The following is a 144,179-nucleotide window of genomic DNA, read 5'->3' on the forward strand; positions in this document are numbered from 1 at the left end:
AAGCTTTATCTTGTTCCCATGACATTTTTTTCAGTTACAAATTGATGCTTTCATTGATAAATTAAAAGCCACAATCCTGTAGTTCTGGATGAACTTTCGCCAAGTTTCACCACTATGAACGAAAAGTCTAGACTTCCTTTACAATTATTTGGTTCTTTTGTTGTTGCTCACATCCTTCTCCTCCTCCTTTTTTTCCCTCCTCCCAAGACCGGGTCTCTCTGGGTAGCCTTGGCTCTCCTGGACTCACTTTGTAGAGCAGGGTAGCCTCAATCTCACAGATCTCTGTCTGCCTCTACCTCCCCGAGGCAGGAGATGCTTAATAAAAAAGGATAATACCAAAGCATATTTGGCCCTCTGGGTACAGAAACCAGCGTTTGAATAATACAAATTCAGTCTTTACACAGTACAAAAACATCACTCCCAACAGTCGGCCGCATCCTTGCCGGGCTGACCATGGGCTAATCCTCTGAAATGTAAGCAAGCCCTCAGTCCAATGCTTGGTCACGATGCCCTTTCACTGTGTTAGCCATAGCTGAGACATTTCCCAAAGCATCAAGGGATTGATCGTATGATGCTCGGGTGCTATACACAAACAGTAACCACTTTTATTCATCTGAAATCTCTCTTGCCATCCCATCTCATCCTAAGCCAGGAGCTGCATCTTCTCTCGAGGAGCACCATCTTCTGAATAATCCCATCAGTATTAAACTATGGGTCTAGAGTGATGGCTCAGCCAGTAAGAACCCTGGCTGCTCTTCCAGAAGACTTGGCTTTGGGTCTCAGCACCCACGAGGTGGCTCACAACCCTCTGTGCCTCCAGTTCTAGGAGATCCAACCCCCTCTTCTGGCCTCTGAAGGTACTGGGCACACGTGGGGTGCACAGATACTGTGCAGACAAAACAGCACGCACGTACTCTTAAGTGGAGATATGCCTGGTGTCGCGTTAAGCAGCTGTAATCCCAGCATTTAGGAGGCAGTGGCACGAGGATCGCACACGTTAAGATAAACAACACTGAAAGACAGATTGAAGTCCCCCTTAGGCACCATAGAGAAGGGAGGAGGAGGATTGGCTTCTAAATTTCCATGGCTTTAGATTTTTTTTTCTAAGCACTATACTTCATTCGCGCCTCACTGATACCTCCTTCATGTTTTCAAAGAAAATACAGCAAGTAAGCAAGCGTTCTTCTCTTCTTTGGGATGGCACGGGGAGGCTTGTTCCAGGATTAGGGTGGAAATCTCACCCCTTCCACCCACCCCTGCCCCCAGGACTTCATCAAAGAAGAATCTCCTTGATGCCAACCCCCAAGGACATAAACCTGCACACACTTCCGTCTCTTGGGGAACCGAGCCCTGTGTCCTCCCCTTCTCCACTTTCCTCGGGTTTTGTGTCTTCAGACTCTGCAGGCCTGAGTGGGGGAGTGAGATGCTGCATCTAGAGAGGCCAATGTGGGGCCTTGAATGTGCTAAGTAGTGAGGGCCGCAGGGAGGGAGGGCCACAAACTGTCAGTTCCTGGACTTGGTTTTTTTGTTATTTGATTTTTTTCCCCCCAAGACAGGGTGTCTCTGCGTAGCCTTGGCTGTCCTGGACTTGCTGTGTAGACAAGGCTGGCCTCAAACTCATATCGATCCACCTGCCTCTCCCTCCGGAGTGCTGGGATTAAAGGCCTGCGCCACTGCGCCCGGCCTCCTTGACTTTTTTTTTTTAAATAGAAACATCTGACGTTGTGACATGGTATTTGCTGCACACCTGGCACTGCTCTGCTGTACCAATTTCATCCTCCCAAGTCTAGAAATGGTTAGCATGCACATAAGCCTGTGCGTGCGTGCGTGCGTGCGTGCGTGCGTGCGTGCGTGCGTGCGTGTGTGTGCGCGCGCGTGTGTGTGTGTGTGTGTGTGCAGGTCTGTGTAGGCTCTGCGGAGTCATTTCTCTCTTTCCACCTTTACATGGATTCTAGAGACGGAGCTCAGGTGAGCACCACGTTTGTGAGCAAGCCTCTTTCCCCGCGGAGCCATCTTGCCAGCCCAGGCCCCGTTTCAGATAGAGTAGCCAGAGAAGGCTTCTCAGCAGAAAGCTAACATCAGAGATGTTATCTGTGGGAAGAATGAAGAAAAGAACATTCCAGGCAAGAACCAGAGGCACAAAAGCCAAAGGGTAGAAAGGGCTGAGAGAGCTTGCGCCGGTCCTGGGGATGCGCACGCACCCGCTGGAAACGGTACAAATTCCTATTACGATTAGAGCTGAGAAAAACATCAGAAATAAATAGGCCTGGACAGGTCGGTCAGATCTCATCTGGAGTATTGTGTCGCTTGCAGTCCTAGCCTCAGGAAGCAGAGACAGGTGGGTTCCCCGGGGCCTTGCTGGCCTGTGATGGCTCAACGTGGATGGCTCCTGAAGACTGACACCCCACGTGGAGCCCCTGACCCCCGCAGATACACACACTCGTCAGGTTCACTCCCCTACACAGAAACCCATCTCTGGCTTCATATAGAGAAAGCTTTGTCGAAGTTACTGTGATGAAGAAAAAGGGCCCAAGATAAAGCAGAGCTGCCGGAAGCACGTGTTTCTAATGCTCCGTAGGGCGCTTCTATAACAGAATACCACAGACTCGGTGCTTTAGACATAACGAAAGAAGTTCCTCGTGTTCTAGGGGCTGGCGTGTCCCTGATCAAAGCTTTGGAGGCCTCTCTGTGTCCTCCCATGACAGATGAGCACAGACGTCACGCACCCCATCCAGCCCTTTTGGCACAGTTCTCTTCCCGCCTTTACTGGCACTGTTCTTCTGTTAAATGCTTTGCTTCCCGGCTGTTACTTTGGCCTTCAAGTTTAGGTATGGGCTTTGGGCGCCTGTTCAGCCCTTTTAGATGGTGTTTGCAGTTTCTACAGAAAACTGTCAATCTGTGATGCCTAGGTATACCAATTTCTGCCTTTGAGAGACTCAGATACGTGCCCCAGTGAAAGTCCTGGACATCCCTCATTGAGTTGAGTTATTGCTTTGGTGTTTTTTATTTTTTTTTAAAAAAAGACTTATAGTTTTAATTTTGGGGTATGGATATGTTGTCTGTATCTAGGTCTGTGTAGCACATGCATGTAGTACCCTAAGAAGCCAGAAGAGGGCGTCAGATTTCCCCCTGGAGCTTCCACGTGGGTGCTACGAATCAAGTCCGGGTCCTTTGGAAAAGCTCTTAACCGCTGGCTGAGCCATCTCTTCAGCTCCCACATTGGCGTCCTTAACCTGATCTTCCCAACGGCTAATCTTTACCTCTTGTTTACCACCGCGGAGCCACCAGGGAAGTCCAGCTGGAACTCTTGCGCTCTCTCTGTCTCTGTCTCTCTGTCTCTCTGTCTCTGTCTCTGTCTCTCCCTCCCTCCCACCTTCCCTCCCTTCCTCCCCCCTCTCTCTCCTTGCCTTCCTTCTCTCCCTTGCATAAAATAGATCCTCAACCACAAGGAAGACAACCTGAAATTCTTTTCTTGTCTAATAGCTCTCATGGTCTGACCTTTGTCTAAATCACCACGCTCATCCCCTGTTCTCTCCTGCCTCTCGACTTAGAGCTAAGCTACCTGCTCTTTACTGAAATTGTCACACTCTCTTATCTTTTCTCGGCCTTAGCCCACTGAGCCATCTTAACAGCCAGTGATGTATTTTCCTGTTTGAAAGTTTTCTAAAACGTGAACCATAAAGTTTCTTTAAACTTGAGGAGATTTGAGAAGGAACAGAGTCCCCAGATGTGTGTCTGGGGAAAAGGTTGCTGTCTTTCTTTCCACTTTGAATCTCACAAGGGAACTTGTTCATCAAAGAGTGGTTAACTTATTCCAAGTCTCACCTTGCCTTCACATAGCAAGACTATTTGGATGCCTCTAAGGGTGAACTGAAGGCCGCTGGGGAACATGCCTTTTGCCTCAAACATTTTGGCTGCTAGATTTAGTTAATAGCATCATGAGCAAATATTACAAAGACAAGCACAGTCTTCATTTGATTGTATGAGAGTCTTTTTGTTTGTTTGTTTTTTGAGATAAGGTTTCTTTGTGTATCCCTGGCTGAAGACCAGGCTGGTCTCAAACTCATAGAGATCTACCTGACTCTGCCTCCGGAGTGCTGGGATTAAAGGTGTGCACCACCATCACCCTGTATAAGAGTCTAAACAGATGCAAAGTGTACGGAGTATCATAACAGAGGCTTCAGCACCGAGCACCTACTCCGTTAAAACAGCTTGGGAACACTTGCTGTACGTGATATCACTTTCCTCTTCCCTGTCTCTCCTGGAGTTTTTCCTCCTTTCTTTCCTCTCCTAACTTTATCTGCTCTGAGCTGGAAGTTTCCATGTGCGCTTTTGCTCCTGTGTTTGTACCCATGACGGTCTATATCACCTCTGTGGCATGAAACAATTAGAGCTGCTACACTAGAACTTTCTGGAAGTTCCGACTAGAGCTTTCTGAAGCTACGTTTGCTTCACCAGCACTCCTGATTTGATTGTTATAAGATTTTCTTTTTAAAAATGATGTGTCAGTGTGTGGCTACGTGAATGTGAGTGCAGGTACCCTTGGAGGATTTCCTGGAGCTGGAGTTACAGAGGTTCTGAATCACCCCATGTGGCTGCTTAGAATGGAACGCGGGGCCTGTCTAAGAGCAAGCAGCATGCTTTGAGCCACCTCTCTAGCTTCAACACCGGATTTTACTTGCTTGTTTATTTATTTATTTATTTGAGAGGCCTTTGTTAAGTAGTACAAGCTGGTCTGGAACTTTCTATGTAGACCAGGTTGACCTCAATGTCTTCCAAGTCCTGGGATTAAATGTATGCGTCACATACCTGGCTCCAACTCCTGATTTTATAGTCAGCCCACTCCTGCCCTAACCTCCTGGCAAGTTCAGGGTCACTGGGTTACGAGGGAACAGACATATGTTATAAGGGTTTGCAGCTCTCCGTGGATAATGGACTCCACTTTCCGTCTTTATTAAGACTGTTAACTAATATCCCATTGTAGAGAAAGATCAGACAAGGCTTGGAAGTGTAGCTCAGTGCTGAGCATGTGCTCAGGTGCTCGTGGCTGTGTTTAACTCTCAGCACCAATAATGTTAAGCTCAATTAAATGAATAGCATTTAAAAAATACGACCCTTTCCTTACAACCTTGTCAATGAATTTTTAAAACTGTCATTAAAATAATCTTTTTGTTGTTATTCTTTGTTTTGGGATGGAGTCTCACCATGTAGGTCAGGCTGGTCTTGAATTCACAGTGGGATTGCAAGCCTGCTCTATCACTCTTTGCAATTTTCCATCTTACAAACAATGCCCAAGGATCCTTTGTGTGCATTCTCCTAGGTGTGGCATCACTGGGTTTTATCTCGGGGCTTGAGAAAAGACTTTATCTTATGTTGACAAAGATGGTACAGTAGTTAAAAGCACTGGCTGCTTGTCCAGGGGACCTGGGTTCAACTCTCAGCACTCAATATGATAGCTCACAACTGGGTTTTAAATTCCAGTCCTAGGAGATCAGATGCCCTCTTCAGGCTTTCTTGGGCACTGCACACACATGGTGCATGAACACACATACACTCATACACATAAAAATAAATATAATAAAAAATAGGCAGCAGGTCAAGTAATTTCTGGAATAAAGAGAGTATCAAAACTGTATGGAGAATTGTATGGCACCCTAGTCTGGCACCTCATAATGCCATTTTGGCTGGCTCCAGAATATTAAAATGAAACTTATCCCTCAGAAGGTAGCACTCACATGCAATTTGTTACATGTTTGTGGTGATGCTGGCGTAAGCAACTTTGAACTTCAAAGATATAAAAGTATAGCATATGCAATTATGTTTAGGATATAATACTAGTAATAATAAAGGACTTTGTTATTGTCTGTGTATTTATTATACTATATATTTTAAGATCATTTTAATATACTCTTTTTACTATTAAAAAAAACATACTATAAAACAGTATGCAATGTTATCCTGGAAGCATCCTCAGACATCTTTTGTTTACTGTATCTTAAATGTGCAACAAGAGCAAAGAGGTTTTCCTGCACCATCTCAGTGTGTGTGTGTGCTTTGTGATGTTTGCACAATGACACAATGCCTAGCTACGCACTTCTCAGAACATGTCCCTGATGTCAAACCGCACAGCACTGTGTTATCAGATCTCTCTCCCCCACTTTCTTCTGTGGTGATGGAGGTAGAACCCAGGCTTCATGACTACTATGCAAGTGCTCTGTCTGCCCTTGAGTGACACCCCCAGCTCCAGTGTCTCATCTGTGTGAGTAATTTGTGGATCAGTAGAGCAAGCATAAAACACACTGAGCAGCCACTGAGCACCTCAGAGTCACCCTGACTTGATGCTGCTGCATTCCATATTACTACTTCTATGAGGACTTCTAGAACTCTCCTTATTACTCCGTGGAAAACTTTCCCTCTTTTGGAACTCCATTCTACCAGCCTCTATTGTCTGATATAGTGTGAATTGTGTTTGTCAAGGCTCGCTTCCATATCTCCTAGGAGGCTGAGTGCTCTGGGAGGGAGGGGCTCATGTTTTCTTTGTGTCCCTGGAGTATGTTGCATAGTAGGCAGATAAGATTGGGGCATGGGCTGGGTGTGGTGGCACATGCTTATAATCCAGCATTCAGAGAGGCAGAGGCAGGTGGATCTCTGGGAGTTTGAGGCCAGCATGGTCAACAAAGTGAGTCCAGGACAGCCAGGGCTGCACAGATAAACTCTTGTCTCAAAAAACAAAAACAAAAAAGAAAAACAAAAACAAAAATGAACAACAAGCAACAACGACAAAAACAACGCCCAAAAACTAAAACAAAACAAAAAAAGTTTGGGGATGATTGAGTAGTCTAAGTGGGAGATGATCTCTTGGAGTTGCCAGTGAGTCTTTATGGTAAGTTATGGCACAGTAGATTAAGGCATGGAAAGGGAAGCTCTAGAGTCTTGGTAGTCAGTTTAAGTTAAAAAGTGAAAACAAAACAAAACAAAACAAAAAAACAACACCCCAATTTCATACATAAGCTGCACAGTGGCTGCAGAGATAGCTCAGTCAATAAAGTGGCTGCTGCATAAACATAAGGACTGGAGTTCCATTCCAAGCACCTACCGGAAAGCCAGGCAAGGTGGCACCTGCTTGTCATCCCAACACTGGGAAGATAGAGCTGGGCATAGTTCTGGAGCTTGCTAGCCAGCCTAGCTCCTGGCCCCGATGAGAGACTTTTTTTAAAGAAACATGATGTCCACTCCTAAGTCAGGACACCCAAGGGTTTACCTGTTCCCTCCACACACGTGCACACTTGTACATGTGCACTTGCACACATTTCCCTTTACAGAAACCCATGTGCATGCCCATGTTCATACACATAATTAAAAACAATAAATCAAAGCTGCCATGAGTGGCTAATAAAACAGATGAGTCAGTTACAGTGTGTGGACACTTACAATGTGCATTTGAGCTGGTTACAGTGTGTGGACACTTGCAGTGTGTGCTTGAGTTGAGTGCAGTGTGTAGACATTTGCAGTGTGTGCTCTGTGTGTTCTGGAGCATAGTTAGCTTAGGGAAAAATCTTAATTTTGTAAATTTCCAGGAAAATATCTATGAAAAAATCCTCTTTCCATTTAGGTATTGATTTAAAAAAAATCAGTCATTAGATTGGCCAAGTCTCTCAATTTTTGTCATCTGGGACAGTGGGATTCTGTCCTGTTGAAATGGCCAATTAAATTAAACAATTCCAGTAAAGCACTTGAACTAATGTTTGGGAAGAAGTACAAACAGGAGCTTCACTGTTATTAGTTAGTTGTATGTGTGGGCCCTCTCATTTCTAGCTCATACTTTGATATGTATGTGAGAGACCCTTTCATACCATTAGATAGCACCCTAAAATTTATACCTTAAAGTTAAATGCATAATGGAAAATTCCTGGTATATTCTTTATGCATGAAAGCATGGGATACTATACATATATTTTTAAGAGTATGCAAAGGCCACTGTAACAATGTGTTTCTCCACTGTTAAGGGCTTTGTTTACTATGAGTAATGTGTCACACACATGATGGATGGCTAGTTTCAGTTCTCCAAAAACATCTTTTCGGTAGTGAATCCAAGGCAGCTGTGGTTAACCAAGTACAAACCCAGTGAGGTCCACCAAAACTAGTGTGTGTTTGCACTTTGACTCACAGCCTCTGCTGGGCATTAATCAGAGGGGAACAAGTAACATTGCTCAGATTTCATTGCTTTTCCTTCACCAGTCTCGAAAGTGCATGGTTACAGGCTTGAGCCACCATGATCTTAAACCAGATTTTATTGTTTAACCTTCCGTTCATGGGTTTTTAAGCTTCTTACAGTTTTTGGGAACATGTACTTTCTCTTGCAGCTTGCCATCTATCCACTGCGATTTGTCTTAGTTTGCCACTTTGTGGCGGTTATGAAGACACCCCCCCCCCCAAAAAAAAACCATTATTCCCCATATCTGGGCACAGAAACCTTATGCAGCTGAATTTATCATGAATATATTGGACACTCACAGTGGTACCTCAGATCAGAGTGCTCTTTCTAATATGTGACTGTCAGAGTGTTATGCACTGTTTTAAAGTCACGAAATAGCAGCTTCCAAATTCGGGCAACTACTCCTAGGGAAGAGTAAACTGGAGTGTCTAATTAAGTGGAGGCACTAGAGTTTTATTATGCTGTCATTGGTTATTTGAATAACTAGGTGTAAATGGGCTCTGTTTGTAGAAGAGTGATTTTCTAAATCCAGTTGTCTCCATTTCAAAATATGCTGAGGTTCCTGGGCAAAGCGAAATGGGCCGGTCACGTCTCCATTACTAGAACACATTAAAGCTTGGATCAACAAGCGGCACTCACAGAGGAATTAAAACCCTTTGAACCATGAGCAGTTTCTCCCCTCTGCTAGAAACGATTGGGTAATTTACTCAACTAGTTTTGTCTAGTCATTGTGCTGCCATTTAAATGTCCCTTCCTCCAAAATGGGTTGAAATGCAATTGCCATTATGATGGTATGGTGAGGTGGGGCCTCAGGCCTGATGAGGTTCCAGAGTCCAGTCCTCCCAAGGCCTTTATGTAGGAAGCCAATGCCTTGTGGACAGAGGAGCCCACACCTCCACCGTGGAAGGATGTAGTGGGAAGCCCCTAGCTGGATGCTGGTATCGTGTTTAAGGATGCCACAGCTTTCAGAAGTATGATCCAGAGACATTTTTATTGTTTATAAATTACCAAGACTGTTGTTTTTTTCTCATACCAGCAGAAAATGAACTAAGACACATTAAAAATACTCTATGATTTATTCTCCTCCAGTGAACAATACTGAGATATGTATGTATGTATGTATGTATGTATGTATGTATGTATGTATCTATTTATTTTTGTATTAAAACTATTATCCTAAGAAATACCTGGATATTAGCCTTAATTTCTTCATTTAGATCACAAACATTTACTGAAGAAACATTGCTGTTTAGTGAGTGATTTCTTTGTGTAAAATGCTTTTCTGTGTTGAGATATAATTGACAATTGCTAAAAACTGTGGTGTGTGGGCCTTAGGAGATAGCTCAGTCAATAAAGCACCTGCCTCGAAAACTTAAAGACCTGACTTCGATCCCCAAAACTCACATAAAAGTGCCAAACTCTAGTGGCATACACTTGTAATCCAAGCATGGGGGGAGACAAGGACACAAGAGTCCTGGGACCTGCTGGCCAGCCAGCCTAGCCTTCCAGGTGAGTTCTAGGCCACTGAGAGACACATCATCCTCCCCAAGAAGGATGGATGGACCTGAGGAATGACACCTGTGATCATCTTCTGGTCTCTATAGTAGATCTACATACATACATACATACATACATACATACATACATACATACATACACACACACACATATATTGTATGTATGTGACTTGCTGTTTTGATGAATAAATGTATTTGAGAAATAATTATCACAATCAGGCAAATGAACTTATCACTTTACATTTCCCTGCGTCCTTCTCTTCCTCCTCCTCCTCCTCCTCCTTCCCCCTTTTCCTCCCCCCTCCTCCTCCTCCTCTTTGTTCCCTCCCCTTCCCCCTCCCTCTCTTTCTGTCTCTCCCTTGCTTTCACTTTTTTCTTCTTATGGCGAGAACGCTCAAGGTCTACTCTTTAAGCAAACTTCAAGAATACAGTATAAAACAGTAAACTGCATATAAAAATGTACTGATCTGTGTAGCTGAAACTGCATTTCAATCACCAGCCTCTGTTCATACTCCCACCCCTTCGCTTCCCTCCCCCCCACCCCCCCCCCTCACCCCCGGCCACGCCAGTTCTAGCTCCCGGCAACCAACTGTATACTCTCTGCTTCTGTGAGCATGACTCCTATAGATCCTGATGTAACTGAGAACAAGCAGTTTTTTGTTTTTCTGCGCCTGGCTTATTTCCCTGAACGCAACGTCCTCTGGTTTCATTTACGTGGCTGCAAGTGGCAGGCTAAATAATAACCCATGGCCCTGTATGCACCATATTGTCTTTCATTTGCTGACAGGTGTTTCTTGGCTATTGTGAATAACTCTAGAACAAACGCAAGAGCGGGGATATCTCTTTGTGATCCTGACTTCATTTCCTGTGACTGTAAACACAGAAGTGGAAACACTGAGTCACAAGGTAAGTCTATTTTTAAATTTTTTGAGGACCTGCCAGTAATTTCTGTTGGTAGCTGTACTGCTCTACACCGCCCTCAACAGTGCACAGCATTCTCTAGTCTCACGTCCTTACCACCACTTGTTTGTTTTTTTTGCTCTGGAGGAAAATTTGAACACACATTCATCACCACAGCAAATTTCTTGGGTGAAGCTCTTCATCCAAGTTTGGATCTGATGAAATTTCTGCTCAGGTTGGTCAGGCCGTGTGCCCAGTCTTGCACAGCTGGTAATATCAAGGCTGATATCACAATCCCAGCCAATCTGGTGATGGTGCCACCACATGAACATTTGTTCTTTCTGAAGTACAGAGTGGAATAATTTTAGAATCTCGTTCCTAGTCTTGGTTTCTCAGAAAAGCTACAGTGCATGGATTGAACGGTGTTAAAAATACATTCACTTTTAGAATGCAACGGCACCTTCCTTCATAGCTTTCTGTCATGAAATTGTTTCCCTTTTTTTCATGTAAGGTATTTGCAAAGCCCAGCGTGGTGACACAGCAGGCATGGTGGCACATACCTGTCATTTCAGCACTTGGAGTTGGAGTACTGAATCCGGAGTTCAGAGTCTTGAACCGTACAGTGTATCTGAGGGCAGCTGGGTTATAATGAGGCCCTGTCTCAAATAAGCAAAACAAAACAAAACAAAACACCCACATTTTCAGATGCTTACTAATCCTATACTTTTTCTTTTGTTTCCCCCGACACGCATGTTAACAATGATACCACTAAGTTATAACTTACATGGACAATAATCCATGACATAAATCTGTTAGAAGATGATCACTTTTTCCCAAGATCCACTATCCTGAAGTTATTCGCCGATGAAACAGATTTTTCAACAATTTGGTGTGATCAATAGACAAGTTCCTCCAAGGATAAAACTAGGAAATTGTCCCGTGCCTTGTTGGCTGTGTTGCCCAGCTACTTACTGGAAGATCCAGGGACTTGGGAGAGTTCAGCCAGGATGGCCTTGAAGGACCTGTACTACAGCCACACTTGTTGATGGGCAGACTATGATGCTGTGAGCACATCAGTCTGGTACTTAGGTGGGAACGGATGCAGGAGCTTGCAGAGGAAACTCAGGTGCGTTGCAGCTGTACAGTGCTTGGATGGGCTGGTTTCTAACAAGAAGACACTGCTTGAGCCCTATGAGCATGCTTCCCTTACTCTTCTTAGAATTTCATAGTTGGTAACAACGTGGATACCCAGCCAAAATAACTACAGTTCTTGTTCTGTGGTCTTTTTAGGATAATACTTTAAATTTATTCTTTGATGTTTTCACTCATACATATGATGTCTTTTGATGGTGTTCACATGCCTATTACTGTCTCTTGTCACTCTCCCATTGAGACTCCTTTTCCAAGTCGGCCTCCTGATGTCATGTCTCTGTGAATGTATCAATGAGAGAGAGAGAGAGGCAGACAGACAGACAGACAGAGACAGAGACAGCGACACAGAGAGATACAGAGACAGGGAGAGTCACAGGGAGAGATTCATACGGTTAGTTAGGCTCGTTTGCATGAGCAGGGGTCAGGGGTTATTTACTATGGACAATTTACTAGTGACTAAATTGTTAATGCAAAACAATTCTGAGATTCTCAAGTTCACGTTTGACAATGAATTGCCACTCTGCCACTGTGAGGAAGTTGCCGTGTTATCATGAATGTCTACTATAAAGTTGTGGAGGATTCGATGGTGTCAGCCTGCATGGCGCCATTGGTGTCTGCCTTCACCACCCTTGCTGCTTCTGGCTGTCAGGCACGGTTGTGTCTTGGAGGCACCGATAAGGTGCACATTCTGATTCCCTAGTATTCCTTTCTCATACTTATTTAACAATGGTCTAAACAACAGTTGGCCACCTCTGTCTTGAGGTAATGTTTGTATTATTTTTGTTTGACATCCTGGCTGAGCTTTATGGCCCCCGGAAGTGTTGATCAAGTCACTCTTATCCTTACAAACTGATCCACTCAGCTTACTGAGGATGGAGTGAGGAGAACCAGGCCCTTAGAGCTGTGGACCCTCACCAGCCACTCCCAGTTCAAGATGGAATGCTGACAGGCTTCCTCTTGTGCAGATAAACACAACTTCTACTGATCCATGAGTACGATGACCATGTCGTGCTCGAAGGATCAGGGAGATGCTATTTCAGTTACTACATCTTTAATAAGGAGCAAATAATACCTCATGAGTTAAAGACAGACACGAACTATACTTGAGCTAGTCCTTAGCATGGAGACCTGATGCATGTGACCACTTTTCTCCTAAGGACTCTATGAAATATGTAGAAACAAGATCATCTTCTACATTCAGAAAGATGAGCCTTGAAGGAGGTTCATGGCATGGGCTGGCCTTGAAAACCAGTATGTTTGACTTCCAAACCTGTGCTCCTTACCCCTGGCCTGTTCTGTCTCTTGGAGGCAAGAGAGCCTGTAATGTAGCTTCATGGCCTCTCATCTCAGTTGTGTGTGCTCCCTAGACACCCTCTTGAGGCGTGAAGTAGAGGAAATCTAGCACCAAGCTGGCTAAGGACCAGCTCCATGGCAGTTTTGGGTTAGTAATGTGAATGCTGCAAGTCATCTTGGCACAGGCTTCCACACTGCCAGGAAGCTCCTCCAGAGCTGATGAAAGAGAAGGAACCAAGTGTGTGAAGTGAGAGAGGGAGACCCTTGCACACCTCCCATCCTTCCTGTCTCTCCAGACGTGCACACTCCCTCACAGAAACCAGCTTCCCAAGTTGGTGTGCGCTCAATCAGCCCCTCAGACAACCATGCAGTGTACCTCTTGGCTGTTGGTAGCTAGGTCTAGTGACCTGCTATTGTGCATCTTTCCAATGTGAGTTGGGTGTAATCACCCCAGTTAAGAAATGCTGAGCAGTTAGGAATGCCTTGGTCGTGTACACCTGCGATCCCAGCACAAGGGTGATGAGGCAGGAGGATCGCCCACTCTAGGCTCGCCTGGGCTACATAGCAAGCCCCTGAATCAAAAAGGAGAAAGAAATGGAATGAAATCTAGGCCCACGGGGACCAGCAGAACTGCTTGATGATATTACCCAATTTGTAGCTGGGCGAGCTCTGTTCCTCTCACCGTTAAGGCCTATTCTTCCAGCATAAGGATATTACACTAGTGTCATTTCTACTGATTTGTAGACACTGCTTTCTATCATCAGCCTGTTTCATTTCTTCCCTTCTATTTATTTACTAATTTATGGTACTGAGAATCGAACCTAGGGCCTTTTGTTTATTAGTCAAACCCTCTACCACTAAGATAATATATATATATATCTCCCCAGGCCCCTGTCTTATTTCTTAATGCTTTTAGCCAAGCAAGAATATGGTATGGGATGACTGAGGCAGCAGATGAAATCAAGGGCTTAAATGTAAGCAGCAGTAAGGAGAAGCGATGGCCTGCAGGCTGCTAGTCCCCAGCTGGTCTTTCTTCTTGTTATTACCTTTCATATTTGGTTACTACAGTCTTTCCGGGGGCTCCTCGACCCACTCGCTGGCGGAGAAGAGCTAGTTAGAGCTGCACAGGCAGACGTTTGGGTTCTCGTAGGCTTGCAGTAAAGGGAAGGAGCTCACTTTGGGCTCGTGAAAAGGCATTACGGATGTTTCAAGTTCTCTACAAGGTGTACGTAACTTCGCAAATAAAAGCAGTTGGTGCTATAACAATATTAGGAATGGTCTATTTGGCGCCCTGGTGATTGCCCATTTTTAGACAACAGAGGACTGGACCTGCTTCCTGCTTCTCTTCACTGACGCGGAAGAAAGGAGTGAAGCATTGTCAGTGTAGCCCCTTTAGTGCCTGGCTCTGAGGCTCCCCTTCCTACACCAAGCGAGCGTGCTGCCTGCAGTAGTTACCTGCCAGACCTTTCAATCCCACCTCCCCATCGTGATCACCCGACACATGCGCTCCGATCTTCTTGTGTATGGTGTACACCCCGTGGGCCAGCATCAAACAGCTTGGGGTCCAATCCTGATCCTTTTATGTGCGGTAGCATAAAGGGCATGTGTCACTTCCATATTGAAGCATGGTTGACGACCACATTCTCTGGTGTTGAAGTGGCTTTGCATTTCTCTGCTAGCAAGAGAAGTCTGGAAACTGCCTTTCTCATATGTGTGTGTGTGTGTGTGTGTGTGTGTGTGTGTGTGTGTGTGTATACATATATATATATATATATATATATATATATATATATATATATATATATTCACATGTATCTTATACATATCCCATATGGCACAGTTTGAAATTTGAAAGCACTGATATTTTAAAACCACACAACTCTGGAATAAATTACATAATTTTCCATCTCTGCCAGTGGCCACTCTCACCTCCAACTTTATGTAAATAGCAAAGACTCTAGTAGTTTATTTTTAGGGGTACTGAGGCTGAGTTCCAGGGGGACAGCCCTATGTGCCTTCTTTGCTGTTAGATTTTGCTTGTTTTCTTTGAGACAGTTTCATATATCCCAGGCTGACCTTGAATGTGGTATGTTGCCGAGGATGCTCTTGAACTTCTGGACCTCCTGTCTCCACCTCCCGAGTGCTGAGATCATGGGTATTCACCACTGGTAGGGTTGGGGATAGAACCCGCAACTTCATGAACATACATTGGGCAAGCACTCTACCAACTGAGTCTGATGCCCGGCCTCTAAATAAGAAATGTTACAAAATGTTTCTAATGCTTTTAAAAACAGAATGATAAAAAAAAAAAAAAACCTCAAGAATTTCTATCTGCCATGACGTCACCCAGAAACAGCACAGCTAAAGGCTGTTCCCGGAGAAGCAAAGGCTGCTGGCTTTGGCACTGGGCCCTCACTTTCATTCAACAGAACTGCTGCTGAAGAGCCAGGCTTTCCCTGGAGATAGCAGTTCCACCAGGGGAAGCAATATGTGAGGTTTTTGCAGGGAAGTTTTTTTTTTTGTGTGTGTGTGAAATTGTGTCTCCTGCCAGAGATGTCATATGGTTTAGTTAACTTTCTTCCCAGGAACTAAGAAAAATTCCCAAGTCCCAGCTAAATACAGCTGGAATGCTATTCGGGAGTCAATAGAGCACAGGGCTGATAAGCAGCACAGCTCCATACACTCCATTGGCTTCTGCTTGAGCTAAGGCCCCATTCAAGTTTCCTTAAGGTGAAAATCATAAGCTTTTATCCCACTGCAGGAAAATGATGGAGATTTCTGGCTCCGCGCTACCATTTATACCATCATAAATATACTTAAGGGAGGGTGGTCTGTACTGCATCCCTGCCAGGGTTCCCTAAGGAAGAAAGCACTATGGCGAAGGTGGATGGGACATTCTGCATCCCTTCAGGGTTGCAGACTGCATCCTGCCATGCTGCTGATTAGCTCGTCTGCACAGCCACCGTGTAGTGGTAATTAATGGTCCCCATGTTGGCTCTCAGGAACTACAACACCGTGAAGTACCCTTCAGAGTTATCAAGGAGAAATTAAATTATGTTCAACACAGTTTTAGAGCCGGGTGGCTTGTGAGTTAAAGCACCCCTGTAGGGATGGGCGAGGGCCGGGTCCTGCTGACAACTGTCAAGTGATAAGGACCTCGGGGAGGTAATGGCCTTCAAAATCAGGCAGTGGAAGATCAGTTTTCTCCAGTAAAGTGTCTCTGGGTACATCAACCACATTCCAGAACAGGCCTCATGCCCAGGAGTTGTTGGCCAACGCAAAACAAATTCAATGGAATTTTGTGGGCCTTCTGCCTTGTTATGGAATTATTTTAGTTTATCTTTTTTAGAGGGCCTTTCCACCCCCTGCCCCAGGGTTGCTCCTACCTGCTATGTTGCTGGAGACAGTCTTCTGGCTCTTCTCTCTCCACCCAAACTTAATGCTGCTGTCTTGGTATTTCTTGTCTAATTGTTTTTTTGGCTGTTTATTTTGATTTTCTTTTTTTGTAGGAGTTTTTTGTTTCTTGCTCTTTTGCCTGCCTTCTTTCCTTCCTTCCTTCCTTCTTTCCTTCCTTCCTTCCTGTTCTCTTCTTTTGTAAGACAGAAGCTGGGCCTGGCATGGTGGTGCACACCTTTAATCCCACCACTTGGGAGGCAGAAGCCTATGGATCTCTGTGAGTTTTTGGCCAGTCTGGTCTACATAGTGAGTTCTGGAGCTACAAACAAACAAACAAACAAACAAAAAAGTGTGTGTGTGAGTGTGTGTGTGTGTGTGTGTGTGTGTGTGTGTGTGTGTGAGAGAGAGAGAGAGAGAGAGAGAGAGAGAGAGAGAGAGAGAGAGAGAGAGAATGAGAGTAAAGTTACATAGGTAAGAAGGTGGTGAGGTCTGAGAGGAGTTGGAGCGTGGGAGAACATGATAAAATACATTGTGTGAAAAAGTCTTTTTTGTTTGTTTGGTTGGTTGTTTTTTTGAGACAAGGTTTCTCTGTATATAGTCCTGTCCTGGAAAAAAAAAAGACTTTTTAAAAGTTAAAAAACAAAACAAAATAAATAAATCAGGCCATGGTGCCTGATTTGTACACAAATTGGTACCTGCTAAACATTAGAGGCCTCCACAGATGATCCGTTCATCAGCACATCACTCGCTAATCTGGGCAGAGCTGAGCACTCACTCTGCTCAAGGGCACAGTTAGCCCCAGCATTATTCTCTGTGGCTGCCTTAACAAATCACCATAACCCCACTGATTTAAAACCATCTAAATGCATTTTCTCATAGCTCTAGAGACCACAAATCTGTCACTGGACAGAAAGGCAACTGTCAGTAGGGTCATGTTATGAAATTTTCCTTTACCCCCATTTCTCTGCAGTGCCAGAGATGGAAATGGCAGGCAATGCATTCCACTATGAGATTCTTAATTGTTTTTTGTTTGTTTGTTTGTTTGTTTTTTAAGACAGGGCCTTTCTTAGTTACTCAGGCAGCAGGACTCAAAGGAAGAGTCCTCCTGGGATTACAGCAGGGATTACAGGTCTGTGTCACTGCATCTGGGGCTGGCCCTTTCTGGTTTTTATTAGTGTGGGGGTGGGGTGGGGTGTGTGCATGTGTGTGGTGACAAGCATGTAGAGGTCAGTGGACAACCTTGTGGAGTCAGTTCTCTCCTGCTACCCTCCTGTAAGTGCAGGGAATCAAACTCAGGTTGTCCGACCTTTGGGGCAGGTGTCTTGCCCACCATCATATCTGCCCCTCCCCCCTCCCCCACTCCTTCCTTATAGGGACACTTTGATTGCTTTGAGGGTCTACCAAGATAACCCAGACACTCTAGATTGTTAGGTTTATAACAGGCCCTAAGACCTTAGTAGCTCCCCCAACCTTATCACAACTGACTCCATGATGGAAGTACCAGAAAACTCAGCCCGTAGACAGCACCACCTGCCTTAAAAAACCATAAAAACCTAATTCATCAAAGTTCTGGGAAGCTCTCTGAATGCACTAGCCTTGGTTTTTTGGCTTCTGTAATTCTGCTTCTGCTAGCTGTTCTTGTTAACTGAAGTATGTCAAGCAAGGATATGGGGTTCTGTGCTTAAAAGCTCACTGTGAGAAAGGCTCGGGCTATGCCTGGATCCTGAACCCCCAGTGTAGTTGCTAGGCAGCTAATAAAGTCTTTCCATTAGCTTAAACCCGTGTTGAAGTAGTATTTTCAATGGATACCCCACAACGATCTTATCTGAAGGAGACATTTTCTTTTTCCTCTTTTTAACTATAGGATCACAGTTTCCAGGCTTCAGGACCTTGTCAGGGTTTGATTTTAAATCTGCCTCCCAGAAGCATAACTGTTTATTTGTGGGTATTTATGAGTGATTGGATCACGGGGGCTCTGGCTTCACCAATGAGTCAATCCATTGATAGAGTCATAAATTGATGGCATTTGGAAAATAGAAGATGGGGCCTAGCAGAAGAAAATAAAGTCACTCCCCCCTTGCCCTACCCCCACCTGCCACTAAGTGGGCTGCTTTCCTCCTCACACGCTCCCACCATGATGTTCTGCATCCCTTCCCCCAACACAGGCCCAGGTCAACAGACCCAACTGACAATGCTCTGAAACCTCTGAACCTATTAGCCAAAATCTTCCCCCCTCATAGCAATGAAAACCTAACAAGACCTAGTATTTTTGGAGAACTCTTTTTCTACCTGCCAGAAGACACCTGGGCATCTTCTCATACACTCCCTCCCCCACACATACATGCACGCACACGCACACAAATTATTCACGTATGATGTACTTACCAAAGCACACAGTTAGTAGCAAAGATGACGGAACATGCTGGCTCTTCTTTAGCAAGGACTGACTGTGTTTAAAACAAAGAGCTCTCATCAATAGTGATCTTTTCATCTCATTATTATTCCTTCTCAAATCAAGAATTAATGTTCAAATGTCAGAAAGGCTTTTATTTCTGGAGCATGAGGATAGAAACTGACATTTCATGATACATATGCCCCACTTCCCTCCACACTCAAGTGACACGGCACTTCTTGGCTGTTCAGCTGTTTAGAGCTGTCCAGGAGCTCTCATTGTACACAGCCTACTATCCTTACCCTACTCTATCACTTGGCTATTCTCTCTCTCTCTCTCTCTCTCTCTCTCTCTCTCTCTCTCTCTCTCTCATTCCTTCTTTTGTTCTTCCTTCCTTTCAATAAATACATTAGGTGTATGTGTGTGCATGTGGGGTGGCTTTGTACATGTGAGTCCAGGGCCTGCCCATGCTGTGAGACACCTGATATGGGTGCTGGGAACTGAGCCCGGGCCCTCTGTAAGAGCCCTACAGACTTTCCACCCCCGATCAACTCTCCAGCCCCCATCTCTTGTTTACTCTTACCGACCTTATCTCTTCCACCAACGTAGGACTTAAGGGGATGGTGGAAAGGACATACATTGGCTGGGAATTGCTTCTCTGGTATGCAAAGTTGTTGCAGCAGGAAAAGGAGAAAGGAACCCGCATTTGATGCTCGTTTGCTCTGAGTAAGGCTTGGTGCTAGTATAGTAGTTTCATGTGTTGGTATAAAGTTCAAGGACAGTTCCTTGTGTTTTTCCTCATTGCTGCAATAACAGTGTTAGAAGAGTTTAGAAATATACTTTAGGATGTTGCCTGGGTGTAGGTAGCATATCTAGATTTCTGCTGAAATGTTCTATCTGCTTTATAGGGCAGCTAATGTTTTCTGAAGGAATCCAGGTCAAGTTTGTTGAGCTTAGGAATGCTCTTTGGGCTCTGTGTCATTGTGTGTACAAGCAGGAAATGGATTCCAAGAAATGGACAAAGTCAACAGTTAGCTGACCGAGGGCAAAGCTGAAGAAAGCGGTGTTGATTCACTACCGTGGCTGAAAGTCAGTTCATCTCGCAGTGCTCAGCTTCTTTGTCTGTACAGTTATGATAAGAATTCTTATCTCCCAGCATTTGGGCAAGGATGAGAAGTAAACTGAAATAGGTACTGCCTGGTTAGGTACTGAGTTTTCAAAAAGCGGTAACTGCCATCGTCAATATCGGTAGATTGGCTAGATTGCGTATCTCCCATGCATGTGTTGACACCCCCAACCTCCAACTGATATTAAAAGATAGGGTAATGACTAGGTCACTTCACAGGAGATTGGCATCTATTACCTTATAAAAAGACTCCAGAGAGCCTATCTCTTCTGTCATATGACAGTATGATGCAAATTGACATGGAGGAGGGCTGTCCCTGGAACCTGACCCTGCTTGCACGCTGATCATGGACCTAAGGCTGCCATAATGGTGTGAGCCAAATTCTGTTGTTTCTAAGCTTACTGTTTATAGCATGTAATTATAATAGCATGAACAGCTGAGACAAGCTCACAGTGAACACTCACCCAAGCGTCCAGCGAGGCAACATCCTGCTCTCGCTGCCTGCCTTCTGCAAGCAATATCTTCCCCTTTCCACTTTTCTACTATAATAGGGCATGGCCATTCCTTCTTGTGCAGGAGGAAGCCAGAAAAAAGTTCTGCCTAGCACAATTTCTGAGACAAGGAAGGGACATCAAAAATCCTCCTTAAATGGGATTAAACAATGTTTTTCACTTTGGGAAGTGTTGAAAACCTCAGAATCGAGTGTTTATTTTAACCCTCTCTCCAATGGATGTCCTTTCTGTTTGGTACATTTCTTCCTAGGCAGTTATTTACCTTGGCTGCTGGTCAGCTCTTGGGACAGAGAAAGGCAGTGTTCAGCTTGGGTGACTTTAGGCTAATTATTAACATGATGGATTTTGGGTTTCATTTCATTCTCTGTGCCTTAGACCAGAAAGAATTCCAGCACAGTGGAGAGACATTTGTCCACCATCAACACCATAAGCTAACGAGAGAAGATTTTGAGCTAAGGCCTTTATAAGCATACTCTTAACCTAATGCTTTCTACAACCTCATTAAGTAGCTGTTGTTATTATGTCTGTTTTGCAACTAACAATCCTGAGCCACAGACAAGAACCTGGTGGAGTTTTAATAGGACTGGCATTGAGGCTGTGTCTGAAATGAACCTTCAAAGCCTGGCATCTGAGCATTATCCTACAGTGCATCTACATGTAAATGTATGTCTGCCTTCCTTCCTTTGTTCCCTCTTTCCTTGCTCCCTCCCTCCCTCCTCAGTACCAGGGATCCAATCCACAGCCTTGTACATGTTAAACATACACCACTGGCTATACACGCCCATCCTTTTTTTTTTTTCCTGTGATGGGGAGAGCATCTGGGACAGAACCCAGAGCCTTATTTATGTGAGGCAAATACCCCACCACTGAGCTACGTTCTCAGCCATCCTTTGGTGTTTTATTAAGCTACATTAAGGAACCGATTCTGAGAAACAAGAGCTAATTCAGGCTTTGACTAAATCCTAATCGAGCAACTACTAGAGTTTCAGGGATAGTCTAGATTGCTCTCTGAAGAAGGAAGGAGGGAAAGAAAGAAAAAAAGAAGGAAGGGATGGAGGGACAGAGGAATGGAAGGCTAGCCTGGCTAGACTGTAGCATTATCTGGTGTCTTCCGTTTGATATCTCATTTTCCAAGTTATGTGCCTGACTGCCTTGCCTTGGCTCAAGCCCTGCGGCCTGACTTCTGCTCTTAGTGAATTCATTATCTAGCAAATGTCCTGTAGCAGTGTGGATCGGAGCAGGAGAAAGAAATCACAAACCAATCTGAGTAAGGAAAGCTTCAAATAAGGAATTATTAACTATCATCCCATTGTTTAGAACCATGAGAGGACACAGAAAGAAAGAACGTGACAAATGAAGCCAAGGCATTTTGACCTTCAAGCCAAGAGGGAGGGCTTTACTTGTCCCCAGGGCTGTGCCCGAGCAAGCATAACTTGCCCTATTTATTAGGCAACATCAGATGCTTCAGAGTTTCCCTTTCAGATCACCCCAGGCATTCGGTCTATTTAAAAAATCCAAATAACATCTCGGTCGAACAAACATTCCGAGAGAGAGAAACGTCTGAATCTGTCGTTTCCCAGAACTGCCTTTAGGTCTTGGAAGGAGTGCAAACAAGACTGAGTGATGGTTGATACGCTGTATCCGGAGATTTATGGGAAACCAGAGGTTCTGGCAAAGCCACATATAAATCTCAAGGAAAAATTAAATATAATTTGGTATCCTACAAACCACACAGTAGAACTTGAATGCAGGTCGCCTGTTGCCACTCATTTTAAACTACAGTAAGAGGATTACTTAAAGAAATTCCCCTTCTGCCTAGAACTTTCAAAGTATCGACTATTTCCACGATGATTAATGTCGAGCTCCCGAGGAAGTCCCCAAAGGGAGAGGCGACACAGAAGCATTTGGAACTGCAACAGCACATGAGAAAAGGGGGAGTTTGCCAAGTCCTCCGCTTTGGAGCCTCCTCTCAGGAGAGTTCTCGGTAACTTTGGTCAAACTGTTGAATATTAAACTGAGGGCAGGCTGGCCAGAACTCCGTCCTGAACATACACACTAACCAGGTGGTAGATGCAGTGCCAATTAAAGGATTATGCCACACCCTGCATTTATGGAGTGGCAGATCCAGTGGTAGAACTCTTTCTCCGAGTTTTATTTTGTAAGCGTGAAGTCCTTGTCCTCTGAACCCGGGAAGCCCTTCCCCCCTCTGCGATTCCCATATCCAAGGGGAGTTCTGAATATTTTTTTTTATAGAAGACTGAAGACATAGCCCAGTTGGTAATACCCTCACCTGCATGCAAGGGGCCCTGGGCTCAAACCCTAACACTGCATATGAAAACCAAAGGCCGGGCGGCTCTGCTGGAGTGGGTGGTTCCCTGGTAAGCATCTGGCTGTGGAAAGGGTAGCAGGTTTGAAGCACACGTGTGCAGGTAAGAAGTTGGGATCCACCAGCTGTTCTCAACCCATGGGTCATGGGTGTGTGTGTGTGTGTGTGTGTGTGTGTGTGTGTGTGTGTGTCTGTGTTTGTGTGTGTTTAAACAACCTTTTTACAGGGGCTACAGATCATTAGAAAAATATAGTTATTTACATTACAATTCATAACAGTAGCAAGATTAAGTTATGAGGTAGCAACGAAAATACTTTTATGGTTGAGGTGGGTCACCACAACATGACGAACTGTATTAAAGGGTCACAGCATTAGGAAGGTTGAGAGCCACTGGCTACATCAATGCCTCTCAACTTGTCTACACAGAATCTGCTGGGGAACTTTATTATAACATCTCTTACTTATTTGTGGACAATTTCATACCTGCACGGGATGTATTTTCTTCATACCCACCACAACTCGTCTCTCCAAGTTCCTACTATCCCTATTGCACCCCTGAATGTACCCCCTACCCAGTAACATGCCCCCCTTTTTTGAACCCACTCACTGAGTCCAATTAACACTGCCTGTTGGAGTACCAGCTGATCGCCACGGCTTAATCTTGTGCAGGTCTTAGGAAGTAACCATACTTGCAGAAAGGTCATGAATGCAATGACTAAAGAGCGCATTCCCAGCACTCCTCTTTATCCTCTGACTGAACGCTGTTTCTCCCTGCTCTTGTGTGGCGTTCCCTGAGCCTTGGGGCTGGTGGGAATGGTATAGGGGCTCCAGTTAGGACTCGGCTCAACAGTCGCTATTTTGCCACACACTGCCCACATAGGCTTCCTTGACCAAGGCTGAGAACAGCACTAATCTATGGACATAAACATAGGGATTTAGTTTGACAACATGTCCACTTAACAGAAGGACAGAATTTGGTTATTGACCGCCCCCCCTCAGTGCCTATGACCTCCTGAGACCAAATGTGTTTTTCACCAGTTTTACTGTACTAGGGCATGAAGCCATCCATGGAACTTTAATGTAACACCTAGATCAAAAAGCCAGGGGTGACAGCGCATGCCTGTAATCTTAGCACTCAAGACCTGGTGGCCGGGAAGAATGAGAGTTCAAGGCTGGCTTGGGCTGTGCAGGGAGATGGTATCTCACACAAAGAAATACACCCCTACCAGAACCCCAAGCCAAGGCCCCACCTCAGGTTAGTTAAATCTAAATCTTTGACAGATGGGATGCAAAATATAATGTTTAAAAAGCAAAACGAAATAAAAGAAAGCAACTTTCCTCAAGCTTTGTAGCTTGAGTGTGGAATGGAAGCTTGGTCCAATTGGAAGACAGTGGGGCCTTCAAGGATGAGGCCCGACTGTGACGTCCTTAGGAGGGGCGGGGCCTGCCTTTTAAGGGGATTGAAGTAAATCTCCTGAGACCCTTGAGTGCTGCCGAGAGATTTGTTACAGGAGCAAGGCAGCCCACTGGAATCCTTCCCAACACTCAGCTGTGGCCTTACGTCTTCCTCCTGTAAGGTCCTCCTGCTGTAAAGCTGTCCCCTTTATGCCCTTGACAGAGGCCTGACCAGCCCTTTCCTCCAACCTTCAGGACTGTGAGCTAAATGGGCCATCTAAAATGTTATTTTTAAAAATATATGTATTTATTTACTTTGTGTGTGGGAGCATGTGCACTCAAGTGTGCATACATGCATGTGGTTTATATATATTCAAGGATTCAAGGTGTGTGTATGTGTGTGTGTGTGTGTGTGTGTGTGTGTGTGTGTGTGTGTGTGTGTACACACATGGGCATGCATGTGCGGGAGTCCAAAAAGAAAAAAAGAAAGTCAGGCACCATGCTTTGTTACTTCCTGTCTTATTCCCTTGGGACAAGGTCCCTTAATGAGTCTGAAGCTGGCTTTGCAGACGGCAAGCCCCAACCATCTTCCTATCACCACCCTCCCCCACTACAGTCCTGAGGTCACAAGCATGTGCGGCTGTGCCCAGCTTCTAAGAGGAATTATGGGAAACTGAACTCAAGCACTCATGCTTCTGCATAGAATTTTCTTGCCTCCCGAGGCGCCTCCCGAAACCAAGCCTTATTCATTATTCTATTAATTTCCTTGCAGGGCTGGTGCAGTGCTTCGCCATAGCAAGCTCCTTCTCCTTTATTTCTTTACCTGCCAGGCACAGCAATACCCAACATCCCACGACACAAAGTCCTGTTCCCACCCAGCAAGGTAAAGTTCCCTGAGGAGGAACCCACATGTGAACGTTTATGTGCATTCTGACTCAGATGGAAACACGCACAAGAGGGATCGCAATTCTTTCTCCTCAGAATTTCTAAGACGCTATGTCATTTGCCTAATAACAGGCAGCACTTACTATGTAGTCCCTCTCTGGAGCTGCGTGTGGTGGCACACGCCCCTAGCCCAGCACTCAGGAGGCAAGAGACAGTAGAGCTCCGTGAGGTCCAGGCCAGCCTCGACTGCGATTTCCGAGACAGCCAGGGTTGCATAGAGAGACCTTTTGTGGGGGGGGGGGAAGAATCCAAGAATCCATCTCTGCTGTCTCATGATGCACATTCGGATGTGGGTCTGTCTCTCAGAAAGCCGATAAAGGCTGACCTCAGACTATGACAAGTACATATCTGTCATTCGGTTAGCATTTGGCTTCTCAAGTCACATTCCGACTCTCCCCTGAAAGAGTTCTTCATGAAGTTGCAAGTTCTCTGTGCCCACAGTCTCATGACCGAGTGCCTAACAGCGGCCACTGCACGCTAAGCTGTAGCAATTGACTGCATACATGTCATGACTCAGCTGTGACACTCAGGGCTAAAGGCGTAGGTAATAAATCATTCAAATCCGTTCATCGTATTAGTCATGTCATGTCTGTCTCCACGAGGGGGTTATTAATGTGTCAAGGATATTTTTGGAGAAAAATAAAAGTGATAATTCTATCTGTGCTCACTCCTATTTGAAAGGCTAATTTATTTTTAGTGTATTACCCAGTATAAAAATCTGTCAGTATGGGAACAGTTCCCTTAAAATAGAAAAAAAAAAGGATCCTATTTTTAGCCTAATACTAATATTAGTATTCATTGAACAGACTGAAATATTGATGGGCTGCATCCAGCTCAGATAAGAGTAATGTAAAGTAGGGTCCATAAAAAGTCAAATTAATGCCTTACTAATTAATGTTTTGGGATAATTTAACTAGGGAAAAAAAGATGTGGGCTCGTGAGTGAGTGATAACCCATCCTAAAAGTTGTTGGATGCAGCTACAGTACAGAATAAAATAGAGCAGGGGTTGATAAATTTTAATTAAAAAAAATCTTCTTTGTCTTTTTGAGACATGGTTTCGTGTAGTCTAGGCTGGCTTCAAACCCCATGTATAGCCAAGAACAACGTTAAACTTCTGGTTTTTTGCCTCTCCCTGTCCAGCGTTGGTAGTATAGGCATACTCCGCCACATCTGGTTTACACGGTACTGGTGCTGCACATGAGCATGCTCGGCAAGCCCTCTGCCAATAGAGTCATCCTGCCAGACCTACAAATGATTTTTATAAGGGAAATGGTAGACTGTCTAGGTTTTACTACTCAGCTCTTGCACTATAGCATTAAAGTAGCCAGAGATGATGTTTATTTATCTTTTAAAAAAAAATCATATTTTAAAAAATACACTGTAGTACTGAGGATGTAGCTAAGTAGGTAGGGTGCTGGCCTAGCACGCATGAAGTGCTGGGTTTCATCCCCCAGTACTGCTTAAACTGCATGCGGTGACATACGGCTGTCCTCCCAGCACTAGGGAGGTGGAGGCAGGAGGATAAGAAGTTCAAGATCATTGTCAGTTACGTAAGGAGTTCAAGGCCAGCTTGGGACCCATCTCAACAGAACAAAGCGATCTCCCTGACCCCATCCCCAGTAAACCACAGAAGGATTTGGCACATGAGCCATAGCTGGCCCACTCCCGGAACAGAGAAAGCACAATGGTGTTAATCTGGCCTCCAGGCTGCAGTGCAAGGATGGCAGCTACCACTGGAAATTTAACTCAAAGAAGCTGGTGGGGGGTTAGGGTCATACATGAACAAATAGGAAAGGGCATGAGAAACCATTCATGATACTGGGTGGGAATCAGCAATCTTTACTAATTCGTGTTTACTGACTACTTCCTGTGTTTTATCTCAAATACTCCTGATAATAACCGGAAGGTGCTATAACTAGGAACACATGGCTAGTGAGTGCTACACTGAGATAGGAGCCCGGGTAGTCTCATTATGGAGACTGCGAATGTCTGCTGCTCTCCTTCCGCAGAGGCCAAGGCCAAAGTCATCACAGCTGCAAGGGACGGAAGGCTTTCTGTGTGAACACTGTAGTGTCTGTCCAGGCTACTAGAGGTCATGGCTGCTGATGGGCCAGCAACAGTACCCTGGGGTCATACACTGTGGGGATCTTGGCATACTGAGCAGCCTAGAAGTTGGAGTTAGCATCCTCCATCTGAGAAAAGGGTTCATTTGTTTGTTTCTCAGAGTACAGCAAAGACAATGCCCCTGCCCCACCGTTAGAGAAAAATTGGGCGAGTTTGCTTGTAGGCCACTATGAAAGACTGAAGATCTGCAGCTGTAAGGGAGCTATTTTATCATGTCCCTTGAGACTTGGAGAGGGAAGAGAAATGGATGCTAATATGAATCTCATGTTGCTTGCTATGCTAAAGGTAATTAAGTCTTTTGTCTCTGGTCTAGAAATCTAGTCTTCCACCAGTGTCCACAAATTCATGCCAAGCTGTCATGTTAGTGTGCAAGCAGGGCATAATCTCAAACATGACATATTTTGGGGTGTATACAAGAGGCACAATAGATCATGAAATCTGGGCTGCAGATTAAGATGGAACAATCTTGATTTGGTGTGTTGGTGTCTTGGTGTGTGTTTATTGGACAAGAGCATGAATACACACATACACACACGTGCACACACATACAACTGCCACCAATAATTGGAGGAAATTGTAGATTGTAAAGGTCAGCACACTAGAGTGCCTTGGATCAACCTTACCCTGGGGAAGCCACCTTGTGACCATGGTTTCTCCCCCTGCCAAGTCAGTATGGGTCTGCCTTTTGAAATATGGTTTTTCAGAGATCTGGGCTTGCTGACTCAGCAAGGCTGGCTAGCCAGCAAGCCTCAGGAATCCATCTGCCTCCATCTTCTTACACGACCCCACACAGCCAGGGTCATAAGAGGGTGCCACTATGCCCTACTTCTCACAGGCATCAGAGGGTTGGACTCAGGTTCTTAAGTTGTGGGGTAAGCACTTTATTAACTGAGCCCCAGTCCTCTTGGGCTCTTTTTAACTACGGGTGAAGGAGAACCAGAGGTATGGATGGAGCATGCAGGGAAGCCACCTTATGCTCTTGATGATGTAACCAATGGGGGCTTTGCTCCTGCCAGTCCTAAACCTGGCCACCTGGAGCCATGGTGCACTCTTGCCTCACTGGGATGCTTTCCCACGCACTAGGGCTGCCACATGAACCTTGCGTTCCAGCAACATAAGACAGGCAGGGGAGTGTTTCCCAAACTTAGCTGCTCATCAGAGTCACGTGGCAACAATAAAGCATATTTCTGAGCACCATGACATGCACAACTGGGAAAGGCTCGGAAGTCAGTAGTTTACAAAAGTCTCTGGGATTAGAGGAAGTCAGTCCTCGCAATAGTCTAATAAGGCCTGGATTCCACAGTAGACAAATATGGCTTCTCGGTATCTAAATGTTCATTTGATGTACAAGAAGAACTAGGACCTCCTATATGAATCATAACCAGCCACAAGTGCCTATTTAAAGTAAAATCAATCCAAATTTAAATATTCATACAGTTAAAAAGATGAGCTACCCACTTTGAATAGCCACATGTGGTTGTACAGATGGGCAGCATTCTCATCACCACGGAAACCTATAGAGTAGTTTATCATACCAGAAAGGAAAGATGAAGCAGACACTATTGGGGTTGTACCAAAAACAAAACAAAAACAAACAAAACAAAACAAAAAAAGCCTTAGGAATCAATGTGAATATTATTCCATTGGCCAAAGACCAAATAATTTGAGTTCTAATTAGAATAACAACTAAAATGGGTTGAAGCATATATATATATGTATATATATATACATATGTATGTTACATATATGTATACATGTGCATATATAGTATGTATGTGTGTGGTGTATATATGTACTTGTATGGATATGTGTGTGCATGTGCCTGAATGTGGAGACCAGAAGTTGATATTCAACGTCTTTCTCAATTACCATCCCCCATACAGGATCTCTAATTAAATCCTGAGTTCAGTGATTCAGTTAGGTTAGGTGGCCACAGAGCCGTGACTAGATCATAACATATTCCTGTGTTGGCTTCTTTCCTCTCTTTCCTCTGCTCTTTAAATGCTACATCACTGTTTTCTGGAATCTTCACATACATGGGTGTCTGCACACCTTGGTCTCAGGCTTGGCTTTGACTCAGATGAGGACAGCCTTTGACCCTTTGACTAATGGTTCTCTTCTGAAAGAGCATCAAATCCTGCCTGATGGTATGGATTTGCCTGTTTGGGTCAGGTGACAACCTCTTCCAGAGATGTAGGTGGGACTTAAACTCTGATCGGTGATAGTTGTGGGAGGCAAAACTGAATGCAAACCCTGAAGCTAAAGAGCTCTTTTCCTGAGTGAGTAATAGGTCGGCTGCAGGAGCACTTTCAAAAGAGACAAGCTGTGAAACCCAACCATCAAGAGGGATGAAAGAGACACACTGTCCTACTACTTCGGATCTATAGCAGACACACTGTGTGCAGGGTATAGTAACCCAGCATGCAGAGTATGCAAAGGGTGTATTTGGCCTACCATGCTCTGTACCATAAACCTCAAACTCATCAAGCATGAAGGAGGAGAGCACTAGTTCCCTCCATGTCATGGAAACAGGGAGCAAGCTTTCATTCATCAATGCTTAGACAGTAGATTGAAAGCTTGAGCCGGGTGGGCTGCTTTACATGAAGGAGGCGAGACAAATCCTGGCAACACATTTCCTTCCGTGCACTCTAGGGTTCTTCATCCCACTCTCCAATCCTCCTCCTGAGCTCACCATCCGCTGTCAGACAAAGGCTCTCTCCTAGGCATGGTGTACTGGAAGATGCTTAATAACAGGCTATGTAGGAAAAAAAAAGCCTTGGTTTGCAATGTTTGCCAATTTCCATTGTGTGAGTCCTCCCACCATGCCTGATAGAAGCTGCCAGCCTCAGGGTTTTTTTTTTTTTAAATTACAGACACACACACACACACACACACACACACACACACACACACACACTGGTGTGCATGTGGAGGCTAAAGGCTAACTTGTAGAAATTAGTTCTCTCCTTCCACCATGTGGGTCAGATCATCAGGCCACTGACCTTACCCGCTGAGCTATCTGATGACCCCAACCTAAGGTTATTGAACAGGGAATTGGAAGTTGGTACCTTGTGGCTCCAGCACACCAATGGGAATAAGTGAGGAAAAGAGGACAAAGATGAAGATGAAGTCTAGAGTGGATGCTGCAGAGTGACTTACAGCCTTCCTAGAATCAAGATGATGTTAGTGGCCAACTTAAGGGCATAGCTAGGTCTTCAAGTCCAAAGCGACACCCAGATGACCTTCACTGCCTCCTTGAGTATGTGTTGCAAACTTGGCCATCTCATCCAATTTCTAGCGTCAATGTTACTGAGAACTTCTTTATATTGTGACTTTAAAACAACCAAAACAACCTCAGCTGCTAAAAGGCTTTAGGATGGCAAGAGTGCCTCCCCTTTCATAGTTATTGACGCTTCCTCCACAAACATCTAGGCTGCGGCGGAATGCTCACGCCCACTTGCATAGACATACCAACACCCCTTTGTCCCTTGCTTGAGTGTAGAGCTAATGGCCCCAACCCACATTCCAAGGTGATCCACACCCTGTTTCTCTGGCCCCAGGTCAAGTCTGTATTTGGTTTGTTTGGATATCATCCAACAGTGATATATACCTCTTTCCCTGGAGAGCCCAGAGCTGGCACACAACTCCATTCCCTTAGGGCTCTTAGTAAACAATGTGTGTCTCACTTGCTGTAGGTACTGGCAGGTGGCATGGCCTGTACTCCTGTCCACAGATCTGCCTTGAGGGGTTCATGGAGACTCATGAAGGTTCTCTGGGGCATGACTCAGGGACTTATCCTCTTTGAACATCTCCCACACTGTACTGCTGGTGATTCTGTTTGCTTAGAGCTGGCCTTATTAGCTTGTGGTTACTCACCTGACTTTCCCATAACTGGTGGTTAACTTGTTGCCTTTCCTTGGAGACCCATGGGTGCTAAGAATCCAGCTTGTTCCACGTAAGCCAGGTGGAATCATCTTAGCTTGTAGCAGCACATGTGTGTGTGTGTGTGTGTGTGTCTGTGTAACCTTCTCCTCACCATCTCTTTTCATCCATGGTGACTTTGCAGGAAACAAAAGCTTCCTGAGTTGGAAGTGCTCACTTCTTGTGATCTGTCTAAACTATAACAGCTCCTCTAGTCCCAGCTCTCCCTAGATGAATGTGCCTTCCTCTTTAGATTTGTGATTTGGTTTTTATTCTCCTGAAATCAGGACATAAGGAGGAGAATTGGTGAGAACTAGGACTCACTCTCTTCAGATACATAAAGCAACCACCAGCTATGTTAATCTCTTTTTGCTTCTCATTTTCTTAGCATATATTTTTTCCCCTTCTAAACTTACTTCACCTCCCTTCCTCACAGAGGCAGGGCCAGTGAAGGCTGCTTAGAAACATCCTCTACCCTGACAGAGTGGCTCATCTCAGCCAACACAGTGTTTCTGTCTTTTTGTATTGGAGAAGTGACAGGGCTCAAAATCAGTGTGTCCTCCCTGCCAATCGGGATCCTGGCCCTGCCCAATGACTGTTCTATTCAAAGTAAAGGTCAAAGGCCCAGCAGGCTGAAACAGGTCTTTAATTTAAGCCCACATTATACAAGAAGAAATTCCAGGTTTGGTTTTTTTTTTTTTCTGCTGAGCTTGAGAGGCCAACCAAGCTTGGACCATCTTGACCTTTCTATCAGATGTCCAGTGAACTGGTGTCCAATTTGGTCCATAGCCTTCCACAGACAGCTTTATTCTCTGATGTTTCTGGTGAGTTTGGAAGGGGGCCAATCTGGGCACAAAAATGAGAGTGCCCGAGGGCAGAAATTCTTTCAACGTTCTTGGTTGTCAGAAATATGAGTAGCACTGGACGGTTCTGAAAGAGAAGATGAAAAGGCTCAACATTGAAAGCCTTTGTGGATTAGAGTGTCCGAACCACCAAGCTGAAGATGAGATGGAGGCATTGTGGAGCGAGCACTGGACTGGAACTGGCCGCACTGTGGGCCGGGTTTCAGGGCACTTATCAGATGGCTACTGATGACCCAAATTTAGGTCTGAGTAAAAGCACAGCCCCCAAAGCCATCCAAGGAGGTGTGTGCTAAGTAATTGTAATGTACTCCAGGGACAGGCCCTGAGTCTGTGGTATGAGGTTAGTTAAGCCCTGCTCAGAACAAGTTATCAAGTACAGAATTTAAGAAAGGCCAGCAAAAGATACTTACACATCAATGTTTATGTACCACCATTCCCAACAACTGATTTACAGGGCCAACTTAGATGAATAGATAGAGAAGATGCATACATACGAAGTGAAATTTATTTCATCCATGATGTGAAACAAAGTTACACTGTTTGTAGGGAAATGGATACATTCGGAGAGAATCATATCAAGCAAGTTCAGCAAGTCTCAGAAAGACAAATATTCTATTTTTTCTCATTCATCAGCCCTACATTTTATATAAAAACATAATATCACGGATGAATCTATGGCGTGGAAGTAGAAACAAACTGTCTAGGCAAAGAAGGGAAAATAACAGGAAGGGGAAGATCTGAGAAAGGGGCAGTAGAGGAGCTTGTACTTGCTTGAAAATGTCTTTATATAACCCAATACTGTGATGAATAAATGCACACAATGGGAAATAAAAAGACTCATATTAAATAATGAAAACAACTTACCAAAGTCTATAGATGTCCAAAGGGATTCCTTTTTTTTTTTTCTGTTTCTGTTTTTGTTTTTGTTTTTCAAGACAAGCTTTCTCTGGGTAGCCTTGGCTGTGCTGGAACTTGCTCTGTAGACCAGGCTGGCCTTGAACTCAGAGATCGGCCTGCCTCTGCCTCCTGAGTCCTGGGATTAAGAGCTGTGCTACCTTACCTGGCTCCAAAGGGATTCTTTTTGTTTTGTTTTGTTTTGTTTTTTCCTTTGGCTTATCAAGACAGGGTTTCTCTATGTGGTCTGGCTGTCCTGGACTCATTTTCTAAACCAGGCTGGCCTCAAACTCATGAAGATCCTCCTGCTTCTGCCTCCCAAGTGCTGAGATTAAAGGAGTGAGCCATCACACCTGGCTTCCAAACGGGTTCTTAATGCACACATGCAAACATGGTAATTCTCCCTGACTCCCCCATTCCTTTTTTCTGATGAGATTAAAACAGGACTTTGGACACACTGGGAAAATCCTCTATTATTGAGCTACACTTCCAGGCTCTCTCTGTCTTAATTATTAAGACCTTGTTTGAATAAGGGATTATTAGATGTGTGCATATGTTAAAAAGCACACAAGATCTTGAAGCTTAATGCAAAGCAGATACTTTAAAAATGCTTTATTGAGTGCCACATACCAAGGCTCATCGGTGGCCCTAAGGAGTGGAGAGAAGTTCTAGAAAGTTCAGCGTGCTCCACATTTGGCCTGTGAATGGGTGGCTCTCTCATTGGGATAGATTTCATGTTTGTTACAAATGGGTAGTCGCTGGGCATTCTTTTGGCCTTAGCAGAGGTGAGACACGGCAGAGCATTTAATATAAATGCGGGAAAAGGATGCTCCTCATCCTCCTTTCTTCCAAAAATAACTTTCTGACTTACCCTCTATTGTTCTGCCCTGAGCAGCCAAGGGCATCAGCAGCTTGCCTTGGAAGGCTCCTGTAAGGCTGCAAGGCCTCACCATAGGAAGTTTTCCCTAGGGCCCTGGCCTAGCCTTCTGTTCATTATATCTGAAAAGACAGGGAGTGCTTTATGAGGCAAAAGGCCCAGTCATCGCGGGAAGAATGAATCATTCTAAGAACCCCGAGAAGCCTGGGAGGGGAAACCAGCTGGGCGTCGGGCAGCTTGGGATGGACAGGTTGTTGAAAGCACCCTCAAAATGGTCTGTCTTCCATGTTCATTCCTCCCACTAGGGGGGGCCCAGCATTCCAGGATAATCACTATTATTAGGAAGTTGCGTTTTAATTGGTGTGTGTGTGTGTGTGTGTGTGTGTGTGTGTGTGTGTGTGTGTCTCCTTTAGAAAGGCACTAGTTGACCGAAGCTTTCTGAACGTCTACCCTGAGTTGAGAGTATCTGAAGGTTTACCTGTCGATGCGTGTTCAGATCAAGTGCAAAATGTCTCTCACACATTTGAGAATTCCCAGTCTGTAGAAACCCATGGGGGATACCATGAGCTCTCTAAGACCCACTGACCTTGAAGCCAGTGGCTGGAGTAGCTGTGAGTCAGGAACATCTGACGCCTGGCATGGTCTCTATAGTTTGGGCCATGATTTGGAGGCCCGGTCCAGGCTTCTGAAAATCTTTAGTTAGTCCTGAGGCCTTTGGTTTTGGGAAATGATTTGTCTCAACATTTCACAAAGTGCCAAAGCCTAGTCTAGAACCCTGGTGTCGCGTTCAGCCATGTTACCACTCTGTCCCTGTGGATGTGACGTGAGCCCTATGACTTATAGCACAGTTCTCCCACACCAGCGTCAGCTGCTGGGGTGCCGCTTGGACTCTCTGAAGTTTAAACACCCTGGCCCTAGAAACCCAAATGCCTCTGTGTGCGAGAACTCTCTTACTGAGAAGCCGAGAGTCAGGCAGAGGCTTGTTTACTTTCTTACAATTAAATCCTTTAATTTATTTTAACTGAACATAAAACATGTACATATTTATGGGTACCACGTGATCTTTCACTCTATGTACTCGTTGCACCATGCTCAAATCAGGGGTGGCATGTCCTTCTCCATAAGCATTTAGCATTTCTTTTTCCACAAGCGTTTGAAATAATTTTCCTTAGCTTTTTTTTTGGGGGGGGGCTACACAGTATATCACCATATATACATAAGCATCCTACAGGGTACTAGAACCTCAGAGCTTATTTGCCCTGCCTAGCTGACACACACTGTCCACTGACCAACCTTTCCTCACCTCTCTCTCTCTCTCTGCTCCTTTCCCCAGTCTCCAGTGCTCAGCATTCTCCTCCTGAGTTCCGAGAACAGGCTTTTAGAATGCCTACCCGAGTGAGGTTGTGTTGTATTGCCTTTCTGTAGGGTAGACCTCTTGTCACTTTCTCAAAGCAGACAGGGGCTCCTGACCTGATACAAAACTAATGTTTCGCTAGGTCCTAACTTCTCCCAGAACTTCCTAAGTGCTCACAGGGACATCACAATGAAGGTCACAGGAAGCCGTCTCTCTGAACACCTAGTGAGATAGAGCTACTTGGATGGAGCCAGCTGTGTTGATTCCTGAATGGCACTGATGGCCCAAGGCAGAAAACCCTCACTGAGGGCAACAGTGGCCTTCAGCACAGACTGTTTAGACTACAGGGGATTGACAGATTTTGTTTGTGGGAACTGGCGACACCGTGATAACGTCCGGTCACCAAATTGCACTTTCCTCTGTAAGGGGCTTGTAGCTAAGATGCTGTGTTCAGGTGGATAGATATAGCAAAATAATAGCCCATGACCTATGTATGAGCTTACAGACCAGAGGGATGTCAGGTTGAATACATAGGCTCATCCTGACCAGAGCTGCACGGGCTAACCTGTCTCACTAGGCAGCCATGGTTCTCAACCTGTGGGTCTTGATCTTACTTTGAAGTCAAATGTCCCTTTCACAGGTGTCAACGGCCCTTTCACAGGGGTCACCTAAAACTATTGGAAAATGCAGGTATTTGCCTTATGATTCATTCTTTTTAAAAATATTTATTTATTTATTTATTTATTTCTGTGCATTGATATTTTGTCTGCATGTATGTGTATGTGAGAGTGTCAGATCTTAGAGTTACAGACAGTTTTGAACTGCCCTGTGGGTCCTGGGATTTGAACCTGGGTCCTCTGGAAGAGCAGTCAGTGCCCTTAACTGAAAATAGCCATGAAAGTAATTGTATGACTGGGGAGTCCCCGCAACATGAGGAACTGTATTAAAGGGTCTCAATAGTAAGAGGGCCGAGAACCATTGGTCTAGAGCCAAAACTTTTTGGAGAAATGAAAGGGGTATCAGATCTGCATTGACTTTTGTCTATTTCCTGTCGTCTTTGGGGCTGGAACTGTGTTATAAGGGGTGGCGGTGGGGAATGAAGGTGCATTGTGCACAGCAGAATTGTAATGTGTTCAGGGCATGCTGGGAGCCGCAGAAACATTTTCCAGCAAGGATTCGTGTCAGTTTCAAAGTGCTCAAAACAAGCCTAAAAAAATGCTGCCAGGAAAGCTATTATTGCTGCCTTAAATCCTTGTTGGAACAAAATGTGAAACAAAAACGAGTGAAATGGAACAAAGCAAGTCCTTGTGTAGCAAACCTCAACTGTCCAGGGTACCTGGCTGCCTTGCTGGTGCCTGGGGAAGGTCAGAAGCAGGAGCCAGGCCACTCCAGTTGCTCTAAATCACCACCTTTTGGTGTGTGTGTGTGTGTGTGTGTGTGTGTGTGTGTGTGTGTGTGTGTGTGTGTGTGTGTGTGTGTGTGTGTGTGTGTGTGTGTAGGGGGATATGTCCTTGAAGGGAGTGTGAATGAAGGGCACCCCTCGATGAAACCTTGTTTTCTTGCCTTATGCTCCTTTCCTGAGGCTTCCTCCAACCCCGCGGGTCAGTGTGAGCAGACGTGAACACAGAGGGAAGGGACCTTGGGCATAGAGGCAGAGCTGTGCCTGCAAAGGCAAACTCCCACGACTTCTTTCGTGCCCTTCATCAAGTTTTTGTCGGACCTGGAAAGGAAATGAATTCTAAAGGCAGGAAATGACCCAAAGACCGGAACAATGTGTGCAAATCTAAACCCGTGCTTCCGCCGCTTTGTTACAAAGCATTCTAATCTGTGTCCCAGGAAGCCTAGCCCATTGCCAGATGGAGATCTGTTTTCAGACTGGCTCTTGGCATCTGCCACTCCCAGCTGGTGACATTCGCACGTTTCAGATAGCGAACCTGTCCCCACATCTTCAAACTCCGACAGAGGTGTAGCCCCAGGAAAGTCCTCGAGTCTCTGGTTGACAGTGCCAACCATCTGATGTACCTCAGCCGGACTGCTGCTGGACTACAGCCTAGACCGCCAGCACACGGGAGGGGGGGGGGAGGGGGCGGGAGAGTCTGTTCTCGAAGATCTTCAGCATCTGAAATCAAAATGTGTCCTCTGTGCTGCCAAAAAAGGCTGGCTCCCTCGCCTGCTTCATAATCCCTTTCTCACCAGGCCTTCCTGAAGAAACTCGATGAGTCAGGGAGGAAGGAAAAAAAAAAAAAAAAAAAAAAAACCAAACCCGTGTCTGTAGGAGGCGCGGGGGGGGGGGGGGGCTGGCCCACCTCATAGTCCCAGAAAGACCCTCCTTTTGGCAATCCAGTAACACCCAAGGATTTGATTTTTACTTTCTTCCTCTTCCTCTCCCATCAGCTCTCACTTCCATAGACCCTTTATTTACCACTCCTGTAATTAGCTCTGCAAAACGCTGGAGGCCTTCAGATGGGGAATTAGTCTCCGCTGTGAAGACGTTTAGACGTCACTTTTATCCCCAGGAGCAGGGCGAAAGAAAGTACCCATTCTGACTTCCAGAAACGACCATCATTCAGTTGCTTGGTTCTGACTCCGGGGCCTGTGCTTTTCCCAGGCCTTTAATTTTTATGGAACGTTATACATCAGTCTTCCCGCTGAACGGGAGGAGCCAGTTGGAGTCTAAACACTGTGCAGTGGCTTGTGGGATGTCTGCTTCAAACATGTACCCGGCCAAGGACCACCTCCCCTCACTCACTCTTCGTTCCCCAGGCAATGTGAAAGTAGGTTTCTCGAAAAATACGCTTTAACTCTCAGCGTTTTTGAAATGCCAAACAGATCGAAGGATACGGAGCCTACCGTATTTGTTGACATCTGGCTTATAGATAAGCCTCTTCGAGGAGGAAGGGGGGGGGGGGAGTCAACGTGACTCTGCTAAGAACCGGGACCCAAGAAGGCACTGCCCTTCTGGCATGAGGCACCTGTCCTGGAGCGCAGAGCCACTCTGTGCCACTATCTCATGTTGTGTTGTGTATTAAGAAAGAGGTTTGGAAAATCTGTTCTGATAAGCCTGCATTCATTCCTGGAAAGGGAATATGGGCTCTGTTACAAGATAGACGCTTAACAACCATACAGGTCACACCAACTGTATGTGGCCATGAGTAAAGAGTCACTAAAAGATTGGAGAGCTCTCAAGGTGGCTTGGGGAAAACGGGGCCCTTGCTTCCTTTGCCTCTAAACAATAAGCCAGGGCAAAGATAGACACGATGAAGGAATTCCCGAAAGTTGTGGACAAACGGATTGAACTAGAAATGATCATAATGAGTGAGTTTAACCCAGAGGCAGAAGGAGTCAAATGGTATATACTCACTTATATCTGGACACTAGCCCAAGGGACATGTCCCATGAAAGTCTTCACCTACCTGGAAAGTAGGACAGAGAGGAGGACATCCTATTGGGACTTGAGGTGAGAGAAGCATGGGAGAATGGGGAAATAGAAGGACCCAGAGGGTCCCAGAAACCTATAAGAAGAACATTATGACAGGCAGATCTGGGCCTGGGGTTCTTGCTCAAACTATGGCACCAGCCAAGGACAAAACTTGCAGTAAACTTTGAACCCCTACCCAGATCTAGCCAATGGACAGGACATTCTCCACAGTTGAGTGGAGAGTGGGGACAGACTTTCACACGAACTCTGGTGCCCCATATTTGACCATGTCCCCTGAATGGGGAGGCCTGGTGGCACTCAGAGGAAGGACAGCAGGCTACTAAGAAGAGACTTGATACCCTATGAGCATATACAGGGGGAGGAGGTCCCCCTGTCACAGTCATAGGAGAGGGGAGTAAGGGGAAACTGGGAGGGAGGGAGGAATGGGAGGATACAAGGGAGGGGATAACAATTGAGATGTAATATGAATAAATACACACATATATGCTAGACGTGATGGGCAGAAATCATTTTCCCTCCTTTTGACATCAGCCAAACAAGATACATAGTTTGCATTCTGACGATGGCAATAGCCATGAGGAGAGAAGGTACTGACCCGGAAGAACACAAATAACAGGGATTTGGATTGCAAACTATGTTCAAGATGCTCCCATTCCCTTCCCAAATCACACCAAACCAAACCATAAATTAACCAGGCTGTCAGAGACACTTACATGATGCTGAGCTTAGGGCAAGTGAAATAAATACCACTGGACAGAGAAATCCAGATTAGGTTAATGTGCAGTTAAGGATGGTTACAATTAGCAAGAAAGGTACCAAGTTTAATCTATTTTTGTATTGCTTCCAGTCTTAAGTATCTGTTAAAAGTTGACAGAGTTAAGTACAGTTAGAGTATTTCAATATATAACAGAGCCAGGGAACCTCTTATGTGCTCTTCGGTCCTTCTTTGGGATGTGCAGGCACTGAAGGTCTAATATTTTGTGTTCACAGCCTGAGAGGGGATGATACAATATGAGAGATCAGAGCTATACCATAATAGCCGAGTTTATATTTTGCTTAACTCTAGGCTTATACGGGGTCACTGCTAGATATTTTCATTAGATGCTGGGAGTTTATAAACAAGACAACAGAATCAGCAGCAGCAGCCCTCATTTGCTAACTGGACCATGCTCCCAGGACACCCAGCCAGCTCCCAGGGTGCCACAACACAGTTTCAGTGTCTGGGGGGACGGAGCTTGCTGATGTCTGTGTGACATCAAGTGAATTCTGGCTCAAGGTGCATCACACTTTCAACATTAGGCTGTGCTGCTGGGCTAGCGTGGGTATTAGGTGGCCTATCTGAGAGGCGAAGGCACTCAGCAGCTGTTGGTGCAGCGCTTGGTACAGCGCAAGTATCCGGATCTGACCAGACTGACTCAAGTGAGAAGTTGGCATGCACATCTTTTTTGAAAGTCATGTCTTTTTGGTTTTAGTTTTTCATGCTTCAAAACAAACCGAATGAGAACACTAAGATTTAATTTGGGGACAGCAAGTAAAAGCATTTAATCTGGGACTTAGTGAGTAAAGGCGTTTACTGCCAACTAGGTTGATCCCCAGAGACTACACAAAGGTAAAAGGAGAAAACTGACTCCTTAAAGATGTCCCCTGACCTTTGCATGCATGTAAACACACACACACACACACACACACACACACACACACACACACACACACACACACCCCTCACATGACTACCAACAACAATATTTAAAACATTTTTAAAAAAAGTTTTTAAAGTAGAAAATAATATATTCTTGGAAAACAGCGTGGAGGAGCAGGCCCTGGGTGAACAGGACCCATCATTGGGAGGCCTGCCTAAGAAAGCCACATACAGTACCACTGGGCACCATGCTAGTCTTTTATAAGGAATTCATTTCAAAAGGGAATTAATATATTTTATTTTTTACATTATTTTTGCAAGCAGCTCAGTTGTTGGGACCTACTCACTGATTTTCAGTTAATTAATTTTCAGTTTGGTGCTTCTTTTGGCTGAGGGGCTCTGTGAAAAAAATAATAGAGATCTTAAAATGATGCATATATTAAAAAGTTTGGGGATTCTGGATTAGATCAGTAGGAGCAATCATAGAGAGAGATAGTTTTCCCAGTAGCAACACTATCATCCCCTCCCCAAGTGCCCGGCGCTCTGAGAAAATGAGCATTCCTCATGACGTTTTGCTTCCTGAAGGCACAGCCAGAGGAGTTGTTCCCCAGGGCCCGTTGTTGATGTTGTTGTTGTTGTTGTTGTTGTTGTTGTTGTTGTTGTTCTTCTTCTTCTTCTTCTTTTTCTCCTTCTCCTCCTTTTTCTTTTTTCTTCTTCTCCTTCCTTCTTCCCCTTCCTTCTCCTCCTCCTCTTTCTTCTTCTTCTTTTTCTTTAGATGGATCTTTCACAGGACCTAGACTCACCCCCCAAGGACCTTATGGTTAAAAGGCAAACACTTTATCCACTAAGCCATTTCCATAGCCCTCTTTTTTGTTGTTGGTTTTTTGTTTGTTTGTTTGTTGGAAACAAGATCTCACACATCCTAGCTGGCCTTGAAGTCATCATGTAGTAGAAGGTGGCCTTGATCTCATGACCATTGTGCCTCTGTCTTCAAAATGCTATGCTTACAAGTGTGTGTCACCAAGTTAACTTATAAGTGTGTGTCACCATGTGAGCTTACAAATGTGTTTCACCATGTAAGGTTTGAGTATTCTTTATTAACGTAACCGTTTGACAGGTGCTAAAAGTTGTCTTGTATAATAATTCTTAAGCTATCTTCAGTGGAAGGCTTCTGAAATGTTTTTTCCTCAGCTGCCATGAATTATATGATGGTTAATTTTATGTGTCAACTTGTCTGGCTTCCACTAACTAGATAGTAGACAAACTGTTACTTTGGATATTTCTGTGAGGGATATCTTAATGAAATTCATATTTACATCAGTAGACTCTGAGGAATGCAGGTGTTGTCCCTCATCTAATTACTGAAAGTTCTCAATAGACTGAAGCCTGACTCTGAGCAAGAAAGAATTCTCCCGGAAGATTTCTGCCTTTGGACTCTATATCTCCTTTCAGAACTTCCGGTCTGCTGACTTTAGCTCCTGGCAACCTGAGCTCACTAGGTCTCCTCCATTGCATGCTCCAACTCTTTAAAATAAGTGCTAGGGCTGGGAAGATGGCTCAGTTGGTGGAGAGCTCATTGTGCAACTCTGAGACCCGGGTCCAGGTCCTCAAAACCCATGTGAAAAGTTACATACAGCAGCCTGTGCCTACAATCCCAGCCTGAGGAGGGAGACAGCTGGCTCCCGAAGCTTGCTAATCTACATTTACAGAGAGATTCTATTCTACATAATGAGGTGGAGCTGCTGAGCTACCCCAGTGGGTAAAACCACTTGCTGTCACATCTGACAGCCTGAGTTGGATCCTTGGAACTTGTCTGGTGAAAGAAAAGAACTGGTTCCCCTATGTTCTCCTTTGACTTTTCCCAGTGATGAATGAGCACATGTGCACACGCGCGTGTGCACACACACATGCAAGGAAGTGCACACTCAATACATGTAAATAATTTTTTGTTTGTTTTTGTTTTTGTTTTTCGAGACAGGGTCTTTCTGTGTTAACCTTGCCTGTCCTGGATTCACTTTGTAGACCAGGCTGGCCTCAAACTCACAGAGATCCGCCTGCCTCTGCCTCCTGAGTGCTGGGATTAAAGGCGTGCGCCACCATGCCCGGCTTAGTAAATAAAAAAATTTAAATACAGAGAACGACTAAAGAAGACACTGGTCATCAACCTCTGGTTTTCACATGCATTTGTATACATATAAACATGAACATATACTACACACAAAAATTATCTATCATCTCTATGTATTTAGCTTTATCTATTTATATATCTATATATCCTCTATCATGTATCTATGTATTTATATCTATTTCTCTATCTATTACCAATATCTACCTGTCTGTCTATCTATTTATCTATCTATCATCCGCCCATCTATGGATATGCAAAGAAACTCAGTCATTTGATTCTCTGGAGATCTCTATGCACTAAAATATCTACAGATAGATTCATTTCTTCTCCCTTACTCCCGAGGCTCAGAGACCATCACAGAAGATGGATGAATGTAACGGGCAGAAGTTGGGCAGGGGGTGCAGGGGGAACAGGAAAGAAATGGCACATTCTGGACATGTCCGGATTGCAGACTCACAAACTCACTGCAGGTGGCGTTGCCTGTACTAGATCAAGCCAGTCAACAATCCACATGGAGTAGGGGAAGGTCCCGCGCTCCCTGCCCAGCTGAGGTGCTATGGATGGCTGATGGCTTCCAGAGGGGGACAAACCCGTTTTCTTACAGGATATGGTCCTTGCTAAGCCAACCATGTTCCAGTGGACAGCTCCACATCCATGAACATATGGACAGCATAAAGTGGATTCAGTGGCTTGTAAAACAAAGAAAGGAGAGCAGAGGTCACAAAACTGAGAAGGGATAGTGGGGTCAGGGAAAAGTTAGGGCTAGAAGTTTGGGGTGAGTATCATCAAGATACATTGTATATATCTATGAAGTTCTCAAAGAATCAACAAAAATATTATATTAAAAACCAAGTAAGTTCCTGTGCTCTGGCAATGTCAGATCGTAGTTTTACGTTTCCATATTTACCTTGCCTATAGTTGATTGGCAGTGAAGAGTTTGTAGAACATACTTCTTAAAGCATTGATGAAGTCATAAAAATTTAAATATCAAGTCAACTTGTATCTATGCACATATATTTATTTACTTCTTACTGTGAACTGATTTTAAATTTTTTGGAAACTCGCAAAACAAGTACAGAAATAGCCTGCCATGAATACAACATTGCCTACATGCCTCCCTCAAGTCTCTTAATTTTGGTATGTAGAGAACTATGGGATAACTTTCAAAGCTAAGGAAAATAGCATTGCTATACTATTGCCAGCTAAACAGTCTTACTCGAATCCCACCACATATAATTTAGAAAGTAAAGCTATAGCCCTGGAACGGACAAAATTAATTGTCTCTAGGCTAGAATTTTTTTTGGTAATGAGTTGAACTATTTCTTCTATTTTTTCCTAGATTAACCATCTGAAAGCCAGAAAAATTTAACAACTATTCTGTAAAGAAATACAAACATCAAAAGCCAATTAAAGCACCTCAAAGTCAGTTAAAAATATTTCACACGTAGTGACTCAGCCAATTCTACAGCCCTAAGCTCATCCAATATTATTTCTGGTAATAATATATTCTCTTTTTTTCCTATGAAGACTGGTGACTTAATGGTATTTTTTTTATGCAGAAATGATACCTCAATGTGAAAGTTAAATATGTCTTTTTGGTTCAGGTACACTTTTCTTTCTTTTTTTTAAATTTTATTTTATTAATTTATTCTTATTACATCTCAATGGTTATCCCATCCCTTGTATCCTCCCATTCCTCCCTCCCTCCCATTTCCCCCCACTTTTCTTTCTTCTTCTTTGAGACAGGATTTCTCTGTGTAGCCTTGGCTGTCCTGGACTCGCTTTGTGGACCAGGCTGGCCTCGAACTCACAGCGATCCGCCTGCCTCTGCCTCCTGAGTGCTGAGATTAAAGGCATGTGCCACCACGCCTGGCTCAAGGTACACTTCCTTAATTCTTGTGTGAAGTATGTGTTTCCCAAGGAAGAGCCATCTCTGGCATCTCTGGCTCTTGTGTAATGACTATGCAGACTTCTGTCCCTGCGCCACTCACACATTAGTGCTGTCGTTTGTGAGTGCTGTGACCCACGCTGCCTTGTTCACCCTGGTGTCTCAGGGCTTTGCTATTAATGCCTTAGGTGTAGCAGGCATTGGCATGTGCTCGTTGAAGGACTAGATTAAACACAGGATATGTTTATATCAACTTTTTCCTCCCCGTGACTTCCTTACTAAGAATTATTCCAGGGAACATACAGTGCTGTGGGTCTGTTATAGAGGAAAATGTCTTCCAGGCCTCTGCTTGAGAAACAGGCACTGAATGTCAGGTATGACATCAAAGATGACTGAGCACCGTCACTCTTACAAGTAGGACAAATGTGTGGATGCTGACTCACCTTGCTGAGTAGATGCGCTCCACAGGTCGTTGCACTCACCTCAGGAAAGTATGTATTCTCCTCAGTCTATTATTAGTTCTCAACATCACTCAAAAGTTCTTAAAACAAAACAGAAACTGTGTGTGTGTGTGTGTGTATGTCTATGTGTGAGTATGTGCCTGTATGTGCAAACACTCAAGGCCAGGAGACTGTCAGTCCCTTGGAACTGGAGTTACAGGTACTTGTGAGCTACCCTATCTGGGTGCTGGTAACTTAATGCTGGTCTTCTGTAAGAACGGTAGGGCTCTTTACTATCACGCTGCCTCTGCCTCTCCAGGCCTCATTCATCCCTTCACACCTTAGTTGGTGTTTTCAAAGTGCTGTGGTCCTTGTCCTTAATGAGCTGGGAAGGCAAAAACACATTTCCTCCAGCAAGGCTGAAGCTCCTACTCCCCAAACAGAGCCACCCCCTGGGGGCCAAGTAGTCGAATCCCTGAGCAGATGTAGAGGCCCAGTGACCACCGATCCTTGTCTGGAGTACAATTTAGGGGAAAGGGAAGTTGCTAGCAGACGTGAGGAGGTGGGCAGAGACACATCCTCCTGTGCACCCAACACTCAACCTCATCCTGTGCTACTCAGGTCATATTCGTCTGGGCTTTATACTGGCTGAGGGAGTCCAGAGCTCTCAGCAAAACAAGATCCATTTCTCCTACCCAGGGTAGAGGCTCCGGTCCTGCGACAATACCAGGACTGAGTAACTCAGTGTCTGCAGAAGCCACCTACACAGAGCCCGGTACCAGCAGATGCTCAGAAAGAAGCCGATTACCTTCCCTGCTGTGATTTCACAAAGGCTTGGAGTGGGTGGGTGTCCGCTGTGCCTCAAATGATGCTTTCCTGCCACGCAGGTCTTCTTTACACTCTTAGATGGAGACTTGGATCCCTGTGGCCTCCACATTCTCCCATGCTGGTCGAGATGAGTCATGGTCAGGGCTGCCACTTAGACTCCTCATTTACAGAGCACCACAGGACAGGGAAAGAGTTTGGCCTGAAGAAGCACGCCACAGAAAATGGTCTGGATTTCGACTCAGAAGAGATCCATGAAGGCTTGCATGCACAGGGACTCCTGTAACGTCAGCTTGGGGCCAGGATCATATTTCAGAGACACCCGACCTAGGGTTTCTTCCACTGTCTCAGCGAGTATTTCTTCACAGGTATTTTGCTTGGAATTCTAAGTCCAAGGCTGATTTTTAAGCCCAGCAGCTCCATATGCTACCAATATTTCATTCCATCCATGAGGTTCTCAGTGTGTGGTTACCAAGACTAGGCAATTCTGTCTGCCTTGTGTGTCCTTGGTCAGAAGGCAGTGTCTTTAATCCCAGCACTCAAGAGGCAGAGGCAGGCAGATTGCTGTGAGTTCGAGGTCAGCCTGGTCTACAAAGTGAGTCCAGGACAGCTAAGGCTACACAGAGAAACCCTGTCTTGAAAACAAATAAACACAAACAAACAGAAGAAGAAGAAGAAGAAGAAGAAGAAGAAGAAGAAGAAGAAGAAGAAGAAGAAGAAGAAGAAGAAGAAGAGGGAAGTATCCCTGGCCACCTGTCCTTTCGAGGTCTTTATTCATCACTGTGCACAGTGTTGGTGTTCCTGCTCGGATAGAAAGGCAACCTGGGAGGCAGGAGCCCAGGGACCACAGAGCTCTGAGAGGAGACCTCCTCAGCATCCCTGAGGGAAGATACATAATCTGGTTGGAGTGCTTAGTGTAACAGCTTCAAGGGAAGAGTGTCCCCAGCCGAGATGAGGAGCCACAGCCCCGTTCCACTTCTTCTCTTCTTCCCCTCTTCTCTTCATTGCTTCTTGGCGTCTTCTGATGAGAGCCACACCAGGTAGTACATCTCATAGAAGAGATTTATCAGGAGGGATGAAGCTAGGTTTTGGATGGATTGGTGGGATTTTTCCTGTAGGGTGGGGTCTGGGCACTCTCCCGCCTCAGGGCTGGGAATGACAGTTACAGCCATCAGAAAATGACTTTTATGGAAGTCTAGGGGCAGGGCCCGAGGCCTGGCTGCTTTCCTGCCTTGAGGGTTTACAAGGTTTACAAACGGAGCCCAGGGCAGAAAAGGCTTTCCCTAGTGCTTGAGTAGCGTGAATCAACACTGTGCACTCTCCCTTAGCAAGCGCACACTAATTCCCACTAAGGATGGTACCCCAACACAGTCGTCCCCTCAAATTAGCATATTCTCGTTCCCTCCCTCATAGAAACATCTAGAAAGAACACGCATACCTAACCCTATTTGCTTCCTTTCCACTCATTCCTCAGGTAGCTATAAGCCACCAAAACAGCTTGAGGCAGGACCACCTACCTACCTAGACATCCCCCATGGCGGGAAGCCACTACTAAGCATCTCTCCGCAGATACACCTGGTTTTCTTTGTTAAACTTTAGAGCTGAAGAGCTACCTAAGGCCTCACATGGAGGCCAGCACCGTATCACTGAGCTACACCCCTAAATGCGACATGCTATCTTTCCTTGATTTTAGTGAAACAGACTTCTAATTTATTTTCTCAGATTGCTCACTCACTGTCTCTCTGCAGCTTCTACTTCTGTTGGTACATCTGGCATTGGTTAGGGCTTTGGTCCCGGGCTCAGAGCTCTCTGAACTGGTTCAAACCCACCCAAACTGGTAGGTGTTCTTGAGGCTTCATGACTCTGGTCAGAAGTTAGAGGCTCTTCAAACCAGTAGCTAAGCAACCCTGTCTTTCTCAGGCCAGCATCTGGCTGCCCCTATTAGTTGGTTGTTGCTAGGAGCGATGGTCAAACATTATCAGCAGTGAGTTAATTGAAGCACATTCTTGAGGCTTTCTGAAACTGGAAATTCATGCCCAGGCCACTTTCCCTTAAAAAAAATGGAGTTTCCTTTTCAGAAATGGGGTTACATAGGCCTCACAATCTCTGTGAGTTTGAGGCTAGCCAGGCCTACATGGTGAGGTCCAGGACAGCCAGGACTATATAGAGAGATCTTGTCACACACAAAAAAACTAAAACAGCAAAACTGAGATTACGGTTGCTTATCCTGACCACAAGACCCTCTCTGTTCAGCTTTGCCCATGTATGCCACGCTCTGCAGTAACTTTTTTTTGTTTTTTTGAGACAGGGTTTCTCTGTGTAGCCTTGGCTGTCCTGGACTCGCTTTGTAGACCAGGCTGGCCTCGAACTCACAGCGATCCGCCTGCCTCTGCAGGAGGTGCCTCCCGAGTGCTGGGATTAAAGGCGTGCGCCACCACGCCCGGCTTGCAGTAACTCTTCATGTAGCTCTTCACTCCAGCCCTTGGCTTTCTTTAGATCTTTTTTCTTACCATTCTTCCTCTCACCCATTACCCTGGACCACAATGTCCTTCCTCTTCTAAACTCCTCCCTTCTTCGCCCTTAGTTCTGATGTATCTTATTCAGGGCTATTTGCCTTGACATCTTTGAGCAGGGCAGATCTCTACCACATGACCTTGGTCAGGTCTCCTTCACGGGCTTGAGTACAGCTTAATTTTATATTTATTTGTATAATTAGTTGCTTAAAATCTATTTCCCACAGAGTGTGGGCAGGGGGACGGGGCAAGGGCTGTACTTGGGCATCTATGTTTAGACTTGGCGTGGTGCCTAGTATACCATAGTAGGTGCTCACTTAGTGAATGCGCTTGTTGGATAGATGAATTAATGACAACAAATGCAGGCTTGTTTCCTGAAATTTCTCTATCTCCTTTTCTTTGTGTGTGTGTGCGTGAGTGTGGGGTGTGTGTGTGTGTGTGTGTGTGTGTGTGATGGATAGATGAATTAATGACAACAAATGCAGGCTTGTTTCCTGAGATTTCTCTATCTCCTTTGTGTGTGTGTGTGTGTGTGTGTGTGTGTGTGTGTGTGTGTGTGCATCTGGAAGCCAGAGGTTGCTGTCAGATCTGAATTCAAGTCTTCACACTGGTGTGGTGAGCACGACGCTGACTACTTCATCCACCTGGCTCTGTCTCCTTTTTATCTCCCACTCCCTCATGCCCTGTCCTTTGTTCAGGAGGCAGGACTTCACATAATAGGTCGATTTCCATATCCAGCACCACTGCTGGGCCTGGTTCCTGTTATCTCTGTCGTAACTCATGGCACCTATGAGATTCTGAGCAGTCCCTGGGCCTTTTCTTCTTTGTAATATACTTCTTTCTCTCCTACAATAATTTTGTTATTATCAGGAGTCTATGGATGAGCGCAGGCTTTGGGAATCTCCCCCAGAAGTCAACGGTTCCTGCCCATCCTATCCACACTGTGTGTCTTATTTCCTCCTTGGTCGCTCAGTGGGCTGTCTCACACTCAAGTAACCTGTATTTTACTTAATAAAGATGCCCAAGGAGGAACAGTACTGACGCTGGCAATGCAGGTATGTCGACGGGAAGCTGGCTGGCTGTAGAGACAGAGAGAAATGGGAGAGGGGAGTACATTGAAGCTGTTAGGAGCTGTGCTGAGAACGAATCTATGCATGAAATCCTGGCAAGGGGGCATTATGCTCGCACTTCAACTTGCAAGTGTGATATCTGAGGGCATAATGCACACTTAGTTCCAGGATTTGGCTCTGTCTGTGGTTTCAGGCCTCCACTGAGAGTCTATTTCTGAATGCTGGACTGCGGGTGGGGACTTATTTATATATATTATGCCTATATGTACACACACACACACACACACACACACACACACACACACACACAGAGAGAGAGAGAGAGAGAGAGAGAGAGAGAGAGAGAGAGACAGAGACAGAGACAGAGAGAGACAGAGACAGAGAGAGACAGAGAGACAGAGACAGAGACAGAGAGAAAGAGAGACAGACACACACACACGCAGAGACACACACACAGACACACACAGAGAGAGAGAGAGAGAGACAGAGAGAGAGACAGAGAGAGACAGAGAGAGAGAGAGAGAGAGAGAGAGACAGAGAGACAAAGAGGCAGAGACAGAGACAGAGAGAGAGACAGACACACACACACACACACAGAGGTGAGGGAGAGAGAGAGAGAGAGAGAGAGACAGAGAGAGAGAGAGAGAGAGAGAGAGAGAGAGAGAGAGAGAGAGAGAGAAGAGAACAAGCCCTGAAAAGTTGGTTCTCTTCAAACATTTGGGTACGAGGGATCAAATTCAGGCTGCCAGGCTTGCTGACAAGCCCCTTTACTCGAGGAGTCATCTTGTTGGCTCTAAGGGATTCTAACTAACGATGCTGATTAATTCTGGAGGTGTAGCTCATTCGCTGAATGCTTATCTAAAATGTATGAGGCCCTCATTCAATTCTTAGTATCTCCCTTCCAAAAGTTTATTGATCACAGGTGATTTATTTTCTTGCTGTTTTACATAACTGACTCCATTTAGATGCTAACAGTCACGTGGATGAGCACCACCATACTCATCCTCCTCTTGTAGGTGCTGAGGTAATGAAGTGACCTGGGTAAGCTGGGAAACAGCTGGCTCCTCCCCTGCTATCCTATGACACGTCTGTATCAGCCAATGATCGTGCAAACGTTTCAGGCACTGAAATTCACATTCCACGAGCTCATTTTTTATCCCATAATACCAAGGCTTTTTTTCCCTTCTAGCTCCAGCCTTTAAAATTATATGAAATGCTCTGTTCCAACTTCCAGAAGACAGTCATTCAAGTATTTCCAAAGACTAAAAATAGTATTTTGTGTTCATTAAAATAACATATGCTCATTGTAGAGGGTTTGTAAAAATTCAGAAGGATATAAGGAGATTTTAAAAAGTCCTTGATAACCAAAGAGAAAATAGATGATAATTGCCAAGAATCTCTTGGCTTTTGGGCGCTGCCTTTTAAGATGTGTATTTTGTTAAAGACATGTGTCAAACTTGGGGCCAATCAAAACACTTAGACCACTGGCGTGGTGTTTTCATCAAGCCACATTTTGTCTTTATGTAAAATCTTGTTCTTAGGACCAGTGAGATGGCTCAGCTGATGAAAGCACTTGCTGGTTGCTGGTAATAACTTGAATTTGATTCCTGAGAGAAGCATCGTGGAAGGAGAGAACCGATTTTCTTTTTGTTTGTTTTGTTTTTCAAGACAGGGTTTTTCTGTGTAGCTTTGACTGTCCTGGACTCACTTTGTAGACCAGGCTGGCCTCGAACTCACAGAGATACACTTACCTCTGCCTCCCAAGTGCTGGGATTAAAGGTGTGCACCACCACCACCCAGCTGAGAACCGATTCGTTAACATTGTACAGTGACCTCCACACACATTACACGGCACTCACACGTACACACACACATGCGTGTGCACACACACACACACACACACACACACAAATGTAATTAAAGACCTAAAATATTAATTGTGATATTTTACTTTTATTTATGTGTGTATTCCTGTGTGTGGGAATATGCACATTCATGTAGCTGCCCATGGAGGCCAGGAGAGGGCGTTGGATCCCCTGGCACTGGAGTTATAGGTAGTTGTGAGATCCCAGATGAGTGTTCTCAGAACCAAACATGTGTTTCACAAGTGCTCTTACCCACTGAGCTGTCTTTACAGTCCCAGTGTAAAAGTTTTGTAAGTGTGCCTTATAAGCTGTGTCTCGATTTGCTCTTTTGTCATTTTGAACACTTTTGCATCATCCAGATTCTACTACTATATTGTGTAACCCACAGTACACTTCCAGGTTTGTGGACAATGAGATCTTCCCAAACCCTTAACGCAGACATTGATAAAACACAGAACAGGACTGAGCTCCGGGGTACTCTACTAGGGCCCCCTTTCCAGGTTCACACGAGCACACTCACTAGCCATGTATGACAGCTGTTCAAGGATGTACAAATCTGTGTAACAACTTTTTCATTGAATCCCCGCCCCCTCCCCCACTGTATCTGTGATGACTTAATGATTTGAGTAAAACTGGGGTTTCATCTATGGAATTTCTAACCAATACTAGTAATAGTAATGTCAAAAAAAAAAAAAGAGGCATACCTCACAGTATCTTTCTTAGCAACCTGAGGTTGACTGACTTTTTCCCCCTTTAATTTGTAAGCTTTCACAAGTTATCCTCTAAATACTTCATTCTAGAACTTTCCTGAAATCATGCCAGTGTGTGACTTCTGATTCTCACCGCAGTGCAAGTAGAATGTGTGGACAACTGGCCTTGACTGACGCTTAATGAGCTAAAGAAATGGCCGTGGGGGACATGCTGTCTTACGCTTTCTTCGGGAGAACAGCTCTGTTAACATATAGCAAGTGAGAAAGCTTCAGGCTAATGATACGGCCAGTGACAGGGAGATTGTGGTTTCGATTGTTGGCTCAGGTTTCTCAATTGAATAATGCCAGTGAAGGGTGACTTTATTTATGGTTTGGATCAGCTACAAGGCTACCTGACTTTATAGAGCAGATAGTGCATATAAATTGTCTTTTTTGTAAGTCAAAATTCTGCCTAAGCTGTTACTTGGGGAGTTAGGTTTTCAAGGCCATCTTGTGGTGAGACATTTTATAGAGTCAAGAATTTTCCAGTGATTTATCTGTTTGTTTAGATTGTAAATATCGGGGTCACTTAAAAGTAAGGTAAATATATCACGTGCCCCTTTGCCTTTAGATACAGTAGCAAGTGGCCTCACATTAACTTTAGTGAATGTCACCCTGAGAAAATAGGGTTGGGAATTTTGTGGGACTCCAGAGAGCCGTGTGTAAAATCTGGAAAGCTCACTTTAAGAGAAATGCTCACCTTGTGGTTCCGACTCTCTTTGACTTCTTTGATTGATAGTTTTATTTTTTTTTAAATGGCCTCAATCAATAACCAGAAGAGAATTCTAGTTGTTCACCTTTCCAAGAGTATTGTTGTATCTCAGTTGGCAGAGCGAGGCCTGGACCTCACTGCTGAGGCACTGGTCACCCGTGTGTGACCCACTTACCTGAGGTGGAGCTGTGTGACAGCGAGAATCTCAGCCTCACCACTGCCACAGCTTCACTTTTTTTTTTTTTTTTTGGTACTGTGGACTGAGCCAGGGCCTCATGCATGCTCAGCACACACCCTACACTGAGCTACAACTGTAGCACTATATCTCCATTGGCTGTCATAACACACACACACACAGAGAGAGAGAGAGAGAGAGAGAGAGAGAGACAGAGAGAGAGAGAGACAGAGACAGAGACAGAGACAGAGACAGAGAAAGACAGAGAGACAGAGAGAGGGAGACAGAGACAGAGACACAGAGAGAGAGAGAGAGGAGACAGAAAGTGCCAGCGTTCTTTCCTTTTTTTATCATTCTTAGACATTGCCTAGGGAGTGGTGCCACCCACATCCACAATGGGTCTCCCACCTCACTTAACCCAACCAAAAAACTCCTTCACAACGTGTCCAGTTATTTGTTCCCATGGTTACTCTGAGCCCAATCAACTAACTGTCAAGATTAACTATCTTGGCTCTGTGTGCACTGACTCCGTGGTGGTGCTCCACACTGGTGCGATGGGCCCGTTCTGTGACATCTTGGATGGTACCTATTCAGGCTGGTTTAACAAAGCACCCACATTAGGTGGTGGCTTCTGAACACTGAACATTGATTTCTCCTAGCTCTGGAGTGTAAGAAGTTCAAGATCAAGGCATTGGCGGACCTGGGGTCTACTAAGAGTGTATCTCTTGGCTCAGATGAGAGCGTCTTGTGGGTGTTCTCTCACGGGGGGGGGGGGGGGGGGAGAGGCAAGAGCAAAGGAGCTCACTGGATCCCATTGGTGAGGGCTCCGACATCACGGCCATACCCTCTCCTAGTGACCAACAGGTGAGTATAGGGACGTGTACATCTGGACTTTCTGGTGCCTGAGAGTCCCTTCTCATCTGAATTTCTGCAGTTTCTTTTGATGCCTTTAATCTCCTAACTGAGATTTCTTTCCTTTGCTATTTGTATGCGCGTGTTTCCATATCTCGTTTATTTACATGAACAGTTTGCCTAAATTTCCCTGTGTAACATGTCCCCAGGTCAGACATCGGCTCTCCACCCAAACTCTCTTCTTGATCCTAATGTCATGTTATCTCTGAAATCCCAGAGCCTGGCAAGGATCCTTTACACATATCCAATCTTACGCTGCAGAGATTTGTTTTATTATCTACGCTTGTGTGCATATGTCTCTCTGTGTGCAGCTTCCATGGAGGGGAGGCCAGACGAGGCCATTAGATGTCTTGAGGCTGGAGCTGTAGGCAGCCGAGAAGCCGCCTATTATGGGGGATAGGAACCAAGCTCCAGTCCTTTACAAAGCAGCAGCTGTTCTTAATCACTGAGCCATCTTTCCACACCTAGAATCTCCTTCCTTCTTCCTTCCTTCCTTCCTTTCTTCCTTTCTTCTCTCCCTCGCCCCCTCCCTCTCTTTTTTCCTTTCTTTGAAAGTGTTACTGGATTTTAAACTCAAGACCTTGCACACATCACTTTGCACACCTCTGGCATCTATTCAGTGTTTAATGAATGTTTGTTTTTCATTATGGTTATGACTATGATCTTAACATGATTAGGGTAACCATAAACTGAAACAGCCACACATTTATTTATGTTGATTTATTCAGTGAGGACTATGGTTAAGATTGACTAGGTGCTGGCACTGGCTTCAAATTGGACTCAAACAGTTTTGTACAGGACCGAAGGCAGTAGCTCCGTTGACAAAGCACTTGTCCTGCAATCGCAGGCACCTCCTTGTGGTTCCTAGAACCCAGGTGAAAAAAAGAAAAGCGGGCTGTAGGGGACCAGTTTGTAATCCCAGCTCCGGGAGACAGGTGGATCCCAGGGCTTTCAGGCCAGTCAGCCTAGCCACACTTGGAAAGTTCCAGGCAAGTGAGAAACTGTCTGGAAAAAAACAAGGAGAAAGTGCCCTGATGTGGCTTTGTTGGGGGAAGTGTGTCACTATGGGGGTGGACTTTGAGGTCATATATATGCATGTGCACTCCCCAACACACATGAACCTGTGCACACATGAAAACAGAGGCACACACATTCCTTAGTACAATAAAATGTTTCTTTTGATGCTTTACTTTAGTGTTTGCTATGTATCTCACCATCTCATTGTGATAATTTATAAAGAGCAGCTATACTAACCTTATCTAGCAATTGGAGTACTATTTGATCAACACACAATGTCTTGCCATTTGCCAAAAAGTATTTGTTTTAAAATTTGTTTTCTAGCTCTGGAGAGATGACTCAGCAGTTAAGAGCATGCACAACTCTTGCAGAGAAACAGTTTAGTTCCCAGGATCCATGCTGAGTGACTTACAATTGCTTCCAATTCCAGCTCCAGGAATCCAGTGCCCTCTTCTGGCCTCTTTGGGTACTGTACTTACATACAGACACACAGACACAGACAAACACACACACACACACACACACACACACACACACACACACAGACAAACACACAGACACAGACACACACACACACACACACACACACACACACACACACACACAGACAAACACACAGACACAGACACACACACACAGACACACACACACACACACACACTGTTTAAGAATTGTTTTCTCAGCCGGGTAGTGGTGGGGTACTTGGGAGGCAGAGGCAGACGGATCACTGTGAGTTCAAAGCCAGCCTGGTCTACAAAGTGAGTCCAGGACAGTCAAGGCTACACCGAGAAACCCTGTCTCAAAAAACAAAACAAAACAAAACAAAACAAACAAAACAAAAAAATTGTTTTCTCTCTAAACAGTTTTCATCACTTTTTGAGACAGGATCTCATGCAGCCTAGGCTGGGCTCAAATCAGCTGAGGCTGCTCATGTGCTCCTTATCCTCTGCCCCCACCTCCAAGTGCCAGGATTAAGGGCACGTACCACCCGTGCTCAGTTCGTCATTTTAATTTTCTTGGATAATTCTATTGACAACCTGAAATATGAAATAAGTAGATTAATACAACCCAGATCACTCAATACTCCATTCCACTTAATAGCATAGCTACATAATTTTATGGGCCTTACAGAACGAAAATGGTGCTCTCATTATTAAGAATTTCAAAGGCCGGGGCTACAGAGATGGCTCAGCAGTTAAGAGCACTTGCTGTCCTTTCAGAGCGTCGGAATTCAGTTCCTAGCAGGGCCCAGTTAAGCAGCTGGAAAAAGAACTCCTTAATTTCCACTCCAGGAGATTGACTGAAAGCTGCTTCAGGCCATCTCAGGGACCTGCGCTCATGTGCACACACTCCATCTCAATACATGTACACACAATAAACATAAAACAAACTTTAAAAAATTCTGAAGAATTCTAAGGGCTATAAGTGTAGTCGAAAGAGTGTGTCTTATACTCTAGTTCCCTTCTCAATATCCCCTGAAACAAAATCAACATGACAGCCGGAGTATCTCAATCGTAGAGCCCATCCTAGTACACATATACATATATGTTGGCATAATGTTCCTGTGGACTGTGTACAGGTTTCCCTTGTTCATTCGAATGCTGATTTCTCTACGTCACTGTCTGCATCACTCTGGACATTGCAGCGTGATGCTTATTCTAAGTGTCCCCGGTCTTAAGTTTGTGTAAACATGCCACCGTTTGTTCTCTGTATTGCCAATAAAAGCCAACTAGTTGATGCTGAACAATAACAGAGAACAGGGTGGGGCATCCTGGTCCAGTGAGGGGACGAGAAAGAGAAGGAAGGGAGGATGGAGCCACTAGGAGAAGACTAGGCAGCATCAGGAGGAATGAGCCAGACCTAGGACATGAGTGAAAAGCAAATATAAAGTAGAAAATCAGAATGGGATGAAACTATACTAGCATGGAGGCTCAGGGTGGAGTAATTATGGTGCAGCATGGTGCTGTAGGCTAATTAAATAGGCCCTAGTCGTTTTGTGTGTGGTTATTTGGGTATACGGCTGGCTAAGGAGCAACTGTTGATTTCACTAAAATAATAAATTAATATTAAATATTAATATTCACTCAACACATATACTCATGTGTGTTTACACCACTATTATCCCCTTTGAAAAAAAGAAGAAAGGCTTGGTGTGGTGGCACATGCCTTTGATCCCAGCATTTGGGTGGCAGAGGCAGGTGGATCACTGTGAGTTCGAGGCCAGCCTGGTCTACAAAGCGAGTCTAGGACAGCCAAGGCTACACAGAGAAACCCTGTCTCAGAAAACCAAAAACCAAAAAGAAGAAGAAGAAGAAGAAGAAGAAGAAGAAGAAGAAGAAGAGAGGAAGAGGAAGAGGAAGAGGAAGAGGAAGAAGAAAAATAGAACTTCAAGATGGAGGCAGCTGGCTTTAAACAAAGACTTAACAGTCAGTACATTGATGTCATGTTATTATTCCATTTCTTAGACTCCACAGTTAAGGACTTGTGGTGGTTTGAATAGGCATGGCCCCCACAGACTCATGTGTGTGAACGCTTGGCCCATAGGGAGTGGCACTACTAAGAGGTGTGGCCTTGTTGTAGTAGATGTGGCCTTTTTGGAAGAAGTGAGTCCCTGTGGAGACCGGTTTTGAGGGCATAAATATGCTCAAGCTACGCCCCGTGTGGTAGACAGTTTCCTTCTGCTGCCTGCGGATGCAGATGTAGAACTCACTGGGCCCTTCTCCGGCCACCATGTCTGCCTGCACACTGCCCTGTTTCCCTTCGTGACAATAACGGACTAAGCTGTAAGGCAGCCCCAATTAAATGCTGTTCTTTATAAGAGTTGCTGTGGTCATGGTGACTCTTCACAGCAATAGAGCCCTAACTAAGATAGGTATCAGCCTAACACCATGCTGCAGTAAAGCAAGCATGGTCTAGTATCTAACACAGGCAGAGCCAGGAGCAACTGTCAGAACTTCTGCATACTATAGAAAAAAAAAATCTATGACCGGCATAAACTCTACCTTACCCAAGAAAAAAGACACTTTAACATTAAAAAAAAAAAAAAAAAAAAAAAAAAAAGACAAGGCCAGCCTGGTCTGCAAAGTGAGTCCAGGACAGTCAGGGCTGGCCCTGTGTAGCATACTAGGACATGAATACAATTAGACATGACTGAGCCATGTGTGTGCTGCCTGTGACTCCCTCTTTAAGTAGATGTTAATTCTGAAAACTAAATTTTAAGCTAGCAAACCGAATTGACCATGGCTTCTGTGGCTATTCACCTAAATTCTCAGAATCTGGCTTTTGTGGTGTATAAGGCAGTGTTTCTGGGTTTGAGGGACATTAAGAATAAAATGATTAGTCAACCAGGATGGATGGAAAATAGGATGCTCACACCTCCTGAGACTCAACAGTGTGAGACACTCCCCAAGTAGTTTGCACGTCCAGGCAGTCAGCCTTCACGCGGGAAGGAGTGCCCAGGGCACTGTCCAGGACAGAGGCCGCCATTGCACTGTCTGTGGTTCTAGAGAAGCCATTGGCAGCATCAGGTCCCCGAACCCCTGACCTCCTGCTCTCTCAGCTCACTTTCCTTCTCTTGGACTTACCGCCCCCCTACCCAGTGTTTCTAAAGATCAGAAGAAGATTGGACTTAAGGGTGGCTGAGAGCCGGTGTGTGGGTGCTGGAAACCAAACCCGGGTCCCCTGCACGAGCAAGTGCTCTTAACTGCTGAACCATCTCTCCAGCTCTCGCAGGAACTGTTTCCACTCCCACCAGCAGCCTGACATTTTCCTGAGCTCACCCTTTGCTTGTGTACAGCACTTTGTGACTATCTCCGTGGTTTTTCTTGAGAACTTCGGAAGAGGTTTTGTGAGGTGCCGCAGTAAAGAAAGCTAGCTTAGGAACAACAGCTTGCCGTCTGGATTTTCCAACTTAGCTCTCACAAGCGGAAAAGACAGATCCCCTCACACGGAGTTTGCTCCCTTCCTAAATCTCATCATGCTCTAATTCCTAAGGGCAACCCTGCAAATTACAGTTTAGCCTCAGGACAGGCTCGGAAGACAGCAGATGCTAATAAGGAAGGTAGAGAGAGAAAAAAAAAAAAGGTCCCGGGCTGAGAATTTCTCAAATAAAAAATTCCATTACTTCAACCCCCAGGAAACCGGTTCCTAGTTTTTTGCTCTACCATAATTCACCTCCTCTTGAATTAAGCATGTCTGTTGTTGGCCAGAATTCCATGGACTTAAGAATTTAATAAAGAATTCGATTTCCTTCCTTAACCCCAGAGGCTGGAAGACTTCAGATTCCCTTCTTCTGCTGAACAGGCCAAAGCTGCAGACGCTGGGCTAACGTCTGTGTATAGCAGGGGCTTGCCTCCTCTGAAGAGACCTTTGCCACGCCAGGGCCATGCTTACGCTGGTCCAGTCTAGCGTCCAGTTCACAGGCTGGGTTTTGAGCTCATGAGAATGGAAACAGATGTTTGATTCAGCTGAATCCAAGCACAGCCAGTTTTAATACATAAAGGAGTGGGAAAATGGAAAGAAATTTTACATAAGTCTCCTACAATGCAGAGAAAGGCACAGAATTTTAAGATAATTTTATCTATCTATCTATCTATCTATCTATCTATCTATCTATCTATCACCTATCTATATCCATCCATCCATCCATCCATCCATCCATCCATCCATCCATGATGATTAATCTAGAATTACCTAGGAGACAAACATCTGAATATATTTTGGTTGGTTTAAATGAGATGGGAAGACTCACCTTAAATATGGGGCACATCATCCTATCGTTTGGGGTTCTGGACTGAAACACACACACACACACACACACACACACACACACACACACACACACACACACAGAGTAGACAAGAGCTAAGCAGCACCTATGTCCACCGCTGTCTGATTTCTGAATGTGGAAGCATCGTGTCCAGCTGCCCAATGTCCCTGCCACCATGCCTTCCCACCACTGAGTGTGACCTGGAACAAACTCACCCTTCTTGAGTTGCCCTTGTCAGGTGTTTCATCACAGCAATAAGAAAGTGCTGGGGCACTATTCACCTGCCTGGCTACTCTCCTGCTGTGATCCACTGACATTTTAGAGCAGATCTCGCTCTTCAAGTTCACTGAGCAACATTCCCAAGGGTCCTCTCCCCTGGGCCATGCCCAGAAAATGAAGACACTGTCAGGTCATTAAGAATTTCATAGACATTTTCCTGTAAATGACATTATATCAATTACTCAGTAAGCTAAGGCAGGAGTGCCCTTTGAGCCCAGGAGTTCAGGACCAACCGCCTCAGACAACATAAGACTCCATCTCAAAGACAAACAAACAAACAAACCACAGCACCTGTAAAAATAGAAGAGAAGGATGCTTATCTTTTCTGATTTGTGGCTAAGTAGTCATTTAGTTAATCTGAATGCAGTCTGTACTTTCCTCTAAAAACAAATATACTTTGTCTTTCTGGGCATGTGCTCAGATGACAAAGACTGGTAAATCTCAGAAATGTGGGCACACTACAAATGTGTTCTGTGCCTGCTTCCACCAATAACTTCCCCAGTGGTGAGAGAAACACGTTCTATTGACACGGGCATCATTCTAAATTGGAATTTAGATCCCTAGTCACAGGATTATAGACCATTAAGCCTCACAGATCTGTTCTACAAAGGGGTGGGGCCCCCCCATTTTGCTTTCTATGCTAGGCCGTGCCTCTTGCCTTCCCGCTTTTCTGAGAGGATTTCAAAGTTGGCTTCCAGCAGCTGTCACAATAATTCCCGCCTTTCTTAACGGCATTCATTAGAAAATAAAACCAGATATAATTAACAAACAAACAAACGTATCTGCCTGCCGTTCCGACTTGTTATAATAAGTGTTATTTCTACTTACAAAGAGTTTCTTGTTGGCATCCTGCTGTTCCCTTAATAAGACTCCTGAGTCCTGGCAGAAGAGGAGCCGGCATTAAAACGAAGCCCTGACTTGTCGTTTCCTTCTTCCCCTCTTGTCTGTGTTCAGTCCAGTTCACACTGAGCCCAAGAAGAACCAGAAGGCCTAAAGTGAACATGGCTGGCACGGAGGGCAGGGTCCTGGTGCTTCTAGCCTTGACTGAGGCGAGATGCTGGATTTGGGACAGTAGAAAGTACTCTCACTTCCTTACTGTGGGGCCCAGGGACCCCCCCCCCCTTCATGTTCCTGGAAAAGTTGCTCAGCTGGATGGTGACGTCCTAAGGCTCCTGATAAGTTTCAGAGGCTCGGGCGAGTGGATAGAGTCAGAGAGGACCCTGACCCTCAGCTCTGGTCTGTAGGTATGGTGATACAGGGGGCCAAATGAAGTGATGAGGCAGCTGCTAAGGCAGTTACGATGCCACAGACAGGCTGACTGCTGCTGTATGATCAGGTGCTCCTGGTTGTGGGTTTTCTTCTTCGGATTATTTATTTGTGTACGTCTGTGGTGTGTTTACTTGTTCATGTGTGGCACAGGTGTGGATCAGAGTGCAGAAACAGACTAGGCCAGCCATTGACTGCAGGTGTCTTCCTTGGTTGCAGCACACCCTATGTTTTAAATTTTATTTATTTGTTCACTCATTCATCTATCGTTTTTATTATGTGCACGTGTATGCTTATGCCATGGTGTAAATGTAGAAGTCAGAGGATGTCTCTTGGGATTTAGTTGTCTACTACCACCTTATAGGATATGGAGACTGAACAAAGAAAATCTGGCATACGCCAAACCTCCCTTACTTTCTCAGCCACCTTGCTGGCCCACACTTTTCATCATATGCTTTGAGACAGAGTCTCTCTCATTGAACCTGGGGCTCAGTGACCCTGCTGGGCCCCCTGGCCATGAGTTTCAGGTATCTGCTGTCTCTTTTACCTAATGCTGGATTACAGAACTCCTACACCTGGAAACCTGAACTCAGGTCTTCGGGTTGTGAGGAAGCACTTTAAGGACAGGGACAGAGGTAGCTCCTCAGCCTCTGACTTTGGATTTCAGAACTTATTTTAATTCTGGAGGAGGCAAAAGAGAATCACAAACTCCCATGCCCTCATAACTCGTTCTCAGTTCTTCCTCATGGTTTGTTAAGCTATGATTCACTGTCACCAGCTTCTTGCTCTTGTGTCGCTTTTGGAACAAATGCATGACGTTGTATCATCCATTTTACTCATAATTCTAGATTTTTATTTATAAAAAAATGAAGACTTATTTTAAAAATATATAACTACAGGGGTTGGAGGTGTAGTTCAATGGAAGGGCTCTTACTTAGCCTGTGTGTAGCCCTGGGTTGGAGTCCCAGAACCACACACACAAATAAAGCAAATTAAAAATGTAAACTATCCGTACTCTGATACCATCAACACACCTGAGAGTGATTGGTCCCTCAACACAAAACACTTACGTTTTCAGCTATTTTATAGATAAAACTTTTAAGGTTTTGTTTGTTTGCTGTTTTAATTTAGGCTTCAAGGATGCTTTGACCCTTCTACTCCTCCAGCTGCTGCCTCCAGCTGCTGCCTCCTGTGCGGCCATGCCTGGACGCAATAGTTTGTTTGATCACGAGTCAAGTAGTGTCCCACAAAATGATTGGCTGACATGTTTATTAAGTCTGTCTCTCGTTTTAGAACAAAGTTTATTTTGGAGTGATTGTAGCCTCGCAGGGCAGTTGTAAGCGTACACACAGAGTTCAAGCTCTCTTCACCCCATTTCTCCTCTATTAGCCTCTTACACAACCATCCCATATTTGGCAAAAGTTGAGAGTTTAATATGGGCGCATTGCTATTAAGCACCCATGGGCTGTATTCGGGTTTTACTAGTGTGTTTTGTCCCTTGACTGTTTCTTTTTTGTCCCAGGATCCAACCCAGAAGGCCTTTGTGCGTGCAGGCGTGGTGATTCCTGGACTCTTCTGACAGTCCCGAAGAGTACTAGTGGGGTGCTTTGAGGAAGTTCCTCAATTTGAGTTTGTTTCAGGTTTTCTCATGATTAGACTAGGCTGTAGGCTTGGGGGGAAGCATATCACAGATTCCTTCCTATGTAGTGTGTGTGTGTGTGTGTGTGTGTGTGTGTGTGTGTGTGTGTGTGTATCAGGTATTAGCATTTATATCATGGTATCAGAGTGTCAATGTGTATATCATTGTGCCAATATGTACATCATTGTTATCAATAAGTATATCATTGTATCAGTGTATATGTCACGGTATCAATGTGTACACCATTGCATCAACGTGTGTCACTGTGTATGTCATTATAATTTTATGTCTTAAATTTCTCCTCCTCTCTCCTCTTTCTCTTCTCTTTCAGTCTCTCTTTTTCAGACAGAGTCTCACTGTGTAATTGAAAGCGACTATAAACCCTCAATGCTCCTGACTCAGCTTCCCAAGTCTGGGACTCTAGTCTCGTCATCACCACGGCAAGCACCTGTCTTTTTAATGTGGATGGTCTGTTGCATCTCCTGGGTTGTTGTCAACAACTGGAGGCCTGGGTCATCATTTAGGCTGAGTAATGAGTAAGAAGAAGGTGGGTTGGGTAGTATATGCTAGAAGGCCATGACTTAAGCGCTCGATCCCCAGGGGCCAATATCAGAAGCTGTTGGGGTTTTTCAGGAAGTGCAACCTCATGAGCAAAGCTTAGGATGCTGGGAGTTGTGTTTTTGAGAGGGATGTGGGGCCCAGTGGGACTGTCTACCCCTGCTTCCTAGCTTGTGATGTAGATAGCTTGCTTGGCATGTTTTCTTGTTATGAACTGACATTATTGCCAGAGGCACATATCATTAGGGTCATCCTGATCTTGGACTGGATCCTTGTCTTAGATAGGGTTGCTATAGCTGTGATGAAACACCATGCCCAAAGCATCTTGGGAAGGAAAGTGTTTGTCTTATGCTCTTCCACATCACTATGCACCATCAAAGGAAGTCAGGGTAGGAACTGATGCAGAGACCATGGAGGAGTGTTGCTTACTGGCTTGTTCTCCATGGCTTGATCAGTTTGCTTTCTTATAGAACCCAGGACCATCAGTCTAGGGGTGGCTCTCCTCAAAACAGACTGCACCCTTCCTCATTAATCATTAATTAACAAAATGGCCTATAGCCTTGCCTGCAACCTGATCTTAGGGAGACATTTTCTCAATGCCTTCATCAAGGTTCCTTCTTTTCAGAAGGAGGTGCCACTGGGCTCCCATTGTCAATATGGAAGAAGTAACTGCAAAGCAACACTAGAAAGCAGAGAGAAACCCCAAGCTTCTCCTAGGAGGAGGAAGAGCCAGCCCTTTAACACATTTTAAGATTACAGATAGGATTTCTGTATCTGGCAAGGAGGATGCCCTGATGGGTCCCCTTGTTAATGGAGGTGTGGCTGTAGTAGGGGCAAAAGGTTCAAGCTAATGAGGATTAGTTCTTTTTATTCTGTTTTACTAGTAGGATTCTACTGCTCTCTGCTATTGCTGGGTTGGTGGGCAGTGAGATTTAATGATGCGTCACACCGAGTTATGCCTCAACTCTGGGAAAGCCTTTCAAGAAAACTCGGTTGGCCCTCTGGATCCTTGGACCATTAATATTTTTAATAGTGACAATAAAAGCTGTAAGAACTACAGTCTCAGCAAGAGTTTCTGAGAGCAGTGCAGTAACGAGCAAGCGGAGCCCTGGGTGGTGGTAGGGCCTCCAGGATCTTGCTCTACCCCTGGCTGCCTCTCTAATCCCTGATCTTGCCATTCAACCTAGCTTTCTGGGCTGCAGCAGTAAGCACAGACAGACCCCCTCCCTGACCTGAGAGGTAAGTCTTGAACAACAGCTATGTGGGAGAGCAGATGGGAGCAAGAGTTTGAAGAGAAGAGAAAAGGGGGAAATTACATTTTGAAAACAGAAATTACTTCATAACAAGCAGTGACAGAATGCCTGCCCTGTGGAGTTTTGCAGGGAGAAAGAAGATTTATTTGGCATTTTGAATTTGTTTTTTCAGTGAGCACAGGCCATTTGAGGGAGTGGAGAGAAAGGAGAAAAGGAAAGAAATTTAAAGTGCCAAGAATAATCTATGTGGCATTCCCTCCCTCTTCCTGTTCATGTGAAAAGATCTTTCTACTGGGGTTATTCATACCACATCTGTTTTTCTCCCTGCTTTTTCTGGGCTTCCTGCCCTGGCTTCTCCTCGCCCTAGCAATTGTCTAAAGCCCTAGGCCAACCCTCAGAGACCTCAGAACAATATATGTCACCCCACACACCCCAGGTCTTATACTTAAGCCTGGCTCTCTCACCTTTTTATCTGCTTTATCTTGGGGACCTTGTGAAACATTTTTTTTTGCCTAAGAATAACTTAGCGCTTTAAAAACAAACAAACGGACTCCTAGGAGAGCCTCCCCCAAGGGCATTTCTAATTCCCACCAGGAAAGCCAATCTTGGATGGGAGTGAGCTGTAGAATATGATTTCAGGGTTTCAGGGTCCCCTGCCGGGGTTCAGGTTTCCCCTCTAGAGCCTTTTGCTAGAATCTTGCTTCCTTTGACATTTCCCACAATTCCTGAAGACACTTGGGCGATGGCCAGACATGGGCACCCTGGTGAAGCCTGGAAGCTGGGCAGAGGATGTGGGTATCCCTCTAGCCCTGAGACCCAAGGTTCTGGGTGGGGTGGGGGAGAACCGTTTACCTCCAAGGAATCAGGGGTGTGGTTCTTGCTGTCTCTTAGCTACAGCGCTAGCTTCCGTGATTCTCCTCTTCCTTCCCCTTCGCTTCCTCTTCTCTCCTTCCTCTTCCTCTTCTCTTTCCTTCTCTCCTTCTTTTCCTTTCATTTTGGAGGTGAGCCCTCAGAACTTAGCCTTGCGTGTGCTATGCAGCCAGGCATGAAGTCAAATATCCGATCCTTATGCTCCGATGCTGGCATTAGAGGACAGTGCAACTGTGAACGGGTTTATGGAGAGCCGGGGGTGGACTCCGGGGCTTTGTGCATTGTAGCAGACACTCTGCCACCTGCCCACGTCCCCAGCTCCTTTCCTATTCTCCTTGAAGTACAGTAATCTCCAGCTCTGTGTTTGAAGTAGCAATGACAGGATGAAGGGTGCAAATGCTCACTTGCTATAACTCTGCTCCCAGACTCAGGCCTCTGATTGTTTCTGTTCGCCATCTTATTAAATAAATATCCACGCTCCTAGTCTTTCCCCAGGCCTCGCGTCCACCATTGGGGAACTCTGTACGGATAGTTAACCTTCTAGAAGATTCAGTGATGGCGTCTTCTTTGTGTCTTGACTAGGTTTCACACTGCCCATCTTGGCACTACATTTGTTGAATAAGTGGCCTGGGTGGGGACCCAGAATTATGGGGCTTGAGTCTTGTGACCTTGGAAGTGCCCTTTAGATTTCAATAGCTCCCCCCCCTCCGTTTATAAATTGAATCTCTTTAAGATGGTCTAATAGTAGAATGATTCCTAAAGGCAGATGTCATAAGAAACATAACAACGGACTTGGTGGAAAAGGTTTACAATTAGCCTTTTAAAGTATGCCGAGGGGCAGGAGAGATGGCTCGGTGGTGAAGAACACTTGCTGTGCTTGTAGAAGATCGGGGTCCTGGCACCCACATGGTGATTCATAGCTGTCTGTAATCCAGGGCTCTCTTCTGGCTCCTGTGAGCAACACACACACACACACACACACACACACACACACACACACACACACACACAAGCATGCACATATGTAGTACACAGTCATACATTCAGACAATATACTCACATACATAAAATGTAAATACATTTAAATTTAAAATGTATGTTAAATGTTTGAGTGTAAGCACAGGCAAGTTTAAGGAACAAAAGTAAATTCCTATCTGTTTATTCTTAAGTGCTTTAAAGTATGCAAATCAAATATTTTTTAGCGGAGTTTTGTATACTCACCATAGTAACTGGAAAGAAAACTCCTCCTGAATTGCCTCCTGGTCTAGGTTTCCGGAGTACACAAGTGACCATTTGTCACCTACAAGTGCCATGGAGCCCCAAAGCCTTGAGTGGTCTAACCCCAGGGACTTGTTAAGTGGCTGGCTATTGTTTAACAGTGCAGAGGCACAGTACCAAAGTCCTTTGTTTCTGAAGGTTAGTTACATAAAATTGTTATTTATTTATGATAAGATAGAGATATGGAAACAGTACCTTAAATCAGATGGAGTGCAGGTGTTGGCTCAGATTCCTTCCATTCTTGGGGCCCCTTGAAGTCCTTGTACTCAGCCTCCGGGGCATCGGCAGGCAGTTATGCTAAGTCATGCAGGACAAGTGCAGTTTGGTAAGGCATACGGAATGGAGCAAAAGCAGCCAAGCATTTGTTAGTATAGATCCCAACACCAGTGGCTGCAGAGATAAGGAATAATGATTCAGTCTTATAATTTTCCTCCTTTCCCCATTGAAATATATGTATATTTTAAACCACAGCACACAGTTTGGCTTATTATAATTTCCAATTAGCACAAACTCATTAGTATAGCAAGAATGAGTTTGGAATTTCAGCCCAACAACCTTCCAGCAGCATGAGCTTTTCCTAAACATTCCACCGAAGTGTTTAAGATTATCTCTTCCTTTGCTTTGATGGAAGAATAGGTTTAAAAATTAACTTGGGGGGCCGGCCAGATGGCTTAGAAGAAAAAGGCACTTGCTGCCAAGGCTGATGAGACCCGAGTTCTATCCCCAGAACCCACATAGCAGAGAGAGAGAGAACCAACTCCCAAGAGGTGTCCGCTTACCTCACAAGTGCACTGTGGCATCTGCCCTTTCCAAATAAATAAATGTAAAAAAAAAAAAGTGACTTTGCCTCTTTTATTATTTATCTCACCTAGAACAGATCACTTAACCTGTTTGGGTTTATACATGTAAAGATTATACACTCTGTACTCTTGAGTAGGAAAAGCAGACAATAAATGACTGTTCATTAGTCATCTTTGCCATAGTCATGACTGGAAAAGCCAAATCTTGATTACCTATCATGTTAATTTCCTTCTACCATATATTAGGTAACACGGCTGTGGACAGCTGCATTTCAGCTCCCTGTGTCCACTCATTCTAGGAACTTAAGAATTTCCTACTCACGCAGAGGAAAAGAGTGAAAAAGGCTTGGAGAACTCCAACCTTGCCATGTCTATGCTGCTTTTGACCCATTCTGCTGGGTCACTAGTCGGGGCCAGTGACATATCTGCCACGCTGAGTTGGAGTGTGTGCCTGTGTTCTTCCAACAGAGGACACTCAAATCATTTGGCAGCTGGAGATTCTGCTAGTTCTGTATGGGAAAGCCGAGAAACAGTTGGCAATGATAATATGTCACAATAGATTTTCCTGTCAATATAGAGGCACACAGAAAAAGGACCAAAACTTACTCACTGAAACACTGAGGTTAAGAAAACTGGACCACATCCACACAAATCTTATATAAATGCTCAAATCGCCATTACTCACAATATTCTAAAAGTGGGCTTCAAATGCTCAGCAGTGAATAGAAAAACAGATAAAAAAAAAACGTGGACTGGCTATACAGTGCAGCGCTCAAGCACAAAAGGGAGCAACCTACGGCGACTTCCTTGTGACCACCCACTTCAGGACACTGCCATCATGACTTCCCTACCATGGCGATTGCACCCTCAAACTGTGAGCACCAGGACCTGTGAGCCTTCCTGCCTACAACCGGCACAGCTATGCTATACGAATCCATTTATGTTAAATATTCAAAATAGACAAATCCAGAGAACAGGCTGGTGATTGGTAGGGCCTGAGGAGTGGGGGCAGGGTAGCTGCTATAGGAGCAGGTGTTTCTCTGTGTGTCATAGAGAAGCTCTGGACACAGATGCTGGTAATAACTGGACAACCTTTTGAATACTAAAGCAACGGAGGTAAAAAAATTTAAAACCGACAAGCTACTTATTTTTAGAGCGAATGTTACAGCATGTGAGCTCTATTTCAACTGGTAAGTTTTTCTGAAGTTGGTGGGATTATAAAGAGTTTTTTACTTTTCCATATTCGTATTCCCTATTCTACCTGAATTTTAAAATAATGAGCGAGTACTATTTTTACATTCAGAGAGACAGAATGGAGACATCCTAATTAGACAACACACACACACACACATACACATGCACGCACGCGGGCGCGAACACACACAATGAGTGATAGTTCCCTTGACCTTTCATTAGTAAGCAATTCATGTGTCTTGATCTCAAGCACTTGCAAGGTAAAATCTGAACGGTCCTTGAGTGAAGCACTTAAGGAAATCACCACAGTTCTGTGTAATTAATCTGAAGAAGAACAATAGCAGCAATGGAAGAACCTGAAACTAGGAGAAGGTGAAGGCTGCGTCCAAGGGGTTCAAGTCCAACAATGTGCTCCATGGGGAAAAGTGGTTTTCCAGAGAGAGAGAGAGAGAGAGAGAGAAAGAGAGAGAGAGAGAGAGAGAGAGAGAGAGAGGGAGAGAGAGAGGCTGTTGGCAGCACAGTCTCCTTGTTTCTGCATCTTCAGAATGGACAAGTCAAAGGCACAGGTTCATCTTGTAGTTCTTCCATCATAGAAATTAATAGTTTGATGAAGTATTTAGGTCAAGGCTCTCATTTCTCTTTTGGACGGATGCCACACCCAGCGAATGCCTTGGTCAGGAGACACTCCGTCCTGCCCTGGGTTATGGGAGGAAGACAAAGGTGGGTCCAGAGGATTAAGACAGAGCCTGAGGTAGCCTGGTCAGACCGGCATCAGTGTGGGAAGCCTCTCTGTGGGTAGATGCCTGAGAGCTGGGGACGATGAGATGCTAAGCCCGGGGCTGCAGCCATCCCTGGTGCACGTAGCTACACACCCCCACAAGACTTTCTCCCAAAATGTAGAATGCGCCCCAGACCCCTCTGGTCTCCAAGGTGGCCAGAGGATTAACTTCTTCTCCATGCTCAGTCCTTATCAGCTAGCAATATCAAGGGAGGGTTATAATTCATAACCAAGGAACTCCACAAAGTCCAAAGTCAAAGAGGAGGGAAACACCCCAGGGCCCAGCCCTCTCTCTGCCTGCCACAGACAAGAGAGGCCAGCACAAACTCAGTAGGAAATTAGTGCTCAGAAAACTTGTACTTACGTGTAGGTGCGTGCAAGCACGCATTGCTAGAAAGGGCACAGCTTAGGCGCTTCACAAATAGCGCACTCTAAATGTAATTGGCTCAACCATCTCTGTTAGTCACAGCTTTGCTCTGAAAGGTCAAATGGAATGGGGGTGGGGGGGCGGGGAGGGGGTAAGATGATAAGCCTGGTGACATCAGAATTGTTTTAAATATTCCTGGGCCAGCAGCACTCAGGCACGACTCCCTGAAGCAGCTCACTGCTTACTGTTTGAAGAAGGAAAAGGCAGTGGAGTGCTTCTCCCTTCCAACTCTGGCAAGACAGGGCAAGGTCTTACCTTGCTTCACCTAAAGCAACTTTCAGAATAAGACCACGGTCCCAAACAGCGCTGTGGTTCAGACCATGTTTGCCTGGCATCACCCCGAGAGATGTTATGCAAATTCCAATCTGCTTTGCAGATTGCATTAGCAAGCTAGAGCAAGAAGCAATCAGTGTTTGTACCGTGTGTTTTCTCCTTAGGCCCACCTGACCCCATGCCCCAGAGGTTGAATAAACTTTCAAGTCTAACATTGGAGATGGTGTAAGAAGCTGCGCGCGCATGATAAATTCCGGTGGCTCCCAGAATTTTCTCAGTGTAATCAAGAAAAAATTTGAAAACATGCTTTAAAATGTCTCTTTGACTGGCGCAAAGGTTACCCAGATAACGATGCAAATGAATTCTTTATTCTTGTTTTGCGAGAATAGACTGAGGTACGAGTCTATTTTTATTGAATTGATTGACTGATGGGGGTGGGTGGGTGGTGAGGTGAGTGGCTTGTGAAACAAACCAGGCTGACCTGGAATCCATAATTCTCCTGCCTCAGCATTCCCAGTGCTGGGATTACAGAAGAGGTGTTCTAATGCACCTGGCTAAGTCTTTTGTCTTCTTATAGTTGATTTCAATTGTGGCTAAAATTAATATAGAGTTAAGGTATGACTCAGCAATACAGAGCTTACCTAGCATGCTAGAAGGTTTGGTTTGCAAGACCAGAAAAGTAAAATAACATACAACATAAAATTTATTATCTTAACATCGTTTCGTAGGAAACTCTTTTGATTTTGAAAATCTTTTGGCAAAGGTTAACTTCCACAGCTGGAGAAATCCTTGTATGTTTTTCCTGCTTGTATGTCTGTCTACTACATGTGTGCAGTGCCCAAGAATGCCGGAAGAGGGTGTTATATCCTTTAGAAGAACTACAGATGTCTGTGAGCAGCCATGTAGATGCTGAGAATGGAACCTGGGTCCTCTCAGCTGACTCTCTATCTGACTTGTTGATTTTGTTCACACAGCTTAAACTATGCCTCCTATGCAACAAACGTATACACTTAGTAAACAAATATATAGGTGATATACTATTGGATATACAATGCATATCTGCTGTCCATCATAGTAGGAGAAGCTGTAAGACTCAACCATCGTGTCTTAGCCTTCTTTGGCAACGAATGCTGTGTGAGCTAAAGAAAACCGTGTAGCTCAGGCGGAAGATCAGAATTTTCTGTGCACAAGGCTAATTGGCACAAAAGGATACAATTTGAGATTTCTGACGGCATTTGATACCTGCTGGCTACCCTTGATTAGATGGCACAATGTTCCTTTAATCATCAGCCACCTTCAGTACTTACATAATCAAAGCAACGGAGCGTGGGATGAGGGACACGCAGAGGACAGGCAAGGGGCAGTCTGTGTGGGTGGATCGCAGCCAGAGCTGGAGCAAGTAGACTGAGGAGAACGCCCAGTTAACATTTAAACATCTCGGCTAGTAAGTTTCAATTAGCACTGCTTGAGGGTCCTTGGAAGTCACCCCTGTCTGAGCCTTTCAGATTAATAAGAACCTCTTCAAGGGATGGGACATGATGGCGCCAGGCCGCAGGTGTTTCTAAATGCCCCTTATGTAAGTCAAAGCGCCGCCTGGATCAAGAACCCTGTGTGGGGCGGGTTGGGGAATGCTGGGTGAGGCTCGGGGATTAGGGGGTGCGTGGGGAGTGAGTTCTTTGCTACATAGAGAGAGCTAGAGCTGACTCCGTGGACAGCAGTGCCTCTCGAGATTTCCGCGCTCCGCCACCACCCTGACCAGTTACAAAGCAGCAGCAGCAGCAACAACAACAACAACCAAAACAAACAAACAAAAACAAAACAGGGACAAAGCTCCAACATACAAACAAGCAAAACCTGTGTCTGCCTGGATCTGATTCCCGCAGGTTGCACTGAGTTAATGTTTACTTCAGCGGGGCCTCTGAAACCCGAAAGGCACCCTACCCCCAGGACGCATGCAGATAAGACCCGCTAGATTAGACACGGAGGCATTTCGAGCCCCAGAGCAGACATAATGATCATAATCTGCATTTTAAACACAATTTAAATTGTGGCAAGATGCATGTCACAACTTACCATCTTAACTATTTCTAAGTGTTTAGTTTTGGAGTGTCAGGTGCCCTCACAGTCTTGTGCAACCAGTCTAGAATATTCTTTCCATATTTTAAAACTGTGACTCTATACGCGCTAAGCCCCAAGTCCTTACCTGCCTCCTCTGCCCCAGGCCCTCAAACTCCGCTCCACTTCCCATGCATTTGACTGCTCTAGGGTCCTCACCTAAGTGGCATTATTCCAGCATCTGCTTTGCAGTGACTGGCTGAGGCAGCATAATGTTCTCAAAGTTCACCCTTGAGCTTCAGACTCAGGCTGTGCCAGAATTTCCTTCCTTTTTAAAACTTAAAAATATCTCTTTGATATCCTAAAGTGGAACTGAGAGATTGTCTGGTAACACTATGCTTTAGTCATCTGAAAAGTCATCATATTGTTTCCCATTGGGATCACAACTTTCCCAAGCTTTCATCAACAATTGGTATTTTCTGGTTTGTCTGTCTGTCTGTCTGTCTGTCTATCATCTATCTGTGAGTGTGTGTGTGTGTGTGTGTGTGTGTGTGTGTGTGTGTGTGTGTATTCCTGGCCTGGGTGGGACTCATTGATTCTAGGGCACTGGTTCTCAACCATCTTAATGCTGTGACCCTCTAATACAGTTCCTCGAGTGTGGTGACCCCCAACCATACACTTATTTTGTGGCTACTTCATAACTGTAATTTGGCTGCTGTTAAGAATCATAGTGTAAACATCGAACATTCAGAGTTATCTGGTATTTGACCCACAAGAGGGTCTTGACCCACAGGTTGAGAAACACTGAGCTAGAGCGACTGCTTATCTTCCGCCCTGATTCCCATTACAAGGGTCACAAGGGCATGCTGCCATGCACACTTATTTTATTTGGCTTCTGTGACTTGAGCTCAGGTCCTTATACTTGTACATCAAGAACTTTACCTACTGCCTGCCTGTCTCTCCAGCCCTGTTTCCAATTGTTCATTTCTGATGGTTGCCACTGTAATGGGTGTGGCCCAGAAGCCTCTCTCTACTGCCCAGACTAGTTCTTTGCACATAAGGATGCCTCCTGCACTGTGCCTTATCCCATGTCTTGTAGCACTGACTGTGAGGCTGTCTTTAATATTTGCCTTTCCAGTTTTCTATGTATAGCCACGAGGACACGGGGATCCACTTGGTGTGCTATTGTTCTCTGGCACCCTGGGTGACAGGTGCTGGATAAGCTCAGACCCGGAAGACTGATGTGATCCAGTCCTGGGGTCTCCCATCTGGCCTAATGTGTACAAGGAGGCAGAGTGAACAAAGCATGAGAGTAGCCACGTAAGGAAAAGGGATGGAGACTGAGTGTTCCCATAACTCGTCTTCAGTCTGTTTCACAACTGTCAGAGACTCTCACGGTCCTCCGGTCCCTGTCTCCCCCCACTGTTCTTTTCTTCATATGTCGCCTCATCTTTCATGTCAGTTTTCCTCCTGTGTCTCATTCTGCCGCTCTCCAGGACTGTATCCAAAGTCTTGCAACTGTGTAGGAAAGCTACATCCCCAACTGGCCGACGAGAAGCCAGCGACTGGGGTGTCTTAGTCAGTGTTCTGTTACTGTGAAGAGACCCCATGACCACAGCAACTGTTATAAAGGGAAACATTTAATTTCGGCTAGCTTACAGCTCAGGAGTTTAGTCCATTATCGTCTTGTCAGGAGGCATGGCAGGGTGCAGGAAGGCATAGTGCTGGAGGGGGAGCTGAGAGTTCTACATCTAGGTCTACAGGGAGCAGGAAAAGAGAGTGCCATGGGCCTGGCTTGACCGTCTGAGACCTCAGAGTCCCTCCCAGAGATGCACTTCCTCCAACAAAGCCACACTCACTCCACCGAGGCCACACCTACTCCAGCGAGACCACACCTGAGGAAATGAGTTTGGAATGCCAGCTCCCGTGTAAAGGGGCCAGGTATGGTGACCCCCATGGAGAGTGGATGTGCTCCTATAGGAGTGAACAGTCATGATATACGCACGACCGTGTCAGGAACCCAGAGCCTAAAACCCATGGGAGTGGCAAGGCTTTCCTCTGGTTCAGGACAGATGTTGACAGTGTGTGCAAGAAACATCAACAGCAGCTTTCTCCTTCTGGGTGAGACTACTACCCTATGGACACCTACCAAGATTAGCTAACCAGGCTCCTCCAGCTGAAAGAACTAAACTAGTCTCCTTATTGAGCTGTATAATATATAATATATAATATATAATATATAATATATATACTACAATTATTATAATAATTATATTATTTCCAGGTGGCTTCATCTCTTTCAGAGCACACAGCCCTCTAACCCCAGCTTTTCTATATGTGTGTCTGTTCTTTTTTCACTTCTCCAACGCCCCAGTCAGGTCAAATCCAAAGCTGTGCAGGTCAATCACTGTAATCCCAGTGCTGGCAGGCAGGAGAGAGAGATCCTGGGGGATTGCTGGCCAGCCAGTCTAGCCAATTGGTGAATTCAAGGTTCAGTGAGAGACTCTGTCTCAAAAAAATAAGGTAGAGAGTGATTGAGGAAGACATATGATCTTGACCTCTGACCTCTACACTCACACACATACACGTGCACACCCACGCATGCATGGGCATGCACATGCACACACACAAAATAGATAAGTAAATAAATTTATAAATTCTAAAAAGGGAAAAAATGGATTAGCTTACATATTTGCCTTTCGTACTTTGAATTCCTTTGAGAGTACTCTTGTTTTCTGTTTCATGGTGAATGTTGAGATTTGTGTTACAGCTGACTTATCCATAACTTAAGCCAGGCATCCTAGAGCCCAAATGATCTGTTGGCTACCATTTGACTCAAAATGACCACCACCCCCTCTTACGCTCCAGCAGCACTTAGGATCTCCTCCCTATTTCTTTCTATGGTACAAATCCCTCTCTCCTCTTGGGGCTCTGTGGCTCTTTCAGCCTTCAGGAAGTGGTTGGCATCTTCAATGAGGGTTCTTGATGGAGGTGCTATTTTGAAAATCTGGAACCCTGCAGGTAGGCCTCCCCGAAAGTGCTAACTCATAGCTGCTTCCTCACCCGTAAACTCTACGCTTGTCATTGGCCCCGAGATTAGCATAAATCATCCCTCTTATGCATAAGCAGTGGATTCTCTAATTAGATTTATCACTCCACATCTGTGCTCCCAATGACAATGTCTGTCTGCCTCCCCGAGCTGCTCTTCCTTATCTTCCTACCGCTGAATGCAGACATGGATCTGTGGATTGAACATGAGGGAAACCGTACTGCCTCCATTGCACATGTGTGCCCTTCTGGGGTCCTCAGGAAGCTGGCTGAAGGAAAGAGCTTTAGTACTGCCCAACAAAGGAGGCTGAACTGATGGCGTTGTTTGCTTAACTTGGCTCTGGGCGTAATGCAATAGAGAAAACTACTGCTACCTGTTATAGGAGGAAGATAGATGCTGTTGTGTTTCCAAATTGTGCCAAGTGCACGCTGATAAAGCGACTTTCTCCCAGGACTCTGAGAAACAGTGCCTACTAACAGAGTCAGATTTACATAAGATAGGAAATTGGCCCAGCATGGCTTCATTCATCTCCATAACTTCTCTATTGATGGGATTTATGGGGAGGTATTATTCTTTCGCAGTCGAGGTCTAGTGAGCTTAAGCTTTCAGTCAAACTAGTGAGTTCCACAGTGTTCCATCACGAAGAGGAAAGGCACAGGTCTATAGTTGTGCCTGTGGGTTTTTGTTGTTGTTGTTGTTGTTTTTGCTTTTTTCTGAGACAGGGTTTCTCTGTCTGTCCTGGAACTCCCTTTGTAGACCAGGCTGGCCTCAAACTCAGCCATCTGCTGGCGTCTGCCTCCTGAGTGCTGGGCTTAAAGGTGTGCACCATGCCTATAATTATGCCTCTGTTGAAAACAACAGCAATTAAAAAACCATTGTTCAGCAAGGATGGATTGTTAGTCAAAGGCAGTTGAGTCTCAGAGACTTCACCGTGTTCAGGGATTTAATTAGAATCACCGACTCGTTAGTTCCTCGGAGCAACAGGTCACTCAGCCTAACCCCCACATTGTTAGCTTTATTTAATTTTTTATGCACAGAATGTTATGAATGTTAAAAGTCTAATAAATTGTCTGCACGCAGACAATTTAAATGATGATCATCTTTCTAGTAACCCCTGAGAAAAAAATAATCTGAATCCAAATTCTTATTCTTGGACATTTATTCACTAAGAAATCTCTCAATATCCACAAATCCTTCTTGCAGCCTCCACGGACAGTTATGGATTTTGACATGCTCCATATTTCGGATAGAAATTTCCTTTGGTTATTAAGAGAGGAGACTTGAAGAATTCTTATGCCAGGGAGAAGTTCATTTTTTTTTCCTCATGGGAACAAGTATAGACAATTGCTATAGCTCAGAGGCAGAACAGGGAGGTCCTGTCCCAAGCAAGAAGTAAATTGCTCCTGGTGTTCCACACTTGTTAGGTTAGAGAGAAAGCACTCGGTACAGGCGTAACTGTATACTGTTGGCCAGGCTTGTGACCATCAGTTCCGTTAGAGACAGCATAGCAGCAACCACTGAGGCTCCTGGTCATGATTTTGTTAAGCTCCCAAATCCATCAGTTTTCTGCATGTGTGAAGTGGGTACATTAAGTGGGTCTGTAGGAAAACCACCCATCTTGCAGTTTTCGGCTTTGTTAAGACTAAACGTTGCTTTCACTTGTTAAGTAAAAGCAACATATAGGCCTATATGCTTATGTATGTATTTGTTGGGACTGGGCCTAGGCTGGTCTCAAACCGTCAGTTTTCCTGCCCCAGTCCCTGAGTGTTGGGAGTATAGGACTGTGCTGTCATGCCTAGCTAAAAATTGTATATATTACATATACAATATATGTATATATAATAAATACATATACAATATATGTGTATATAATATATACACAGATGTATATTATATATACACATACATCTATGTATGTTACATATATGTGTGTGCATATTTATGTATATATATAATGGAATGGCTAAATCAGGCTATTTATATTTATTATCTCACATAGTTTTTATTTTTCTCTGATGCGAACATCTAGATTCTGTCTTCTGAACAATTTTCAAGCACGTAAAGCATCACTGTAGGTCCTACTCATCCTGCTCCTGAATTTATTCCTCTGTGTAACTGAGATTTCATACCAACCTCCGTCCAATCCCACCGCTCGCTAGATCCCAGTAAACACAACCCCGCTGCTTGTGTCTATGAATCGACTTTTCTTCACTTCATACATGAGTGCAATAGCATAGTGTTTCTTCTATGTGTTAGCCTCCTTTGTGTGTGGGTGGAGTATGTTCATGTTCACATATGTGAATGCATGGGTGTTAGCTAGTGTGCATGCACATGTTTGTGGAGGCCAGAGGTCAGTGTCAAGTATGTTTCTCAGCTGTGTTCCACTTTATTTTTGAGACAGAGACTCTCAGTGGTCTGGACAGTCATCGATCTGACTAGACTGGCTGGCCAAAGATCTCGGGGATCCTCCCACCACACGTCCTAACCTGGGGTTACAGGGGCACAGTCCATGCCCAGCTTTTACAATAGGTGTTAGGGGTCTAATCCGGATCTTCATGCTTGATGGCAAGCACTTTACTGACTGAGCCGTCTCCCTCGCTTCTGTCAGTGTTCTGTTACTGCAACACATTGCCTGAGACACATGAACTTTAAAAGAGGAAAGGTCTATTTTTACACAAGGTCCATGGTTGGTTGGCTCTGATGTAGCTCAGCCCACCACAGTGGGAACATGTGATGCTCATTCACCTAAGAAGGGAGAGCAAAAAGGACCAGGCCCCACAGTCTCCATCAAGGCTACTTTCCCAGTTATCCACAACCTTCCATGAAGCCCTACCATTTAAACAGCACCGTGGGCCAAGCATTTAACATGTGCATATTTGGGAGATGGTTCAAGGTCTGAACTACAGCCAGATGTCAGGTTTATTTCCGGCAATATAATGTGTTCCATGTTCTTCCATGTTGTTGCACTTGATCAGGTTTCCTCTTCAAGGTTGTATAGTATTCTGTTTTTGTGTGTGTGTGTGTGTGTGTGTGTGTGTGTGTGTGTGTGTGTGTGTACCACATTCTTCTATTCACTTACTCAGTGATGAACACTTTACTGACTGAGCCATCTCCCTCCCTCCTGTCAGTGTTCTGTTACTGCAACACATTATCTGAGACACATGAACTTTAAAAGAGGAAAGGTCTATTTTTACACAAGGTCCATGGTTGGTTGGCTCTGGCGTAGCTCAGCCCACCACAGTGGGAACATGGGATGCCAAGGTGGATCCCATAATGTGGCAAGCATGAGTAATGCTCTAACAGACATGAACATGCAGGTGTCCTTTTTACTTGCTGATTTCACTCCCTTAGGATGCATGCCTAGATGTAGAATTGCTGGGTCACGTGATAGCTATATTTTTACTCTATTAAGAGACCTCTCTACTCTTTCCCATATGGCTACGTAAACTTACATTCCTACCCTTAGCATGCAGGGGTTCCCTTTTCTTTATGTCCTAGATGGTATTTGTTATCTTCTGGCCTTTTAAAAAATATATTTTTAAATGAAAATAGAATTACAACTTCCCCCCTTTCCTTTCCTCCCTCCTGCCCCTCCCTTTTATTTTATTATCATCATTATGTACAAGTATGTATATATGTGTGAGCATGCACACACACACACACACACACACACACACACTCTGCTGAGCCTGTTTTTGTTGTTTGTATGTGTGTGACTTTAAGCATGACAACTCCACACTGGGTAACCAGTGAAGGGGCTCACGCTTGGGAGAGGCTGATTCGCTGTCTCCCAGCAGTCATTGGTTGCCTATAATTCTTTGTCTAGGGCTCTGGAATTTCCCCTGCTCTGCACATTCATGGCCATTGCCATTGGTCTGGTTTATGTAGCCATTTCCGAGAGAAACTGTTTCTCCGCAGACTTCCTGGTATTCTGGCTCATACAATCTCGCTTTTGACTTTTTGACAATAGACATTCTGACAGGTGCATGCCAGTTCGCCCTTGGGCTTTGGTTGATATTTCCTGGATGATCAGTATTTGTGGGTCTCCTCTTCCCTCGGGGGCTGATGGACACCAGCCCACTGAAGCAGGAGGAGAGGAGGACAGAACGCAGGAGCCTGGCAGGCTGTAAGCAGGGCAGAGATGGAACACTCCGGAACCACTTGAGGAGCTAGTTCAACTTTACCCAGGGAGAACAATCGCCGTTGGAGACTGGGTGGGGGTGGGGCTTCCAGGATAAGGATTCATAATTGGTGCCTTAAGGATGCTTGTTCTGCATTTGGCAGCATGCTCCCGTCATATGAGTGGGAACACAGTTATTATTATACCTGATTATTCTATAGGCGCAGGGAGGGGAGAGCTAGCAGGGAGCTGTGTCAAGGGTCCTATATCAAACATGGTTGGGGCATCTATGTGTGAAGACACTCTCCAGATGAAGTCAGGCAGAGAGAGCCAGAGGCCCTGCTGGGGAGAGTGAATCCTGCACCTAAGTCTAGCCCAGAGTGGCTATCCCCACTGGGAGGACTACAGCTTCAAACAGCCGTCTCCTTCCAACAAGTGTTGTTGAATGTCTTTTTATAGATGTGCTGGTTATCTGAATGTCTTCTTTTGAGAAGAGCCTATTCAGGTCCTTTGTTCATGTTTACATTGGTTTGTGTTTTCACTGTTGATCTCTTGGATATTGACTCCTTGTCAGACATATGGTTTACAGATATCTTCTCCTTTTCTCTAGACTGTCTCTTCATTTGGTGGCTTGTTTCCCTGGCCGTGCAGAACTCACTAACTAGACCACACTGGCCTCAAACTCACAGGGATACATCTGCCTCTGCCTCCAAGTGCTGGCCTTAAAAATGTGGGCCACCATGCCCAGCCAGTCTTACAGTTTTAAGTCTTATATTTATCTTTAATCAACTTGAATTTTGGTCTAGTTCCATTCTTCTGCATGTGGACAGCCAATTTTCCTAACCCTGTTTACAAAAAGATTACATTTTCCTCATTTTGAGTTCTTGGCATCCTTGCTGAAAATTAATTGACTGCAAATATGTGGATTTATTTCCTTAATTAGGTAGGTCAAAGATCTAGAGAGGGCAAAGCGTTGCAGGCTGCCCATCTGGTTCAGTTTTAGGAACACCATTGCCAGAGAACCAGCACCCAAAGATCCTGCAAGTCAAACTACTCCATTTGGCTGTTATGTCACCGTATCCGTGGTGTTTCTGCCAGTTAAATCGTCAGCTATCCCTCTGCGCAGTCACCAGAGCCACTGAAATCAGGGAACTAATTTCAGTAGCAGTGTCTCCCACCTTCTCCGGGGGTCCTGAAGACATCCAATCCAGCAAAGCATTCTTCAAGGATCCCTTTACTTCATCAATGTTTTTCCTCAAAGCTTTGGAAAAGAGAAATGTCTTCTGGGCTTATTTTGGGTGTACGTGAGATGTGGAAATTTATTCTGATTTCTCTAAGCCTCTGGTGTCTTAGAGTTTTTCATTTCCTTAGCAATAAAGCCAGAGTAGAATGCAAAACCCCACCCAACCAACCGACTTAACAATCAGTGCGAGCTAAGTCCAACGAATCCTGAGTTTCTAGTTAGTATACCCAGGTTAACAATTTGGCACATACTCTTTTTCCCTGGTAGAACTCTCAGTGTATTCGATAGTCTTTTGCCAATGTTAATTTAAACAGCTTGCGATTCTTTTGTGGTGTGAATCTTTGCTTTCCAAGTTTGCTTTTTTTGAAAACTGGCTCCTCTGCGTATCCTGACTCTGGAATCTGGGTATGGTTGTGCTCGGTTGGAATGGAAGGCACAGGGGAAGGGCACAAGGAGAGTTAGAACTCCATGTGGAGCAAGTGCTCATGGGAGGTCAGTAGAAAGTGATTCCCTCAGTATAGGAGATGCAATAGTGATGGGGACACTGAGTCCTCTGGCCTCTCTCAAATGGTCTCGTTCTGCTTCCGGTGGCTTTTTCTTCCTCAAGTCAGGCCCTGACTTTTATTTAAGAGATCCAGGAGGACATAGATTCAACCTTGTGTAGAAACTGAGTAACTGGCCAGATTTCATTCTGCCTTGGATTTTGGTTGTGGTAGTTCTGTGACTCTAAAAGATTATAAATTCTGGCCTGGAGATTGTGTTCAGTGGCCGCATGCATTGTTAGATGCATGACGCCCCAGTTTGAGTCTTAGCTCCTCAACCAAACCAAACCAAACCAAACCAAACCAAAATAAACTTTGGTGGCGGTCTGGAAGCATCCTGTTTTTCTACTATCTGTTTCATCTGAGAATTTAGCACTTTTAACCTGTTTTGTGGGTGGGTGGTAGGAAGACCATAGGTCACGATCAGGTGTTTTCCTCAGTTTGCTCTCATCATCATCATCATCATCATCATCATCATCAATCATCATTATTTTGAGATAAAGTCTCTCACTTCACTTGGAACTTAATGACTTGGTTAGACAGCTGAACACTAAGCCTAGGGATCTTGCTGTCTCTGTTGCCATAGCACTGGGGTTACAGATGCATGCAAGTCCAGCTTTTTATGAGGATGCTCTGCATCTGATCTCAGGTCCTCATGCTCGCGTGGCAAGCATTTTCTAGATTGAGATTTCTCCTTTTAAAATCCATTTTAATATTTTTCTTCAGTTTTAGAGACTTATTTATTTATTTAATTTGCGTTTTTTCTTGATCTTTTGTAGTTTTTTTAGGATATATTTTTATTTTTCATTGCGTGCGAGCGTGTGTGTGTGTGTGTGTGTGTGTGTGTGTGTGTGTGTGTGTGTGTTCCCAAAGAGTCCAGATCCCCCTGGAGCTGGATTTGCAGGCAATCCTGAACTGTTGTCTAATGTTGACCTAGGAATTGAGCTCGGGTTTTCTGCAAGAGTCGTAGATGCTCTTAACTGCTGAGCAATCTGTCCAACCCCTCTTCAGTCTTTTAATTTAATTTCAAAAAACAATGTTATTAATTCCATGAGAATTTCATACAGTGTCTTTTGATCGTAGTCATTTTCTCCTCCCCCAACTCTTCCCCATCCTCCCCGACCTGTCTTAGGTACCGGAAAGCCACTGACACTAATGGAGTCATCTGTCCCCAGGCCTCAGGTCACATGTTCCTCGGTCCACACAATACTTGATTGTAGCAAGCAAAGTGGAAGTGCAGTGAGCACTTTATATACCGTGAATTACGAGTGCCCAATCACTTAATGATACCCAAGCAGTCACTTCAAACCCAACTAGGCCATGCAGCCAATATAAAGATACCTTGCCTTTGAAGTTTGCTTGCTTGCAATTACTTCTGCTCTACTTTCTTTTATTGGTCAGAGTTTCTTAGTTGTGGTCAATAAATTTCTTCTGGTTTCTTCAAGGAGGAAAGAACTTACTAAGGAACAAAGAGTTTAAAGAGTCGTTCCTAAGGCTGCATAAGCAGACCCTAGGGAGGCCTCCAGGCATAACCTTTGTGTATGTCCACACTCACAAATGGGTGAAGCTACAACATCTGTTATGATCAGGAACACACCACCACCGCTGGTTCTAGTCCATGCTAGAATTACACATGACTACCGTCCCAGTTCTTGCCCAGTGTGGATCCATTTTCTTGGTGGAATCTCAGTCACATGCAGGCATCTGAGTGCAAAAGGGCTGGGAAATACAGCTCTTCTTTTTGCTTTGTTTTCTTGCAGTATTGGGGGAGGGTCAAATTCAGAGCCTCATGCTGTTAGGTAGGCACTCTGCCACTGAGATGTACCCCCTCTAAATAGCGCTTACAAATTGTTCAGAAGCTAGGGCCCACAGAATGGGAAAATCATCAGAATATCCTTGGAGATGTAGGAAAGAGGCTGGGGAATAGAGAACAGCAGAAAACTGCTTCTTATGCTGGACCATAGCCTCCAACATTGTTTTATAATGAATGCCTTTGCAGGGGAATGTAACCCATAGGTATTCAACATGTCCCTGTCTATAAACACCCACAATAATGCATTGCGTAGTGACAAGATACGGTCAGAGGAAACTGTAAAGCAATTTTGTCCTTAGCAAAGTATAGTCTACTTACACAAACCTAGATGGTGTAATTCAATCAGCTGGTGTGGTCTCTTCGTGTACTTAAGAGATGCAGTAAGACACTTGGGGGGGGGGCAAGGATAGTTCAGTCAGTAAAAGGTCTGTGGTACAAGCATGAAGATCTGAGTTCTGATCCCTGGCATCCATCTAAGAGACAGGCATGGTGGCATGTGTCTGGAACTGCAATGCTAGTGGCTGCTGAGGACGGCAGGATCCTTGGGGTTCATTAGCCAGATAGGCTACCTGAATGAGTGGGTTCCAGGTCTAATGAGAAACCCTGTTTCAAAAAAATAACGTGGCAAGCTATTGAGGAAGATGCCTAATATTGACCTCTGGGCATCATAATCACACAGACATATAGACACAGACACACACAGACACACACAGACACACACACACACACACACACACACACACACACACACACACGGACTCACAGATATAATAAATGTGAGCTATATGAAGTTGTTGCTAGCATTAATAGGACTTACTATTTAAGTGTGTGTGTGTGTGTGTGTGTGTTTTGTGGTGTTGATGGTCATGCCTAGTATGTGGGAGTATATTCTAATATGACAAGGAACACTTTAGTATAGAAAACACTACTCAGGAGCATATTGTTCTGTCATGCTTATCAAGGACCATGTACTGCTTGTACATGACTGTATGTGCAGGGTTTTCATGACTGGCAGCACTGCAGGCTTGCGTAGAGCAGCATCACCACAATCACTTGAAGAGTGTGTTGGGCCAGCATGCTACCATGGCCTTGAACTCAGTTGCATGAAAAGACTGTTCCACTCCTTGTAAGCTGTGAAGTGATGATCTGTTGGTGACCAAAATGTTACATGGTTCATGACTGTGTCTTTGTACCTGTTTGTCAATCTAATCTGTTTTGTCTATCTATCTATCTATCTATCTATCTATCTATCTATCTATCTATCTTCTATCAATCTATTGACATACTATAAGAAATTGGCATATGACAAATTATGGAGACTAAAATCTCCAAAGGTCTTCAATTGGCAAGTTGGAGACTTGGCCAGTGGTGTACAGTCATATCTGAGCCTGAAAGCAAGCAAAGAGCAATGCTCAGCTTGAAGATAATTCAGGAAAGAAGGAAGAATTTTTACTGAACATGTTGGTAATCCTAGAACCTGGGAAGCTAAGGCAAAAGAATCAGGAGTTCAAGGCCAGCCTACTATTATTATTATCATCATTATTTTTTTTTCTTTCAGGGATTTAGATGGAGCCCATCCACACTGAACATGGCACACAACTCCGTCTACTGACTGAAATGTTAATCTCATCTAGAAATGCACCCAGCTAACAGAGTCGGAGCAATGCTTAACCAAGAGTTTGGGTACCTCAGGGCCCAGTCAAGTTGACATATAAACTTAATCATAGCAGCATGTTACTTTCTTTTATATGCAGAAATGCATTTTGGTATGAGATATAAAATGACTTTTTTCAACAATGGCAAAAGACAGATGCCCATTACGAATTGTAATCCCTCTACTTAGATATTGACCCGGTTCAAGAACAGTGCTTTGGGAATTGCGCAAGTTGCTGCTGGACATATGTGCATGGACTCATTGAAGAAGGAGCAGGTTGAAAATTGGAATTTAGAGAGCAGAATAATTTGATCTAGGTATGGAGTGGTTGGGATTTCTGTATTACTATTTAGGAATAAGGAAGGAAAGAATGGGAGGCTTGGAGCTTTAAGAGAAATTTTTGCTATTTCACGTTTTTGTTCAAATGCTCTAATTCCGTTTTTGATCTTCCTTTATGCTTGTTGCCTTTAAGGCTTACTGGAGCTTTCACAGGCCTTGTGTATTATTTCAGGTTTTTAAAAAAATGTATCTACCAATAAGCATTACATCGACTGGCAGGACTCTGACTTAATGCCTGCTCGTTCAGTTTCCGTTTCTAGTTCTCGGAGCACTAGTCCACACAGCTGAAGCCACAAGGTGGGTCACACGTGTCATCGTGTGCTGCCCTTCTGGACTGGAATGGCCAACAAGCGCAGATTATGCGAGGGAACTTACTTTAAGCCTGAAGCTTATGAATAATGCATGGCTCTCTGACTCATCCAAAGCTTCGGTAAACAAAACCCAAACAGTTGGCCACCCTCTCAGCAATGCGCAGACCGTGGTCCCAGCCCTTAGCAACTGTGAACGGCAATATTTGAAGGTAGCAGTGGAAATCATCGGTGCTGCTTATCTTTAGCACCGTCCATATGTTTACTGGCACACTGTTGCGTCAGAAAAGGCACTGAGCACAAGCAAAGAGAAAAAGATACTGTGATTGCTTAGTTCAGCATCCTGTTGCTCTTGCACATTGCCACAGACTGAGTAATTGATAAGGAATAAAGGTTTATTTGGCAGCTCCAAAGATTAAGAAGTTCAGGACTGAGCAGCTAACACCCCTTGAGGTACTTCTTCAGGCATGCATCATCTACTGGTTTCCTGGGAGGCATGAGAGGTCACTTGGGAGGCACAACATTGAGTATCAGCCTCTTTTCCTCTAAAGCCAAAGTCTTGCTTGGATTAGGGCTGCAGGCTATGTCCTCAATTGTGGGCCTTGACCTTTTGGTTTGTATGCCTTTGACTCTGGCCCTGATCACAGATGCCCATAGACACCTCATTGTAATAGATGTAAACGTATTTTGGTTTTGATCCCAAGTCTGGGATGGGGAACAGACTTGTGAAAGAGCAGGTGATGTTTATCCACTTGGAGGTCGAACCACCTCATGTGGGGGCTTGGTTTTGCCAGCTGAAAAACATCCTAGGACAGACTCTGAGGGGGAGATATGTATATATATATATGAGCCCAAAACAGGAGGTAGGTTTTTTGGGGTCTTGGTATTGTTTGGCTGTTCATTGTTGCACTTCAAGATGCTCCAAGAGAGAACCATTCCAGCAAAGGCTTCGAGGCTCCAGGCTCTGGCTGCTGTTCCAGGCTGCAGCAGCAACTTTGGTAGAATTGCTGGTTTGCTGAAATCCTGGCAGGGGAATCGCTCCCAGGAACTGAATTCAATAAGATCTACTTCTCCTGTTCCCCTAAATCTCCTTTCTCTCCTATCTAGGGTAGGTGGGTTGGAAGGGAGGTATAAGCATTTGGAGAACCTCAAATAAAGTAGGGTTGGAAAAGTTGTAGCCTACACCTCATCCAACCGGATTATAACTAATCCTGGTACCAGTTAGATTCTTGCCTAAAAATGTGTACATATGCATGCACACATGCACTCATGCAGGTACACACGCACGCACGCACGCACGCACGCACGCACGCACGCACGCACGCACTTGCATGTGTTCCGCATCCAGGAGAGGGCTTCAGGCGTCTTTCTCTACCACTCTCTAACTACAAGGCAGTCTACCTAAGGAAAGATGGAGTCTCTCAAGCAGATTCCATCTTCTGCCAGCTTGCACGTGACACTGCTGAACACACCTGGGTAAGCAGCGGGAGAGGCAACAGGGGCAGATGAGAAAAAGCATCTCCAGGTGAGGATGAGAATGAACAAGTGCATTCCTTACAAACCAGTTCCATGCAGAACCATCCATGCCCGCAGCCCGCCGAGGGACTTCCTAGCCTTGCTGCCAGGCTTTGTCATGGAGCGCGTGGACCTCATTCTCTCAGGTTCAGTGAGCTTGGCTGAGCTGCAAGAGCAACTTGTGCATGAATTGGCAGCAGAAACAGCTGTAAAGCCGTTGGATGAGGACCAGGGGAGTGGAAACCTCTCTGAGCCTCTTCTACGTGTCTACTTCTCCGAGGGTTGGTTCAGTTAATCTTGGCAAGTTGCTAGCTTGGGTCCAAAGCCAACTTCTGGGAACTGGAAGCACCTGTCTCATTCATCTCGCCTTGAGTCTGTCACAGGTGACAAGTCCTATGAAGAGTCTAAAGCTTCCCAGAACCTCAGTACTGTGGCCCACAGGGGCAGAATCCCTTCATTCACGTGAGAAGAACGGAGGACCAGGAGGGAGACTCAGGGCCAGGGAGGAGCTATGATTCATCCCAGGTGACCTGAAAAAGATGCTAGTTGAAGTGAAGATCTTCCAAGAAGGAATTTAAAGTGGGCCCAGTTACCATCTCTCATTGTCATTAAAGGGGGAAATGATAGGTGTTATACATTGAGTCTGGCCTATTGCTAATATAGAATTTTATACAATGTGTTGCAGGGAGGTGCCTACTTTGCCATGCTAATGAAGCAGTAGCTTGAGGGTGGGTGGGAATCAGTATTTGAGCGACAGTGATTGCTCTTTATACATGGTAAGTCTGTGAGCCCCAAATCTTGCACTGTCCTTCAGGACTGTCTTAGGCTCATTGGTTGACAGCACAAAGATCCTTCGATTGTTCTGAAAACCATTAGGTGCTTGCATTCTTCTTTTTGTCCTTCCTGCTTCTGCCTCATGTACCGCTCCGTCTCTTGGTTTAACGTCTTCTTTCCTTTTAGTGTAATTATTCAGTTCTTCAGTGTATCCACTCCTTGTAACTCAGAGATACTGCCGGAGGGCTAGTCCCTGCCTTGTAGCAGTGCAGGTGTTCCTCCTAACACCAAGGGGGAACTCTGGCTTTATTCCTGTTACTGACTCTGGGGAATGCAAGCCCACTCTTTGGCTGCTTCCTGTTGTTTTTATAATTTACATTTATTCAGTGTGTGTGTGTGTGTGTGTGTGTGTGTGTGTGTGTGTGTGTGTGTTCTTCCTTTTAGGAGGATGTTGCAGCAAGGCACCACCATCTTGGAAATGCAGAGCAGCCCTACCTTGGATAACTGTGCTTATGGTACCTTGACTTGGGGCTTCCTACCATCTGGAGCCATAGTGTAGTTCTGCTCTTTTTAATTTACCTGGCCTCTGTCATTGTACTACAGCAGCACAAAATTGACTAAGATGCTGACCAACTGTCCTCTCTATTTGGTACTGTCTTGCTTTCAAAGTTGAAAGTCCCATGCCTCAGGAAACCCTTTTAGCTGTGGGCAGGTGGTCAACCCACTTCTAAGCCAAGTGTTGTAAATAATGGACCACTGGCTTCTTGGGTACCCAGGGACTTTCACTTCATCATGTTTTCCTCAAAGGTAAAAAGGAAGATGGTGTGGAAAGGGCATTAAATTGGACTTGGACCTCAGGTGCTGGTCTGTTAGGCCACCGAAGAGGCAGGGAGCTCACTGGCAGGCCACCGAACTTCACTGTCTTCCTCTGAACAGCACAGGCTGGGCTTGCTGTGCTTTGGCATGGAGGACCAAACTTACAATGCTACTTAAGGAATGGGATAAAGCAACTCACATTGAAGTTAGTGTTCCTAGAAAAAGTTAGTAGGCAATAGGTCTGATTGACAGTTGTGGATGATGCTAAAGTCTGTGCCAGCCACATCTGGGGCAGTCCTTCATCCTCACAGTGATTCAGGCCTGCACTTACTTTCCTTTCAGTATAGATTAGGAATTTATATCTGTAAAGTTTGACTTGCTCAAGCTCATTAGAAAGTTGTAGATTAAAGGTCAGGGAGATAAAAGGAGAGAGTTTAGTCAATGGAGTATGTATTGTGTAAGCCTTGAGGACCTGCATTCAGATCCCAGACACCCACATAAAGAAGCTGGTGTGTGCTTGGTCTGTGGGGTGGGCATGGGACTGAGACAACAGGAAACATGGGGCTGGCTGGCTTCTAGCTGAATCCAGAAGCTTCATGTTACCGAGAAACTGTCTCAAAAAGCAAGGTGGAACATGAATGAGTAAGATACCTGATATCAACTTATGGCTTCCCCATGCATGTGCACACACATATAAACACACAAAACACACACACACACACACACACACACACACACACACACAGAGATACACACACACCCGCCCCACAACTTAAGAAATCTGACTTCAAAGTTCAAACTTAAACTGTTGGTCTCAATGACTAGAGACACTGGTAACCAAAATGAACCCCACTAAAGGATCAGAAATAGGAAACAGTGGCTGTTGGAATGATAAGTATGCATTCCATGTTAATAAATATGGTCCTTCATTTGGAAAATGATTTTAGCTCATAGCAAGTTCTTGTTTGAGACATTTGCTAAAGGGTGGTGGAACCTGATTGAGAGTTAAAGCCTCCCCACTGCTATGGTTCAGATGTTGTCCCCTAAATGACTGTATAGAAAGGTTTGGTTTCCATGGTGACAGTTTGGGGCGATCCTGTGATCTTTTAAGAGATGGGGTCTGAAGGAGTTCCTTAGGTCATTGGGAATCATGAAATGCTGCCTCATTCCTTTCCTGGCTGAAGACATGAAAGTGGCTCTAACACAGACTCTGTCATGGGGTTCTGTCCTTGCTAGGGGCTCAAACAAATGGGGATGGCAGATCTTGGCCTTGAACCTCCAGACTGTTATCTAAATAACTCCTTTTCTCTCAATAAGCTGATTGCCTCAGGTATTTTGTTGTAGTAACGTGAAGGTGACTAATATCCCAGCCCTTGCTCTTTCCTTCTTCTTCTTCCTCTTCTTCCTCTTCTTCCTCTTCCTCCTCCTCCTCCTCCTCCTCCTCCTCCTCCTCCTCCTCTTCTTCTTCTTCTTCTTCTTCTTCTTCTTCTTTCAAGTATAGAACATTCTTTCTGTTCACTACAGGATTTGTGGTGTACTTTAGGCATCGTTAGAAGTCGTGGAAGGTCACTACTAACTACTTGTCCTGCCATTTCCTGTCCTGTCATTTAGACCCACTACATCCAAGCCTGTGGAAGGGAAGGGTACATCTTTTCTCCATTAGAAAGGGTGATTTGAAATACAAAACCACAAGGCATCCAGGAATGGTGGGGCACTCCTATCATCCCGGCACTTGGGATGCTATGGTAGATAGATCATAAGTTCAAGGGCACCCTGAGCTACACACTGAGTTTCATCCAGACCAGCCTGAAATATATAAGGCCTTAGCCTCATAAATCCAAAAGGTTGTGGTCTTCCTGTTAGCTGTGGACAGCACTCCTCTTAGCTTTTCTTTGACAATAGTAGTATTTCATGGTCTGTGTATGTGCTGGCAGAGAGGAGAAATTAAATGCTGTTGGTCTTTAAGCCCAAACTAATTAACAGAATTTGTTTTACTGTGACCGCCTATATGAAAGTATGGGAAAGTAAGTTTGTATATTCTGAGAATGTGATTGCTTTAGTCTGCAGCATTAAAGGAGAATGAACAGTTCTTGGGAGCTCACAATTATTTACCCTAAATTCTCCAGCGAGTAGTGAACAGGAACAGCAGAGCCAAGCAAGGGCCTGCAGCTATGGCCAACAGAGCTATCAGCCAGGAGCTTAAGCATGCTAAAACTCAGCCTTGCCCTGCTTCTCCTACGGCAACCCTTGAGACGGGTCTCCCACCTGTTGGATCAAGGTGAAACTCATTGACCTGGCATTTAAGATATTTCACTATCTGGTTCCATGCCTGTTTTCTGAGTGGCTGTCTCAGCTTCTTTGGATACGCTCAGTGTCTTTCTCCCTGAGTTTCCTTGCTGTTTTGCATATTTTTAATCAGACCATTCATCACAGCACACTGTAATTGTACTAACACGGCCGTCTCCTTCTTTAGATTGTGTCTTATTTATCTTTGCTAAGACTTTCTGGTTTCAGGGTCTGGTACATGGTTGTCCCACAGGAAGGACTTAATAGATTCTTACTGGGTGACTGCAGGCTGGCCTATCAGTTAGTATTTATTATGCATCTACTGTGTACAGAGCACCATATGGATGCGCTGCAGATTATATATGGGCATGAAAGGAGATAGAAATGTGAATGACGGGGTCACAGCCCTTGGGAAACATACAGTTGAATGGCCTGACCCACATGCACGTGAATGTCTGTGAGAGTTCAGAGGGGAAGAGTCAGCTGCATAGGGACTGGGAGGTTGGAGCCAGAATACGTGCTTTATGAATGGATTTTGACAGGTAGTGCTCTGGAGAATCTAGGCTGAGGAAAAGTAAGCTTAGAACCTAGTGATTCCCTTGGAAAAAGAGGCCTGAGAGTTCTGGTCTTTCCATAGCTAGGGGAGATTGCCTACTGTTTAAACATCCAAGTTAAGTCCTATTAATACCAATAAGTACATTTCCTCAAGTTGTTTATATTCGCATCCTCTAAGCAGGAGTGGTGATTAATCATCTCCAAATTGTCCAAGGGTGTGAAGCAGGGTGTCTCTACATCTCTAGCAGTAGAAGATGCTTGCTGCAAATGAACTATTTACACTTGACTTCATGAACATAGGTTTTTTTCTGGGGCTACACAGAAGATAACAAGGATGGCAGGTAGTAGCCTTGATTTCACAGACAGGCAAGTACTCTGAAGCAGAAGCCATTTATAGCTGGGTATGGCATCATAGACCTGTTACCCTAACTCTTCAGATGTTGAGGCTGAGGATTATGAGTTTAATTGCAACAAAGTTTTAAATGGGCTTTTAACACAAAGCCAGAAAAATACCAATTTTTTCTTTTTAAATTTTTTTATTTAAATAATTTATTCAGATTACATTTCAATTGCTGTCCCTTTACTTGTATCTTCCCTTTGCCCCCTCCTTCCCTCTTCCACCTTATTCCCCTCCCCTAAGCCTGTGACAGAAAGGGACCTCCTCCCCCACCATGTGACCACAGTCTATCAGGTCTCATCTGGGTAGCCTGCTTCCCCTTCCTCTGAGTGCCACCAGGCCTCCCCACCAAGGGGAAGTGGTCAAATAGGGGGCACCAGAGTTCATGTCAGAGTCAGTCCCCACTCTCCACACAACTGTGGAGAATGCACTGTCCATTGGCTAGATCTGAATAGGGGGTCTAGGTTTACTGCATGTATTGTCCTTGGTTGATAAAGTAGTTTGTGTATGCCCTTGGGTCCAGATCTGCCAGCCTTGATGGTCATATTGTAGGGTTTTAGGACCCACTGGCTCCTTCTATCTCCCCATTCTCCCATACCTCTCTCACCTGGAGTCCCAATAACAAGTCCCAGCATCTGTCCCAATCCTCCACTGAGTGAAAACTCTCAGAGGATATCCATGGTGGGCTAGTATCCAATTATAAGTGAGTATATACCCTGTGTATCTTTCTGGGTCTGGGTTACCTCACTCAGGATGAGTGTCTCTAGTTCCCTCCATTTGCCTGCAAATTTCAAGATTTCCTTGTGTTTAATAGCTGAGTAGTATTCCATAGTGTAAATGTACCACAGTTTCTTGGCCCATTCTTCAACTGAGGGATATAGGTTGTTTCCAGATTCTGGCTATTGCAAATAAGGCTGCTATGAACACAGTTGAGCAAATGTTCTTGTTGTGTGGTGGGAAAATACCAAATTTTAAAGTAATTTATACAGTTGTATTAAAAAAAATAGAAGCAAATGCAAATTTATTGTTTGCCTCTTAGAATTTTTTAATTACAGAAAAAAGCAATAATCAAATACAAATATTGTTAATGAACCAACAAAGGAATGTTCTGTACCCCCCCACACACAATGGATTATAGAAATAATGGAGAGTTCCAGACCCTGTGTATATGATGTCTTCTCCCTCGCTTTCCTATGAGAAGATGTAATTTTAAAATATGCACAGTAACAGATTAACAACAAAACGACAACACATTGGAACAGTTGCAATACTATACTACAATAAAAGTTATGTAATTAGACTATCTCAAATGCTTTGTGGTCCAGTCTTTTAGTTACTTGTTCTGTTGCTATGGTAACATATACTGACAAAGCAATTAAGAAAGGAAACCTTTATTTCAGCTCACAGATCAAGCCTGCCTATACAGAGGCACACTTCCTCCAGTAAGGCCACAGATCCCAATAATTAGTGCCACTCCCTGTGGTCCAAGCATTCAGACATCTTTGTCTACGGTGGCCAAACCTATTCGAGCCACCACACTCAGTTAACCTAGTCATGAAGATCCTGCAGAGACGTGAGTGAGGCTCCCTTCCTTGGAGGCTCTGGGTCTTCTCAAGTTGGTGGTCAATATAAACCATCACATACAGACATATTTTCACTCTGTGGTTGAAGCCATGGGAAGTAAAGCTGAAGGTACCTCAGATGCTTGTACTTGTTGGTTTTACATTTCAGGATGAAAGGCTTTGGATTTTCTAGGCTTATGTTATGTGACAGCGATGAGCAATGTGCAGACCAAAATGGCAGTATGCATCAAAACCTTTCAACCTCCAGCTCATGAAACCACCATTACTGGTAATGTTTTTGATTGCTTCCTGTGGTAGTTTCCTTGGTAACGACAGTTTTGTGAGGGCACCATTGCTACAATGAGTGTGGTCACCTTGCTCTCTTCTGTGTTCATTCAAAGATTTGCAGATGTCTGAAGAAACGTAACCAGTCAAAAACAGCACATACAGCTCTTCCTGTTGCTTTCACAGGCTAATATAACTTCACATCCACTTTCCAGTTTTTCCTAACCTGCTAAAGCAAGTAGAGCATGAGAACCAACTGGCAATTTGTACTGGAAGAAATAAAAAACCAGAAACAAGAAGTAGAGTGCTCACGCTCATAACTGCCTAATGTCATAAAAAGAACTCAAGTTCTTCCCTTCCGGCTTCTTGTCCATCCCTACAGCGCGTTAGTCAAGTTTCTGCCACTGTAACAAAATACTTGAGGCGGCCAAACTTTTTAGAAGAGCAACAATTTATTTTGTTTTATGGCTTCAGAGGGTTGAGCACATGGTTGCTTGATTCATGTGGGCCAGTGGTCAAACAGAGTGATACACCTCACATGTGTGGTGGAGGAAGACTGCTCATCTCGCAGCAGGTAGAGGATGTGGGGGGGCGTGCGGGGCGGGGGCAGAGAATAGCCTCTTCAAAGATAGATAGACCTCCAGCGACCCACTTTATCTGACTAGACCCCAAGTTCTAAAGTTTGCATAGGGACCATGACTTTACCGCAGGAGCCTTTGGGAAACACGTAAGCTGCAAATGATAACGTACAATATTGGGCTTCTGAATCAATGCAACCTCTGTGGAGGGATAGAGCGTAAATGTGATTTCAGAGTAAATCTGTATAAGGAAGGGCACCCACGTCAGGGTAGGTGAAAATGACTCAGGAAGCCTTTCCCCCATGTTGACCTGCAATGGATACATCTCAATGAGCTTGCTACAATATGTCTGTCTGCCGCTCAGATGACTGACATAGACCTGCTAAAATTAGAATCTAAAAATATCCAAGTAATTAATTAGAAACCGCAAGCCTCTAGGGGGCCACCTTTCCGCTCTACCTTTGTTCCCCGGAGACCCTCTAAGTGCCCATGGGGCGCAGCCTTCCTCCTTTATCCCAACCCTTTATCTGAGCTGCCGACACCCAGAGGCGCTCTAGACCTGCAACCCTACTGGCCACAGCAGCCAGGATATCAGGTAAACAGTTTTCACTGTCCTTCTTGTCCTCCGATTCCACTTACCCAGCCTTCTCTCCAGCTCTGTGGCGGACCAGTGGCTGGGGCCTCTCCTAGGGAGATCTATCTATCCTACTTAGTTCCTTACTCTATACCTAACCTCTGCGAGTCTATAGATTGTAGCTTGGTTGTCACTGAATTGACAGCTACTATCTACATATAAATGGATACATAGACTGTTTGTCTTTCTGGGTCTGGGTTACTTCACTCGGCATGTTCTTTTTTTCTAGTTCTATTCATTTAGCTTCATTCATTCAAAATTTCATGCATGCATATCATGTGTTTTGATCAAATCCCCTCCCCCCAGTCCCCTCCTTTCCAGACTTTTCTCCTATACCCCGCCTACAACTTTCCCTCCCAGTTTCATGTGTTCTCTCTCGCTCTTCCTCTCCCCCCTCTTCAAACCCATTAAGTCCACTTAGTGCTGCCTGTTTGTGCATGTGTCTAGCTAGCATCATTTACTGGAGGGTGAGTAGCCTGTTAGGGACCACATCCCTGAAGACAACTTACTCCCGCCCCACCCCTCCCCTGCTAGCTGCCATCAGTTCCTAATGGTGTCTCAGGTGGGACTTCGTGCATGCCTTCCTATTGATGTTGGGAGTTTTGACTTGCTAGACCCTGTACAGGTGTCGTACACACATGCTGTCCCAGGCTCTTTGAGTTCATGTGCCCAGTGACCCTGTCATTTCCAGCAAGTAAGGTTTCAGTGCAGGTAGCATCCACTACTTTTGGCTCTTACAATCTTTCTGCTCTCTCTTCTGCAATGATTGTCCGGATTTATCTTGAGGCAGGCCTCTCAATGAACCTGAGGCACGTTCACTCGGCTAGGCTGGCTGGGCAAAGAGCTGTATGTAGGGATTGTATTGTCTTGGCCTCCACAGTGTTGAAGTTATAGGCACTTGTTACCATGACATTTTACCAACTGAGTCATCTTCCCAGCTGCTCCGCCCCGCCTTGATAACTTTTTCCCTATGGTCTTTCCTTCTCACTATGTTGCTCTTGGCTGTTCTTGAACTTCCGGGCTGAGTAATCCTCCTGTTTCAGCCCATCAAATAGACACATTTTTCTAGAACTTGCTGCTAGTAGAATTGGGATTCATTCCTTTGAAACCTCTAGCAGGTGTTTTAAAAGACTCGCTGCTTCTGAGGTGGCAAAGAAAACATTCCTTAAACAAGAGCTATGTAGAGAGGTTCCTGTCAGTGAGAACTTTCTGATTTCTCAATTTCCTATCTCTGTCTCCAAAATGTAGGTGAGAAGCTGCGTCAGTCATCCATCCTCCTGAGACCCTGCCGTTTGCTCTCCACAGACCTACTGTTCTCCGTGTCTCTCAGAAGAAATGTGCGACAGCCCTTTGAAATGAAATGCTTTTCTGTTGAACCAGAAAATAATCAGACCCTCCCATTTATTCTTTAGGGTACGAATTGATCTGACTCGATTTGTCAGAGAGCCAGAACTGCAGGCAAATAGACACCAGAGAGATCAACCAATCTTTTAAGCCAGCTGTAATTGTTCCTCTTGTCGGCTGGCTAAATGACTTGTGTCTGGAGGAGCTGCTCAGAGCGAATCGGAATGCCTGAGGTGACAGAAACACGGAATGCTCCAAAGTGGGCTGCAATGGGAGTGTTTCTTCACGTCTTAAAAGGCTTTGGCTTTGTGTTTTCCCCGTTCCCCTCTTAGCCTTTCTAATGTCATCCGGCAGAGACCAGAGGCAAGCAGGTGCATGGCACTGAAGATGCGCTTGTGTGAGAGTGAGGAGAGGTACCTTTCAGCACTGCATTCTAGGATGTGCTCGTTGTACATGAGGCGTTAATAAGGCCAGGAGGCCCCCAGAGACGAGGGGCGCCTCTCCAGAGGGCGTGAAGCCTTCATTGTTGAGTTACTATCAATTTATTTGCCTATTTCCTTCCTTCCTCTCCCCCTAGCCTGCTTTCCTCCCCTCCTTCCCTCCCCTCACTTCCCTTCCCTCCCCTCACTTCCCTCCCCTCCCCTCACTTCCCTTCCTTCCCCTCACTTCCCTCCCCTCCCTCTCTTTCTGCCTTCTTTCCTTTAAGTGGTTCTGAGAATTAAAGCAACAGCCTCAGGCATGCCGGGCGGCACTCTCAATCATGTCCATGATTTTAAATTTTTAAATATTTAGCATAATTTAAACATATGAGAAAACTAAACCACCACCACCAACAACCTAATAATCCAGTCAACACCACGTCTTCTCTTCCTTCTCCCCATTTCTCTTTCCATGTGGTAGTGTATCATTCTGCCTCCCCACTTTCTTGCTTTTTCTTCCCTTCCTATCAGAGGGAACTGGTACTGTAACATTATAACTCATGCTTCTTCTTCTTCATTAAAATTACTTTTTCAATGCCAAAAGAGTATGTGCTATTCTTTAGGGCTACACTTTCCTTATTAACCCGTGTGGGATATTGTACATCAGTGGTTCTTTCCAATGGTGTGACCCTTTCATACAGTTCCTCATGCCGTGGTGACCCAACCTTAAAAATATGAAGTGGCTACTTTCATAATTGTAATTTTGCCACTGCTATGAATCATAATGTAAATCTCTGATATTTCAGTGGTGAAGGGGTTGTGACCCATAGGTCGAGAACCACTGTTGTACATGCACACTTTAAACCTTCTGCCGCACAACTCATGCATAGCTTAGGAGGTGTGTGCTGCTGGAAATAGAACCCAGAACTTCTTGCCTACTACTAGACAAGCACTTTACTAATGAGCTACATATTCAACTCCTACACTTAAACATTTTTTAAACATAAATGTTCTTTTGGTAGTTAATCCATGTTGATGCTAACAAAGCTAGTTCAATTTTAGCTGCTCCATTGTATCACAATGCTCAAATAGCCCTAATTTACTTAACTTTACCTCTAAGCGTGTTTTCCTTACTACAGAAAATGCTGGAATGTACATCTTTGCTGAGACCCCTGTGAAAATCTTTTTCTCCCAGGTGTGTACCTAGAAGTGGAATTACTAGGGCACAAGGATTTTCTACAATGTTACGAGATATTACCAAACTGTCAAATTGTGCAGCTGAAATTAGTTGCTGCAGCATCTCCCTAAGGTCAGACTAAAGGCTAGGTTGTGGGGAACTCAGCACAGGACCATGTCACAAAAGAAGTAGCTGAACTGGGAAAATGGCTGTTTCGTGTAGCCTCGCTGTGATGCTTATGGATGTATGCTTAGTCCATCACGTTCAGGCTTTCTGGGCCCACTGTTCAATCAGCTGTGGGCTAAAATTATTTACATGTACAATGTACATGATGAACATATTTTTCTTACTATTGCTTAAATAATACAGAATAACAACAACTTTTTGTATCATTTACATGTGTTAAATATTCCAAAGCCAAAAAAAAAAAATAATAATCCCAAGCAATCTTGAAGTGTAAAATATAAAGTAGGCAACATATCAATCAACTAAGCTGTAAGTGTGAGTCAAAGTCTACAGGAGGATGTGCAGAGGTTAGATGTGAACTTGTCATTATAAAGATTTATTTTTTTAATTTTATGTGTATGAGTGTTTTGCCTGCATGTGTATATGTCTGTATGTGCATCACTTGTATGCCTGGTGCCTGCAGAAGGTAGAAGGGATGTCCGATCCTCTGGAACTAGAGACACAGAATATTGTGAGGCACCCTGTGGGTGCTAGGAACTGAACCCTGGTCTTCTGTAAGAGCAACCAGTGCTCTTAATCGTGGAGCTAGCTCTCCAGTCCCTACTATGCCACTTTAAAGAAGGGGATTGAGCACCTGGGAATTGTTGACATTCAAGTGATGGGCGTTGTCTTGGAACCAATTCCTTGCAGAGACAGAGGGAGGAGAATATTTGCATCTCACCTCCACCTACAGTCTCTACTAAAAATGTGGCTTTTGTTTTGAGGCAGGGGAGGTGGTGGTGGTGTGGTGGTAGGGTGTCATACAGTGTTTTGGCTTGTCAGGGAACCTTTACCTGATGACGGGCCCTTCATTGAGAATGAGAAACCTCTAAGTCACATTCCTCCCATCTGGGAAAGCAGGTGATTCTCTGTATGCATGGCAATGTGGGACAGATTAAGGAAGTATAGACTGCCAGCCAGCTCTCCCTCCTGGCCTCTAAAGCAACTAGACCAGACTTAGCAGCTCTCTCTTTCAGCTTCTGACATCATCTCTCTTCTCTCAAAATTAGACCTTCACGCTGAGGATATAGCTCGGTGGCAGAGCAGTTAGTTGCCTAACATGTCAAAGGCTCTGGCTTCCATCTCCAGTGTAACACCCAAAACAAACTTAACCAAAAACACTAACAATAATTATAGCTGAACAATCTCCTATTAGTTATTTTTCTGGTTGCTGTGACAAAATATCAAGCTAATTCAATGTTAAGGAAGGGTGGGTTGATGAGGGTACAGTTGATGAGGGAGGGGCATGGTTGCAGGAGTAGATTCATCCATAGCTGGGACGGGGGGCGGGGGGGAGAGAGAGAGAGAGAGAGAGAGAGAGAGAGAGAGAGAGAGAGAGAGAGAGAGAGAGAAAGAGGAGTGCTGGTGCTCAGCTCTCTGCTTTCATTCAGCTGGGGACCCCAATCCATGAGACACTGTCATCTACATACAGGCTGGGTGTAAATGTTATTTTTACTTCCTCTGATGTGGGGATGAGATGAGAGTCATACCAAAGCTTTTATGAACAGATGGCTTGGGCTGAGCCGAGAATATTTCTAATTATCCCTAGGCCTAGGCCTGGAAATTTCTGGCCTCTGTACAATCTAATCTTTTATAATCCCGGACCTTGAGACTTCAGCTTCTAGCCTGCTAACCTAGGCCTAGAATGTTTTCAACCTTCGAGACTTAATGCTGAGTGAGCTGACCCTTTCTGAACTCTGGCTGGCTGGTTCAACCCAGCTGTTCTGGCTCAAACTCCTCTCCAATTGACTGGTCCAGATTGGCTTCCTTTGCTTCTGACTGAATTGCTCTACTTGGCAAAACTGCCTCTGAACTGAAATGCACTGACTGCATGAACTCAAGTAAACTTCACAGAAATCAACTCCACCCCCCTCTCACCCTGCACTGCTCTTAAGCAGCCTCTGCTTCCTGTCTGTTCTCAAGAGAGTTGGGTGGATCCTGTCTCTGACACATTCTGTCACATTTTCTCTGATTCATCACTTTGTCTGCCTCTCAATTAGATGTCATTGTTTGGTATTAAATGTGTGTACTAAGAGTGTGTCTGTATTCCAGCCAGAGGGATTAAAGGTGTGTGTGTGTGTGTGTGTGTGTGTGTGTGTGTGTGTGTGTGTGTGTGTGTGATGCCTGCATTCCAGCTAGATCACACAGACCTAGAAGTTCTTTGGGTGTGATCCCTTGCCAGAGCAGCCATATTGCTGAATTAACATTCCTCTACAGCTGGGTCTTTTTTCTTCAGTTAAATCTTCCTAGAAACACACTCATAGACACACCCAGAGTGTTTCCATGGTGATTCTAAACCCAGTGATGTTAAAAATAGGTAGAGTAAACACCACAAATTCTTACACATCCTTTACCCCCGAATTAGACCTTTGCCATGTGTTAAGAGTCAGGGTAGGGGAATATTGCTCCTTCCTCATTGCTAACACCTTATTTAATTTCTTTCTTTCCTGGCATCCTCCTGCATTAGCACTCTTCCAGCCTTAACTTCTCAATCATAGCCGTCATAACAAGAAGGAAATGTGACCTAACTCCAGCACAGTGAATCATCTAACACCCCTGCTGCTGTTCAAACAAGATGCCCTCTGAAAAGCCCTGTAAAATTCCAAAGAGATCCTTAGTGGGGCCTTTCCTGCCTTCTTCACATGGCAAATCAGCAACGAAAGCTGCATGTGTGGTGACATTGCCATGTATGTGTGGAAGAAAAAGCTTAAATAGGGCTTGCCTAGTACCTCCTCAGACTTCTGAAAGAAAAGGGCCACATTTAAAAGGACCTCAAGTTATATGTCTTTGCCCAGTTTTCCTGCTATTTTTGGTATGTCAATGTCTCAAATGTAGCTACTAAAAGTCATATGATTTGTTATTGGCTGAGGTCCTATTGGATCGGCCGAGTGGCTCCTTTGTTTATTTCACCTGGATCACTAATGTGTCGAACTAGAGAATCCACAATGGTTTCCTTCATGGGCCTGGCAGAAGGCACTAACTACCTGTTATAAGGATGCCTCCGTGGTGGCTTTCCTAATGTGGCGGGATGGACCGGTGTCCTTTCCTAGTGGCGTAATGGCAGTGTTTGAAGAGGGAAGAAGTTGGAAGCCATCTTAAAGCCTTAGGCCTGCATCTCAAATAGTACTTCTGGATTTGATCATAACTTGCAAGGCTGGCACAGATCTCAGGTGTAGGACTTGTAAATTCTCATGGCCACTTAGTCCAAAGCACAGCATCTCTGACAGTTGTTCTGTGTAGATAAGCCAGGAAAGGGGTCTCTTTTCTTTCTTGAGGTTGGCCACCTACACAGCCTTCTCTCTTTAGACCAAACCCCCGTGGTTCAAAATAAACATCAGGGTTCCTTGCTTCCTTATCTACTTTTTTGTTTTGTTTTTCAAGACAGGGTCTCTCTGTGTAGCCTTGACTGTCCTGAACTCACTTTGTAGACCAGGCTGGCCTTGAACTCACAGCAATTTGCCTGCCTCTGCCTCCCAAGTGTGGGGATTAAAGGTGTATGCCACCATTGCCTGGCTTCTTCCTTATCTACTGTTAAAGAAACAAAACTGAAGTGGGATGTGTTGCAGCTAATTTAGAAGTAGGACCTAATAAAAGTTTATTATTAGCCCTATAATTATTATTATGGCGGTATTTTATAACTCGCTAGCAATCAATGAAACACAGACACCTGTTATATTTTAAAATAGCCTTAGTTAACCTGGGGCAGGGCAGATATTAATCCCCTAAACTATCTCCAATATTGGGGCAGGTATCCCATACTCTGACCCAGTCCTATTGGCATCTGATTTTAATATTTTCTAATGGGATACCTCCCATCCATAATTCCAAATAATTGCTAATGCTCTTCGTCTTGGCCAAACCCTCTACCCATGTTGGCCATGTGCTTCTTCTTCCACCTAAGCCATGGTGTGGCCTTCCTTCCCCTCTTCCTTCTCTGCTCTCTCTTCATCTCTTCTGGTCTTTCTCCCAAAAGCCTGAGAACCTTAGCCATGCCTATCTCACTTGCCCTGCCCAGGTGTATTGGCTGTTTATTGGCCAAACAGGAACAAGGTCTTCGGTAAGGTTACAGACATTTTGGGGTATGTGAGTCTGCTCATTTGGGCAGCAGCCAGACCAACCTCCAACAGATTGAATAAAGATGCTTCACATTTGGCACTCATGCAGGGAATAACTATTTTGCTTGCTATATTTGAAGTAGGTGTGCCTTTGGAAGGAAGTGTCTTCTCTGAGGGGCTAAGTCGGACCAGGGCTAAACAGAGCATCCTAAAACAAATGAGCTAATTTGAAGCTACTAATGAGGAACTGTAAAGGAAACCTTTAGCTTTTTAGCTTAACCTAGTCCTTTAGCTTAGCCCATAGAGCAGAGTGCAGGTAAGCTTACTGCAGAGAAAGTCCTGGTTGGGAATAAAGTGTGCCTAGGACTATTATTTTCAGGAAATTCTATGTCACAAGGAAGCAGATGGCATGTGAATCTAGGGGAAGCATTAAAGATGCTGACATAGTTTTGGTTTTCTAGAGCTGTGTTATGTTTTAATATATGAAAAATGCTCTTCCACCATAAAAAAAAGTTTATACATTGAAGACTTGGTTCCTGGATGGAGACTAGAAAGCAGATAACAAGGCCATTACATTCACTGATGTAGTCTAATGATGGCCATGAGAAGGTGGTCCAGTGATGGCCATGAGGAGATATTCCAGTGATGAGGCCTGAGGAAGTATTGTCTCGTTTAAGGAAAGAGACCACTGATGAGGTTTGATGTTCATATCTTGTTCCTGGACCCTTCTCTCATTCTTTGCTTTTTGGCTGCCATAAAATAAGCCATTTTCCTCCACTGTTCCCCAGCAGCATGACGCTTTGCTTTGCCACAGCCTTGCCGTATAATCGTGGATAGAAACCTCAGAAATTCTGAGCCAAAAATTGTCTCTTTCTTCCTCTTAGCTGTATTTTTAAGGAATTTGGTCACTGCGATGAGAAGCAATTACCACACAACCATCAGGAGAATATTAAGCCACTGAATTTTTAAAAGATCATCATGGAACTCTTATGTTCATTACGGTTTGAGGAACGCTATGGGGAGAGCCCTCTTGATGCCATCAAGGAAGCTGTTAGCTGGTCTTAAAGTCAAACCAGGTCTACATTTGGTGTCATTCAAGACTTTCTGTTAACAGAGAGAACCCAGCCTTGTCTTTTGTAGGTCTCTATAGCTCATGGCTCTTTTTTCCGAAGTGGTTCTTGACTATTCTTTTTAAACAGCCTGATTGAAATGTAGCTCACATACCACCAAACCTACAACTTAAAGCATATAGTTTAGTGGTTTTTTAGTATAGTCACAGAGATGAGTAGCGAGCATCAGTCCGTTTTAGAATATTTGGATCCCCTTAAGAAGAAGACATCCGTCATCTGATATCACTCTTCATCTTTCTGTTTTTTCTATACCCTACTCTTTAGAAAGCCTTTATCTCTGTGTATATTCTATCCTGGAATTTCATATGAGTAAAAGCATATGGTATCGATTCTGAGCCATTTGCAGGGTGGTGGTGGTGGTTATGGACATCTGTTGAAACTGATGGAAGCTGGGGACCTCCTCCCCAGAACATATAACTACGTCTTTTATTTTCCACCCAGAAGTTTATAAAACGTTGTGTATTCTTTGAAATGTTGGTTCAGGGAGCCAAAGTTAATAGCCGTGCTCTGCGGTTAGTCTTAATAAGCATTTGCTAGCAGGCCCTGTTGTGTTCTGTGGTGGTTTGCGTGCGAATGGTCACATGGGCCACGTTTGAAAGTTTGGTCCCTAGTTTGTAGAGCTGTTCTGGGAAGGATTAGAAGGTGTGGCTCTTGTTGGATGGGCTTTATGATTTCAAAAGCCTCCACCAGACCCACTTTCTCTCTCTGTTTCCATCTTGCAGACAGGATATGAGCTCTCAGCCGCTGCTCCAGTGTCATGCCTTCCTGCCTGCTGCCATACTCCCCAGCACCATCGTCATGGACTCACCCTCTGGAACTGTAATCAAATGTCCAGTTAAATAGTTTATTTTATAACTTGCTTTGGTCATGGCTCCTCTTCACAGCAATAGAAAAGCAACTATTTCAACTCCCAACAGGATGAGACTGTAGAGAGATAGGTCACGCAGGGTCATAACTTCCCCCAAGATGTCAAGTAACAACAGCGATAAGCAAAGGGCAGGCGTCAGGTGTTTACAAAGCTGAAGAAACTATGTTTATAACACATAGTTGGCCAGGGAGGGGGGCAACGTGAGCAGATGTGTCATTTGCAATTATTCCTAAAGATGTTAATTATGCAAATGAATTTCTGATTAGGATGCTAAAAAAGGAACCCTATATATTATGGGGTATTGGGTGTGTACAATCAAGCATGCTTGCTGACAATCCCTCCAGGTAATCAGCGCTGGTGCCAGACTCCTCACCTGCGGCTCTTGCTTCCTCATGTGTCCCTTTGAGGGTGAAGAGGAGTTCCATGGAACATTTTCCAACCACAGGCTGTAAAGCTGGATGTGGCCTTTAAGATCATGGAGTACTGACCCGTCCTTGAACAGGACAAAAAAAAAAAAAGGTTGCAAGAAATGATGTGATTTGTCACTTACAGAGCAAAGAGCCCATGCCTCCCGTATTATCAGTTCAGTTTCCCTTGTCTTATGCAAGCATACAGGACATAGAGCAGCCATCAAATTTCCAGTCAGGATCTACCTTATGTTAATGTGCAGTGAGGTCCAAGAGGGTGATGGAACTAAATATATCCCTGATATATGCAAGGGAGACATATGTGCAGCTGGGTGGATATGGGGCCCGGCTAGCTAGAATAATACAGGGGTTATGTTCTAGATAGTCCTGTTTACCAGAGAAGCTTCTTGTCATCTGTGTCTGTTTAAGTTAAAAGTAGAAAAGAGTGCACATTCACTTCCTTCTTTGCAACGGTCACATCTCAAATGCCCAGTAGCCTCTTATAGCCGAGAGCTGCCATATTGGATAAGCAGAACATTTCGTCAGTGTAGAAAGTCCTTCTCGAGTCTACAGGCAGATCTTCTTGAGCCTGAGTCCCAATCCTACTGTCTCCACTGGAGCTTATGGGAGTTACTTCAAGTTCTCAGGCCCCCCTTCCTCACTGGTGAGATGGACAGAATCAGGGGTCTGCTTCACCAGCTGGAACCGTGCAGCAAGTGAGCAGAAGAAGAAATACTAAGAACTAAACAAACAAACAAACAAAAATGATGCTCAGCAGCAGGCATCCTGGCTTGCTGCTTCCCAAGGCGTGGTCTTTCCTCTGTGGCATAGCACATGTCCCAGAAGAATAAGGAATCACTGGGGCTCTGGGACTCCAAGAACTCAACATCTTGATTGAGTTGTAACAGAAGGAAATAGGGAGGTGGAGCTAGGGGTTAGAGGAGTTGGGAAGAGGTCCTGGGTGATAAAATTGTGTAAGGCGTGAGACGGGATACACATTTTGTCAGGTACGGATTCGGCATATACTGTAAGCGATAAAGACGGCAGAGCTATCAGTCTGTGCTGTGGAGGTCGTATCCCCTCCTTGTGTCCACTGTGTAACTTGCTTGCCTGCTTGTCCACAAGAGGGAGGCAGGGGGAAAGGAGAGCCTGGGATTCTTCCAAGTCTAACTGGCTCATTGTAGGCAGCCCTGGCCAAAGGCTAGTTACAGAGGGAGCTGATTGAAATAGGATTGCTTTTCACAGGGCCCCAGGCCTCAGGTGTGTTTTCCTTGACCCCATTACTTCAGGATTCTTTCCAGAAGCTGTGTGATTCAGAAAACCACAGTTTATAGCCTTTAGGGGACGGACAATAATTTGTACACCTGGCTAACGGCTGGTGCCAGCCTCCTGGACCAGCCACAGCAGCAACAACAACCCAAACAAACAAACAAACAAACAAACAGAAAGCCACAGTGGGCTCTCAGAGCTCGGAGCACAGGAGATGTGAGCGGAGAGAGGTGGCTGGTGTCCAGGTAATTTAGCCACATGGCCAGTTCCTCTACATCGATTGTTCTGCCAGGGCTCATAAAGCATTGGAAAAAGATATTTAAAAAAAATAATTCTTTTGCCTTTGGGGAATTTTGAGTAATTTGGGAGTTAGTGAGCCAACGGACAAGAAAGGCTTAGGGTGACAGTGTGAAGGGTTGAGGAAAAACACTGCTAATGGGAACCTGAAGATGTGTTTTGTCCCCTGGTCCTCCTCTTAGTTAGCAGTGACTTTGAGTCACCTCACTCTCATCATGGATCACTTTAAGTGGATGGACTGACTGATTTTTTTCCCTTTAATTTTAATTTATATTAACGTATTCAGATTACATCTCAAATGTTATCCCCTCACTTGTATCTTCCCTTTCCCCATTCCCTTCCTCTTCCACCCTATTCTCCTCCCCTAGACCTGTGACAGAAGGAGACCTCCTCCCCCATCATATGACCATACCTATCAGATCTCATCCGAACAGCCTGAGAGCCACCAGGCCTCCCCACCAAGTGGAAGTGGTCAAATAGGGGACACCAGAGCTCATGTCAGAGGCAGTCTTTGCTGTCCCCACAACCGTGGAGAAAGAGCTGTCCATTGGCTCGATATGAATAGAGGGGTCTAGGTGCTACACGCATTGTCCTTGGTAGGTGCACCAGTTTGTGTAGGCCCCCCCCCCCAGGTCCAGATCTGCCAGCCATGATGGTCTCCTTGTGGGGCTCCTGAACCCTCTGGGTCCTCCCATCCCCCCCCATTCTTCCATACCACTCTCAGTGCTCTACCCAGAGTCCAGCAGGGAGTCCCAGCGTCTGTCCGGAACTCCAGCTGGGTGGAGTCTGGACTGACTGATTTTAAAGTTCTCCTCCGTATCTGGGATTCTGAGGTCCTGACTCAGATGTGAAACATGAGTTCGTTCTCCATGGAGTTAAGGATTGTCAGAAAGTATGCAATGCCGAGTTTTTGTTTTTGTTTTTGTTTTTTGAGGCAGGGTTTCTCTGTGTAGCCCTAGATATCCTGGCCTCACTTTGTAGACCAGGCTGGCCTTGAATTCACAGAGATCTCCCTGCCTTCTGCCTCCCTGAGTGCTGGGATTACAGGCTGCACCACCATGCCTGGCTGCAATTATTTGGTTTTAGAACAGTAGGTGTTTTGTTGCAAGACTGTCCCATGCGATGCTGACGATGTACTTGCTCTGCAAGGATATTTGTTGCTTACCTAAACATCTAAGTGTTTCTGGATAAAATGTTTTATTTGACATTTGCTGCCTTCTGCTTAAGCTATGTCTGGCCTCTTGTTTAGAGGGGCAGGTGTTTGAGGGGTCTGCTAACCGTATGTCTGACTCTCCATCTTTATACTGACACATGATAGGAAGAAACTGATGAATGTGGCTTTTCAGAATTGGTAAGATTCCTTGGGCACATTTGGCTGGCAGAGATGACAGTGTATAAGTCAAGACCTTCAGCTTTTTTCATAGACGTGGAAGCCATTGGCTCCTTTTTCCTTTATCTCTCGTGGGTGACCCCTAAACCAAGCAGAGCTGCTCCAGGGTGGTAGAGGGAGAGTCTCTATCCGTCCTGCTATCTCTGCAGACTTCGGCCATTCCAACATCTAGCAAACAGACTCGCAAGCTGGCTGTGTCGGGTGTTTATCATAGGCCTGGCCCCACGCTTGGGTCCTAAGACAGGGTGTTGGATGTAAACAGAGGCCCCATTTGTTTACTCTTTTCTCCCCCTCTAGTCTAGCTTTTACCAATGAGCTCTGGATTTGGAGATCATGAGACTGTTTACAGTAATATGCCAGCCTTTGTTTTCTCACTGGGACAAGTGATTTCTTCGTTTTCCTGTGTGATATTACATCATTGTTGTCTCGAAACAACATCCTGGTTATTTGCCAACCTAGAGCAGAGGAGGAAAAAGGAAAAAGCATACAAAGTCACTAGAAAGAAAAAAAATAGGAAGGAAGAAACAAATATAGGTCACTGTGGACATGCCATTTGCTTATGTGAATGCTGTGGGAATCTATGTTATGGACAACGGCTTGAAATAAGGCAAAGGTGTCTGTAGCCTTGTGATAGCCCCAATATTGCAGTTGCAGACATTGACAATGACCTAGTCATAAGAAGACACTTCTTAGGATTCTTTAACAATAGATGCCACAATCACAGTAATTGCAAGTTTTGTAGCCCAGACAAAAGTTGTTGCTGTTCCATTGATGCATACAACATAGTACCTGCTGATTCCTGTTATCAGCTTTCCTAAACAGACCTGATTATGCCCCGATGCCACCTAAAAGTGCCACCTACAGGAGCAACTCTAAATTCCATGGTACTACACCCAGAACCTTCCTAGGATGCTCCCTGAGTTTCAGTGTTTCTCCTGCTCCAGTCTTCCAAGTCCCAAGTATTATAGGCCCATCCAAAGAAGCACTCAGTCATTTTCCCAACACCCCAAACTTTCTAGAGCTGGTGCTTCTTTTAATGTCCTCCATCTTCTCTGGATGATGCGTGGTTTCTTTGGAGTCTTGGCTCATGTGGGAGCTCCCCCAGTATCTTGTTGAAGTCCAATCCTGCTGGGCTTCCTGTTTCCCATCTCGGTCCACTCAGAGACCACCATACTGCAGTACAATAATTGAGCCAGGTGTCTGTTTCTTCCACACTCTAAGAGCTCTCCTAAAGAGAAATGGCTCAACTAAGTCACCTCTGTAAACCTCTTTTCAGCATCTCCTGCCTGTTCTTTCTGTATCATGGTGTCTGGCATGCAGGAGCATTTAATAAGTGATTGTATCATGAAGGAGGGCCAGCACACTATGGCCCAGATGTCTAATGTCTAAGTTGTTTTGATTACATGGTATGTGTGGATTGTCAGACATAATAAATCTTCAGGATAGAAATGATTAAATTGAAATATTAGTGTGGAGCAGACTGCGGCCTATAAAAGCTGAATAGATACTGTAATTTGTGAGTGATATGAAATCTGTGTCTCAAGGCACACATCAGAATAGAGCCACAGCATGACACACTTGTAATAAGCTAACATTAGCGTATTAGCATCCACTAATCCTTTTGTTCTTTGAAGTAGGGAGTGACTGTTTTGCTATCAAACAACATGACGTTTATGAATACGTTACAACTTTGGGATAGGATTTTTATCTCTGTCACATAGGAGTCAACAAATCAGCAACATGTCTCAGCTGTTGGGAACTTCATGAGTGGCTACAAGGCCAAGCCCTTGGATGGACAGTATTATTTGGTACTTCGCCTAAATGAAATCTAGAGTCTTCTAGCATTTTATTCCATTTAATATACACAGGACATAAATTTAGCTCTCCAAATCATAGGCTCTTGAGAAAGCACAGGGAAAGAAGAGTTCCGGAAAAAGTATATGAGCATCTAGTCTCAGCCTTGTTATTAAGGAGCCACACAAGCTCAGGGTCCCCATCTTTCCATGAGAACGGCCATACAACATGGTCTCTGAAGGTTGTGTCTCTGCTCTAAGGTTGCTATGAACTCCTTGTAGAGACAGATTGCCTTAGTGATGCTTATACTGCAAGGTTCCTCTCTTGCCAAAAGCCCCGAAAGGGTCTTATCAATGTGGGGTGTAGTTCAATGGATAGACCTCTCACCTAGTGTACATGAGGCCTTGAAGTGGATCTCTAAGGCCACATACACCAGATGTGGTGGTACAAGCCTATGACCTCAGCACTTGGTAGGTAGAGGCAGAAAGATGAGAAGTTCAAAGTAATTTTTTTTTGGCTACAAGTGAGTTTAAGGCTATCCTGGGATACACAAGACCTTGTCAAACAAATAAAACAAAAACAAAAATAAAAGATAAATCAAAGCTCAGAAAAAACCTGTTTCTTTCTACTCCTCCTTTTCTCCCATTCCAACCCCCCAAGTATAGAGTTGCTCAGAAAAGACTTCAGGCATTTCAGAGATCTGTACATAGGAGGCTGAGTTGGCGAGATGGTGATTTGGAGTTTATTGGTACATCTTTAGATAGCTTACAGCCACTTCATGCCGTGACATTGTTGCTAGCCATTCCAATATGGCGGTGTCTACCTGGAATGTATAATAATTACATTACCTTTGCCAGCTCACTCAGTACGAGGCTCAGGGCCACTCTTGGAATCATGATGTGAACTTACTTTATAACGATTGGCACTAGAAACCTATAGAGAGTGGAAGAGAAACAAAATCTGAAATACCAGCTAGTCTGTGCAAAACTTCCAATTATCAGATATGTAAAATTATAGATGGACAACTTGGTTCACAATGATGCCCAAAACAATATGGAAATGCTCTGTCAGGAAGATACTCATAATATAGCATACACAGTTATGCACACACTTTTACAGTTTCGGTGGTAATTGTTCAACACAGAATTGACTGGAGTTCCTGTATTTGCAGGAATTAAAAAAAATCTTTAATATTTGCACGAACACTAAATCTGTGTGCCATTTTGCTGGTTTTATGCACTCCCAACTAAATCTCAATATACCTGATTCATCTTGTCTTGATGAATTCTAGTGGTTTCAGATGAAACAGCATGCAGTATTGACACAATTCATTAGAATGTCCTGTAGAATAAAGAGATCTGGTTACAGAATGCCTATATTCATCAGCAAGGAAAAGTTATGGTGTAAGAATAATTTAAAGGCATCATTATTCAGCTCAATATATTATGGTCACAAATCTAAAATGTATTTGACTTGTTCTTAGATATGCTTAAATTTCAGATTAATTTTGATCATACTGAAATTCAAATGCAGGAAAAAATATATTACTGGAAGCTGAAAACCTAAGCTAAAATGACTAGTAGAAACCTCAGAATGTTAAAAAAATAAAAACTCTTTTATCACAGCAGAAATTCAAAAGCGTTGCAGCCAGAGTCATTAGGGCAAAGGCAGGGGGTATAAATTAGTGTTAGAGTGTTTGCCTAGCACACATACACACCACGAGTGTGCATTTTATCACACTGTATTATCACTTCGTTGTAAATAAATATTCCAACTGTTCTCATTGTGGCTCACCATTCAGTATCTTTCTCCCTCTTGGTCAAAGGAGCACTTACAGAAGCTCTGCATCCCAGAAGGCTCTGTAGCTCCTACTGCAGCCCCAGTTGCACAATAGCACTTAGACCTCAGCGTGGGTCTGAGCCCTTCGGGGTGCTGTCATAACGCAGCCTCTGCAATTCTGCTTTGTGCTGCTCTTGTTGTTTTGAGATGTGATCTTATGTATCAGGGGCTGACTTTGGAATCTGGATCCCACTCCCACCCCCCCAGGTGTCAGGATTACAGGTGTGTACCACCATACCCGTGCTTGTGGGATTCTGCATTTAAAACAAACTCTTAGGCAATGCTAGCACTGCTGGCCTAGGGTGCACACTTTGAGAATCAAAAATATACACCAACAGTTCTTACTTGGCCATGCTTCAAACCACTGGTGGGTGGGTCCAGGCCCTAAGGCTTGACTCCTTCCTTAGAAGGCCTTACTGGGCCTCTTTAGCTGTGTTTTCTCTCTTCATGACACAGATAGGGAAAAAACCCTTCTCATATTACTCTTGGTGGCAGTACAAATTTATTCAGTCATTCGGGAGCTTCATTTGGCAATATCCTAGAAACAAACACAAAGGAAGACAACTGACTGACAAGTCTGGGAAATGCAGACCCAGGGCCAGAGAGCAAAGTGTGGGGAAATGGGCATGGGCTGGGAGGCAAGAGGTATATTACTGGTACAAGATGCCTCCTCTGGGGGTCCATGGCCTCGCTCGTAGGATTCTCCTTGGACGTGTGTGGCGTGTTTGTGCAAGTGTTCTCTTGTGTGAGGTACGTCAGAGGACAGTGCCAGGTACTCTCTCATGTTCACTGCTGTGTATAGCAGAGTAGCTAGCTACCCAGGAGCTTCCTTGGGCTCTCCCGACTCTTGCTGTAAGATTTGGGATTACAGCTATGTGCGACCATGTCTACCTCTACGTGGGTCCCATGGATCCAAACTCAGGTCCTCACACTTGTGTGGTAAGCACGTTACCCATGGAGACATCTTCCCAGTCTCACTTCTGTGAGTTTGTCTTAGAAACATTACACGAATCCAGATTATATGTAAGGTTGCTCATTTACATATCATTTATAGGATGGAAACTGCAGCAGCCTAACATATCTATGAACTGATTATACAAGATTATGGGACATTTTCCTGAAAGAATAACAATAGCTAATCTAAATCAGGTAATTGCTAAGTGCTAGGCATTGTCCTGTATCATTTATAAGGATTTCATAAATTAGTCTATACAACAATCATATTTCCATCTTATGGAGATTATAATTAATGTACTTACGTGAGAAGCTATCCAAGGATATGGTAGGCCAGCCAAGTAGCAATCTACCACATGCTATATATATATATGTAGCTTTGCCACGCTATATCCTAAAGCAATGACTTTTATTCCAAGCTGGACTCTTGATAGATAACTGTGGTTCTGGATCTGAAATGACGTGACAGTCAGAAAAGCTATTTTCAGGCAACTTGGTTAACTGCCTACAGTTCTAGAAGAGGACAAAGAAAAATGCTCAGACCAACTGGCGTTTTGGAGCACTCTATCAATCAACGGGCAAGGAGAGTCATCGCCGTCGTTGTGAGCGATCTCTCCCACTGAAGATAAACCTCCTTTGTCACATTTCTCCTAGGACACCCACTAGGGAGGGGAACCCTGGAGCAATTTTTTTTTCAGGTTTCTCAGTTCATCAGATGCTTCACTCACTGTTTGCTGTGTGTATCTTCGTGGCTGCAAACAGCTGGTCTGTGGCGAGAGAATTTTATTTTAACGTATGTGCACATTTCCCAACACTTTATTATGGGGATTATCAAACATACAGAAAAATATAAAAAACATACACAGAGCACTCAATAAACTATCATCTATATTCTGTGTTTAAAATTTCGCTAGCCACCCATTGATCTACTTCAAGGTAAAATGCATTTCAAAACAAGTTGCTGACATAGCACACTTTCCCACCCCCGAACAGGTCAATATCCATATACATAACCTATTGTCTAATGTTTCTCATTTTCTCTCTTTCCTTTTGTGGTAATTTTTTTTGCACACATGGAAATGTGAAAATCTTTAGCATGTGATGCAATAAGCTTTGATACCTATATCTGTATGACTCAAACTGCTATGGAGAGAAAGCATTACCATAGCTGGGAGGAATCCTCCTGCCTCCAGCCTGTGGTCTTCCACCTCCATATTTTTCCTTCATTGTTCCTGCCCAAACTCAACCATAGGCACCCACTGAGAATGTCCTGCCTCGAGAACGATACATAATGTCTCCTGAGGAGGGCTTTGTTGACACAGCATGTTTTTGTAGTCCCTTTCGAGACAGTTTAGATAAATTCTTTGCTCATTATTATTATTTGGTAGATTTGTGTTGTATAAATATAGTACAGTTTATTTATGATATAAGGCATGTTTCTGGTCTTTGGCTTCTACGGTAGACTGTTTTTGATAACACTTCTATTTTGTGTTTATACAATTTTATTTTTCTTGGGGAAATAACCTAGGAGTGGAATTCCTGGGTCATAGGGTATGGCTATGTTTAGTTTTATAATGCTGTCAGATTCCCCCTCCCCTCCCTGAGGCAGAGTTTCTACGTGTAGCCTGGCTGTCCTGGAACTCACACTATAGACTAGGCTGGCCTCAAACTGCCTCCCGAGTGCTGAGATTGAAAGCATGCACCATCACTGACCAGCAAAACTGTCAGATCTTTCCCCAACATCGCGAGGTCATTTTACATTCCCATCAACAGAGTTGAGTGCCCCACTTGCTCCACATCCTTTTAAACACGTGGTACTATGGTCATTTTAACTTTTGCTGTTTTTGTGGCTGTCGCATACTGTAGTTTTAATTTGCATCTTCCTGAATGTGTGTCTGCATACATATATAGATGCATATATATTTTATATAATAGGTTTCCTTTAATTCACCTTGAAATGATTTTACAGTTTCTGGGATGTAAGCACTCCCTCATCTGTCTACCGGATTCATTGGTCATTATTATTTTGTTGTATTTGTTGTCACCCATTGTCTCCCTGCTTTGGGCTATGAACGGTCTTTTTTTCTGATCCATTTGAGTGGGAGCTGGAAACTCGATGGAACTTTCCCCTACCACATGCTAGAGTGTATTTTCTCCGGACAAGTGCTCTTTGAGTCAGCACCAGCATGCGGCTCTCCAGACTTGATTGTTTGACGTGGCATGTGTAGCCCTGTCCAGTTCACGGCCTGCGTTTGATTCTCACCAAGAATCATCCAAATTCCTTTCTCCTCTGTGCTCCAGGCCCCAGTCCAAGAACCTACAGTGCTTCGGCTCTCATGCCTCCTCAATCTGCTCCACACAGCCGCAGCTACTCTGTCCATCCTTGGGTTTCCTGGACTTGACAGCTGTATATTCTGCTTGGCAATCTCTGATTTGAGCTTATTATGATCAGACCAAGGCTTTGCGTTCTTGGCTGTAAGTCTCCAGGAATGCTGTCTACGTAAAGACTCACATCTGGAGGAACATGCTGTCACTTTCAGGGCCTGTCTGCCTTAAATGCAACATTTTCTCTGCTGCAATTGATTAGTGTTTTGTGCGGACACAGTCTGAGACAAAAACCTATGCTTCCTTATCAAAGTTCCAAGCACCGACTTCAGCCTCCATGGACGGAATTAACCACCTTTAAGTTGAGTGTCTATTCCCATCACATCTTCTATTTTTTATTAGTTGGCATTATACTATAAATGAGAGCTATTCTTCTCCTTCAATTATTCATTCACTTATTTATACTAACACATGGAGCCTGAGTTCAGTCAAAGATTGTAGCCCATTACTCTCATTATTTTTGGTGTCATTCAAGCTGAAGGCTTTGTGCTTTTGATGTACCCTCAGTGCCCACGGAGTGCTTCTTTCCTCTCAGGCATCAGATGTTCCCGGGTTCAATTTGCACATTCCCTGTTTCAGCTCCAGAGTAAGTCACTTCTTCCAAGAGTTTCTGATTCCTTTTAATAAAGGATAGGATTTAGAAATCAAAATTTGGGTTCTCAGTGTGCTTTTTTTTTTTAAGGCCCAAACAGTTTAATCTCATTTATATATGTATACAGATGGACACACACACTTACACACACACACACACACACACACACACACACACACACACACACACTATAACTATTTGGGTATTTACCTACATATGTATAACACACACACACACACACACACACACACACACACACACACACACACACACACTAAAGGAAGGAGTCCTTACCTCAAGTCTAATTAAATTGCTCAGTAGTTAGCTTTTTTTTTCTTTCTTTCTTTCTTTCTTTCTTTCTTTCTTTCTTGATTTTTTTTCTCCAATGTTTCTAAATGAATTTCGTAGAGATGAGAATTTTGGTTCCTTTTTCCTTCTTCAATATTTTTACTTATTTGCTCCATCTCCCAACCACAACCCTCTTTCTCCCTCCTACCACTTTCCCACCCCCACCCCCACCCCTGCTGTGTTTTACCTGCTTCTGGCCCTGCATTGATGTCCTGGTCTCTGAGCTGCCCCTGTGTGGCCATCAAGCCTTGATCTCTTGAGGATAGCTGCTGTCCTGGTTTCTCACAGCTAGGAAGAAGAATGGAGTTACAGTGTGGCAGGTTTTAGTAGAAAAAAAAAACACTGAACCAAGTTAACCCTCCAAACTGATTTGCAGTTCTTCTATTTCTGAGCTCCCATTTTGAATGTTTACTGAAAATAAAACAAAACATAATCACAAACAAACAAACAAATCAAACAACACAATCCCATTTTCTTGGTTTTTAAAGTATAAGGAATAAGCCATGCCTTTAATTTCAGCACTCAGGAGGCAGAGGCAGGATGATCTCTGTGAGTTCGAGGCCAGCCTGGTCTTTAGAGAGAGTTCCAGGACAGCAAAGGTTACACAGAGAAATCTATCTTTAAAAAGCCAAAACCAAACCCCAAACCAACCAACCAACCAACCAGGAAACAATAACAAACAAAAAGAAATAAAGTTGAGTATAGTGTTACAATTTTATTTAAGGTTCCAGATGAAAAGCCTTTTTGCTGAGGGGGCTACCAGCAGGACATTCCACTCCTGCTGTGGAAGCAGCTCAGACCCACAGAGACTGCCGAGGCTGCAGAGGCTGCTGCCCTGTAAAGAGCAAGTGTGCTTATGGCTGGCAAACGGGGGAAATCAATAAGTCAGTGCAGAAATCTCTACCAGTGGAAGGGTTTGATGCAGCCAGCACAGTGGGCGAGGACCCCAGCCATCTTTGACACTCATGAGGTCTCAGCTGTGACAAACCCTGCTGGTACCAATGTCAGCGTCTAGCCACTGGCTCGAGCTTCATGGGGTTTGCTCATTAGAGCCTGTCCGTCAGCTTAGGAGAGGGAAGGTCCAGCAGTCAGAACTATGTTTCCTAGATCAGAGAATTTATCTGTGTTTTGGAAACAATTTGATGCTCTTTTCTGGAGACCATGGGGGGTAGGCACTGACTCTTTCATTTCAACATTGGCATTTATTTGCTCCCTTAGCACTCCACTCACTGGAAAGCACAAAATCTTCTCTTAGGATAGCTCTGATTACACAGACCTGTGGCCCCCTCAGGGTCTGCCTTCGTCTTTGGCTAATCACTCTCCATCTACTCCAAATTTAGCTCCATTTGCAGGCTTAAGGCTGCCCATGGTCTGTAATAAGGATGGATTATTTGTTTTAAACATGTGCTATGGATTGTTATTAGTGGATGTCTGTCGGGTGAAAGACTTTGGAGCTTTCATATGTGATCAATAAGAAAGTGCGTTATAATTGATTAGTGATGTCTGCACTAAGCGTGGAAAGGAGGAATTGGGTATCTATATAACAAAATTTCCACCTCTACCCTAGAATTTAAGCCTACATTATAGTTGAAGATAAGGCGAGACAGTTTTGGAGGGCATGGTTAGTGATTACTTTAATTTCAAAGACAACAAGGATGCTACGTTCTATCTGTCATCTTTATTTATATTGTCAATATCTTGGCACATGAGCTTCCTGACTGATGATAAGAAGTGAGCAGAGTCCAGGGAGCGGCTATTTGTTAAGCAGCTACTAGCTAGCTTTCAGTTACCGCTTTAGGAGCCTTGCAAACATACCTTAGCAAATGTCCTAAGCAACCTATAAAGCCAGCACACCAACTCCTCTTTTTGGTGATAAATCAAGACCCAAAAGAAGTAAAATAGTTGTCTGACCACTAATATGAAATTGCAAGTCCAAAACAGAGTATCTAGAGTGTCAATGGCCCTGAATGTGAAAGGATGCTAGCTCTGGTAGCAAACACCCCAGGTGATTCTAATCTGTAACTGGGCAGAGAACCAAGGCATCCCCCATAGAGGGGCTAGGATAGCTCAGTTACACTGAACGCAGCAGCTTTTGTTTTCCTCTCCATATCTTGTCCAATTTAATTCTCATGCAATTATTCATGGGAGCCGAGGCTCAGAAAGCCTAAGTACACTGGAGCAGATCTTGCAGCCCACCTGGGGCTTGAATGCAAATCCTTGGGTCCAAAGCTTTCGTTTTTTTTGCATACCGACAGTCTCTTAGGATTCTCTCTTTGTGCCTGGCATTGAACAATCCTAGAATCTAAATCCCCGAATCTGGCTCTAGCCTGTTCTCCTTGCCTTGGCTTGGTCCTCTAAGCACAGGTGGGAGGTAACTCACTCACTCATAACATTGCTTTCATAACCCATTGCAAGAGGAGTTTCTTGAGCCACCTGCTATTCTAAGACTTCATGTGGCTCAGAGAAAGGCTGTTTCTGAGGCCGGGATTCCAGGGCAAAGGGATCTCGCCTCTGAAGGTTGTCTGTGTCCGGGCCAGGTAACTCTTCCGTCTCCTCCTTCATGTCCTGATGGTATAAGGAGGTAAAAGAAGTTGTGGCCAGCCTCTCTGACCTGGTACATTGAAGGTACCTGAATTTCTGCTTTGGACACTGTGTTACCACACTGAGTTCAGCTCCTATGACCAGAGCTGTGAGTGTTCATGTTAGGATAAACCTCCAACTTACTCCAGTTCCAACACCTACCTAAGGCCAAATGGCTCTCTCCTGAACTAGTGTCAGAAAAGGATTCAGATGGTTTAAGTGCTTCCTGGGGTGGGAATGTACCATCTCCTCTTTCAGTAATTAGATTCATTGTTGGGTAGAGCTAGGAGCCCAGTAGCCCTTTAAAAACTAAGCCCATAGCCAAGTGTGGTGGTGCGTGCCTTTAAGTCTTTAATCTCAGCACTTTGGGGACAGAGTCAGGCAGATTTCTGTGGGTTGGAAGCCAACCTGGTCTACATAGTGTGTTTTACAGGACAGCCAAGGCTACATAGTCTCTCTCTCTCTCCCTCCTTCTCTCTCTCTCTCTCTCTCTCTCTCTCTCTCTCTCTCTCTCTCTCTCCCTCTCTCTCTCCCTCTCCCTCTCTCCTTCCCTCCTCTCTCTCCTTTCTCTCTCTCTCTCTCTCTCTCTCTCTCTCTCTCTCTCTCTCTCTCTCTCTCTCTCTCAGACACACACACATACACAATTAAGCTCATATTGCTCTCTCTAATTTTCAAACACTTCAGCTGGTTGGCTTCCTCCCATCTTACTAAAGTTGATTTCTATAAAGTTTGCCCATCAACCAAATAGTTTATGCAGATTACTACAGCCTAAGCAAGACTCATTCCAGGAAAAATTATTGATATGGTCTCTAGTAGAGTTTGTTTTTAGTAACTTTAATTGTACTGCCTTCCTGCGGGGGCAGCTGCTTCTCACTCTGTGTACTGCAACTTTTCTCCTTCTATCAGAGAACATAATAGGCAGCTGTGTGAGTAAGTTTGGAAACACAGCTTGTATCAGGTTCGGGGGACTGCTAAAATATGATTACTTCCTCCCAAGACATTGATACTTTATTAAGGATGAAGCCTTGTAGGGTTTGGCATAAAGGGATGGACTAGGCACCAGTTACGTCATCAGGCTGTGTGTGGGAGGATGGAGAGTGAGGGAATGGCTCCTCCGGGCTTCAAACAGCACCAGGAGGAGACAGCTAATCCATCCACTGAGCCTGGTCCAGGTTCCCAGCTCTAGGCTCCTACTGGGCCTGAGCATCTTTCGATACTGATGGAACTCCAGGTGTCTTTCAGGAACAGGCGGGAGCACAGGGAGATTGGAGGGCTCTTTGAGGTCCAAGTGGAATAGAAAGTGACCTTGCTAGTACTCAGGGAAACAAGCCAGGCACACAAGGAAAAATGCTACTCAGAAGTGAGACCTAAGAGTTGATTTCATAGAAAGAAGGACTTAACTAGTGGTCACTAGAAAACAGACGGCGAGTGGATGATGGCTACCCAAATACACAGTCCACAATAATACATTTTTGGTTTTTTGTCTTTTTTTTTCCCCCTAAGAACTAGAAGATTTTGAAGCTGCCGGAACACAAAGGACTGATAAATACTTAAGGAGAGGGAAATGCTAATTATTCTGATTTGATCATTCTATATTTTTACACTATCAAACCCAAACTTCCTCAATGTGTACAATAGAAAATATAAATGGAGAGAAGAAAGTGGTCCAGTTGCTAAAATTAAAGCCCTGGAGGATTTTCAAGGCCACCCTGGGTTTGAGTGATGATGGGTTTTAATTCTCTCAAAGATGGCACCTCCAACAGAGAAATCCTTCGGAGTGGTTCCTGCTGCCAAGCAGGGAGGCGGCCATCCCTCAGAGGGAAATTTTTCTTGTAACAGATGGCCATGTGTCTTGACAGTGGGCATAGGCATTTCTTGAAGGCTTTTTGTCCAAAGCAGACAAGGTCCCAGCCTACCTTGCTTTAGGAAAGATGAAAACACATCCTGCAGTAGTAGAGGGCGCCGTGGAAACTAAACTCCCTTGCCCTGAGGTGCAGGCATGCATGCGTGTGTTTATTTATTATTTACAGAGCAACCTGTCCAGACACTGCGGTAGGAACTGGTAGGCAGCATTGGTGGAAATATGAGCACTGGGGCCATAAAAAGGGCTGTTGAAAGTCCAGCAGGCTTTCATTAGCGCTTCTTCGGCCCGGCGGGCGAAGCTGTTTGCTCATACTCCCTCCCGTCTCCTCATCACAAATCAGCTCCTCCTCAACTTGGTTTAGGCTCCAGGAAGCTGAGAGACTGGAGATTTCAAATGAGCCTTTCAGTCCAGATGTGTCCATAATAGAAACCGCTGGGCAGTAGGGCATAATTAACCACCTCTCCTTCGCTGAGACGGCAGAATGGCATTAATTCTGCCAACTGGGCTCGACGTGAATTGGCTGGAACGTTCTGAGTCGATTTCCAGCTGCCGCTCTGGCTTCCAACAGGATTTGCATTCCAAATAAAACGAGGCCCGAAATAGATGCCCAATACACAGTCAATGCTATTTTTAATCAGTGATCACTTGGTTAGCTGTGAAAGATTATTAGCAGGTCCTAGTATGTTTCAGACTTCTTTGTGGCCTGTAGACCAGATCTAAGCACACAGAGACTTTCCCTTTGCAGACTCTTTACACAAAGGGTAGGATGAGAGCAGAGCGGGCTGTGGCAGCACAGATGTGCCACAGTCACAAGCTCCAGAGCTGAAGGGCCGTTTATTTTGGCTAAAGCTGTGTTTAAGTAGGTTCGTGTTCCACAAGAGAATCTTCGTGCAGTCACGGAATTCAGAAGCCTCCAGTTATCCGGACACTCGCCTGGAGCTATCAAGCCAATTCCTTTGACTTTTTTTTTTTAAGTTGTTTTTATTTTTAAATTACGTTTATGCATGTGTGTCTAGGGTATATGTGCATGTGAGTTCAGTTGCCATGGAGGTCAGAAGAGTTACTGGCATTACAGTTGGTCATGAGCATTCTGACATAGGTGCTAGGAACTGAATTCTGGTCCTCTAACTGAGCCAATGCTCTAGCATCACCAGTCTCTTGCAATTCACAGAAGAATGTAGAGATAAATGTTGATTTTATTTTTATTGCTTACTCCCACATAGCTGTGGGAATCCAGTAGGCACTGCATATTTCCTTATAGACAACAGTTTCCTAGAAAAGTGAGATGTCCATGGATATTTCTGTCAACTTAATGGCCTAGTTATTTTAAAAATAATACAGCTTCTCCATAAGTTCAAGGCCAGCCTGGCCAACAAAGCAAGATCCAGGACAGCCAAGGCTTTTACACAGAGAAACTCTGTTTTGAAAAACAAACAAACAAACAAACAAACAAACTAGTAATAAACTTCATTTTGGTTTATCATGCTTACTACTTGCAAACAAATCTATAATCTCATTTGCAAAGAACATTTCCATAATGTGAATGCTCAAATGAAATTGTATTATTAACTGTTTTATAGACTATGTTTATGTTGAATTATGCTCCTTTTGTTCCTTCTTTCTCTATACTGTGGCGCTTTTTTTTTTTTTTTTTTTTTTTGGCACACGGTCTGGCAGCTGTATTTCAGCTGCTCCCCAGTTTTGATCCTCTGAATCACCTCTGTTTACTATTATATATTTGATTCTTCATAAAGCATCCCACAATTTCCCTGTGCTCTTGACCTTCTTCATAAAGCATCCCACAATTTCTCTGTCCTCTTGGTTTTACCCCTTGTCCTCAATATTAACATAAATTTCCAAAGTTTTTTGGTATTGCTTATTTAAAGTTTAAATGTGGTGTGATTTTTTTTTTTCTCTCTCAAAAAAAATTCTACTCTCTAAATTTTCAAGGGTTGATTTCTTCATTTCAGGAGGAAAACTTGATGAGCAAGTACATGGAAGGGCGAGGTGTGAGCCCAGAGATAACTTGCTTCTCAGGTATGCTTTAAAAAGAAATAGAGCCGCCCCACCCGACCCCGCCACCGGTGCCAGCTTCACCGCTTTCTTGGTGTCGCCATTCTCGGCAGCTTTCTCCAGGAGGAACGCCATATCTATGAGGCATACATTGTAGACAGGAACACAGAAGGTCATGCCAGGGAACTTCCTGTTCGCCTCTGCAATGATCTTGCCCACAGCCTTGGTAGCACTTGTAGACAGAGATGATGCTCTGCGCAGCCCAACGGCCATCCCAGCACCATTTCCTGAGAGGCTTGTCGGGTAGCCTTCTGGGTGGAGGGATAGCATGGCCTGTAGTAGCAAATCCCTCGATGATAATGAAGTTGTAGTGGATGGCTTGCGGACGGCCGGGGGCGGTTAAGCATTTGGTAGTGGAGGAAGCATTGTTGATACTCTTGAGTGAACTGTCACTTCTGGTAGTCCACAGCTATAACAAACATCAGCAGAGGGGGAGGAGATGATGACTCATTTGGCTCCACCCTTCCAAGAGGGCTGCGGCATTCTTTATGGTGGTGAAGACACCAGTAACTTCCACAACATACTTGGGCCCGGCATCACCCCATTTGATGTTGGCAGGATCTCGCTCCTGGAGGATAGAGATGGCCTTCCTGTTGATGACAAGCTTCCCGTTCTCAGCCTTGACTGCACTGTGGATCTTGCTGAAATAATGTAGACCGTATAGTTGAAATCAGTGGAGGGGTCATTGATGGGAACAATGTCCACTGTGCCAGCGTTGAAAGCAGCCATGGTGACCAGGTGCTTGATACGGCCAAACCCGTTCACTCCATCCTTCAGCGGCCTGTCTCAGGGACGAGGCTGCCACTCATCAGACGATCCAGCTGCCTCTAGAACAGGGAGCATCAGAGAGCCATCTTACCGACTTTCTATTGAAATGTCTTTTCTGTCTTTTCTCCTTTTGTTAATTTTTCCTCACTCACACTCACTCCACAGTGTGTCTTGTGCCGTCCACCCTCACTCACACTCACTCTACAGTGTGCCTTATGCCGTTCACCCTCGCTCACACTCACTCCACAGTGTGTCTTGTGCCGTCCACCCTCACTCACACTCACTCCACAGTGTGTCTTGTGCCGTCCACCCTCACTCACACTCACTCCACAGTGTGTCTTATGCCGTTCACCCTCACTCACACTCACTCCACAGTGTGTCTTATGCCGTTCACCCTCACTCACACTCACTCCACAGTGTGTCTTATGCCGTTCACCCTCACTCACACTCACGCCACAGTGTGTCTTGTGCCGTTCACCCTCACTCACACTCACGCCACAGTGTGTCTTATGCCGTCTACCCTCACTCACACTCACTCCACAGTGTGTCTTATGCCGTCCACCCTCACTCACACTCACTCCACAGTGTGTCTTATGCCGTTCACCCTCACTCACACTCACTCCACAGTGTGTCTTATGCCGTCCACCCTCACTCACACTCACTCCACAGTGTGTCTTGTGCCGTCCACCCTCACTCACACTCACTCCACAGTGTGTCTTATGCCGTTCACCCTCACTCACACTCACTCCACAGTGTGTCTTATGCCGTTCACCCTCACTCACACTCACCCCACAGTGTGTCTTATGCCGTCCACCCTCACTCACACCCAAACTTCTCTAATATTATTACCTTTCACTTTTCCTTTTAGTTGAAAACCGAACAAATCTCTGGATTTATTCTGCTGATTTAAAACTCTTCTTCTACTGTTATTCCTTCTACTGTTACAGCAACATATGCGTGTTGTTGACATTTAGATGATATTTTTAAAAAGTAGAATAAAGAAAACTAATCTTTCTTATCCCCCCCCACCTGGTGGCCTACAGTTCTGTCACTTATGAGACAACAACTAAGTATCTGTACAGCTCTGGATGCTGTACATCCAGGTATATGTACATAAACAAAACAATGTATACATATATACATATATGTAATCATATGCATACGTGTATCATATACACATGAACATGTATACAACATAATCATATACACACATGTCATATGCATATGTATTATATACATATGCATAACAATATATGCATACATATAAATAATCTATATATACATAATCATATATACACATATATACACAGATACACATACTATCATATACATGGTAATTACCTAATCTCAATCAACTTCTAGTCTAGGAAGGGGTACAGAGAAGTAAGCAGCAAATTAAACAATATAATTCATAGAAGAATAAGGGGAGAACAGGTTTGCTTTGGAGCATACAGAGGGCTCAGGGTGTAGGGTCCTTTATAAGGGTCTCTGGAGTCACCTTCGCTGAGAAACTGTAGCATCATTTGGGACACATTCATCTCTGAACCACAAAGCTTCCTTTTTTATTCCAGTACTATGGCATGACTTCATATGCCAGTATGGAAACAGAGGACTTTATTTCCTTGTTGATCTCTTTGTTTTTGTGTTTGTGTTTGTTTTTGTTTTTGTTTCTGAGACCAGGTCTCTCTGCACATATACCTCTTGATATCCTGGAACTCACTCTGTAGACCAGGCTGGCCTCAAACTCACAGAGATCCACATCTGCCTCTGCCTCCCAAGTGCTGGGATTAAAAGCATGTACTGTCACACCTGGCTGATGATCCCCTTTTTGATAAGTTGTTCCTAGCAGCATACCAACATGCTCTAGAATATTCTCTTGCTGCCTCTATCTCACTGTGTCCCTCTGTCTCTCTGTCTCCTACATCTAATCTGTCTGTCTGTGTCTCTCTTATCTCATGTAGCCCAGGCTGGCCCAGACCTTGCTATGTAACTAAAGATGACCTTGAACTTCTGATCCTTCTGTCTCCACTTCCCAAATGCTGAGATTACAACTCTACACCACCATGCTTGGTTTATGTGGTTCTAGGGTTGGACCCAGTACTTCCCACATAGTAGGCAGGCACTCTGCCAGCTGAGCCACACCCCCAGCCCAAAGCCGCCCCATCTCCAAAGCAGGGTCTTGATTCTGTACCTGCTTCTGGCCACTGCTTCTTCCCTCTGTTCCTCTTTGCACTGAACCAAATGGGAAGCCATCTTTACTGCATTGTCATTTCTGGTCTTTCATGTCCCTTTAGTTATTCTGACACTTCACTGAGGTTGTGTTTTTTTTTTTTTCTGTCAAGATCACTGTTGACATGAGGGTCGGTATTCCCAGTACAGAGCCCATGTGAACTGATTTTCCGGGAAAGGACTTGGTCTCCTGCAGAGCTCTGTCAAAACCCAAGGCTGATTGCTTAAGCGGTTAACCACAAGGGTTGGGCTGCCGCCTCCTTATCGTGCTGGGGGAGAGCTGCTTTCCCCTAAAATAACAAATGCAGAGCTGGGAGAGTAAGGCTGGAGTCAACGTTCCCAAGGCATGCCACAATGTCCCCGAGGCATGCTACAAAGTTCCCAAGGCATGCCACCTTCGCCTTCTTGATTGTGCCCGCTAAAAGCCAAGAATTGGGGTACCTGAGTGGGAAGTCTGTGCACTACACCAGGGAATCCCCACACTGACCACCGCCCTTACCACCATCTTCCTCCCATGATTTGCCCCTCCAGCAAGCTGGAAACAAGCTGCTTTTTTTTTTTTTTGCCTCTGTTAGCATGGCAACCAAGACACCATACATCACCACACAGAATGGCCATTTCTTTGTCCCGATATTATTCCGCCTGTTCACAGCACCTAACAGGATGGAAATGCTGTGTATTCTCCTGGCTTCTGCCACCTCCTCTGAAAGCTCTCCCTCCTCCTGTCGTGCCAGGGTTTCTTCTTAGTTTCCACTGCAGCCTTCACTTTCTCAGACCTCTGTTCAGAGGACCACTCCCTTCCTGCTTATACAGGATCCCTAGAAAGCTCCAACCTGCCCACTGGCTCTATCTGCCAATTGCTTTTCATGTGCAAAATAGGATGTTCTTGTCTCATTCTGAAACCTGAACAAGGGGGGCGGTCAGCAGCAACAATAATTAAGTGAATTCTTAAAACAAACTAAAACTTTTTTTAAAATTTTTTTTTATTAAATATTTTTTACATATACATTTATGTTATTACACATATATACAGTAAACTAGCTACAGCAAGAAGAACCATGATACAATCAGGAATTATATAAATGTTACATTCTTAGTGTTTTGGCTGTTTGTATTGGCAGCTTTGAAGAAACCAGCTTTCCTATCTTGGTGCGTCTAAAATTGTGAACGTAAGTCAACATCTATCACATCTCATTATGGAGATGGCTTCAAATGTGGCAAACAAGCCACTGGGCAAAATGTCCTAGTTTCTACCACAAACAGAATTCTGCCTTAAAAAGGGCAAGCTTGGATGCAGGCAGAATCAATGGCCAAACTCTGCCAAGACAGGGTAAGCAAGTCCTCAATAGTTCCTACCTCACAAATATGTCTGTCAGATATACTGGCCCAGAAGGCTGTAGAAAAAACTCCAACATTATAGAGAGTTTTGAGTGACAGTTCAGGCAGCGAACTGTCTCTGTCATCTTCTTTACTAACCTGTACTTCCTGTCTACTCAGGTAATTAATTTTATTCCTTCTCAAGTCTCTGATGGGGTTGAAGACCAGATAGTTTCGTTTTACAATTAAGCTTAGTTGTTTAAGGGTTAAGATGTTTTTAGGTCTAGATAGATGTTTTAAGTTGATAACGACAAACTAAGACTCTTAGGTGTAATGTCGTGTTTCTGCCTTTGCTCTGAAGCTTCCATTGAGCCCTGCTCTAAACATGGATGAAACCTGTTAATGTTTTATTCCTGAAACACCACCTGTCATTGGTCAGTATTTCTTTCAGGAACCTCTCTTCAGCTTTCTCTCATCCAGTGTCTCACAGGTTCCCATTGGTTCTTCCTTATAATACCATCTGGGTACCAACCCAGGCTCTGTCCATTTGCCTCATCCTTCTCTGCCAGCCCGGTTTGAGCCATCGGCATCTCTTCCTTGCATGGCTGCAATAGGCTCTCAGGCTCCTCTTTTCCGCTTCCCTATTCCGAGGTTTTCTCTACCCATTCTCCACAGCAGTCCTTTGAACATGCACATCTCATCGTTACGTGGCTCCTGCCCCCCATTGTGTTCATTCCATGACTCTGGTCCATCCTTCCAGCAATTTCGCAGCACTTTCTGTCTTGTTACAGAAGCAATGAGTGGGTGTCCTTGGCCCCACCAGGCGTGCGTTATGGCCTCCCTGTCCACTTCCCCGTAGCCCAGGCTGCTCATTGCATGGCAGCCTCTTCTTTATCTTCAGCTTTGGAGTCCCTTCTTTCCTAGGGCAGCAGCTCTCGGCCCCTCCACAGAGATGGCCTAAGACCATCAAACACACAGAGGTTTACGTTACGATTGACAACAATAGCAAAACTACAGCCATGCAGCAGCAGTGAAACTAATTTTATGGCTGGGGTCAGTGCAACATGAGGAATTGCATTAAAGGGTCGCAGGGCGAGTGTGTGAGACCCACTGGGCTAGGATCATACAGCAAGCACTTTCTTTATTCTTGCTTCCTGATGGCTCATCACTCCTTGACCCCTTATCTAAACTGTTTTCTTCTTTGCCCGCCTATAATATTATTTTTGAAAAAAATGTCTGTCTTGGAAAGCATTCTAGCATACCAAGTAGAAGTCTTTGCTGGGCAGCTGAACCAGCACTTTTGCTCAGCTCTGCAACCCCGCTCTGCGTGGTTCCAATCCCCCTCTCACTGGACTGTGATTAATCCCTAGGGAGGCTCACTGAATGTCAGCCGCCATTGTGATTTGCCTTCCCCATGAGATGAAGTTGGTTCCAAGCGCCTTCTAATCCTCCCTCCCTCCCACCCCAACCCCTGCCCTTCTTTACTCTGCTTACTGTCCTGGCCCATCAGCTAGATGGGTGTCAGCAGCCCCTGCCTCTGGCTTCAGGTTGGATTTACCAATACAAAAAAATGGGGGTGGGGTGGGGAGTAGAGTGGGGAGTGAGTTTGGGGCTCTGTTGCTCTGCTTCCTCCGTGTGGGGATGAGTGTGGGGGTGAATGGGGATATAGCCTTGGCCATAATTCAAAACCAAGTGTCCCATCATGTGACCTCTGCACAGACTCCACTAACAGCTTCTCCTTCCAGCCTTGGGGGCCTCTCTACAGCCCAGGCCTTCTTAAACAACCCCTTTGTTAAACCCCCCTAAAATTGCCAGTCTGAATTTGCCATCTGGTTGCTGAAAGGGCCTGGAGGGTGTACTGGGACCTGGTCTGCCTTGTTCATTGTCAGTTCCAAATGACCTGGCATAAAAGAGAAGCCTAATAAAATGTTATATGAATGGAACTCGTGAATGGATGCTCAGCCAGCATTTAACAGACGAGAAAGGGTTAGCCTGGGCACTGATGGGGAGAAAAGCGATCCAGGGAAGAGACAGAGCAGAAAGTGCAATAGAGACAGCAAATGACATTTTGAGTGCGTTAAAAAAAAAAAATAATTATGGCTGATTGTGGGAAGTGAGTCTAATGAGGAAAGAAGGGGCATTGGTCCCCGAAGTCCTTGTCAGCTGCACAAAGGAATCAGGGTCATTGCTTATGGTCAATGAGATTATCTCTTAGTCAGTCTGGGTTATATGCAGGCTGCTATAGAAAAAAAAATACCCTAAACTGGATGCTTATAAGTAACAGAAATTTGAGTTCAAGAGGAGTACATGATCAAGGTACTAATAGTTTTCATGTCTAGTCAGGGCCTGCTTTCTCGTTGAAAAGTGGTGCCATCTCCCTGTCCCCACTCAGTGGGAGGGACAAGGCAGTTTTCTGGGGCTTCTTTTAGAAGAGCACTCAGAATTCTCATGATCCAATCACCTCCAAAGGCGTCACATACTATTATCCCATTAGGGATATGTACTCTGGGGTAGGGTAGAGGGTGCAGACATAGATCACAGGAGATAATGAAGGATGAACGTTACGTGACTACATGTACACACATACACATACATGTATAAATATATACACAAATGTATATGTATATTTGAAAAAAATCCCAAATAGATGCCATGGCTTTGTTTTAGAAGTACATTGTTTATGTGTGTGTGTTTATAGTATGAATGTGTGTGTATGTGTATGAATGGGTGTGTTTGTGTGTACGTGTATGGGGGTGTGCGTGTGCATTTGTATGTATGTTCATATGAATGTGGAGGCTAGGGGACAAGTGTGGGTGTTATTCAGGTGCTGCCCCCTTTTCACTAATTTCCTTTCCTGAGACAGGTTTTATGTAGCCCCAGCTAATCTGGACTTTACTGTGTAGCCTAGAATCATCTAGAGCCTGAATCCCCTCCCCAGTACTAGGCTCACAGGCCTGGGCCACCACCCTTGTCTGTGTGGTACGAGGGATTGAACTGAGGGATTCATGTGTGCTAGGTGAACACTCGGCCCTATGAGTTACATCCTCAGTCTGGTACTGAGTTTTAAGATACAGAAATTCTTAACATTTTTCAGAGGAGGATTATATTGTTCCATATGGTTTTGTCTTTGTTTTGCTGTGATTATCACTTCCAAGTTGGAGAAAAATCTGGCCTGGTTAATTGCAATGCTCTGTCTGAAATGACTTATCACAAGTGTAAGGATACAAATAGGGACAATCAAGCCCTTGAACTCAAATCCATGTGTGGCACGAGAGCCATTGGGGATGTAGAGTTGGCGATATATTTCCTGTTGTTTAAACCGAGTCTGTCTTTAATGGACAGAGTAAAGGCAGCATAAATAAAATTAAACAACAAAGGATGGAAAGAGATGGGGAGAAACAGAAACCATAGTCAGATATCTAGTGTGGTGGTTTAATAAAAATGGCCTCTGTAGTATCATATAATTGAATGCTTGATCCTTAGTGGAATTGTTTGGGAAGCATTGGGATATGTGGCCTTGTTGGAGCAGGCATGTCACTGGGGTGGCTTGGATGTTTCAAAATCCCACATCAGTTCCATTAGATCTCTTTCTGCCTCACATTTGTGGCTCAGATGTGGCTTTCCATCTACTTCTCCAGTGTCATGCTTGCCTGCCTGCTGCCATGCTCCTTGCTGTGGTGGCCTTGGACTCACCCTCTGAACTATAAGCTCACAATAAGCCCATTCTTCTATAAGCTGCCTTGGTTGTGGTGTTCCTTCATAGCAATTGAAAAGTAACTAAGACAGCTAGCTTTAGGGAGAGAGAATGGAAAAAGTATAAAGCATGGTTAATTAATTAAGATCCTTGATCCAACTATGCCTGAAGTCTCACTCTTGGTTTTTCCTGTTACAAGACCCAATAAAATTCCCTTCTGCATACTTGGTTTTCTGCCTTTTTCAACCAGGAAAGCCATATGTATTTGGTACCAGAAATAAGTAATTGCTTGAGACTGACACACCGACAAGGAGTTGGCTGGGTCTAAGTGTGCCTCTTGCTAGGGGCACGAGAGTTGACAATCCTGGACCTGCTTTCTGAAACATGTGCTTTTAATGGTTCCCCCCTTGTTTCTCTATACTTAGATCAGACTCCTGCTGAGATTAGAGCTTTAGAGAAGGCATTAAAATTTCAGGATGATGTCTGCCTCTTGCATGTCTTTCAAGGAAAGAAAAAGCTTCAGTATAAATTGGTCCCTCTGAAAGCAGGAAGTAGTATGCGACTTCATTAAGAGGTACCTTTTCCCCCATTCACACGTGAGAGCGATTTATGGCTGTTGTGGATCAGATAATCAGGTACACATTGGAACTGCAAAGCCAATATCCCTTCTAGGCTGAAGCTAGTTTTGGCAGAGGCTGGGAGGTGGGAGAGATAGGCGGCAGATGTGACGAGAACCCGGTTCTTTGATCCTATTTCCAAACTACCCTCCTGAGAACTTACTGTTGATGAAGGCAAAGATCTAACCAATTTCATCCAGACACAGGGCTTGATTGATTCTGCCTCAATACATCAACCAGAGTCATTTAGGAGTTGTTAAGTTGAAGCTTGTTGCTAAGAGGAAATTAGGCAAAAATAATTTGATGAATAGTCAACAACAGGGCAAGATTTGTGGTGTTTACTTACAGAAGTTTGCTCATGCACCAGATGACCAGGGTCTTAGAATTCTAATCTGGCTTGACCAGAGAAAAGCCAACCCAGGGGAACTTGGAATTTCTAGGTTTTGAAGGCAACAAGATGGATGCCAAGGAGTTGGGGAGGGACTCTCTTTTAGCGTTCATTTCAGGGATAGCTGTGGAGAATAACGAATCTAAGGGAATCTAGCCATAAAGCAAATCCTGGGGCAGTCAAGATTTAAATCCTTCTGGCACGGTGGTGTATGTCATCTTTTGTAAATGGTGTTTTGATAGGAGTCATCCTGTGGGCAGTGTCACAAAGGGGTCTTAGTTTGCTTTCTATTGTGATGAGTGCTGTGACCAAAAGCAAATTTTGCTCTTTAAAATTCTGTATATCCCGCTTAGTTTCTCTACAAAACATTAGCCAAGAAAAAGTCTGAAATATCTTGATTTTCTCTTTTTATATACAATTAAAATTATATTATTTGCTTATTTATTTGTATGTGTGCATGTGAGCACACATGTGAGCACATGTACATCTCTCTGTGTGTGAGTGTGTGTGTTTGTGTGTATGTGTGTGTGTGTGTGTGTGTGTGTGTGTGTGTGTGTGCATGAGCACACAAGTGTGTGCTGATGTCCTTGGAGATCAGAAGAGGGATGTTGGCTCCTCTGGAGCTGGTATCATCCATAGTGTGACTTGCTGGATTCAAGTGCTTGGAACAGGACCTCTGGTCCTCTGCAAGAGCAGCAAGCACTCTTAATCACTGAATCATCACTCCAGCTCCATGTGCAATTATTTTTAATGCTGTCTAGATGCTTGTAGAGTTTTTCTTTATATTCATATTAAAATTTCAAGAATATAGCTGAGCGTGCTGTAGCACACCTATATTCCCAGCGCTCTGGGAGGTAGAGGCAGGTGGATCTCTGTGAGTTCAAGGCCAGCCTGGTCTACAAATCGAGTTCAAGAAACCTTGTCTCTGAAAACAAAAACAAAAACAAGAACAAGTTTCAAGAATACACTTAGGTGTATATACTTTGTGTGTGTGTGTGTGTGTGTGTGTGTGTGTGTGTGTGTGTGTGTGCGCATACACTTTTATAATTCATGATTTTTTTCATTTATGTCTTCGATTATGGTTTTCACTCTATTTGCTTTGGCTTCTTGTACTCAAAATGTATAAGTTAGACATTCATAAATTGTAGAAGGCAAGTAGCAGTATCCTGGGACACTAGAAACCCGTGGTTAAGCAAAAAGGACAACTATCCAGTTCCTGGGTTGTGACAGATGCTGGATTCTTCCTCCAGGCATCCATATAGCTTCAGAGAGATGTGGTGGTCTCTTTTCAAAAGTGCTTCCAATGAAGGAGAGTAATGGTAGGGTTTTGTCAATTGCACTCTTCAGAACAGTTCCATCAGCCAGGTGGTTAATTAAGGTATCTAAAATTTAAAGGTTTTAAAAATTTATCTCCTTCAGATTTGTAGATATTTTAAGAGAAATTTTAGAAAGCTCGTGTGAGATGCCATTTGACATTGGAAGCTTTTTGTTGATTTAAAAGGCATCTAAGACAAAGCATTGAGAACTTTGTACTTTCAACGTCACTTAATCCATAACAAACTAGCAGCTTTGAGCATCTTTTGTGCACCAGACTCTGCATTTGCTGGGCTGCAAAGTTGAATAGAATGCTGTTCCAATTCTTTTGTCTTTTATTTTTATTATTTTTTTGCTTGGTTTCTTTTTGTTGCCCTGGCCATCCTGGATTCCCTTGGTAGACCAGGCTGGCTTCAAACTCACAACAATCCATCTGCCTCTGCCTCCTTCAGTGCTGGGATTAAAGCTTTAGTTCTTAAAGATCTAGAAATCTACTGGGCTGAGTCGACATGCCAGCTCTAAGTGGCAGATAGGTATGACACACACAAGCCTCTGAGCCCAACACGGAGAAGACTTCATTGTCATTCATAGGGTTGGAAGCAGCCTGCCAGGAAAGCAGAAAGGTGATGACCTGTGCCCTACTTAAGGGAGTATGGGAGAGCTGCATGTGCAGGGGGGAATTTCTTTCCGAATTTTTATTCCATCGCTGTTGAGTTCCACCTTATTTTCCTATGGCTGACAGTTCTTCATGGCTGGGATCTCACGGCAGCTTTGCCTCCCTCCTTAGTTGGTCTCTCTTCACTCGCTATGGGGTTCTGTACGCACACTTTAACTCCTTATGTATTCTCACTTGTGCTTATGGCATTTTAAAGGCAAAGGCATAATTTACATAAACAAAGAACGTGAATATTTGAAATGATAATCTTTTTTAATCTCTCCGTCTTGCCTGCCATTTATGCCTAGAAGGGCCATGTAGTGGTTTGAGTGCAGATGTCCTCCATGGGCTCATAGGGAGTGGCACTATTGGGAGGTATGGCCTTGTTGGGGAAAGTGTGTCTCTAGGGGGTGGGGCTTGAGGGTTTCAGAAGCCCAAGCGAGACCCAGTGTTGCCTTCTCTTCCTGCTGCCTGATGGTCAGGATGTAGACCTCTCAGCTACCTCTCCGTCACCACGTCTGCCTGCTTGCCGCCATGAATCCCACCATGATGGTAATGGACTACACCTCTGACCTATAAGCCAGCCCCTCTTAAATGTTTTCCTTCATAAGAGTTGCTGTGCTCATGGTGTCTCTTCTCACAGCCATAGTAGACTGCATGGTGGGAACCAAACAGAAATCATAAAGATTGATTAGCACTGGGAACTTACAAGGTGTTTACAGGAATTGTGGCATTTTATGTTCACAAAGCGCTTCTGTGTCTAATATTATTATTAAGCTGGTTTTTTTTTTTTACCAGCAAGACTATTCAATTCTAGCCAAGCCAAATTATTTGTTTAAAAATATTGTATTAAGTCTCTGGGTTGTCAGTCTAGCATTTTCCCTATTACTCGATGACATTCTTGCTTATATTTATTTATTTTGTTTCTTTAACTGAATCCTACCTAAAAAAAAAAACCACTCCCTCAAGTGGTAGTGTTTGTAGAAATTTTACAAAGTAGTCTACAAATGGCATCTCATTTTCTTGCATTTCGTGCAGCCTATGCCACATCTGACACTCTGTTATGTGTGGCTCTGTGTTGTTGTCTGGTTTGTCTTTATATGATTTGTGATGTCTGAGTCAAAGAGACGTTTTCCCCTGCTTAAAAGCCAGTGAATTTCTCTTGCCCCCTCCTTTGTGACTTCCTTAAGTTCACCCAAGCATCAGTTCTCCCCTTCCTTTCTGTGGCAGACTGCCAGACTTCATCTATCATGCCTTTGGCTGTTCTCCTCAGCTGCTGTGGCAGAATTTTGAAAAAAAAAAATCTTATCAACAACAGTGTGTTGCAATGCCAGAAACCTCTGCTATGAATGCCTTGTTCTCGTCCTCTTAAAAAAAAAAAGAAAAAGAAAAAGAAAACAAAACCCTAACCATCACCACGACCCATGCTTAGCCGTTTTTGTTCCTGCTTTAACAAAATGGTTGAGTTCGGATAATTAATAAGGAGGTTAATTTTGGAGACTGGATCTTCAAGATTGCATGGCTGACTGCATCTGGCAAGTGCCTTGTGCTGTGCAAAATGTGGCAGAAGGACAAGAGGGCGCCCCCAGAAGAGGGAGCATGTGGAATGGCCTGCCTTAGAAGGACTGGTCTTACAGGGACTAGCCTGTACCCTCTGAGAGTGAGCTGTCACTCACGTGAGGAGAAATCATCCCATTCCTGAGGGCTGCCACTTAGGGATCCACATACCTCCTGTATGCCCTCCCTCCCCATACGACCAACTGAAGAATTAAGCCTCCACACGGGCATGCGTAGTCATAAGTCACATTCAAATCCTAGCAGATGCTTAGAGCAATGGACCATTTCTACTTTGTTCTGGGTTCAGCCAGGATTTCCTCAATGGATTTAATCCAAGCAGGCTTTAAACTTTTCACAGTGGAAGGCAGTTTTTCTCTTCGGTAATCCATCCTGTCACTGCTTGAATTCTGTGTCCCTTTGGTTTCTGCTAATGGAAGTAGGAGTGTTGAACACCTATCACGAGCTGCCCAGGCAGAGGTGGGCTAGGCTTCTCTCTGGTTGATAATCTTGGGCAAACTTTTGGGAATCTTATTTGTAAATTAGGATTGCATTGTACATCAATACATGGCAGAATTGCGTGAGACGAGAATGCAAATTGCCTAGAATAGCAATAGACACATAACAGGCACTAAAAAAAATATTAATTTTGTGTTTACTATTCTTATAAAAATACTTCCTAGTTGTCTCGAAACATATATGATTTTTGTTAATTCTGTATACACACACACACACACACACACACACACACACACATATATATATATAAAATGTTAGTCTCCCCCACCCTGGTCCCTTCTTTGAGGTTGGCCTGGAACTCACTGTGTAATAAAACATTACCTACAACCTACAGCCTTCTTGACTACCACTCCCAAGCTGTGGATTGGATCCAGGACCTTTTCATGCTAGGCAAGCACTCTGCCAGCTGAGCTGAACCCCTAGGTCCAAGTGTCTCCCCTATTACATAGGAGCTTTGCCAACCATACTTTCTGGTACCGTTGGAATAAGAAGGACAATCCCTCTTGGTAATTCCCCAGTAGTTTAAGTCACTTCTTCCTTTCACAGTCATTTGCTAACATCACAGGGAGTCCACTAAACCAGTTTCTAAGACATGAACTTTGATTCGTATTGAGAAGACTTGGTGTCTGTCACTTTACAGCAATGGGTTCTGGTGGTCCTTTTGACTCATTTCCCATTTTTCAAAGTTCTTAGAAAAAGTACTCAGATAAATATTTGCCAGCTCTGTACTCATCACACTGACTTACAGGCTGTGGCTGCTCACTTTCTGTCTTGTTTTTGTTGGTCAAGGAAAGGTCAGGTGCCCATTCCAATGTTACAGCTTTTATATTCTAGAAAGTCAGCATTTGGAAAAAACATTTGCTGACAACAACAACCATAAACAAATTCAGCATGAAGACTGTCTATTCTTAAGAAACTCAACTGGGAAGCTGACATTTATTTCTTTTATAATGTAATCTTCTTCTTCTCTTCCTCCTCCTCCTTCTTCTTCTCCTCCTCCTCCTTCTTCTTCTTCATCATCATCATCATCATCAGTGTGTATGCTAGTGTGTGTGTGTGTGATTACCATGTCATATGTATAGAAAGTAGAGGAAGACATTTTTTGTGGAGTTTTCTCCTTTCTCCTTTATGTGGGCTCTGGAAATTGAACTTACATTTTCAGGCTTGCATGGCAAGTATCTTTACCTGCTTAGCCATCTCACCATCCCCTCCCCTGCCTCTTTATTTAAAAAAAAAGTTAATCCAATCTTTTATTTTTATTTTTGTGGAACTTGGTCTCTTATACAAATGAGAATAAAAGTCTCCTATTCATGAAATGAATTTTACTATCAGGATTATCCGAAGGCTCATTTTAAAATGAAAAAAAAAATTAGGACCTCCAAAGAAATGGTTTATGGTTTGGGTACAATTGACTTAGTGTTTGCATGTCTCTGTTTTGAAAAGGTGTCCTGTTTCAGATTGGAACGCATGGCTACAAATGACAGTGGACTATGTTTTTTTCTTTTGTATTTAGCTATTATAATTGTTATAAATTGCTATTTTAGAAGCATTCACTCAGAAGTTGTTTGACAGTTAAATGAAACATAGAGGGAGAGATAAACATAGACAGGAAAAAAGAAATTAAGAAGCCTTCTAAGAGAGTAGTGGCCTCCATCTGCAATGTTTTCTTTTGCAGGAGTTTTGGCAGTTAGCATGCACCAGGACCAGAGGGAGCTGCCTTTGTCTACATTGCAAGCTGATGATCTCTCCTAGTCAGCTTCACACTCCACTGTTTCCCTTCCCAGTCTTTGAGCTGGACCATGGGAGGCCTTCTTGTCAAAACAGAAACATCAATTCATAGAATTGTATTGTTAAGGAATTTTACGGATCATTAGACCACAGGGTTCCCATGCTCTTCAAACGTGAGTCTCTTTTCCATATCAGCATGTCTTGGGCTACCATAGAGTGCCGCCGAAGTAAACAGCATGTGTGGCTTGAAAAGGTATAGTGTGACAATATACCACCTCAAATCTAGTAACCATTTCATATCAGTCTAAATGTTATTACTCTCAACAGAATTGCTCCAAACAAATAATTATGCCTACACAAATGAGACATGTTGTTTATCTCATCTGTGACCTGCTGGATATACAAATACCATGGGTTTGCAGGCTCTTCGAGACTATACGTGGGAAAACATTGGTCTGAGGAGTTGTGTTTTAACAGATGAGTCAATGTGTATACACCAAAGACAGGAGTACCTCTCTTAGCTAACAAAAATGTCCTTTCAGAGGACTGGGTTGCATGAGCAGAACCCTTACATCGTTTGACACCTTACATGTCCATGAAATATTTTTTGAGAACTATTTGATTCTTTTTTATTTTTGTTTCATTTTGAGAAAGGGTCTCACTGGCAAGCCCACTTTCAAATTCATGACAACCCTCCCACCCTCAGCTTCTCAAATGCTAGCATTGTATCTATTAGCCAACACATCCAGGTCTGTGTTTGGTACTTTTTACACTGTATTTTCTCTGTAGTGGTGCTTAGCCTGCATGTATGTCAGTGTGAGGGTGCCAGCTCTTGGAGTTACAGACAGTTGTGAGCTGCTATGTGCCTGCTGGGAATTGAACCTGGGTCCTCTGAAAGAGCGATCAGTTCTCTTAACCGCTGAGCCATCTCTCCAGTCCTGTTTGGTACTGTTTAACCCACATCTTGAACTTGGAAAATATTAAATTTTGGCTTCATATAACCCATTCTTCCTGAGAAAACAACAACAACAAAAAGCAGACAAGCATGTTGAAACCTTAAATATCATGGCGTTTTGGCAGCACAAAAGTCTGCAAAAATGGACATTCTTGACTACTGCCAAGTTGGGAGAAACCGTCTGGCTGCTGTGTTGAGAAAAACAAATGAGAAAAGTCACCAGCCAAACAATACATTATAATACTGGCAGACAGGAGGAGGGGTGTATGAACCACATTAAGAAGCCATTCAGCATGAGAATGACTCAACTCAGCTGGGGGAAAGATTAAAAAGAACAACTGACAGCCCTTGGACAGAGTTTGGTGTTTATGTACAAGTTGACATCTCAGGAGCTTGTGAATCAGATCTTCAGCCAGGGTTTCCATGAGTGATTAATAGAAGGTTAAAGATGTCGAGCTAGATGCTGATCAAGCCCGTATTCTCCCTAGATGACCTATTTTTCTTCTGGTACCTTTCATTTACAGAACTACAGGGGCCGACAGATTGTCTTTATGCCTCTGTGGACGTGGATGCCTGTGGAGCATCTCGGTTGACTCTGACTCTGATTAAAATGTGGTTCATTTGGGGGTAGATGCTGAACAAGCCAATCATATCTTTTATGTGGATATAGTAATCATGAGGGCTTAACCAATCAGATCCAACTGTGTCTTAAGACAGGGCTTCCAGACGAGATAGTGCTGTGTCTGCTTCCCAAAGATCAAGGGTTGACAGTCCAACCAAGGTTTGCAGTCTTCACCCTGACCAAACGACTTGAAGCGCTGAGTTTCATAAGAACTTCCAGGAAGGATGGAGCCAAACACGAATAAATCTGTTCCCATCATCTGAAGATGGGGCTCAGCCAGCCTGGTTTTTTGGGGAACAGCACGCTTGGGTCTTAGACAAGCAAAGAACAATTATAGTTGGTGTTGACAGAAAAGCTGTGCAAACAGACCACAGTGAATTCTACAGCCCTTTCAGCTAAGGATAATGGAACTGGGGTCCAGGGAGTCCCGCTTGGCATTTGCACCTCCCGCTCTCCCTTTCCCAAGGCTCGCAGGCGTTCCAGTGAGAGAACCATAGGCAGAAATCCTTTCTTGGCCTGTTAAGCCTCCCGAGGTGCTGCAGGCTGGTACATGGCCTGAGAAGGGCCCCGAAAATCAGGCTGGGTTAACAGGGACATTTTCACTGCAGGCATTTCTGGTTGCCTTGATGAAGCCCTGTGCTTGAAGTGTGGGGATGGGATGGGGGGGTCTCATCTGTTCCTGGCTGGGGATTCCTCATGACTACTCTGGCATGATAGTCATCTGTGTATATGCCAATCTCTTTACTGTTATAAACTCTTGGGCGTAGTGTTATTTCTCAGGATGAATTCTTAGAAGACAATTGCTAAGTTAAAAAATATGAATCCTTTTTTAAGATTTATTTTTTAAGTGTGTGTGTGTGTGTGTGTGTGTGTGTGTGTGTGTGTGTGTGTACACAGATGAGTTTAGATGCCCCTGTAAGCTAGAGGAGAGAATCAGAACAGGAGTTACAGGCAGTAGCAAGCTGCTCTGTAAGTGCTGGGAGCAGAACTTGGGTCCTCTGCAAGAATAGTATGTGCCCTTAACTGCTGAGTTAGCCCTCTGGGCCAGTATGAATATTCTTTTTTAAATTTTTATTAATTTATTCAGATTACAACTCAGTTGTTATCCCATCACTTGTATCGTCCCATTCCTCCCTCCCTCCCGTTTTCACCCTATTCCCCTCCCCTAGGTCTATGACCGAGGAGGACCTCCTTCCCCACTATATGGTCAGAGGCTACTAAGTCTCACCTTGATAGCTTACTTATTCTTTCTTTGAGTGCCACCAGGCTTCCCCACCAAGGGGAGGTGGTCAAGTATGGAACACCAGAGTTCATGTCAAAGTCACTCCCCACTCTCCATATAACTGTGGAGAATGTCCTGTCCATTGGGTAGATCAGAGTAGGGGTTCCATGTTTACTATTGTATTGTCCTTGGTTAGTGCAATAGTTTGAGCAGACCTCCTAGGCCCTGATACACCCATCACGATGCTCTTCTTGTAGGTTTCTAGGACCCTCTGGGTCCTTCTATTTCCCCATCTCCTGTATTTCTCTTACCTAGAGTCTCAGTAGGATGACCTCACATCTATCCCAATCTCCTAGGATGTGCCTTTTGGGCTACTGCCCAATAATAAGTGAGTATATGAATATTCTTAAGGCATCATAAATTCACATCCAAATTACCTTCAGTAAGTATCTGCATGCAAAGAGACCTGAAGACCTTTAAAGGGATTGGAATCTGAGGAAAGCTGTGTCACTCTTACATATGTACAAAGACCAAGATCCCTTATAGAGCTTAACTGAGAAACTAACGGGGCAGCTGTAGGAAACACAGGGGGAGCTTGAGTGAGAGATGGGAAGGGTACTAGGGCTCTTCCTTATATGGAATCCTGAGAGGAAAGAGAGAGAAGAAGAAAGGGGTCAGGGAAGGAGAGAAGAGAACCAGTGAGAACAGCCTAGACATGGCTCACATGATTTCTGATACTTCTTAAGGGCTCAGAACAGCTTGAGGATGATTACTCCATAAAGCAGAGATCTTCTGTGGAACCTCTGCAAGCTGGAGCCACAAGAATAGCTTAAGACCTTCACGGCTGCAGCCTTGAGCTTTCTTATTTCAGAAGTGGCCCTGAAGCAGCCCTGGTTCTTTGTCCAGACAGAACCAGGGTGTGTGTAGGGGGGGGGGGGGGTGATGAGAGCATTTGTAAAAATGAAAAAGTAAAAATGGCCCTTGGGGTCATCGAAGTCTGAAGGAGGGCTCCTATGGGTGCACCCCCCCCCCCCATGGATGGTGGAAGGAGACGGGAGGTTAGAACAGCCAGTCACAGGGCTCTGTGGTGCCATTCCTGGCAGGGTATCATTGCTGAGTGCCACAAGGAGCGATCCAGAGCACAATTGGATCCTTCACTTCATCAGAATGGTGTTCTTTATTTCACATCGAAGCGAGACAAGACACTCATTCTGAAGACTTAGTAGAAACATAAAAACCTTCAACAGAGTTCTGCCTATGGTGTGGATCCGAACAAATTCAGTGCGATCTCTTATGCTATAACTCCTGCGTCTTTGGGACAGGGTAATGAACATGAATGGCCGAAATAATGACCCCGAGGCACTGCAAGGGTGTGAAGTGCCTCACAAATCATCAAAGAAAGATTAAATTATGTCTTATACTTACCGAAGCCAAAAAGTGAACTAATAATATATTTTAAAAACTGTTGCTCTAGAAGCTTAAAATCGTGGCTGGGTTTAACCCCAGACTGACCAGAACACCCAAGTCACCGGAAGATCCTATAGTTAAAAGCTATAATTAATTCTCTTTTGTGTGTTAGTAATAGGTATCTGTGTGCATGTTGTGTGTTGTGTTTATGTGAAGAGAGATCAAAGAACAGCATGCAGGGGTGGTTCTCTCTTTCTACTACGTCTTAGCTATGGTTTCTATAGCTATGATAGAACATCATAATTAAAAGCAACTTAGGGAGAAAAGGAATTTTTTTCAGCTTACAACTCTCAGGTCGCTATCCATCACTGAGCGAAGTCAGGTAAGAAACGTAAGACAGGAACCTGGAGGCAGGAACTGAAGCAGAGGCCATAGGAGAATGCTGCTTTCTGGCTTGCTCCTACTTGGTTGCTCCGCCTACTTTCTTTTACAACTCAGGACCACTAGTCTAGGGATAAGACCACCCACAATAGGTAGGTCCTCCTACATCCATCACAGTGCCCCAAGGGTTCGCCTGCAGGCCAATCTTAAGGAAGCATTTTCCAATTGTGGTTCCCGCTTAGATAACGCAAATGTGTCAAGTTGACAAAAACAAATAACCAGGACACTGGGCTATGACTGACAAGTAAAAGCAGTCTTATTTGATACACATACGTATGGTAAAATGATTGCTGGTATTGAACTAACCAATACATGTGTCACCTCATGAGTCACCTTTTCGCATGTGTGTGCAAATGCATGTGTGTGTTGAGAATACTCAATGACTACTCTCAGTGAATTTCTAGTGTACTGTACAATCTTCTTAATCATGGTAACCATGCTGAACATTCAACAGTCATAATTATACCTGGAAATGTACTCTCTGTGGCTCAAGGTAGCTTGAGTCAGAAAGGCTTGTTAGACTGTAGAGAGATATCAAAGACTAACTCCACTTCTTCACCTGCTGTGACAAGTGTCTTCTGCTCCCTCCCATGATTGCAGGTGGATGGAAATGGCCACTATAGCCCCAATCTGACGATGTCTTTCAGTGAACAAGTCAATAACTTCATGATCCTGGTCTCTGTCTATTTCTACAGAAAAAGAATCCCAGGCGACTTGTCAGTTACTTACAGCAACTCACTAACGTCAAGGTTTTATGAAAAAGGAGCCATGAAGCTCTTCTTTGTTTTAAGAGTTGTGGATTGGAGAAGGAGGAGGAGGAGGAGAAAGAGAAGGGTGGGGAGGAATAAAACAATAACAACAACAACAACAATAATAATAATAATGGCTGTGATGATGATGATGATGATGATGATAATAAGGAGAAGAAAAAGAAAGAAGAAAAAGAAGAAGAAGAAGAAGAAGAAGGAGGAGGAGAAGAAGAAGAAGAAGAAGAAGAAGAAGAAGAAGAAGAAGAAGAAGAAGAAAGAAGGAGAAAAGACCTAGCATGGTAGCGCACATCTTTAATCCCAGCACTTGGGAGCCAGAGACAGGTGGATCTCTGTGAGTTCGAGACCAGCCTGGTCTACATGGGGAGTTCTAGGGCTATGTAGGAAGATCTTGTCTCAAAAAACAAGTATGGGTTGGGAGTAATGTCATATATAGCTTTTCCTTAAGTCTGTGGGTTAGTTTCCAGACCTCCTCCTACTCACATACCACAACCTGTGGATGTTAAATTCTTTCTATGAAATGGCCTAGTATTTGCACACACCCCACCCACACCCAGAGTGCTGATAATACTACTACAATGTAAGAGCTATGTAAATTGTGGTTGCTGTTTAGTTTCGGAAATAATAAAAAAGAAGTCTGTACATACTCATGGCAGGTACAACTCACTGCTTTTTCAGGCCTGAGGGTGGAGCTCAGTCCATAGAGTCTTATTAGCACGTGAATGACTGGCTGCATTGTGGTGTGCACCTCTGAGTGGTGTGTGTATGTGGTATGTGTGATACGTGTGTGTGGTAGGCATATGTATGTGTGGTAGGTGTGTGTATGTGTGTATGCCACATGTGGTGGCACACCTGTAATCCTATATCTGGTTGAAGAGGTTGGACAAGGAGTTCAGTGTCACCTCTAGCTACATAGTGAGTTTGACACCAGCCCGGACTACATGAAATCCTGCCTCAAGAAAATAAAGCAAACCAAGCTCTGAATCTTGCTATTTGGGTCACTAACTCTATGGATACAGAGCCCACAGATACAAAGGGCCAACTGTGATGAGTAATGCTGGTGCTCTGACAGGTGGCTACTTTAATTTACTCAATATCAAAAGTAATATCATTCCTTTTTAATAGACTACTTAGCTATCATATTTATTTAAAATTTTATTACATTTATTATTATTATTATTATTATTATTATTATTATTATTAATATTAATATGCATGTGTCAGAGGACAACTTGAGTTAGTTTATTCTCTCCTTCCATCATGTGGTCCCAAGGGGGTTGAACGCAGGTGGCAAGTGCCTTTGCCTGCTGAGCCATCTCACCAGCCCCTTCCTCCTCATTTCTGTGACTGTGTACTGTGTATTCCAGCGTCTACCTCGGTTTGCTCAACCAGTTGCTGGTGCAGGATATTCTTCCTTCCAAATAGTTGTCAATATATTCAGTGTTGCTGCGAACAATCATCCTAAAATTTTTATGGCAGGTCTTAAATATTTTAGGTTAATTTTTTAGGGTAAGTTATTGATGACAAGATTGCTTTGCTTTATATACAAAAACTGTCAAATTGTCTAAGTCAGCAAAGCCTCTGCCACACGAGCATGAGGAGCTGAGTTCAGACAGCACTCATGTGAAGAGCTGGACACTGTGTCACACACCTATCGTCCCAGAGCTGGAGGAGAATGTGTAAGAAGCTTCCAGAGGCTGCCTGGCCAGTCAGTTTTCCAAATCTGTGAGCTCCTGGTTCAGTGAGAGACTACCAAAAAATAAGGTGGAAACTGTGGTGGAAGATACACTGATCTCCAGCCTTCAAATACACACACACACACACACACACACACACACACACACACACTACACACACCACACACATATTACACACACAACCATACACATACATGATACACACACATATACACCCCCCACACACATACCACACACACATGCTACACACACATATACACATCTCACATACACACACATACTACACACACCATACACACATGCTGTACACACATATACAGACACACCACACACATACATGCTACACACACACATCACACATACACAATACCACACACATGCTATACACACACACTACACATACCACACATACATGCTATACACACACACTACACACACACCACACACACATATCACACATACAAACACATGCTACACACACACTCCCCACACACATATCACACACATGTTACACACACACACCCCACACATACACCACACACACACCCCACACACATACCACACACACGTTATACACACACACATCACACATACACACACACCACACACACCACACACACCACACACACCACACACACTACACACATACCACATATCACATACCTGCCACACACCCATATCACATATACATACACACCCCACACACACCTGCACATACACACATCACTCAGAAGTACACACCTACACAAACATGAACACATTCACACACCACACATTTGTGCATGTACACAT

The 144,179-nt window shown here is 44.4% G+C and overlaps 3 long non-coding RNA genes across 7 annotated transcripts; 2 read left to right on the top strand and 1 right to left on the bottom strand.

Annotated features, from left to right (window-relative positions):
* The first annotated feature begins 10,521 nt into the window (after positions 1-10,521).
* LOC311603879 lies at positions 10,522-96,563 on the top strand. Of its 3 annotated transcripts, none has more exons than XR_014781304.1 (3): positions 10,522-10,638; positions 84,339-84,751; positions 95,732-96,563. It is a non-coding gene; the product is annotated as an uncharacterized lncRNA (long non-coding RNA). The 3 variants fall into 3 exon arrangements; XR_014781305.1 differs by lacking the exon at positions 10,522-10,638 and adding an exon at positions 71,446-71,534; XR_014781306.1 differs by lacking the exon at positions 10,522-10,638 and adding an exon at positions 79,198-79,276.
* On the top strand, positions 22,613-25,369 carry LOC311603875. The gene is made up of 3 exons (XR_014781297.1): positions 22,613-22,661; positions 22,757-22,932; positions 24,997-25,369. It is a non-coding gene; the product is annotated as an uncharacterized lncRNA (long non-coding RNA).
* LOC311603878 lies at positions 31,841-66,623 on the bottom strand. Of its 3 annotated transcripts, none has more exons than XR_014781302.1 (4): positions 66,430-66,623; positions 65,191-65,417; positions 60,451-60,501; positions 59,786-59,913 (listed from the first exon to the last, which is right to left on the bottom strand). It is a non-coding gene; the product is annotated as an uncharacterized lncRNA (long non-coding RNA). The 3 variants fall into 3 exon arrangements; XR_014781303.1 differs by having other exon boundaries at positions 65,191-65,439; XR_014781301.1 differs by lacking the exons at positions 59,786-59,913; positions 60,451-60,501; positions 65,191-65,417 and adding an exon at positions 31,841-32,145.
* Positions 96,564-144,179: the final 47,616 nt, after the last annotated feature.

The sequence above is a fragment of the Acomys minous genome (genome assembly GCF_964271855.1).
Source record: "Acomys minous genome assembly, chromosome: 8".
Classification (NCBI taxonomy): Eukaryota; Metazoa; Chordata; class Mammalia; order Rodentia; family Muridae; genus Acomys; species Acomys minous.